Source organism: Hylobates moloch, unplaced genomic scaffold (assembly GCF_009828535.3).
Source record: "Hylobates moloch isolate HMO894 unplaced genomic scaffold, HMol_V3 SCAFFOLD_10, whole genome shotgun sequence".
Classification (NCBI taxonomy): domain Eukaryota; kingdom Metazoa; phylum Chordata; class Mammalia; order Primates; family Hylobatidae; genus Hylobates; species Hylobates moloch.
This window is the reverse complement of record NW_026652285.1, coordinates 94,971,521-95,090,295: the sequence shown is the minus strand read 5'-3', so window position 1 is coordinate 95,090,295 and position 118,775 is coordinate 94,971,521. Positions and strand designations below refer to the sequence as shown.

The following is a 118,775-nucleotide window of genomic DNA, read 5'->3' as shown; positions in this document are numbered from 1 at the left end:
TATATATACACAGTAGGGTTTAAAACAAATATGTACATGTAAAATTACCTATCACTGTTCAGTTGAAATTACTGAAACAATTATTGGTTGTTAACAGTTCTCTAGGCTTGGCATATGTTTCATAAAGAGAAGAGAACGAAAAAGATAATGTGTGGAAGAAACGTCTTTGATGTGGCCAATGAATCTTTTTTCAAAAACACTGATTTTGCCTGTCATTCAGACAACTATAAGTAATAACCATATATTTTGTTAAAACTGTAGAAGCAAACTTTCCATATTCTAATTTATTGTAGGTTTACTTCGCTATTTTTGTTGTTGGACATCTGATTTCACATTGGAAAGTGCCTTGAGTTTAATTACAAGTCATGGTCATTTTTTTTCTTTTCTTTTTTTTGTTGAGACGGAGTCTGGCACTGCCCCCCGGCGCCCGGCTGTAGTGCAATGGCGCAGTCTTGGCTCACTGCAACCTCCGCCTCCCGGATTCACGCGATTCTCCTGCCTCAGCCCCCCGAGTAGCTGGGATTACAGGTGCCCGCCACCACACCCGGCTAATTTTTGTATTTTTAGTAGAGACAGTGTTTCACTATGTTGGCCAGACTGGTCTCTAACTTCTGACCTGGTGGTCCACCCGCCTTGGCCTTCCAAAGTGCTGGTATTACAGGCATGAGCCACTGCGCCCGGCGTCATGGTCATTTTCTAGCCTACATTCTTTAGTTTCTCATCAGTAACAAGGGGTACATTGTATCTGCCTTCTAGGATCACTTTGCTAATTAAATGAAATGTAAATAAAACTAAAATATTTAAAATTAAATATCACCTAACACAGGACCTGACACATACTAAGTAGTTTATAAATGTTAATTCTCTTATCCCTATTCCAAGTCTGTTTCATCTATAAATTATAAACTGTAAGAATAATTCTTACCTTAGTTCGCTGTGGAAAAAGCTTCAACAAATATTTGAGATATGATGCCAGAATTTGTGCTTAAATTTTTTATCTTTGCCAGCTTTTGAGGAGCTCAGAGCTTTCTTCCCCCCCCCCCCTTTGGACTCTGTCTAGAAACAGAGTTTTCTCTTTAATAGAGAAGTGAGATGTGGAAGTGCCTGCCAAATACATGTTTTCTTTTTGTTTTTGTAATGGGGAGATTACTTGACATCTTTGTAAAGGGATTGAGGGTTCCTGTCAGCATGTCATTACAGGAGCGTGAATAAGAATGTGACACAGATGTATCAGATTGTGCTCAATGGATTCCACGCTTTTCACGAAGGGAGTTAAGACACTGGCTCAAACCAGCGTCTAGGAAGCCGGCTCAAGGCGCAGATGAATGTGCAGGGAATTGCCCATCAATCCCTTCGGCTTGCCTAGTCCTTCTCACAGTACCTCCCACAGTGCTCCGGGGCTCCCTTTTCACGTGATCGGGGTGGATCCGCTGAGGCAGAGGGAAGTTGATGCGCAGTTTGGGTGGCTGGGGCTACTACGCTTTCCTTCCAACTCCCGACTCCCGGGCTTGCGTAATCTCGCGTTAAGTGGGGAGTAACTTCTCGCGAGAGCTAGGTCGGGATCCCTCCAGGTCCGCCTCCGTGGTGAGGAGGAGGAGGAGGAGGAGGAGGCGGAGGTGGAGGGAGAGGGAGGAGGAGGAGGCCCCGTCGCGGCCTTCGCCGCCGCCAACGGGGCTGTCCCTGTAGCTCCCGATGGAGTTTGAGGTCGTGAAACCTCCGCCGAGCTCTGCCCCGGCGAGACGAGGCGCCTCCGTCGCCAAGCCGCGCCGTCGCGGGGCTCCCGGGAGCGGCCCTTAGCGACCCCGCCCGGGCCCCCTCAGGTAGGGCGGGGGCGGGCACGATGCGGCTCGGGCCCCAGCCCGGGTGCCTGGTCCCCGGCGGTCGGGCGGGAGACCAGTCTCCGCCCTGGGGCCTGTGCGCTGTCGCCCCTGGTGCCTCGAGGGTTGGGAACTGAGGGCCGCACCTGACACTCGGACGGAACCCGGGCCCTGCGGAGGCCCCTCTCTCTGGTAGGGCTTTTTCGATGCGGAGCGACCGGCTCAAATGGCCACCTTCCTTCGACACTGGCCGAGCGGACGCCTCTGACCCCTAAGGAACCCACCCAAGCAAAGGCCCGGCTTCACTCTCCCTTTCCTACACCAGTTAGTAAGGGGGTTTGGAAGAGGTCCTCGAAACCAAGTCTTCTAGCTTTTCAGCTTTCTGCCCTGGGGCTTCCCGAGACCCTAGCGTAGGGGGTGGTGGAGGCGATCTGAGTGGTAAATAGGAACCCCGGCCAAACAATGCCCTGGGAGGGCTTAACCTCCCAGGATGGGGATGGCCGGACCTGAGTGGTTGCACAGGGGTTGTGGCTAGGAGCAATGGCATGAAACACAGCCAGGGAATTCTGCTATGGCTTTCTTCTTTCCCTCTCTCATTTTTCCTTCTTGGTGTAGCCTCTTGAGGAGACTCTTCCACCATCTTAGAAGAATGGTAGAAAGCATCTTTGTTTCCCAGAGAAGCAGCTGTACTTTTTTCTATCCTTAGCTTTCAGGATGGGAGAAGATGAGAGTAGCTGTCATTTCCATCCTTCAAATCCTAAGGCAACCGTTTAAGATACCGGCAGATACATCCTTCACACCAAAGTTGACTCAAGTAATCACTGGCATAAAGTAAATCTAATCCAGTGATTTATTTATATTTTCATAACCCTTGGGTTCCCTTTTTAATTCCTCCTCTCCCCTTACCCAGGGCCTTTCTTTTTTTCATTTCTATTCTCCCCCTACCCACTGTGGGTGGGTGACTTTGTATCCCAGATAAAGTGCTTTAAGTAATCTTTTTTCCAATTTTGTATTGGCCAAACTTTTAAGTTCCAGTAGGAACTTTTGGTTAACCTGAGAAAGCTAACGTTGCTATACCACAGTGGTATAATGTCACTCAAAAGCAAAGAAACAAATGTTAGCCGGTGCAGCCTTTTAACGGTTAAACATACAAACTTAGTTAAAAGCTTTTTACAATATTAATATTAATAGATTCTTCTTTTTAAAAAACCTTTTAGCTGTCTAAAAAGCTATACCACTGTTGTAGCTTCACATGCCTTACTTACGTTGTTTACTTCCACATTCAATTTTTGAAGAAATAGAGGTCGTTACATCCTGTTAAAGACTGCTTTTCAATATTGACATTTTCGTTGATTTGGAGATTAATGTTTTCAAAATATTAGAGTTTGGAAAATTGCTAGGAGGACAGAATGTGAAACATATATTCTAGTTACGTTTAGAAAAAGCAGATGTTATAATTCAAACAGGCACTTGTTCTATGAGGATTTAATTACACTCGTGTTCATTAGTGGATCCTTTGAGTTACCCCGATCTGTTATTTCTGTTGTGGCAACCTGACATGTAAGCAGACTTACGTCCTTTGTTCATATATTTTTGTTAAATCATACTCTGCTTTTGTAATTTGCTGTTTTCCACTTTGAAAAACCAAAAATTTGCATTTTGGCAAAGCATTCTTCTTTACACTCAGGATTTTATATTCAAAAATTGAACTTCTACATTGTTTGCAATAGCTAAGAACGCTAAAAAAACTTTATAACAAGGTTTTAGTAAGTACTTACTGTTTAGTTTGGACTGTGTTGAAGTTTCGCTTTTTAGTGATGGAAAAAGGAAGCATGAGTAAATTAAAGCTAGCTGAAAATTAAAAATAAGTTCATGTTTTGCATCCAGTCTCATGAATGTTACGATCAGCATTCTCTAATTTTACTAAAGCTTTAAGTGTAAGTGTGAGTTTTACCTCAATTTCTTGATGAAAGTTTTGAGTATTACTTTATAATCTTAAATATTCTAGAGTTGCACTGTCCAGTACTAGCCAGTGGCCACATGTGACAGTTGAAGATTTGAAATGTGGCTAGTGTGAATTGAGATGTGCTGGAGGTATAAAATAGCAGATTTCAAAGACTTAGTACTAAGATTTTTTTAATATCTCAATAATTTTAATATTGACAACATGTTGAAATGATATTTTGTATAAACTGGGATAAATAAAATATATTACTAAAAATAATTTTACCTATTTTCTTGTAACTTTTTTTTTTGTTTGAGACAGTCTCTCTCTGTCACCCATGCTGGAGTGCAGTGGCACCATCTGGGTTCACTGCAACCTCCGCTTCCAGGTTCAAGCAATTCTTGTGCCTCAGTCTCCTGAGTAGTTGAGATTACAGGAAGGCACCACTACACCAGGCTAATTTTTGTATTTTTAGTAGAGATGGGGTTTTGCCATGTTGGCCAGGCTGGTCGGGAACTCGCGACCTCAAGTGATCCACCCACCTCCCGCCTCGGCCTCCCAAAGTGCTGGGATTACAGGCATGAGCCACCGCTCCCGGCCTCTTTTAACTTTTTTTAATGTGACTACCAGAAAATTAAAAATTACTCGGATTATAATGGCTCACATATTTCTATCGGATATTACTGTTGTAGATCAGCATTACTCTTCCAAGAAATATGTTAGTGGAATAAAAGTAGATGTATAAAAATCCAAAACTTCCAGATAGATTACCCTGTTACAATCAGAATAAAGAGCTAAGGACTTTGGTAATATGAAGGATGAAGTTATCCATTGGCTATTATTTGATAGGCAGAAGTAAGTTCTATCTCAAAGAAAGTATTTTTCTCATCACTAATATTAGTTATATTTGTTAAAATAGAAAGTTGGCTGGGCGTGGTGGCTCACGCCTGTAATCCCAGCACTTTGGAAGGCTGAGGCGGGTGGATCACCTGAGGTCAGGAGTTCCAGACCAGCCGGACCAACATGGTTAAACCCCGTCTCTACTAAAATTACAAAAAATTAGCCGGGCTTGGTGGCGCATGCCTGTAATCCCAGCTACTCGGGAGGCTAAGCAGGAGAATCGCTTGAACCCGGGGGGGCGGAGGTTGCAGTGAGCCGAGATCCCGCCATTGCACTCCAGCCTGGGCAACAAGAGCGAAACTCCGTATCAAAAAAAAAAAAAAAAAGAAGTATTAGTTATCTCATTATTGCCCTATTAGAATGCATTGAGGCTGGGTGCGGTGGCTCATGCCTGTAATCCCAGGACTTTGGGAGGCCAAGGTGGGCAGATCACAAGGTCAGGAGTTTGAGATCAGCCTGACCAACAGGTGAAATCTTGTCTCTACTAAAAATACAAAAATTAACCGGGCATGGTGGTGCGCACCTGTAATCCCAGCTACTCAGGAGGCTGAGGCAGGAGAATCGTATGAAACTGGGAGGCAGAGGTTGCAGTGAGCCGAAATCGCACCACTGCACTCCAGCCTGGGCAACAGAGTGAGACTCTGCCATCTCAAAAAAAAAAAGAATGCATTGTAAATTATATCTAATACTTATTTTAAAACAGTTCAACCACATAGTGTATTTAAGAAGTAAAATTTGAGTCATATATACTTCACACGTTAACAGCAAAATCACATATTATAGCAGTCTTTTAAATTGCAATTCAATTCCTTTTTCTCCAATGCTGAGTTTCTAGCCTACAATTTGTTTCCATTGGTGTTTTGGTTTTTACTTGTCTTTTAGCTAGAGATCCAAATTGTGCTTATGCTTTAAATATCATTTTTTAAGAACAAAACTAATTATTTTTAAGTTTTCTAAGCTGGGAAGTACTGTGACAGTCCATTTCAGTACGTTATATTCCTCACATAGGTTAACTAGAATGAAAACAATGGTTGTTTTAATTAGAAGAACTAAGCCCTAAGGTTTACATTTTTATTAAGAGAATTGTAAAATGCTGTGTACATATATGACAGTTAAAGAAGCATAAACTTTATTCTGGCATTTTAAAATCAGATGCCGTAGACCTGAACTGGCTGCATAATATGGTGGACTAATAAGAGAAAATGAAAGTATTTAGCTGGCTCTTAATAAAGCAGTTTGTAATTTGAATCATATAAGAGATGCCTATTATGCTTCCTGTTTTATGTGTCAGCACTCATAGCAAGGAACTTACAGTCTGGAAGATTATTTGAGTGAAAAATTGTTTATGGTCCCACCTTTAGCATTTCTCACTCCTATGCTTTATCTTATTATCCTTCTTCAATTTTTGTTACTGGTAACTAAAATTAGTTAATACAAATAATTAGAATGTTTTTCTTAAGGAATCACTTTAGGTATCTTGAGTTGTAGGCCTTTTAACCCATTTTATCTCAGTTTGAAATGTTTTGATTATTTGGGAAGAAAACTTCAGTAGTAACTATAAATATTCATAGCAATTTAGACTTACATAGACTCAAATAAGTTGCATAAAATGTATTAGTATAGGTCTAGAAGTTTTGCAAATTAATACATAGTGCTCCATGGTTCATTTATATGCTTTTTAAATTATAAAGACTATAGGATATTTACCATTTTTGGTAGTTACAAAAATATTTTCTAGGTAAACGTTTACAAAGTGCCTGTTGTGAAGGAATGAAGTTTCTTCTATGTTTTAGATAAAATTTTATATTGTATTTATCTTAATTAAGGCATCTAGGGTTTACTGATAATATTACTGAAGAAAAACATTTTTAGAAAATCAAAGCATTTCTTACATCTGATCGTATAGGGAAGTTTAGTTCATAATTTACTGTCAGAAAGTTAGACTCTGACACAGAGAAGAAAATTTGGTAGAGTTATTGCCAAAATTTTGGCAGTGTTTTTTCTTTATATCTTAAAGGTATTAATTCAATTTGTGGTAGAAATTAAACTTATCAGCATTAATTATGTTAAAACCTCTGATGTTTCTATGCCGAAATACACTAAGGACTATTGTAACATAAAACTATTAAGTGTGCTCTGGTATAGTTTGAAACGGTTTAAAACTATGTAGTAGGTGACAATATGAAAGATAGCATTTTTCTGTATAGTTGAAACTCCCCCACCCCAAGCCCCACACTTATGTGCTTTAATATAAAGCATTTCAGAAAGGCCTTGGAAAACTAAGGAAAACGTATTTGCTCTTATTTTGTACTGCCAGGTGGCCTGTGATACCCTAACCCACAGAATTAACGTTTCCAAACAGGTGGCCATTATGAAAAACTACATGCAGTGTCCTGTTTTCATAAATATTTAATCAGTTCAAGTTATAAACTAGGGCTTTCAGTAGATTTAAGATGAAATTCATTCTTCCTCGAAGGCCTTTTCTTGTATAACTCTGCAAACCAGAAAACTGGATGTTAAAAATGTTCAGTAGTTTTAGGGAGTGATATATTCATCTGCTCAGTGCTCATCTCTAAAATTGGAAGGAAACTAATTGGTTTTTAGATTGATGGCATGAATAGATGTGGTAATTGAGGATGAAAGTTGTAAAATTATAACTTGGAAGATTTGGTTACTTTAAAGATAAAGCTATTAGATAATTTGCATTAGAGCGGTTTGAGAAAGTTTGTATAGGGGTGCTTTTTACATAGCAAGCCCTGTAATTCATTTTTATCAAGATTTTTTTTTTTAATCTTTATTTTTGTGAATATAAAAGTGCAGGTCCGGGCGCGGTGGCTCATGCCTGCAATCCCAGCACTTTGGGAGGCCGAGGTGGGCAGATCACCTGAGGTCAGGAGTTCAAGACCAGCCTGGCCAACATGGTGAAACCCCGTCTCTACAAAAATTAGCCAGGCATGATGGCGGGTGCCATCTCAGCTACTTGGGAGGCCAAGGCAGGAGAATCACTTGAACCCGGGAGGCAGAGGTTGCAGTGAGCCAAGATCACGCCATTGCACTCCAGTCTGGGCGGCAGAGCGAGACTCTGTCTCTGGGGGAAAAAAAAAAGAAAGAAAAAAAAAGCACAATAAAGGCTAATAGAATTTTTTTGTATGTTGGCATAATGGAGGATACTTTCTGTTATATATTTTGTTTTCTTTTTTTTTTTGTTTGAGATGGAGTCTCGCTCTGTCGCCCAGGCTGGAGTGCAGCGGCGCAATCTCGGCTCACTGCAAGCTCCGCCTCCCGGGTTCACGCCATTCTCCTGCCTCAGCCTCTCCGAGTAGCTGGGACTACAGGCGCCTGCCACCACGCCCGGCTAATTTTTTGTATTTTTAGTAGACACGGGGTTTCACCGTGGTGTCGATCTCCTGACCTCGTGATTCGCCCGCCTTGGCCTCCCAAAGTGTTGGGATTATAAGCGTGAGCCACCACGCCCAGCTCTGTTACATATTTTTTCTCTCCTGAGTGTGACTACATTTTTAAACATCTAATTTCTGTGGAACTAATATATTTGGGTTGATAAACATCCTGTGAAATAAAGTATTGGTTGTTTAATTGCCCTAAATACCTAGATTTCTTGTTCACCAGAGAGCTTTTGTCAGACTTATATAAGTCTTGAATTGGAAGATAAAGAAAATCTGGGAAGTTTAGTGTGTTCAAATTAGTATTGTTTTGCTACTAAATCTTTTACTCTACTAAAATTATGGAACTTTTTTTTTTTTTTTGAGATGAAGTTTAACTCTTTTTGTCCAGGCTGGAGTGCAATGGCGTGATCTCGGCTCACTGCAACCTCAGCCTTCCAGATTCAAGTGATTCTCCTGCCTCAACCTCCCTAGTAGCTGGAATTACAGGCATGTGCCACCACGTCTGGCTAATTTTGTATTTTTAGTAGAGACGGGGTTTATCCATGTTGGTCAGGCTGGTCTCAAGCTCCCGACCTCAGGTGATCGGCCTCAGCCTCCCAAAGTGCTGGGATTATAGGTGTGAGCCACCATGCCCGGTGGGAACATTTTGATCTTAGAAATAAGAAAAATTATCTCACTGTTTTTTTCTTTGTGCCTTTTCAGTTTTTAATCATGCATATATAACTTTTTAGAATAATGTTTTATTCTTCTATGTCTTCCACATTGGACTTTACGGTTTTTGGTTATATATATCAATCGCTAAATAATGTAGTTTTATCAGAAGTATTGTAATGACCAATACAAGATTTTTAAGACAATTTTTTTGTTTTACTTTGGCACTGTATGTTGTGGTCAGCATTAGTCTTTCATTTATGAACAAACAGCTCTCTTAATCATCTTAGTCATCACAGTCTTCTCTTATATGTTGATTTTCAGTACCTCATTTTGCTTCCTAGCCAAGTCTTATCAGAGATTTCCTCTTTCAGGTGGCAAGGCTGTTTTCTTCACACTGGAGTCTCTACAATATTGTTTGGATCAGTAGTTTCCAAAGTTCATTAACTCCTGGCCATACCTTATTATGTTTTGGGGTACTGGTTATCCAAGGGAAACACTTTTCTAAAAAACAAAACAACAAAACCGTCCAGCAGTCCAAAGTAATTTGTGTTCCTAAAAATGGAATATGGAAAGTTAATTTGCTTGTTTGATGTGGTCATTGAGAAAAATACATAAAAGCTTTGATGTTTATTATGTGAGCAACCAATATAAATACAGTTTAGTTGAAAGGAACACTGTTAAGGTATTGTTTCCAGGCAGAATTTCAGAACTTTAATTAATTCAGCAAATAGGTTTTTTAAAAAAGATATCCAAAGGTTATAAAATTATTCAGAAGTATTTTAGGTCTGAAGCTGTAATAGTTGACTTAAGCAATTAACTCTTCAAAGGTGAATGATGAATATGTGGTTAATTCATACTTTTGTCCATTTCTAGCTTACAAAACACTACACAGCAAAATAATGATCTGCTAGACTGCTAACCCGAGCATCCAGCTTCCACAATGCCTGTGCAGGCAGCTCAATGGACAGAATTTCTGTCCTGTCCAATCTGCTATAATGAATTTGATGAGAATGTGCACAAACCCATCAGTTTAGGTTGTTCACACACTGTTTGCAAGACCTGCTTGAATAAACTTCATCGAAAAGCTTGTCCTTTTGACCAGACTGCCATCAACACAGATATTGATGTACTTCCTGTCAACTTCGCACTTCTCCAGTTAGTTGGAGCCCAGGTAAGCATTCAAGATTTTACTATAGGTTGGTGCAAAAGTAATCGCTGTTTTTGCCATTATTTTAATAGCTTGTCCAGCCTGCAGGCCACTTGTGGCCCAGGACATCTTTGAATGAGGCCCAACACAAATTCATAAACTTTCTTAAAACATTGTGAGATTTTTTTTTGTGATTTATTTTTATGTTTTTAGCTCATCAGCTATCGTTAGTGTTAGTGTATCTTATGTGGCCTTTTTTCTTTTTTGAGACAGAGTCTCACTCTGTCACCCAGGCTGGAGTGCAGTGGCGTGATCTGGGCTCACTGCAAGCTCCGCCTCCCGGGTTCAAGCGATTCTCCTGCTTCAGCCTCCCAAGTAGCTGGGACTACAGGCCCACACCACCATACCCAGCTAATTTTTTTTGTATTTTTAGTAGAGACGGGGTTTCAGTATGTTGGCCAGGCTGGTCTGGAACTCCTGACATCAGGTGATCCGCCCACCTCGGCTTCCCAGGGTGCTAGGATTACAGGTGTGAGCCACTGCACCCAGCCATCTCATGTGGCTTTAATGGCAAAAACTGCAATTACTTTTGCAGCAACCTAATAATTTGTTACATGAAATAGTTATTGAACTTTGTTCAGTAATAGGTATAAAGTATATTTAGTGATCATTAAGGTGTAAAAAATAAATTTCAATGTACCTGATTTTCATGATTGTATTCTGTGAAAGATTTTCTTTAGATAACGTCATATACAGCCGGGCGCGGTGGCTCACGCCTGTAATCCCAGCACTTTGGGAGGCCGAGATGTGCAGATCACGAGGTCAGGAGATCGAGACCATCCTGGCTAACAAGGTGAAACCCTGTCTCTACTAAAAATACAAAAAATTAGTCGGGCACGGTGGCGGGCGCCTGTAGTCTTAGCTACTCAGGAGGCTGAAGCAAGAGAATGGCGTGAACCCGGGGGGCGGAGCTTGCAGTGAGTCAAGGTCGTGCCACTGCACTCCAGCCTGGGTGAAAGAGCGAGACTCTGTCTCAAAAAAAAAAAAAAAAAAAAAAGATAATGTCATATCCTTATACAAAACCATAGATTACATTATAGTTACATATTTCTTCAATTCTGTGGCTAAAATTTATGTATATAAGTGATTTGGTGGATCAGAAACATTTTTATATAAGCATATGTATTTATTCACTAGGTGATATGAAAAGAAATGTAATCAAAGCTTTGACCAGAAGCAGGTTTTGTTGTTGTTGTTGTTACTCTTTTTTACTTCACTTGACTTTTTATATAATAGTGTAAATGAAACAATAAGGTCTGTGTAGGGATGTATATATGGAAAACCAAAAACCAATGTGTCAGTAATAAATTCTGCATAATTTCTTCTGAATGTGTTGTATCAAGCTTGTCTGGCTTTCAGGCCACATGCAGCCCAGGACAGCTTTGAATGTGGCCCAACACAAATTCGTAAAGTTTTTTTGTTTGTTTGTTTGTTTGTTTTTAGCTCATCAGCTATTGTTAGTGTTAGTGTATCTTATATGTGGCCCAAGACAGTTCTTCCAGTGTGGCCCACAGAAGCCAAAAGACACCTCTGAGCTATGTGATGCTTTAGTTGAACATTAGGGAAAAAAAAAAAATAACGTGCTATAGAATTCATGTTTGTAATTATTTTATTGAATCAAAGCAAGACTCTAGATTTGAAATAACTTATATTTAATGAGGGTCTACTTTGCATTAGGTTTGACAGTAAGTATTCAGCATTTATTATTACTAATTCTTACCATAGCTTTTCAGGTAGTTAGTATCCCCATTTTACAAGTTAGGAAGAAGATGAAATTCTATACATCATGTACTACATATTAAAGCCAGAAAGGAATTATTTTTCTGATTTAATAGAAAATCCAATAAACCAAAATACTTAATTCATTCCTTTAGTATCTTGATATTTGAAGTCCTCCTTGTAAAGCACAGAATCTCTTTTAAGTGTTTATAATCAAGTTACACACTATGAAATCAAGGTGCATCTACAATCGATAGTGTATCTTAATTTAATTGGCGGTATATTTTTGTTAATGGAGTATAAAATGTTGCCTCTTGCAAACAATAACATTTTAGATTTGATAAAATATCATAGACTTTTTGTAAGAATACTAGCTACCACCAGACACAGTGGCTTACGCCTGTAATCTCAGCACTTTGGGAGGCTGAAGTGGGCAGGCTGCTTGAGGCCAGGAGTTCGAGACTAGCCTGGACAACATGGTGAAACCCCATCTCTACAAAAAATACAAAAATTAGTCAGGCATGGTGGTGTGTGACTGTAGTCCCACCTACTTGGGAGGCTGAGATGGTGAGATGGGAGGTTCACTTGAGCCCAGGAGGTCGAGGCTGCAGAGAGCTAAGATCATGCCACTGCACTCCAGCCTGGGTGATGGGAGTGAGACCCTGTCTCAAAATAAATAAATAAATAAAACAAAGAAACCTAGCTACTATTTATTTAGCATCTGCTATAGGTCAACAGGTATTGAGTTAATATCATTTGTAAATGTTATCTCAGTTGGTTCTTAAATTGCCTACAGGTCTTTACAGTGTGAATTCTGTTACCTCTTCTACTACGGTTCCTATTCTGCTTAAGCTACACTGGCTTCTTAGCCAGTTCTCAGATATACCAGGTATATTGCCAACTGATGGCTTTTGTAGTTACTGTTACCTTTGCCTAGAACGTTCAGTCTCTCTCCATTTTCTTTTTTGTTGTTATTGAGATGGAATCTCTCACTGTCACCCAGACTGGAGTGCAGTGGCACAATCTCGGCTCACTGCAACTTTCACCTCCCAGGTTCAAGTGATTCTCCTGCCTCAGCCTCCCGAGTAGCTGGGATTACAGGTGCGTGCCACCATGCCTGGATAATTTTTGTATTTTTAGTAGAGATGGGGTCTCGCCATATTGGCCAGGCTGGTCTCGAACTCCTGACCTGAAGTGATCTGCCCACCTTGGCCTCCCAGAGTGCTGGGATTATAGGCGTGAGCAACCGTGCCCAACCTCTCTTTTCATGTTCTTTATTCATATCTCACAGTTCTCAAGGGAGCCAATCCTGACCACCCTAATTAAAATTGTAACCCCTCGCTAGTATTTCCAGTCCCCTTTATCTTTGCTCTATAATTCACTTCTTGGAACACTACATATTTATTATGTTTTTAATTTATTGATTAGCTACGTCTTCTCCTCTCCACTAAATGTGAGCTCCACAAAGGCAAAACATTTTGTCTGTTTTGCTCATTGATATATCCCTGGTACCTATAACTGTGCCCAGTACATGGTAAGCTCTCCATAAATATTATTTATTGAATTATATTGAACTTTTTTTTTTTTTTTGAGACGGAGTCTTGCTCTGTTACCCAGGCTGGAGTGCAGTGGCGCAATCTCTGCTCACTGCAAGTTCCGCCTCCCAGGTTCACACCATTCTCCTGCCTCAGCCTCTGGAGTAGCTGGGACTACAGGCACCTGCCACCACGCCCGGCTAATTTTTTGTATTTTTAATAGAGACTGGGTTTCACCGTGTTAGCCAGGATGGTCTCGATCTCCTGACCTCATGATCCGCCCGCCTCGGCCTCCCAAAGTGCTGGGATTCCAGGCGTGAGCCGCCGCACCTGGCCTATATTGAACTTTTATAGCGGCACTACAAAATACAGATTTTCATCTTCATTTTGCAGATTTGGAAATTATGACTTGGAGCAGTTAAGTAATTTACTCAAGGTCATTCATAGAAGTAGCAGAGCTGTAATTTTTACCCAAGTTTTGACCTTTGAATGAGAACATTCTGTCTTACAATGCTTATCTTAAGTAAATAACATAGTAAAAAGGTGATAAGTGCTATGGGGAAAAAAAAAAAACAACTGTGTCTTTTTTTCTCCACTCTTTAATTTTGAGATTCTTTCAGACTTACAAAAAAGTTGCAAAAAATACTATTCAGAGAACTTGTATAACTTTCCACAGCTTAACCTAATGTTAACATTCCAACACCAAGAAATTAGCATGGATACAATACTGTTAACTTTCTGCTTCTTTTCTTCCTTCCTTAATCCACACAGCTCCTGTTATTAAGTATGTTATTTTTTGTTGTTGCTGTTATCGTTGTTATTTTGAGATGGAGTCTCACGCTGTCACCCAGACTGGAGTACACTGGTGTGATCTCAGCTCACTGCAACCTCAGCCTCCTGGGTTCAAGAGATTCTCCTGCCTCAGCCTCCTGAGTAGCTAGGATCACAGGCATCCACCACCACACTTGGCTAATTTTTGTAGTTTTTAGTAGAGATGGGGTTTCACCATGTTGGCTAGGCTGGTCTCAAACTCCTAACTTCAGTTAATCTGCCGCCTTGGCCTCCCAAAGTGCTGGGATTACGGGCATGAGCCACCATGCCCGGCCTTATTTTTGGTTTGTGGAAAGCAGTTTGGCTAGGTGTTTGTCTTTAATTTTACTTAAATGGCTTTCATGTATTATCTATGCATTATAATTTTATACTCACCAAGATTATTATCAAGTACATAAATAATAGTTGCATGAGCTGGATGAATGTATTTCTGCCATATTCCTTTTTTTTTTTTTTTTTTTTAAGGTACCAGATCATCAGTCAATTAAGTTAAGTAATCTAGGTGAGAATAAACACTATGAGGTTGCAAAGAAATGCGTTGAGGATTTGGCACTCTACTTAAAACCACTAAGTGGAGGTAAAGGTAAGTTCATAAAATGCATTTTTACTGATAAGTAGGACTTGGTAGTACGTTTACTTTGAATGACTTGATGTGGACACCCTATTAAGTTATGGAAGAGGAGTTTGCTTGAGAAATGCCTTGAAAAATGTATAGATTGAGAAAATTATGTTGTCCTATTTTCTGAAAATAACCAATATTGTTATTAAGAATTCAAGCTGGAGCCGGGCGCGGTGGCTCACGCCTGTAATCCCAGCACTTTGGGAGGCCAACGCGGGTGGATCACAAGGTCAGGAGATCGAGACCATCCTGGCTAACATGGTGAAACCCCGTCTCTACTAAGAATACAAAAAGTTAGCTGGGCGTCTTGGCAGGCACCTGTAGTCCCAGCTACTCTGGAGGCTGAGGCAGGAGAATGGCGTGAACCTGGGAGGCAGAGCTTGCAGTGAGCCGAGATGGTGCCACTGCACTCTAGCCTGGGTGACAGATCAAGACTCTGTCTCAAAAAAAAAAAAAAAAATTCAAGCTGGGCGTGGTGGCTTCATGCCTGTAATCTGAGCACTGTATGAGGCTAAGGTGGGTGGATTTCTTGAGCCCAGGAGTTTGAGACCAGCCTGGGCAACAAGGCGAAAGCCCATCTCTACTAAAAACACAAAAATTTAGCTGGGCATGGTGACAAACTCCTGTAGTCCCAGCTACTGAGGAGACCAGTGTAGGAGAATCACATGAGCCCAGGAAGTTGAGGCTGCAGTGAGCTGTGATCGTGCCACTGCACTCAACCAGGGCAATAGGAGTGAGACCTTGTCTCAGAAAAAAAAAAAAATTACCAGAGTCACTGCATCTTGAAATTTGTACATTATTTGAATTCATTGTGTAATAGTGCTGTAACAGAATATTAGTTTTGATAAGTCCTATTAAGACAGCTTCATGTATGCATGTATTCATTCAGTCATTCATTAAATTTTATTGAGCACTAAACAGTGACTAAGGTCACTGCCATCATGGAGCCCACAGTTTACTGGGGGAGATAGACGTACAAGTGTAATAAATTATTTTAAGTCTATGACAAAACTGAAATTTTATCACTGCATACTTAGCACATCATAGGTGTAATAAACAATTGTTGAATGAATGAATATATTGAGTATTTTGTACCTGCTGAATGCTTTGCACTGTTGTGTATGTGGCCATAGTGATTTTACTGAGAAACTTATCCGTATTCATTCATTCATTTGTTGAACAGCTATCTAAAGAGCATGGACTGAGAGTGTCAGGCATTCTTCTAGTGTTGGGATCCATTAGTAAGCCAAATAGTGTGTTTTAAAGGAGTAATGAGTAATCATGTGTGTTGAATGCTGTTGGAAGGTCAGATAAAATAAGGAACTAAGAATTAACTAATTTAACCAATTTAGCAAGTTTGGTCAAGTGATATTGGGAAAAATTTGATTGGGGTAGGTTTCAGAGATTGTGAAACAAGGAATTGGAAGTAGTGAATAGATCAATTGTAGTGATCTACAATTAGCCAAGTAGTTAAGGCAATAGACTAGGAAACAACGAGTATAGACAACTCTAGAAAATTTGCTGCAAAAGAGAAGAAAGAAATGGAACAGAGGCTGGGCACAGTGGCTCATGCCTATAATTCCAGCACTTTGAGAGGCCGAGGTGGGCAGATCACTTGGGGTCAGGAGTTTGAGACCACCTTGGCCAACACGATAAAACCCCATCTCTACTAAAAATACAAAAAAAATTAGCCAGGTGTGGTGACACTCGCCTGTAATCCCAGCTACTCAGGAGGCTGAGGCAGGAGAATTGCTTGAACCCAGGAGGCAGAGGATGCAGTGAGCTGAGATTGTGCCACTGCACTCCAGCCTGGGCGACAGAGTGAGACTCTGTTTCCAAAAAAAAAAAAAAAAAAAAAGAAATGGGGCAGATTTGGTGGGGGAAGCAAGATCAATGAAAATATTTGTATTTTAGGTGGATGAAATAACAGCATACTTGTTCTTAGTCTGTGATGATGGAAATGTTCAAGTAAAGAGGGAAAATTTGATAATGTGGGAGAGGGGAGAATTGCTGGAGCAGTATTCTTACATAGGTACATAGGAGTAGAATCTAAGAGCTTACCATTAAGCAGTATTCTAAATGTCTTATATACAATTAAAAAAGAGTCATTTTTACTTTTAGGTTAAACTGCTAAAGTAGCTAAAAATTAGGCTTCTTATTACTGTAGAATAATAACAGAGACAGAATACTGTTAGAAAAATGAAAGCACATTACAAGGGACTCATTAGGAATTGTGGCTTAATCGTTAAATACAGATAATGAAAATTGACTTTTATTTTTTATTGAAAAAACTTTAGCTCCCTTTGTTTCCCTTTTCCTAAAGGTGTAGCTAGCTTGAACCAGAGTGCACTGAGCCGTCCAATGCAAAGGAAACTGGTGACACTTGTAAACTGTCAACTGGTGGAGGAAGAAGGTCGTGTAAGAGCCATGCGAGCAGCTCGGTCCCTTGGAGAAAGAACTGTAACAGAACTGATATTACAGCACCAGAACCCTCAGCAGTTGTCTGCCAATCTATGGGCCGCTGTCAGGGCTCGAGGATGCCAGTTTTTAGGGCCAGGTAAGATAGGTTACTATCTTACCTTTTTTATTAGCTATTGGGGCTTGAGGATGCCAATTTCTGGAGCTCGGTGAATCCTGAGACTCAACCCGTCTTTATATGTACAAATCTTGATATAATTAAAGATAAATTTGTTTTTGTTGTTGTTGTTATTGCTGTTTTGTTTTGTTTGAGACAGGGTCTCACTCTGTCACCCAGGCTGGAGTGCAGTGGTGCAATCTTGGCTCACTGCAGCCTCGACATCCATGCTCAAGCAATTCTCGTGACTCAGCCCCCTAAGTAGCTGGGACTACAGGCACACGCCATCACACCCGGCTAATTTTTCTATTTTTTGTACAGACAGAGTTTCACCATGTTGGCCAGGCTGGTCTGGAACTCCTGACCTCAGGTGATCTGCCTGCCCCAGCCTCCCAAAGTTGTAGGATTATAGGCGTGAGCCACTGCACCCAGCCAATATAAATCTGTTTTTATTAATCTTAATTTATATGATAGACAGTGCTTTTGTGTTTTAAAACAAAATTTCTCATTTAAGTTTCAATTGCCGTCAAGATAGGCAATATAGCTACAGTTTTACAAATTAGAAAACCAAGTTAGAGGCCTAAGATTGACCACGTAATAAGCCAAAGAAAGGTAAGCTTATTTTTTGGTCTGAAAAAAAATGTTTAAAGTCTTGATCATTTTTAGAGGATAATTATTTATGATTAGTGTTATCTATGTTCTGTCTTAAAAAATCTTCACCTATACCAAGGTTATGAAGTTCCCTCTTTTGTTTTCTTCTTGAAGGTTTATTGTTTGAACTTTGTGATTTAGAACTACAGTTTGGGTAGAATTTATTTTTGGAAAGGAAAATTTTAATAAGTGATGTTGGGACAACTAGATCAAAATGTGGAAAAAACAAAATTAGATGCATTTCTTATTCTCTATAAACTACATAAATTACAAACATGTCAGAAATCCTTATTAAAAATAAAAATAAATTATACAGGTAATAAAAACCAATAAAAGAATATATTTCTGTATAACTTGTAAGTAGGGAACATTTTTCTAACTTTAACTCAAAATCTTAGAAACAATAAGGGAAGAAATTGATATTTGACTATATAATTTTATGTTTAATTTACATCACAAAAAAATTATAAGCAAAGGAAAAAGAAGACCAACTGGGGAAAATATTTATAAATTACATAACAAACATACACAGAGGACTAATATAACTAATATATAAGGTATGTCTAAAAATTCAGAAGAAAAAGACCAACAACCAATTGAAAAATTGTCAAAAGATTCAAGAAATACCATTTCTCACGTATCAGATTGGCAGACTCTTAAAGTCTGAAAATATATTCTGTTGGCAAGGGTATGAGGTACTCTCATCCAGTAGTCATGGGCATGCAAAGTGGTACAGACTTTTAAAGAAAGGAATTTGGCAACATCTGAAAATATTACCTCTGTGTTTACCCTTTGGTCTAGCAATCCCACTTCTAGGAATCTATCCCAAAGAGACAACAGCAGGTACAGAATGCATACAGTTATAAAAGCACTATTTGTAATAGCAAACATCTGGAAACAACCTGAATGCCTATGCATAATAAGGTACTAGTATAATAAACTGTGGTATATCCTTCCAGTGTAGTACTATGCAGCTGTCGAAAGAAATGAGGAAGAAGTATATATTCTGCTAGGGTGTGACCTCCAGATACGTTGGTAAGTTAAAAAATAAAAGCAAGGTCCAGAATAATGTGCTCAGTATAGTACTTTCTAAGTAAGAGAAGGAGGGAGAAAATCCACTTACTCATTTAAATTTTCTAAAAGAAACAATGGCAAAAAAAATAGAAGACTAATACCAGTATGTAGAAGAACGAGGAATCAAGGGAAAGCAGACGAGGACAGAAGCTAGACTTTGCCAACTCTATCTTGTTTTGTACTTTGGAACCACATAAATGTTTTATGTAATTATAAAACAACTTTAAATATTTTTTAAATTTAATTAAAAATGATCAAAATAATACCTAAAAATAAAGCTAAAACAAGTTGGTAGCATATCCATTTGAGAATGAATTATTTCAGGTTACTTTAGAACACAGTGTTTTGACTTTTATATCCCTAGTGGAATATATAATAAATCCTAAATTATATTTATTTGTCATATTGTTCATAATTCTGGTATTGTTATTTAGAAACTTAAACAGACACACAGTTGGATAAAACAAGCAAGCAAGGCCGGGCGCGGTGGCTCACGCCTGTAATCCCAGCACTTTGGGAGGCCGAGGCGGGCAGATCACGAGGTCAGGAGATCGAGACCACGGTGAAACCCCGTCTCTACTAAAAATACAAAAAAATTAGCCGGGTGTGGTGGCGGGCGCCTGTAGTCCCAGCTGCTCGGAGAGGCTGAGGCAGGAGAATGGCGTGAACCCGGGAGGCGGAGCTTGCAGTGAGCCGAGATTGCGCCACTGCACTCCAGCCTGGGCGACAGAGTGAGACTCCGTCTCAAAAAAAACAAAAAACAAAAAAACAAGCGAGCAAATAATTATGTTAATGCCACCAGAACCAAGACTTTCAGCATTTAAAAAAAAGATACAAGGCCAGGCGCGATGGCCCACACCTGTAATCCCAGCGCTTTGGGAGGCCGAGGTGGGTTGATCACCTGAGGTCAGGAGTTCAAGACTAGCTTGGCCAACATGGCGAAACCCCGTCTCTACTAAAAATATAAAAATTAGCCAGGTATGGTAGCAGGCTCCTATAATCTCAACTACTTGGGAGGCTGAGGCACGAGAATTGCTCTAACCTGGGGGCAGAGGTTGCAGTAAGCCGAGATCATGCCACTTCACTTTAGCCTGGGCGAAAGAGCAAAACTCCGTCTCAAAAAAAAAAAAAAAAAAGATACAAGTATAAAATCAAAGATTTAAGTAAAACTCCTGCAGCCTTAAATTTGAATTGGCAATATCAGTACAGACTCAATTGTTTTTCTATTTCTAAAAAATGCCAATGTCCAAGGTCTGTCCACTGAAAATGCTTAGAAGTGACGAATAACCATAACACCCAGATTGTGGGCTTTCATATGTACCATTTCCCACTAAAAGGAGGCAGGGCTCTTTTGGTAAATGCCTTATTCCAGTCCTAGGGTAGGAAGTCTTGTGCTAGGTGGGGAGGGGAGAAGCAAAAAAGCTTATAATCCCAGTACTTTGGGAGGCTGAGGTGGGAGGATCAGTTGATCCCCAGAGAAAGAGAGGAGGGAGAGACAATTTTGTTGAAAGGACAAAGAATTGAACATGAAGGAGCTCCTACTAGATGTAAGTGGGGCAATTTAAACATCATAATGAATGACTCCAAAGGATTGAAACACAATATGTACAAACAATTTCAGGGACAGTTCTTTTTTTTTTTTTTTTTTTTTGAGACGGAGTCTTGCTCTGTCGCCCAGGCTGGAGTGCAGTGGCGCAATCTCGGCTCACTGCAAGCTCCGCCTCCCGGGTTCACGCCATTCTCCTGCCTCAGCCTCTCCGAGTAGCTGGGACTACAGGCGCCCGCCACCACGCCCGGCTAATTTTTTGTATTTTTAGTAGAGACGGTGTTTCACCGTGGTCTCGATCTCCTGACCTCGTGATCCGCCCGCCTCGGCCTCCCAAAGTGCTGGGATTACAAGCGTGAGCCACCGCGCCCGGCGACAGTTCTTATATATTGAGGAAAGTTTCCTTTTTTAGCTGAATTCAAACTAATAATACATTTAGAAAATGATAGAATTAGAAAAATCACAATTTTGAATCCCCAAATGTATTAATGGGCTTCAGCAAAAATTATTTGTAGCTGTTAAACCCATTAGATGAGAGGTTACTGGGGAAATTTATAGTAGATGGATAAAGTCTGAACCCACTGATAAATCTTAGCATTACTAAAAGTGAGGCAAATTTTCCATTATACAAAGTTTTAAAATATTTCAAAAATCTACTTTTATACAGAATTTAAGAATGTTACCTTTAGATATTTCCTGATGTTTACTTTAAGAAGCACTAGACTAGGTGTCAAATCTCTTTTGTTCTACAGCTCAGAAACAAAAAGACAACCTTACTTAGAAGTGGGTAAATAACTTGAATAGACATTTCTCTAAAGAAGAGACACGATGACTAACAAACACATGAAAAAATCCTGAGTGTATTTAGTTATTAGGGAGATGCAAATCAAAATCACAGTGACATACTTGTTTATACCTACTTGGCCATTATTTTATTTCATTTTTTTAGAGACAGGGTCTTGCTCCATTGCTCAGGTTGGAGTGCAGTGGCACGATTATAGCTACTGTAACTTTGGAACTTCTGGCTTCAAGTGATCCTCCCATCTCGGCCTCCCAAAATGCTAGGAGTGGCCATAATTTTTAAAATGGACCATAACAAATTTTTTTTTTTTTTTTTTTGAGACGGAGTCTCGCTCTGTTACCCAGGCTGGAGTGCAGTGGCGCAATCTCGGCTCACTGCAAGCTCCGCCTCCCGGGTTCACGCCATTCTCCTGCCTCAGCCTCTTGGAGTAGCTGGGACTACAGGCGCCCGCCACCACGCCCGGCTAATTTTTTTTTTGTATTTTTAGTAGAGACGGGGTTTCACTGTGGTCTTGATCTCCTGACCTCGTGATCCGCCCGCCTCGGCCTCCCAAAGTGCTGGGATTACAAGCATGAGCCACCGCGCCCGGCCTGAACATAACAAATATTGATGAGAACGTGGAGAATGTAGGCAGCTAAAATGGTGTGCTGCTTTGGAAAACAATTTGTCAGTTCCTTAAAAAGTTAAACAGAATTACCATATGACCCAGCAGTTTTATTCCTAGGTATATACCCAAAAGAATAGAAAACAAGTATTCAAACTAATACTTGTATACAGATGTTTATTGCAGCATTATTCACAGTAGTCAAAAGGTGGAAACAATCCGAATGTCCATCAAGTGATAAATGGATAAACAAATTGTTGTGTATCTATAAATAGGCCATTCCTCAGCCATAAAATGAATAAATACTGATATATGCTGCATGTGGATGAGCTTCAAAAAAACTACATTAGGTCGGGCACAGTGGCTCACACCTGTAATCCCAGCACTTTGGGAGGCCGAGGCGGGTGGATAACTTGAGGTCAGGAGTTTGAGACCAGCCTGACCAACATAGCAAAACTCTGTCTCTGCTGAAAATAGAAAAAAATCAGCTGGGCATGGTGGTGTACACCTGTAATCCCAGCTATTTGGGAGGCTGAGGCACAAGAATCGTTTGAACCCAGGAGGCGGAGGTTGCAGTGAGCCAAGATCGTGCCACTGCACTCCAGCCTGGGTGACAGAGCAAGACTTTGTCCCAAAAAAAAAAAAAAACACGTTAAATGAAAGAAACCAGACAGCCAACTAGTGGTTGCCAGGGGCTGTGTATAAAGTGTATGAACAGTGACTGCTTAATGGCGATGAGTTTCCTTTGGGGTGATGAAAATGTCTTAAATTAGACAAAGTTGATGGTTGTACAACATTGTGAATATAGTAAATACCACTGAATTGTGCGGTTAAAATGGTTAATTTTATCTCAATTTTTAAAGAAGTCTTTGCTAGCAGAGAAACCCTGGGTGGCAAAAAAAGAAAGAAAAAGAAAAAATTTAAAGAATTTTAAAAGTCCTTGGTTCTGTGAGATTGGTGCAAAAGTAATTGTGGTTTTTGCCATTATAGTTCCAATTTTGCTGGTAACTAGATATGTTACCTTGGTTTAGTCACTTAACTTCTCTGCACCTCAGTAGCCTCACTTAGAAAAAGGGTTTGTATTTTGAATCTAGATAATCTTTCAGCTCTTAAGCTCTATTGTTTTGATTGATAACCATGTACTTGTAATTTGTAATTCTGAAATAATTTCGTATTTACTGAAAAGTTGTAAGAATAATGCAGAGAATTTTTTGTATATTCTTTACTGACATTCAGCAGTTTCTAATATTTTGTCATATTTGTTATTCTTTCCCTCTCTTCTGAACCATTTGAGAATAGGTTGCTTGTTTTATGCTCCTTTCCTTTTAATACTTTAAAACTAAAGTATTTAGTTTTCCTAAAAACAAGGATACTGTCTTATGTAACAATATTATATTCATTAAATTTTTAAAAATTAATGAGACAGTACAGTACTATATACAATTTGTAGTTCATATTCCAGTTTTGTCAACTATTCCAAAAATATCTTTTACAGTATTTATTTTCTTCAAGTGTAAGATCCAGTTCAAGATCACTTTCTATACATTTTAGTTGTCTTTATTCTGGAACTGTTCCTCAGCTTTTCTTTGCTTTTCATGACATTGACATTCCTGAAGAATACAGACCATTTGTTTTACAGAATATTTCTTTTTTTTTTGGAGATGAACTCTTACTATGTCGCCAGGCTGGAGTGCAGTGGCGTAATTTCGGCTCACTGCAGCCTCCGTCTCCTGGGTTCAAGGGATTCTCCTGCCTCAGCCTCCTGAGTAGCTGGGACTACAGATGCATGCCACCATGCCCAGCTAATTTTTATATTTTTAGTAGAGAAGGGGTTTTACCATGTTGGCCAGGATGGTCTGGAACTCCTGACCTCAGGTGATCTGCCCACCTTGGCCTCCCAAAGTGCTGGGATTACAAGCATGAGCCAGTGTGCCCAGTCTCAGAATATTTCTTAATTTAGGTTTGTCTGATGTTCTCTAATGATTAACTTCAGATTATACCATATATTCCTGGCTGTAAAGCAACATAAATGAAATTAATACCTTCTTTGGGTTTTGCATTCAGAGGCTAATATCATTTTTTAAATTATATACAAAATAGTTCTGACAGGCAAAGTAACAGTCTCATGCATGAAAACAATACCATTTATTATAAGCCTACTGTAGGTCCCTTGCATATCATTGTCAGAGTAGTTCTGTGTGTTTAATTTTTTTTTTTTAAGAGACGGAGTCTCGCATTGTTGTTCAGGTTGGAGTGTGGTGGCACGATCTCAGCTCACTGCAAGCTCCACCTCCCCGGTTCACGCCATTCTCCTGCCTCAGCCTCCCAAGTAGCTGGGACTACAGGTGCCTGCCACCACGTCTGGCTAATTTTTGTATTTTTAGTAGAGGCGGGGTTCACCACGTTAGCCAGGATGGTATCGGTCTCCTGACCTTGTGATCTGCCCACCTTGGCCTCCTAAAGTGCTGGAATTACAGGCGTGAGCCACCGCGCCCGGCCTAATTTTTATATATTTATTTGAGATGGGGTCGGTCTCTGTCACCCAGGCTGGAGTGCAGTGGCGTGATCACAGCTCATCAACCTCCTGGGCTCAGGTGATCCTCCACTTCCGCCTCCCAAGCAGCTGGAACCACAGGGACGTGCCTCCATGCCTGGCTAATTTTTTTAATATTTAACATTTTTTTGTAGAGACAGGGTCTCCCTATATTACCCAAACTGTTCTCAAACTCCTGGGCTCAAACAGTCCTCCTGCCTCGGCCTCTCAAAATGCTGGGATTTACAGGCATGAACAGCCACACCCAGCTATGTGTTTTATAAATGACTTTTTTTTACCTTAACATTATCATCATCTAATTGACTGTTAAATACAGAATATATTTTAAGTTCTGTTAACTTGTGTTCTGATTGGTATTTAGTGGAAAATATGTTTTATTTATGGAAAGTATGTTTTATTTTGCTTGATTACCTTTTAAATTATGTATGTGTGATGTCCTCTTTGTGCTAATTAAATATAAATTATGGGTAATGGGCCACTATAAACTCTAATACCCAAAGATGCCTATGACACACATGATCTGATGGGTTCCTCATTTGTCATGAACTCATGTTCCTTTAATATTTTTAGCTATGCAAGAAGAGGCCTTGAAGCTGGTGTTACTGGCATTAGAAGATGGTTCTGCCCTCTCAAGGAAAGTTCTGGTACTTTTTGTTGTGCAGAGACTAGAACCAAGATTTCCTCAGGCATCAAAAACAAGTATTGGTCATGTTGTGCAACTACTGTATCGAGCTTCTTGTTTTAAGGTAAGCATTAAGTATCTATGTAAAGACATGCCTGTTTGTGAGACAGAGACTTCCTGAAATTCATGTTACCCAGTCTAGAGGCCCTAGCAATGCAGAATGCTTACAAGAGTTGAGAGGAAACTTTCCTTCTGCATAGATTGTATCTGTGATACCACCTTTTGGTAGTACCCGTTACTATCTATTGGCAAAATAAGAGCATATATGTGAAAATGTTAGTAACAGAAAGAACATAAGGAAATCATTTGGTAAACTTGACTCTTATCAAGTAAAAGTGGACTGCAGAAGCCTCATTTCTTTACATTTAGTGTCTTTCTTAAAAGGAAATCAGAGACTATATTGGAAACTTCGTAAGGAGTATGTAAACTTTGTAACCCATTATTATTTTTGTTATCTCATTCTCTGTAGTGATTAGATTAACACCTTTAATCTGAAAATGGCCTACATGTTATCTCAGATACAACCAGGAAATGGAAAGTTGAGGAGTTTGGCTTACTCTGCTTTTAGATGTTGTTTTTTGTTTAGTGGAAAGGGTAGGGAAGAACCCCAAGATATTTTAAAATGTAGTTTCATTGTCTAATAGTCTAGCAGGTAGTGACAGATACTGAAAGCAAGGTGAATCCTTAAAGTGTTTTTATGATCTAAGAGTGTAGGTTGCTGGCTGGGTCTTGAGAAAGGCTCATGTACTTGGAAATAGAAAGGCCTATTGGCTTCTATGAAAGTAAAACATTTAAATTTGAAACAAAAGCTTATTTAGGTTATTTTGTTGGTTTTATAGCCCCCAAGAGTGAAAATAGTACAGACAGAAAAATGTTTCTTTGGCAGACCACTTAGTTTGAGGTAACAGGTAGTTGATAATAGAAATGTGTTGAAGTGAATTCATTTAATTCCACTAATGAGGCTTGGACACCATCTGCCTCATAGTCATAGTGTTTAGTTTCATGCTCTTAGGGCAACAATTGAAATTAATCTCTGGTTCCACACACAACCTCACTAGGCCCTGTAAAACTCTGTACTTTTTGAATGTATAGTTTTTTACTACTTAAGTAGAAATTAAAGCTATATAAATACCCTGATGATAATTTCTCTGGTACCAGAAAATTTCTTTTCATTTTTTTTTTTTTTTTAAAGCAACAGACTTTTGCTCTGTTCCTTAGGCTGGAGTGCAGTGGTGCCATCATAGTTCACTGCAGCCTTGAACTCCTGGGCATAGGCCATCCTCCTGCCTCAGCCTCCCTAGAAAATTTCTTAATTATCATGTGGTAGTGGTAATATATGCCTACCTATTAGCTGGATTCCTTGCTTGTCTACCTTTATCCTCTGTTGTTACCAAAGTGATGTTTTTTAAAGCATAAATCTGATCATGTCACTTCTCTGCTTAAAAATCCTCAATCAGCTCTGTGCAGTGGTTTATACCTGTAATCCCAGCACTTTGGGAGGCCAAAGCGAGAGGATTGCTTGAGCCCAGAAAGTCAAGGCTACAGCGAGCCTAGATCGTGCCACTGCACTCCAGCCTGGGTGACAAAGACCCTGTCCTCCCCGTCCCCACCCCTGCAAAAAAAGTCAGTGGTTTCATATTCCCTTCATAATAATATCCAAATTTCCCGTCGTAGTATATAATGCCCTCTATTCTTCTCTAGCCTATATCATACCTTAACCCTATGTGCTCTGCTTTTTCATGTTTCTATTTCACCACTTGCTTCTCTTTTAAAAATTCTGTTTCTCCCCCTTCTCTTTTTTCCTTTTTTTTTTTTTTTGAGACAGAGTCTCACTCTGTCCCTCACGCTGGAGTGCTGTGATGCTATCTCAGCTCACTGCAACCTCTGCCTCCTGAGTAGGTGGGAGTACAGGTGCCTGCCACCACCGTGCCTGACTAGTTTTTATATTTTTATTTGAGATGGGGTTTCACCATGTTGGCCAGGCTGGTCTCAAACTCCTGACTTCAAGTGATCTGCCCACCTCAGCCTCTCAAAGTGATGGGATTACAGGCATGAGCCACCATCCCTGGCCTCCTCACCTTTCTTTGCTCTGGAAACTCCTGTTTATTGTGCGCAAATCAATTCATGTAGCTTTCAGCTGGGAGAAGCCTTTCTGAAATCCCTTTCTTCTCCCTAATTTAATTCCCTTTCCTCTTTGTTGCCATCAAACCTTATAACTTTTACTATAATTTTCTACTTACAAGTTTCTCTTTCTTACTAGTGGCTGAAATCATTGAAGGCAAGGATTATGTATTTAGTTATGTAAGTTCTGTTTTGTTCCAGAAAGAATTTGTGGTCAGGACATTATCTTATCTTTGTACCTTATTTGTGTGGTGTCTGATATGTAAGTATCCCCCACCCTCCCTAAAAAGGAATAAATGAATCAGTTGAAGGGAGAGAACACAGACCAATTCTGATGAGTTTCTTTTTCTCTTTTCTATTTTTTAGGTTACCAAAAGAGATGAAGACTCTTCCCTAATGCAGCTGAAGGAAGAATTTCGGAGTTACGAAGCATTACGCAGAGAACATGATGCCCAAATTGTTCATATTGCTATGGAAGCAGGACTCCGTATTTCACCTGAGCAGTGGTCCTCTCTTTTGTATGGTGATTTGGCTCATAAATCACACATGCAGTCTATCATTGATAAGGTTTGTGAAATTAGAGATGCTGATGTTCTATCATTGCTGTTACATTGAAGAGTATTAGAATATTCTAAAGAGTCTATACACAAACAGTTGGAGATTCCTATGTTTTTAATTGTCAGACTCTTATAAATTATCCTTGTTTTCTTTTTATTTTTCTACTTGCAAAATAAAGGGATGCAATAGGGAAACAAATACATGATACTAGCATAAAAGCAATGAGGCTTACAAAGTTTCAAGCTTATCTATATTCTGACCTCAGAGAGTTAATACAGTTTATAAGTTTTCTAAGTGTCTAATGATGAATTTCATAGGGCAGATTCTGAGTTGAAAATTTAATTCATCACTGATACTCCTACTATGGAATCTGAAGACACTTGAAAACCTATTAAATATGTTGATAAATTGAAAGTATTTGAGTATAAATGTGTCATAAGAACCAAAGTAAAAAGCATTCTCATTTCTGTTTGTTAGCTACAGTCTCCAGAGTCATTTGCAAAGAGTGTCCAGGAATTGACAATTGTTTTGCAACGAACAGGTGACCCAGCTAACTTAAATAGACTGAGGCCTCATTTAGAGCTTCTTGCAAACATAGACCCTAATCCAGGTATGTGGGAATATGCTCAGTTGCTTATATTTTTTTCTACTTTTGAGGTGAATAACACAAGAGAATTACTGCTAACATTCTTCCCCCCCAACCCCCATGCCCTTGGTGGCTTGTTTTAGATGCTGTTTCACCAACTTGGGAGCAGCTAGAAAATGCAATGGTAGCTGTTAAAACAGTAGTTCATGGCCTTGTGGACTTCATACAAAATTATAGTAGAAAAGGCCATGAGACCCCTCAGGTAAGTACATTTATTGCATTTCTGACTGCTATTGTTTCTAACTCAGTTTCATCCTGAACATCTTAACAAGCTGTTTTGTTAATTGGACTCCGTATGTGACTCATTAAGTTTTTATCATCTCTGTTCTTTTGGGAGGAACCCAGTTTTTAGTGTACTTGGTAAACATTTCATAGCACAGCAAGAGTTTAGAGGGTATCTTGGGTCTGAGTGTACTTCATTACAGAATATTTTTGACCAAATGTAGATAATTGATTCCAAACATTTTGTCTAATTCTTTTCTACTGTGGGAAATTGTCATTTTTTTTCTGTATTGAATTTCTATATGTAAATTTATGGAATTTGAATTTTCTTTTTTTTTTTTTTTTTTTTTTAGACGAAGTCTCACTCTGTTGCCCAGGCTGGAGTGCAGTGACCCTATCACAGCTCACTGCAACATCTGCCTCCTGAGTTCAAGTGATTCTCCTGCCTCAGCCTCCCAAGTAACTGAGATTACAGGCAAGCGCCACCATGCCCTGCTAATTTTTATATTTTTTGTAGAGAGGGTTTTACCATGTTGGCCAGGCTGGTCTCAAACTCCTGACCTCAGGTGATCTGCCCACCTTGGCCTCCCAAAGTGCTCGGGCCGAAATTTGAATTTTCAAGATAATTTTCAATGTACTTTAGAAGTTAAGATATTATCAGGCCAGGCGCCGTGGCTCACACTTGTAATCCCAGCACTTTGGGAGGCCGAGGCGGGCAGATCACGAGGCCAGGAGATCGAGACCACGGTGAAACCCCGTCTCTACTAACAATACAAAAAAATTAGCTGGGCGTAGTGGCGGGCGCCTGTAGTCCCAGCTACTCAGAGAGGCTGAGGCAGGAGGATGGCATGAACCCGGGAGGCAGAGCTTGCAGTGAGCCAAGATTGTGCCACTGCACTCCAGCCTGGGTGACAGAGCGAGACTCCGTCTCAAAAAAAAAAAAAAAATCCTGGCCAGGCACGGTGGCTCACGCCTGTAATCCCAGCACTTTAGGAGGTTGAGGTGAGTGGATCACTTGAGGCCAGAAGTTCGAGACCAGCCTGGCCAACATGGTGAAACCCCATCTCTACTAAAAAAAAAATACAAAAATTGGCCAGGCATTGTGGTGGATGCCTGTAATCCCAGCTACTGAGAAGGTTGAGTTAGGAGAATTGCTTGAACCTGGGAGATGGAGGCTACAGTGAGCCGAGATCGCACCACTGCACTCCAGCCTGGGCGACAGAGTGACTCTTGTCTCCAAAAATATAAAATAAAAAGAAGTTAAGATATAATCCTTTATACTAATAACTTCTATTTAATAAGTTATTATGAGCCATTCACTACATTCAATGTTTTACATGTATTATTTCTTACCCTCACGGCCACCTGCAATGTAGTTGCTATTTCCAAGCTGAAATTCAAAGAGGTTAAATAACATAAGATTGTGCTGTTAGGGGGCTGGGCGCAGTGGCTTGTGCCTATAATCCCAGCACTTTGCGGGGGTGAGGCGGGCAGATCACGGGGTCAGGAGATCGAGACCATCCTGGCTAACATGGTGAAACCCCATCTCTACTAAAAATACAAAAAATTAGCCGGGCGTGGTGGCAGGCGCCCGTAGTCCCAGCTACTTGGGAGCTCCCTGAGGCAGGGAGAATGGCCTGAACCCGGGAAGTGGAGCTTGCAGTGAGCCGAGATGGCGCCACTGCACTCCAGCCTGGGCAACAGAGCAAGGCTGTGTCTCAAAAATAAAAAAAAATAAAAAATGAAAAAGATTGTGCTGTCAGAGCTGGGATCAAACCTACATTTTGTACTCTTCTCTCCTTAGAAGATATTATAACTTAAAATATTAAAACCATGTTTTCATCTTAGGCTCATAAGAATAAGAATGTATTAGATTTTGTTGCAAATTGTAGAAGTAATAGTGAAATTTTAATATTCTGCCTCATTGTGTGAACTCAAATAGTTCAAGCCTGAGAGTTGTACCCTCAAGCTGACAAGTGAATTGGTAATTTTTCACTTCTAGGGGGAATTGTATTCTACCTTTTCTGAGAAAGTTTAGACAAAGCTTTTGGTTTTTTTTAATGCTTTTTAAAATTGTTTGATTTTGGTAGCAGAATTTTAAGACAGCAATAAATTGATGAAAAAATATTTTCTTTTTCTGGGCATTCTGTTAACTAATGAATAAATGGACATAACATTTGAACCAGTTTCGAATAATCTTCAGAAGGAATATCTAAAGTGCCAACTCAGGGTTATGTCACATAACTCACAACAGGAAACAATGGAATATTAGTTGTTTCAGCACAAGAATTACTTGTCTAATGTGAAAAAGAATTAAAGGTGTAATTATAAAGTTCTGAACTTCCTAGAGTGAATAACAAATGGAATCTTCACTTTGCCACTCATTGAATGTGTTCCATTTTTGTAGCCTCAGCCAAACAGCAAATACAAGACTAGCATGTGCCGAGATTTGCGACAGCAAGGGGGTTGTCCACGAGGAACAAATTGTACATTTGCCCATTCTCAGGAAGAGCTTGAAAAGTAAGTGTTGAGAATTCTGTTTCATATGGGTTTCATTTTTGATTTTTATGGCAGTGTTATATACAGTCCTGAAGTTTGTGATGACTTTCAGAAATGCAAGTTAAGGGCTGGGCACCATGGCTCATGCCTGTAGTCCCAGCACTTTGCGGGGCTGAGGCAGGAGGATTGCTTGTGCTCAGGAGTTTGAGACCAGCCTGGCCAAGATAAGAAGACCCCCGTCTCTATAAAAAATTTAAAAATTAGCTGTATGGCCCACAACTGTGGTCCCAGCTGCTCAAAAGGCTGAAGTGGAAGGATTGCTTGAACCTCAGAGGTCAAGGCTACAGTGAGTGTGTTCATGCCACTGCATTCCAGCCTGAGGGACACAGCAAGACTCTGCCTCAAAACAAAACATTTAAGATCTGGGTACAAGATTAACATAAGTGATTTAGAACTTTACTCAATGGTCATATTTTGAGACCATTTTATAGCTGGAATCCATATTTATACTGAGCACCTGTGTAGAATGAAAATACTTGCATTCTTATTAGCTCAGATTCAGTTAAACCTAGGAGCAAAGTCTCAGGCAAAATGGTAAAGCAGATATATATCCTTTTTATGGCTTTTGGTTTTTTTAACATTCTTTTTCCCTGTATATTCTTTCTCTTCTCCTATGGTTAACCCCTTTTTCTATGTCCCTTTACCCGAGACATAAAAGTTAATGTATATAAGGTTTAATACTATTATCCAATTTTTGTTTTTTTTTTGAGACGGAGTCTTGCTCTGTCACCCAGGCTGGAGTGCAGCAGCGCGATCTCGGCTCACTGCAAGCCCCGCCTCTCGGGTTCCCGCCGTTCTCCTGCCCCAGCCTCTCCGAGTAGCTGGGACTACAGGCGCCCGCCACCACACCCGGCTAATTTTTTTTTATATATTTTTAGTAGAGACGGGGTTTCACCGTGGTCTCCATCTCCTGACCTCGTGATCCGCCCGCCTCAGCCTCCCAAAGTGCTGGGATTACAAGCGTGAGCCACTGCGCCCGGCCTTGTTGTTTTGTTTTTTAACTAAGACTTTCATTATTAAGACCTCACCAAAAAATTGATCCCAGCCTTTCTACTTTCTGCTGGCCAGTGTATCAACTTTTGTTTTTTTTTTTTTTTTGAGATGGAGTCTTGCTCTGTCACCCAGGGTGGAGTGCAGTGGCATGATCTTGGCTCACTGCAACCTCTGCCTCCCCCGTTCAAACGATACTCCTGCCTCAGCCTCCTGAGTAGCTGGAACCACAGGCACCCACCACCACGCCTGGCCAATTTTTGTATTTTTAGTACAGACGGGGTTTCACCATGTTGGCCAGGTGGTTCTCAAACTCCTGACCTCAAGCGATCTGCCTGCCTTGGCCTCCCAAAGTACTGGGATTACAGGCGTGAGCCACCACGCCCGCCCTGTCTATCAACTCTTTGTGGGCACATTCATTTTGTTTTTAGATACTTTAAACAAACTGAGCTAATTTTCTCCCATACGTCCTCCTCCTGCCTTCCATTGTACTCATCTCATGTACCCTGTTTAGCCATTCAGCCTGTTACATATGCTGTGTTATAATAATCATCTTTGTCAGCTGTCCTTCCTTCAGCTTTTTCTGCTTAATCAGTCAAAAAGTTCCGCCAATTCATCTCCCTATATATTTCTCAATTCTTTCTTCTTCTTTCCATCCTTATGATCCAAGCTGTCATCTCCTTTTCTCGATCCCTTGTTGCCTTCTAACTAGTCTTAAATCTCTCGCTGTCCACCCCTTTCCCATTATTTCCCTTAAAACAAATATTTTAAAAGCACAGATTTACTCATACTACCCTTCTTTACCTAAGCCTTTGATAGCCTCTCATTGTCCCGTAGATTAAGATATAAAATCTGTGTTGTGGTCTCTAAGACCCTGCATCATCTAATCTGTGTCTGCCTTTCTGATCTCATTACACAACACTAATTGTACTCAAGCCACACTGACCTTCTCTCAGTTTGTGGTATGCACTCTGCTCTTTCCCACCTCAGGTCTTTTACATAATGCTGTTACTCCTAGCCTTGCCTTTGAGACCTTTCCTTTGTCTAACTCATTCTTCACTTTTTCAGGGTAATTCCCCTGACACTTCATACTAACCAGCTTCCTCTTTCAAACACTTATCACATAAAATTAATTAGTGGCCTATTTTAGAGCTTGACAAACTTCTTTATGAAGTCCAGATAGCAAACATTTTTGGCTTTGTGGGCCACAGAATCTGTTACAACCACTCAGCAGTGCCATTGTAGCAAAAAAACAGCCGCAGACAGTGCATAAATTGGGCATGGCTGTAAACTTTATTTATAAAAACACTTTACAGAAACTATGGCCCATAATCTGTTTATTAAATGTTTGTCTACTTTACATAGGTGTAACCCCCATGGACTATATCTTCATTGTTGTCTCCTTTCCTCAGTGGCTAGCCTGGGCACTGTACATAATGAGCTCTACAAGCAGCAGCAGTGTGATAGAAGATAAGTGTGTGTGCAGTGAAAAGAGCAGAAACATGCTTCTCTTCTCAGTTTTCTTCCCACTTGAAGAGCCTAGAGAAGAGGATACAGGAGTCCTAAGGAAAAAAGATGCTGTTTGCACCCAGTCGAACTAGTTCTATATACAGAATTTCACATCAAGATAATTAGGGAGACTCCAGGAAATATATTCAGCTTGTCCGTACCTGAAATAGAGCTTTTTAGCTAAAAGGGGAGCTTTTGAGAAAGTTAGACTAAAAAAGTCAGAGAAGAAACTGTGGTTTCATTGCCATTCCACCCTCAGTTAGTGCCCAGGCTGAAAATCCATTTTCTTCTCTCTCATACCTTCAAACAGACTTCACATTCTTCATCTGCAGTACCTAGTTCAGAACTTTATTATCTTTTGCCAGACTTGTAATAGCAGCAGTAAAAATAATAATAGCCAAACTAGGTGTGGTGGCTCATGCCTGTATTCCCAGCAGTTTGGGAGGCAAAGGCAGGAGGATACCTTGAGTCCAGGAGTTTGAGACCAGCCTGGGCAACATAGTGAGACCTCACCTCTACAAAAATAATAAACAAAATTGGCTGAGCATAGTGGCACACGCCTGTCATCTTAGCTACTCAGGAGGCTGAGGTGGGAGGATCGCTTGAACTCGGGAGGTCAAGTTTGCCATGAACTGAGATTATACCACTGTATTCCAACCTGGGCAACAGAGCAAGACTGTCTCAAAAATATAAATAAAAAATAATAAAATAAATAATAAATATATAAAATATCACTCATTCAAAAATAATAATGGCAAAATTATTGGTCACATTTTTAGTGTTTCACATGGTAATCCAGTTGGTTTAACTGCTTCAGTGGCTTTTTATCCAGTATCTTCCTATATCTCAACCTGTCTTTTCCATATCCACTGTTTTCTTTTTAAAATGTGTGTCTCCTTTAAATTCTTAATTAGTTCCTCAGTACATCACAGAATCTCATCCTGATTTTATTCTCTAGCTCTACTCCGCCATTTGTATACTTTATTTTTAAGGTATATTCAATTAATCACTGTTGATTACTATATAAATTTCTTTTACTCTTCTTTTCGCTTGTCTATATTGTTTGTTCCATATTGTATTTTTTCTCTCTTCATCTGGAGAGCTATTTCTAATCATACTCAGATATTACCTTCCCTCCGCAGACTTCCCTAGGCAGTGTTAATTGCATCCTTCACAGTGCTGCCATAGCACTCCATACATAGTAGTTTAAAAATTATGGTATAGTTAGCTGGGTGTAGTGGCAGGCACCTGTAATCCCAGCTGCTTGGGAGGCTGAGGCAGGAGAATGGCTTGAACTTGGGAGGCAGAGGTTGTGGTGAGCCAAGATCGCACCACTGTACCCCTGTGTGGATGACAGAGCAAGATTCTGTCTCAAAAAAATAAACAAATAAAAATAAATAAATATTATGGTATAGTTATAAAACTACAGTATTATAATTGTTTATTTACATGTGTGTTTTCACTGGACTTCATTTATCTCACGGGTTATTAATCTTTTTTTTTTTTTGAGACAGAGCCTCACTCTGTAGTGCAGTGGTATGATCTTGGCTCACTGCAACTTGCGCCTCCCGGGCTCAGGCGATTCTCCCACCTCAGCCTCTCGAGTAGCTGGGACCACAGACACACGCCACCATGCCTGGCTAAATTTTTTTTGTATTTTTGTAGAGATGGAGATTCACCATGTTGCCCAGGCTGGTCTCGAACTCCTGAGCTCAAACAATCTGCCCACCTCAGCCTCCCAAAGTGCTAGGATTACAGGCGTGAGCCATGGTGCCTGGCAAGGGTTATTCATCTTTATATTTCCTGCATCTAGAAAATACCTGATAGATAAACTCAGTATATTTATGTGGAGGAGCAAATAATACACAGTTCTTACTTCTTATTTCCAGCCAGCTTCACACTCTATTGCTGTTTAAATAAACAGAGATAATACAAAGGATTAGAAAAGTAGGTGATGTGACTGTCCTTTCAGTTTAAAAAATACATATTGCTACCTCACTCTGAGCTTTTCAAGGATAGGCTGTTTGTCTTAGTTCACGTAACACCAGAAATTCAGCAAATGTTTGTTCAACTTAAATAAATTAATTTTACCTATATTTTCTTTCTCTATTATACACCCCTCTAACCAAACAAAATGTGGATGCCCAATAATCCCTTCTTAAACTACGTATTTATCATATGTAAACATAAATATGTAGAATAAATATTATGTAGATATGTGGATATGTTTTAGAACTAGGATGTTGGGGTTATGTTCCTAAGAATTGCTACATTCTGGGGAGTGTCAAAAGCGAGGGATCAACCAACTCAACAAATAGTGGCCAGGAGCAGTCGCTCATGCCGGTAATCCCAGCACTTCGGGAGGCCAAGGCTGGTGGATCACTTGAGGTCAGGAGTTTGAGACCAGCCTGGCCAGCATGGGGGAAACCCTGTCTCTACTAACAATACAGAAATTAGCCAGGCATGGTGGTGCACGCCTGTAATCCCAGCTACTGGGGAGGCTGAGGCACGAGAATTGCGTGAACCTGGGAGGTGGAGGTTGCAGTGAGCACCACTGTACTCCAACCTGGGTGACAGAGTGAGACTTTCTCTCAAAAAAAACTATTCAAGATGTTTCTAATGGAAAAAGAGGAACAGTAAACATGTAAATAAGCAATTTTGGCCATAGCAAAGAATTTGGATTTTATTCTGGTTGCAATAAGAAGTCATTTTAGAGTTTTATTTAAATGGAATGATGAGATTTTCATTTTGTCTTAGACATATCACTCTGGTGTCTGCATGGAGACAAGAAGTTAAACCTCTATAGTGGTCCACAGGTGGGAGTTTGGTAGCTCGGGTAGGACTATAGCAATGGAAATGATGAAAAGTAAGCCGGGCGCAGTGGCTCATGCCTGTAATCCCAGCACTTTGGGAGGCTGAGGCGGGTGGATCACAAGGTCAGGAGATCGAGACCATCCTGGCTAACATGGTGAAACCCCGTCTCTACTAAAAATACAAAAAAATTAGCCAGGCCTGGTGGCGGGCGCCTGTAGTCCCAGCTACTCGGGAGGCTGAGGCAGGAGAATGGCATGAACCCGTGAGGCAGAGCTTGCAGTGAGCCGAGATCGCGCCACTGCACTCCAGACTGGGCGAGAGCGAGACTCCGTCTCAAAAAAAGAAAAGTAGTCATACTTAGGATTTTTGGAAGTAGAGCTGACAACATGGACCAATTGAATGTGGGCTATAAAGAAAAGAGAGGAATCAAGGATGACTCCAAGGTATGGAGCCTGTATAACTTAGTGGTCTCTTACCGAAACTGGAAATGCATCAGGGCAGAAAATCAGTGGTTCTCTTGGCCATATGAAGTTTGAAGCTTATTCTATATTCATGTAACAAATAATAATTGGAGGCCAGGTGAGGGGGCTCACGCCTGTAATTCCAATACTTTGAAAAGCTGAGGCAAGAAGATCACTTGAGCTTAGGAGTTTGCGACCAGCCTGGGTAACATAGCAAGACCTTGTCTCTACTACAAAAAAAAAAAAAAAATTGGCTGGGCATGGTGACTCACTCCTGCCTGGGTGGTGGAGACTCTGCCTTTAAAATAATAATAATAATTGGGCACTTAGGATGTTATGAGGCAGTGTATTATGTGCTAAAGATAGAGAGATGCAAGAAAGGCAAAATTCTTGTCCTCCAGGGGCTTACATTGTAGTAAGAAGACAGATGTGAAATAAATAAATATAGCGTAATATCTTGTAATGACAGGCAGTATGAAAAAAATACACAAAGGAGAAAAAGAATGATTGAGAAAGGGGAGATCTCTTAGATAGAAAGTGTAGGAAAGACTCTTAGAAGATACAACATTTGGCCAGATGCAGTGGCTCACGCCTGTAATCCCAGCACTTTGGGAGGCCAAGGCAGGTGGATCACGAGGTCAGGAGATCGGAACTATCCTGGCTAACGGTGAAACCCCGTCCCTACTAAAAATAGAAGAAATTAGCCAGGCGTGGTGGCAGGCACCTGTAGTCCCAGCTACTCGGGAGGCTGAGGCTGGAGAATGGCGTGAACCTGGGAGGCGGAGCTTGCAGTGAGCTGAGATTGCGCCACTGCACTGCATTCTGGGCGACAGAGTGAGACTCCATCTCAAAAAAAAAAAGAAGATAAAACATTTGAGCAGATAGTCGAAGAAGGTGCCCAAGAGAAAAAAAGATAATTACCTAAGTGAAGTCTTAGAGGAAGGCAAATGGGCTTGAGACCTAGGCCACAGGTGGTAAGACTAGCTTTAGTCAGGAACAGGAACTCATTGTCCCTTATCTTTAAGAGGAATGTGGCTACAGGTGCAGGAAGGTTACTGGAATTGGTAGAGGAAAGATAAATTATTCTCCTCTGCTTTCATCTATTTTCGTGGTTAAGTGGGAGACAATATCATCTAGCTGTAGGAGGGGTGGTTGAAAGTGGAGGGGAAAAGGCTGTTGGAGATGCGAAAATGAACTTAGTAAAGAAGCGTATTAATGAATTACTTATTTATAATTTTGAAGGGATTATAGACAGCGTGATTGCACAATTTTTCTCCAACATTTAGCTGCTTGGGAGCAGGCACAAAATAAGTACAGAATTGGATTGAGCTTTTACCAAATGAGTTATACAGAGGGAGTGGATCAAGGGAGTTAAAAATTATTTACAAGAGAGGGATTAATGGTAGATAGTGGATTCTAAGATGGGTAAGAAGGGATTTAAAAAGAATAGGGAGAGTTAGGCATGGTGGTGCACACCTGTAGTCCCAGCTACTCTGGAGGCAGAGCTGGGAGGATCACTTGCATTTAGGATTTAAGGCAGTCTAGGCAACATAGTGAGATCCTGTCTCTGAAAAGGCAGCCTTTAGCTGCCCCAATACTAAGAATCCAGTGTATATCCCTACTTGTCACTTGCTTTACCTCACTTGGTCAAGATTTTATTTCTCCTGACTCTCTTTTGAGAGGTTCATAGTCAAAACTTTATTTTTTGCTTTCTAGAGCAACCTTGTGGATTATCTCAGTTTTTTTGTTTTTTTTTTTGGAGACAGTCTTGCTCTGTCAGCCAGGCTGGAGTATAGTGGCACAATCTCGGCTCACTGCAACCTCCGTCTCCCAGGCTCAAGCAATTCTCCTGCTGCAGCCTCCCGAGTAGCTGGGATTACAGGCATGTGCCACCACTTCCAGCTAATTTTTGTATTTTTAGTAGAGACGGGGTTTCACCATGTTTGCCAGGCTGGTCTTGAACTCCTGACCTCAGGTAATCCACTCGCCTCAGCCTCCCAAGGTGCTGGGATTGCAGGTGTGAGTCACTATGCCTGGCCAAGTTTTGTTTTTTGAGGATGGAAAGCAAGGAGACACGATATTTTGTATAGGAACTCTGAGGAAAAGAATAATGAGGTTTCAGAGAGCATGTGGAGGAAGGCATAGGGATCTTTGGGCCCCTCCAGACAACCAGATTGCCTTCCTAAAATATGGGTCTGCTCATGCCCTTCCTTCTTGAAAGAAGTAATTATTGGTTTTCCTCTTATCTGTAAGATGATGCTGGCCAGGCACAGTGGCTCATGCCTGTAATCCCAGCACTTTGGGAGGCCAAGGAAGGCGGATCACTTGAGGTCAGGAGTTTGAGAACAGCTTGGCCAACATGATGAAACCCCATCTCTACTAAAAATACAAAAATTAGCCAGGTGTGGTGGCAGGCGCGTGCCTATAATGCACACCTATACTCCAGAGGCTGAGGCAGGAGAATTGCTTGAACCCGGAAAGTGGAGGTTGCAGTGAGCTGAGATCACACTATTGCACTCCAGCCTGGGTGACAAGAGCGAAACTCTGCCTCAAAAAAAAAAAAAAAAAAAAGTCGTGCAAACTGGCCATCACCTGTTTTTTTTATATTGTTACTTCACTTTTAGCCAGTCTAATCTAGGAGCACTTGTCTTTTATTGAGCATCACCTTCCTCTGCCAATGCGTACATGTTAAAGAGAAGGAGAAGAGAAGGATTGAATAATGAAGCTGTTTATAGATACCAGAGGACTAAAAGGGAAACTATTGTGAAGGCATTGCTTATTACTAACACTTTATATTTAATTACCATATGCTTATATATAATATTAATAACAGATTACTTTAGGCATATATAATTATGACCCCAAATATGTATAGTCTTCTTTCTGTTCATGAACTTAATTTTTCACCACTTTAAAAATATTGTAGGGGCTGGGCATGGTGGCTCACACCTGTAATCCCAGCACTTTGGGAGGCCGAAGTGGGCAGATCACCTGAGGTCAGGATTTTGAGACCAGCCTGGCCAACATGGCAAAACTCCATCTCTACGAAAAATACAAAAGTTAACCAGGCGTGGTGGCAGGCACATGCCTGTAATCCCAGCTACTTGGGAGGCTGAGGCAGGAGAATCACTTGAACCCGGGAGGCGAGGTTGCAGTGAGCCGAGATTGCGCCATTGCACTCTAACCTGGGCAACAAGAGTGGAACTTAACCCCACCATCAAAAAAAAAAAAAAATACACACACACACACAGGAGGGAGTATTGTTAAGGGTTACATTTTAATGAAATTTTGGTATATAAGTGGAAACTCATTTTCTTTCTTTCTTTTTTTTTTTTTTTTTTGAGACAGAGTCTTGCTTTGTCGCCCAGGCTGAAGTGCAGTGGCACGATCTCGGCTCACTGCAAGCTCCACCTCCCAGGTTCACACCATTCTCCTGCCTCAGCCTGCCGAGTAGCTGGGACTACAGGTGCCCACCACCACGCCCGGCTAATTTTTTGTATTTTTAGTAGAGACGGGGTTTCACTGTGTTAGCCAGGATGGTCTCGATCTCCTGACCTCGTGATCCACCCGCCTCAGCCTCCCAAAGTGCTGGGATTACAGGCGTGAGCCACTATGCCTGGCCCTCATTTTCTTAAATGGAATCCAAAATCAAATTGCCAGTCCTTTTGTGTATTAGAGTATTATATCCAATGATCACCATAAATAAAACTCAAAACTTAGTATCAGAAAAATCTTTCATACAAATGTTTTTAACTTTAGGTATAAACTATTCTGAAAACTATAATACAGAATTTCTATTTTTGTGTAATGTTTAAGAATGAGTTTTTTAAATTATTTTTTTTAATTACATAATCCTTTTACAGTTTGGTAACAACAGAGAATGGCTTCAGCTCTTGCATACCTTTTCTCTTTACTCTGTGTTCTCAACCAAATTTGTTGCCAGTTCCTGTCATTTTTACATAACATACCTTATATTCTAGTTATACAAAATTTTCAAATGATCTCTTTCCTCTCCCTCAAAAGGTTTTTTTGAATACATTCTTGGACAAAGTGGCATGAGGGGGAAAAAAATACATGTATACTCGGCTTGCTATATTAATTACATGTATATTATATACATACGTGAATGGCATATATATTTTCATGTGGCATCTGTTGCAGTAGAATTTGACATAGACTGTATTTGATTATTTAGCTGAAGAAACTTTTTGTCAAAACTGTTTCCTCCTTTTTCAATCTATTCCCATTGCCCATTGCCATTTTTTGTCTTGAGTAAGATTTAGTGAAATATTCACCAATCTGTTGATTGTTTTTGAAACAGGTATCGATTAAGGAACAAAAAGATCAATGCCACTGTAAGAACGTTTCCTCTTCTAAATAAAGTTGGTGTAAACAACACTGTCACAACCACAGCCGGAAATGTCATTTCTGTCATAGGAGGTACTGAAACAACAGGGAAAATTGTTCCAAGTACAAACGGAATTTCAAATGCAGAAAACAGTGTTTCCCAGCTAATCTCACGTAGTACTGACAGTACCTTAAGAGCTCTGGAGACCGTGAAGAAAGTGGGAAAGGTTGGCACTAATGGTCAGAATGCTGCTGGGCCCTCTGCAGATTCTGTAACTGAAAAGTAGGTATTAGGTAAAAATGATTACTGGAAATTCTTTTTCCTTTTTAGAAATGCTTGAGTGTTTTTATTTCTCCTGATGAATACTGGTTAATCAGAATTTTTATGCAGAATATTTTGTGATGTAGAAGAAACACTAAATACTAAAAAATTTGAGTTCTAGTTTGGTTCTGCAACTGAATAGCCCTGTGAACTTGGAAAGTGGGAAAGTGACTTTAACTCTGAGTTTTGTTTTCCTCAACTCTCCCAAAGAGACTGCACCAGAATTGTTTTTTTTCACACCTTATTTTCTTGAACTGTAGTGTTGATTCCATAGAGGTGCTAGAAAAGAACTAAATAGAAGCCTAAGCAGGTAAAATGCTGAGCCTCCAGCTCTGTTTCAGTCAGAGCGCTTTCACTTTATACTCTGTAATGAGGTGTAGCACTTAAGAGGGGAGTCTTGGCCGGGTGCAGTGGTTCACGCCTGTAATCCCAGCACTTTGGGAGGCTGAGGCGTGTGGATCATGAGGTCTGGAGATCGAGACCATCCTGGCTAACGTGGTGAAACCCCATCTCTACTAAAAATACAAAAAAAAAAAAAAATTAGCTGGGCATGGTGGCGGGCGTATGTAGTCCTAGCTACTCAGGAGGCTGAGGTAGGAGAATGGCATGAACCTGGGAGGCGGAGCTTGCAGTGAACCCAGATTGTGCTACTGCAATCCAGCCTGGGTGACAGAGTGAGACTCCGTCTCAAAAAAAAAAAAAGGAGGGGACTCTTTGGAGCCACACTCTCTGGGCTTTCAAGTTCTGGCTCATGGTTTCCCAGCTGTTTGATCTTAGGCCAGTTACTTAATCTGTCTACCTTAGTTTACTCATTCATAAAACTAGAATTATAATGGTGTCAACTTCATATGTTGGTTGCGAAGATTAAGTGAATTAATACTCCAGTATGCCTTGAACAATGCCTGCCAGATAGTAAGCACTCAGTAAGTATTTGTGTTATTATTATTATCACCATTAATTGTTATCGAGTGTCAGCATAAGATTTCATTTGTCAGAGGGTTTTGGTGCCTTTAGAAAAAAGTTTTTAAATTTTCAGATTATCTGAAAAGTTATTTCCAACTCTAAAATCTTGAGTAAGATTTAGTAAAATATTCATCAATATGTTGATGTTCAGATTTTGTTGCCTATAAATAGTCTCAGTATCTGTTATATGCCTGCTAGGAAAAAAGCATTGAGCTAGGCACATAGCAAGCAATGATGGATAGATAAGCAGTAACATTTGCTACTTCTGCAGTCAGCACATGATGGGGGAAATTGTTTATTAAAGGACTTTTACAGGCTGGGCACGGTGGCTCAGTCCTGTAATCCCAACACTTTGGGAGGCCGAGGTGGGCAGATCACCTGAGGTTGGGCGTTCAAGACCAGCCTGACCAACATGGAGAAATCCCGTCTCTACTAAAAATACAAAATTAGCCGGGCATGGTGGCACATGCCTGTAATCCCAGCTACCTGGGAAGGCTGAGGCAGGAGAATCGCTTGAACCCGGGAGGCGGAGGTTGCAGTGAGCCGAGATCGCACCATTGTACACCAGCCTGGGCAACAAGAGTGAAACTCCATCTCAAAAAAAAAAAAGGACTTTTACAATCTTCCCTGGGCAAGGTTTTAGAAAAGATATATTCGAGAATATTGTCTAGTTAACAAATGTTATTTATGCACTCAGTCTTGTAGCTCTGTTTTTGGCACATGAAATATACAAGATACTTTGCTTTTAAGGGATTTATGATATAGTTTTGGAGACAGCATTTACACATATGAAACAGTACTGAAGTTGGATTAAAGGACAGGAAAATTTTATATTGCTGGGAGAAATATGAGAAATTACAGAAAAAAGAACAACATAACATGGATTAAATCTATCTGTAATTATATGGAATATTGAGGAGACCAGTCTTTTAGATCTGAAGGCTTATATTAGGGACTGGTATAAAATAAGGTTAGATAGGTTGGTGCCAGTTTATGGAGACCTCATGTATACATGTTTAGGAAATAAGCTTTTGACAAGTTTTGGCAAGATAATGTTGTAAAACTTGTATATCCATACAATGGAAAATTCAGCCATAAAAAAGGAATGAAGTACTATTTGCTACAATATGGATGAACCTTTAAACATTGTGCTAAATGAAAGAAGCCAGATACAAAAAGTCACATATTTATATGGCTCTATTTATGTTAAATGTCCAGAATAGGCAAATACATAGAGACAGGAAGTAGATTAATGATTCTAGGGGTTTAGGGCCCCAGGAATGGGGAATGAATGCTAATGGGTACAGGTTTCTCTTGGGGATGATGAAAATGTTTCAGAATTAGATAGTGGTGATAATTGGACAACGTTGTGAATATACTAAAAATTAGTGAATTGTACATCCTAAAATAACTGTATCTCAATTTTTTAACAAAATAGACTAGGGTAAAAAAAAATTTTTTTTTTTTTTTTTTTGAGATGGAGTCTCTCTGTCACCCAGGTGGAGTGCAGTGGTATGATCTTGGCTCACTGCAACCTCCACCTGCCAGGTTCAAGCGATTCTCCTGCCTCAGCCTCCTAAGTAGCTGGGATTACAGGCGCCCGCCATCATGCCCAGCTAATTTTTGTATTTTTAGTAGAGACAGGGCTTCGCCATATTGGCCAGACTGGTCTAGAACTCCTGACCGCAAGCGATCCGCCCACCTTGGCCTCCCAAAAGGCTGGGATTACAGGTGTGAGCCACTGCGCCCAGCTGGTAAAGACTTTTAAAAAATAAATCTAAATTTTTATTGGAACACAGGAAAAAGAATAATTCTATGAGAGGTATTGTGGATGGCTTCTTAGAGGTGAAGTGATGATACCTGAGCTATTTCCAAAAGTGTGGATAATAAGGAAGGAAGGGCCTTGTGGATGGAGAAGGCAGCACAGGCAAAATGAATAAGATGTGAGAGAAGCTGCCATGGAGGAGAGCCTAGAAGCCTGAAAGTCATCTAGGATAGTGATCTCATTCTCACTAGGATGTGACTGAAGATTAGCTTTTTCTGTAAGTTCCAGTTTTTGAGATAGCTTGCATGATTTCATGAGGCAATAAATGTTGACCTTATCATGGATCTTGTTGCCTTTTTGTTGATAAGTCTATGAGTTTACCATTTCAAAGTACTAATCCAAATTTTAGGTATATAACATTTTGACATGGAGGGACCAGATAATTTATGTAAAGCACAGTGCCTAGAATAGACTCAAATAACCACTTGATAAATATTAGTTATCGTTTTAAGGAAATCCTAATCATTTTCCTTGTTGTCTCTATTTTACTTTATGTAAAGAATAAGCACAGTCCTAAAATATCTTTATACTCTAAACCCTAACGTTTGTACTTACTATTATTACCCACAGTTCTTTAGGTTTTTTTACATTTTAATACACAGTTACACATAGAAGTAAACATCTGCTAGACTAATCTGTGATAAACTTAAAGGCAGCCCATATACCTTTTTCTTTATACCCTACCTTTAAAATGATTGTTCTAATTTGAGAAAAAAATCCTCTAATCTGGTTGAGATGCAGTGTATTGAGTTCCTGCATAATTAACAAGATCATTTTCTTCAGTCATCACATATCTAAAGCTCTGTCAAAATTTGACTAAAATAAGCAAATACAATCAGCAAAATAAATATAGCTACAAATCCAGCTGACTAAGCTTTGGCCGTATATATATATTTTTTTCTTTTCTTTTTTTTTGAGACAGAGTTTCGCTCTTGTTGCCCAGGCTGGAGTGCAATGCCGCGATCTCGGCTCACCACAACCTCCACCTCCTGGGTTCAAGCGATTCTCCTGCCTCAGCCTCCCGAGTAGCTGGGATTACAGGCATGCACCACCACACCTGGCTAATTGTGTATTTTTAGTAGAGATGGGGTATCTCCGTGTTGGTCAGGCTGGTCGCGAACTCCCAGCCTCAGTTGATCCGCCTGCCTTGGCCTCCCAAAGTGCTGGGATTAACAGGTGTGAGCCACCGTGCCCAGCCAAAATTTGACTTCTTAAAAGGAGTTAAGAAAGCCATAAGATCCTTTCGAGCTGATTACTTAGTGACTCAACCAAGAAAATTCTTTTGTGTTAAAAATAATAATAATAAAAGGTTAGTGTGTTTTGCCTCAATTTAATGAGTTACCATTTCATTCACCCAGCAGGTATTTACTGAGTACCTACTGCATGCCAGGAACTGTTTTCTTTGTCTGACAAATATTTACCAAGTGCCTACTCTGTTCCAGGAGCTGTTTTAGGTGCTGGGGATATAGGAGTTATCGAAATAAACAAAAGTGACCTTTCTCAAGGAGTTTATATTTCAGCTAATCTAACTCCTCATAGAAAACAACTCTTTCTTACCATGTCTGTTTTCTTTGTCCCAAATAGTTCTACTAATGGACTATATTTTTTCGGTTGAGAACTTGTTGAACAGAATTTTCTTTTTTTTTAACCTTCAGTAGGGAAAAATGTTTGTTTAAAGAATGAGTAATGGCCGGGCACGGTGGCTGATGCCTGTAATGCCAGCACTTCGTGAGGCCGAGGTGGGAGAATTGCCTGAGCCTAGGAATTTGAGGCCCTCCTGAGCAACAAATCTAGACCCCGCCTCTACAAAAAAATTAAAAATTAGCCGAGTATGTGGCATGCACTTGCAGTCCCATCTGCTTGGGAGGCTGAGGTGGGAGGATTGCTTAAGCCCAGGAGGTCAAGGCTGCAGTGAGCTGTTATTGTGATTGTGTCAGTGCACTCCAGCCTGGGTGACAGAGTGACACCCTGTCTCAAAAAAAAAAAAAAAAAAAAAGAATGGGTAAATGGTGACTAATGAGTCACATTAATATCTGGGAATCGTTTTTATTCCCTGTTGCCCACACAGGAATATGACATCTGTTACGATGATCATGTAAATTAGCTGTGTAAGGTGGCAGTGAAATTCATTGCCTTATTTGTCAATGTGGCAATATCTGAAGTGTTTTCTATTAGTGGTTTCAGAATATAATTTTATTAAAAAATTTCTACTAAGGAGGACAGTCATAGACAGTGATTTATCCTTTGCCCTTTGTTAAATTTTCTCTCCAGTAAAATTGGTTCTCCACCCAAGACTCCTGTAAGTAATGTAGCAGCTACCTCAGCTGGGCCCTCTAATGTTGGAACAGAGCTGAATTCTGTGCCTCAAAAATCCAGCCCATTTCTAACTAGAGTACCAGTATATCCTCCACATTCTGAAAACATTCAGTATTTTCAAGATCCAAGGACTCAGATACCCTTTGAAGTCCCACAGTACCCACAGACAGGTGAGTAATTTTAGACAATTCTAAGAAAAAAAGAAACATTGTTTCCCTTAGATAAATGAATAGTTCTAGAATGTCTACATTTAAAAAATTAATCCTTTTGACTATGTGACTCATAAGTTTTTTTCCTTCCCCAAGGATCTGTGCTTCTAAATACAGCTTTAAGGTTGTCATTCCTACAAATCAAATATAATAGGGTCAGGAATGAACTTTAGGGGTTTTCTGTAAGTCCCCTGAAATGATGTAAAAAAATGTTTTATTTATGTATGCTTATGTACAATTTTGGAAAGACAGTGAACAACTTACATAGATTTTGAAAGAGGTCTTTAACATCTGCTCCCAAAAAAGTTAATAAAAATCAATGATGTAACTGACTAATCCAAAACCAGTGGCAATAGATGCCCATAGAAGGATATTTACCAGCCGTCTGTTAATAGCTCTGTCATGTATTTTAAGGAGCACTTTAGCAAAGTATTGAATGTTAATGATTTTCATATAGTGGTATCTTGAAAATATGTAGCTTGTGGTCAGGTGTGGTAGCTCACACCTGTAATCCCAGCACTTTGGGAGGCCCAGGAGAATCACTTGAGCCCAGGAGTTTGAGACCAGCCTGGGCATCATAGCAAGACCCTGTTTCTAACAAAAAAAAAAAAAAAAAAAGCCAGGATATAAAGCTTTATAAAGCAGGGTAAGGTAAGGTTCAAAGCTTATTATATTTTCCTACATTAAGGGCTGCCTTAGATTTAAGCCATTATAAAATGTTGGATTGTACTAAGATTACATTAAATATTCCTCTTTCCAATTTTCAAGGATACTATCCACCACTTCCAACGGTACCAGCTGGTGTGGCTCCCTGTGTTCCTCGCTTTGTGAGGTCCAATAATGTTCCAGAGTCCTCCCTCCCACCTGCTTCCATGCCATATGCCGATCATTACAGTACATTTTCCCCTCGAGATCGAATGAATTCTTCTCCTTACCAGCCTCCTCCTCCGCAGCCGTATGGACCAGTTCCTCCAGTACCTTCTGGAATGTATGCTCCTGTGTACGACAGCAGGCGCATCTGGCGCCCACCTATGTACCAACGAGATGACATTATTAGAAGCAATTCTTTACCTCCAATGGATGTGATGCACTCATCTGTCTATCAGACATCTTTGCGGGAAAGATATAACTCATTAGATGGATATTATTCGGTGGCTTGTCAGCCACCAAGTGAGCCAAGGACAACTGTGCCTTTACCAAGGGTAAGTGAAGATGCTACTATAATGTAGTCATTAACAGCCCAGTGTCTGGAGTCAAACTACCCAGGTATATATCCTGGCTCCTCCACTTACTAATTGTGTGACTTAAGGAAGTTACTTGACCTCCCTATGCCTCAGTTCTTTCATTCGTTTGATGGAAATAATAGTAGTACCTACCTCATAAGGCTGTTGTGAGAATTAAATCAGAAAATCAAACCTCTTAGAACTGGGCCTCATACATGTTAATGTTCAATAAATGTTATATTTGGATAGGAAATTGTTGGGAAAGTAGAAAGAAATCTTAAAAATAGAAGGTTAGGACCTTTTTTTCAGTATCACCACATACATACAAATGACTCTCCTAAACAAGAAAAGTGAGTGCTCAGATTCTGCTTTTAACATCAGTTGAATAAATATTAACCTTTTTATTTTAAGTGTATGGAGAATAGACTAGGGTGACTTTCCCTGCTGTATTTTTTTTATCCCAACAATATCATAAACTGTTTACATCATTTTCACACAGTTAAATTTATTCACCACTCCCTAGATAATTAAGATTGTTTCTTTTATCCCCCATTAGGAACCCTGTGGTCATTTGAAGACCAGTTGCGAGGAGCAGATAAGAAGAAAGCCAGATCAGTGGGCACAGTACCACACTCAGAAAGCACCTCTTGTCTCTTCAACTCTTCCTGTGGCAACACAGTCACCAACACCACCTTCTCCTCTGTTCAGTGTAGACTTTCGTGCGGATGTAAGAAAGGTTTTAATTACTTAATGTTGCAGGGATAGGTCAAACAGCTGACTTCAAATTACTCATTCAAACCAGGAATAGTTATGTTGGATATTTTGCAGTGGTTTGGTGTGCAGTTGAGTTTAGTTCAATAAACAATGAATATGTGTGCACTACGGCTAGGTGTTATGAGACTCTGAAGACCATTAAGGCATAGTCCTTTACCAAGAATTCAAAATCTTTCCTGTAGTATAATTATTTTATGGTTTTTTATTAATAGTGTGATTTATAGCTATCATTTATTGAGCACCTACTCATGCCAGCACTGTACTAAGCATTTGCATAAAGCTATTTTATTTAATTCTCACAAAAACCTTAGGGGGCAGGTATTTTCCATATTTTACAGGGTAGGAATCTTACAGAAGTTAAGTAATTTGCCCAAGATCTTTCAGCTGTAAATAGCTGGGATATGAATCCTGGGCTGTCTGAGGTATTTCTTCCCTACTTAACAAGAAATGCAGAAATACCTACAGTATTATTTATGCTCTTTACATCACTGCTAATTATTGTTCTTAGCATTACAAAACAAGTTTGTATACCAGGATGATTTTAATTTAATATGGTGTTTTCAGTACTGTTACATTTAGAGAAAACCATTAATTTCTTTTTTAAGTTTCTTCTGGTTTATTCCCCGTCCCCAGAAGTTCTGATATTAAAATTTGTTTAATCTTTTCATTATAAAAAACTTCAAACATATACAATTATAGAGAGAATAATATGATAAACTCCACGTACCCAACACCGAGGTTCCACAGTTATCAACTCAGTCAGTACTGTCTTATTTGTATCCCCTCTTCCCTCTGAATTGTTTTGAAGTAATCCTAGGCGTTATATTTTTTAACCCATAAATATTTAAATAAAGAATTGAATTTTTAAACTAGATCCAAATTGGTCTTGTCAAACTTAGACTTCTTCAAAGCAGGTAAATATCTTGACAACAGAGTGACAGAGCTGCCACTTGCTTGCTAGATGCCACTTGTATTTTCTTTTTTGATATACAATTATGCTTCAGGCAATGAGTATTTCCCTGAGACTCAGATCTGCTGAGTTCGACTTGAGAAAAGTTTTTTAACTTTTTTGCCCTTGAGTTTTTTTATCTGAATAATTAGTAAACTAGATTTAATGATTCTTATAACTTTAGTATTCTGGTCCTATAAGTATTCCTTATTCACAGTCCCTTTAAAATTTATTCATTTCCACTTTATCTCCAGAGCCTTCTTTGAATTCCTTTTGTTCTTTATTTGATACTGCATAATTTATCAGTTATATTCCCTTATTTGCACATGTTGTTCTTTTTCTCAAGAAAATTATAAACTCAGCTTGGTGTAGGGGCTCATGCCTATAATCATAATCCCAGCACTTTGGAAGATCGAAGTGGGTGGATTGCTTGAGCCCAGGAGTTTGATACCAGCCTAGGCAATACGGCAAAACTTCATCTCTACTAAAAATACAAAAAATTGTCTGGGCATAGTGGCGTGTGCCTATAGTCCCAGCTACTTGGGAAGCTGAGCTGGGAAAATCACCTGAACCTGGGAAGTCGAGGCTGCAGTGAGCTGTGATCACCCCACTGCATGTTAGCCTGGGCGGTGGGAGTGAGACCCTATCTTAAAAGAGAAAAGAAAATTATAAACTCCTTTAGGATATGGACTGTGATCTCTGTGTGTATTTATGTATTTGTTTTCTCTTACTTTTTTTTTTCTTGGAGCACCCCATACTATGTTAGTAGCATACTATAAATATTTGTTAATTGGTGTTGATAGTATTAGTCAAGTGTTCCATATGAGCACTTAAGGGACAAAGTGAAAACGGAAAGCATGCCATTTTCTATTGTAAAAATACCATTTGTTGCTTATTACAGTTTTTTATATTAGTTATTGAAAAAGTGTAATTGTTTGCTATGAAGTCCTCTGAATTCTATAATAGTTACTTTATATTAGTTACAAGCTTGTAAATTTAAGCTTCTTACTAATTGGCTTTATTTTTTTTTTTTTAACCAGTTCTCAGAGAGTGTGAGTGGTACAAAATTTGAAGAAGATCATCTTTCCCATTATTCTCCCTGGTCTTGTGGCACCATAGGCTCCTGTATAAATGCCATTGATTCAGAGCCCAAAGATGTAATTGCTAATTCAAATGCTGTGTTAATGGTATGATTTTGCTGGGGTTGCAGGGGTTGGAGGTGAGAGATGATGCATGTTCACTCATGTTGTAGAATGAATGTTTTCTATTCATTCGTTCATATTGTTGCCTTATAACTCATTAGTAGCAGCAGGGTTATATTTAGGTAAGTCTGAAATAAATTATATTTAATATTTAAATTATTTGAACATTGTTTGGTGGTTTAATGGTAGTTTGTTGGATTATCATTGAGTCTAGAGCTAGTTTTAAATTAACCAAAAAATCTAATTACATGTCTTTTGATAGCATATATTTACTAGTTGAAGTAATTGCCAACGGTCCTTTTATTGATTTTCTTTGGTTTACATAGGACTTGGACAGTGGTGATGTTAAGAGAAGAGTACATTTATTTGAAACCCAGAGAAGGACAAAAGAAGAAGATCCAATAATTCCCTTTAGTGATGGACCCATCATCTCAAAATGGGGTGCGATTTCCAGATCTTCCCGTACAGGTTACCATACCACAGATCCTGTCCAGGCCACTGCTTCCCAAGGAAGTGCGACTAAGCCCATCAGTGTATCAGGTAATCCATTTAGATAATACCTAGCTTGATATGTTCTAAGCACTATGCCTTTTTTTTTTTTTTTTTTTTCCAAATTGAGACAGTCTCACTCTTGCCCACACTGGAGTGCAGTGGTGTGATCTTGGCTCACTGCAACCTCCGTCCTGGGTTCAAGCGATTCTCCTGCCTCAGCCTCCCAAGTAGCTGGGATTACAGACATGCACCACCATGCCTGGCTAATTTTTGTATTTTTAGTAGAGAGTATTTTGTATTTTAGTTCGCCATGTTGGCCAGGCTGGTCTGGAACTCCTGGCCTCATGTGATCCACCCGCCTCAGCCTCCCAAAGTGCTGTAATTACAGGTGTGAGCCACTGTGCCCGTCCTAAGCACTATGCTTTTTAATCCCCAACTTGTGAGATGGAAAACATTTCCCTCCATTTAACAACCATGGGAAACTCAGAATTAGGTGGTTTAACCAGCATCATATGGCTAGTGGGATAAAATACAGATCTATTTTGAGAAGTATACATTCACCTCAGTACACTGATTTTTCACTTTTTTGACCATTGTTTCATTCTACATGTCTGTAGATTATGTCCCTTATGTCAATGCTGTTGATTCAAGGTGGAGTTCGTATGGCAATGAGGCCACATCATCAGCACACTATATTGAAAGGTAATGTTTTTCTTAATTCTATATGATTCTCCGTTCTCAGACTTATATGTATCTTAAGAGTACACATCCTACCCCCAGTTCATGAAATGTGCTTTGCTTGTCTGAGCTATGTAACAAATTTCTGAAAAATATTTGCATTTAAATTTGGAATGATGACTGAAGTTTTCAGGGTTGATCTGTCACATAAAACATATGGTTATTACTGCTTTTGTTGTTTCATTCACTTCACTTTTATTACAATAAACATGTTTCTCTTTAAAGGGACAGATTCATTGTTACTGATTTATCTGGTCATAGAAAGCATTCCAGTACTGGGGACCTTTTGAGCCTTGAACTTCAGCAGGTAGGCTCTGTAACTCAGCTATGAATTTTTGAAAAATAGAATGACAGTTGAAAGCTATAGTTGGAAGCCAACTTTACTTTTTTCCCTCCTCATATAGGCCAAGAGCAACTCATTACTTCTTCAGAGAGAGGCCAATGCTTTGGCCATGCAACAGAAGTGGAATTCCCTGGATGAAGGCCGTCACCTTACCTTAAACCTTTTAAGCAAGGAAATTGAACTAAGAAATGGAGAGGTAAAGAAACTGAACCTTTCGGCTTTGTGCTTAATGTATTTGTTTTCTGCTGCTGCATCTTGGTTATACCATTACTGAGTGCATTTTGGTGTGCCTATCTCTGATGGATGATCGATTGCTTTTAAAACTTATAACAGAAATAAAAGTGTAGTCCTAGATTTCTTAAATAATTCTTTAACTAGATCATCAGGATTGTTTTTTTGAGACGGAATCTTGCTCTATCGCCTGGAGTGCAATGGCACGATCTTGGCTCACTGCAGCCTCTGGCTCTCAGGTTCAAGTGATTCTCCTGCTTCAGCCTCCCGAGTAGCTGGGATTACAGGCATCCACCACCATGCCCAGCTAATTTTTGTATTTTTAGTAGAGACAGGGTTTCACCATGTTGGCTAAGCTGGTCTTGAACTCCTGACCTCAAGTGATCTGCTTGCCTCACCTTCCCAAACTGCTAGGATTATAGGTGTGACCCGCCCCGTGCCTGGCTGATCATTGGGATTTTTTATTTTAATTTAGAAGAGAGGCCTCAGGTTCCACAGGTATAAAATCAGTATTTTTCTTAGTTACAGAGTGATTATACAGAAGATGCAACAGATACTAAACCTGATAGGGATATCGAGTTAGAGCTTTCAGCACTTGATACTGATGAACCTGATGGACAAAGTGAACCAATTGAAGTAAGTGCCACAATTAGATAATTGAGAGGCTTTGTTTGATTGAAAATTTAAAAGTATAAAATACTTTCATACTGAAGGATTAACATTTTATTTTCTTAGGAGATCCTGGACATACAGCTTGGTATCAGTTCTCAAAATGATCAGTTGCTAAATGGAACAGCAGTGGAAAATGGGCATCCAATACAGCAGCACCAAAAGGAGCCAGCAAAGCAGAAGAAACAGAGTTTAGGTGAAGACCATGTGATTCTGTGAGTGTTAGACAGAAAATTCATAAACAGTGGGCATAGGACATAATAAAGAGAAAAAAATGTGAAATTCATTTTTGGCTTTATGCTGTGAGGGGAAGACCTTATATGGGCAATGATTTGGTCAGTCTGGATTTTTAGGGAAGAAAAAGTAAAATTGAACTAACAAAGCAGTCCATTTTGGTAGCCTGAAACTTGCTTTTTGTTGAGATAAAGTTAATCTGTGTTCCAGCATCAGGTTATGCTTCTTTAATCTGGTTGCCAAATTTCTAGACTACAAAATGGAGAATGAAAACCTAGATTAATGGTTTCTGTTTTTGAAAATCATGTTAAGATTTTCTTGGCTAGGCTGGGCGCAGTGGCTCATGGCTGTAATCCCAACACTTTGGAAGGCTGAGGTGGGTGGCTCACAAGGTCAGGAGTTCAAGAGCAGCCTGGCCAACATATTGAAACCCTGTCTCTACAAAAATACAAAAAAAACTAGCTGGGCGTAGTGGCGGGCACCTGTAGTCTCAGCTGCTTGGGAGGCTGAGGCAGGAGAATCGCTTGAACCCGGGAGGCGGAGACAGTGAGCCAAGATCGTGACACTGCACTCCAGCCTGGGCGACAGACTGAGACTCCATGTCAAAATATATATCTCTGTATATATAGATAGATCGATCGATCTATCTATCTATCTATCTATCTATCTATCTATCTATCTATCTATCTACCTATCTATAGATAGATATTTTCTTGGCTATAATACTGCCATTTTGAATAATTACTGCCAAAATATGGGCTTAATCTTCAACTTGGTAGTTTGTATGGCCTTAAACTAACTAGTATTTTAATTTTTATCATAACTTTTGGAAAATAGGACTTTTCAAGCCAGGAGTGGTGGCTCACGCCTGTAATCCCAGCACTTTGGGAGGCCGAGGCGGGTGGATCATTTGAGGTCAGGAGTTCTAGACTAGCCTGGCCAACATGGTGAAACCCCGTCTCTACTAAAAATACAAAATAGCTGGGCGTGATGGCACATGCCCGTAATCCCAGCTACTTGGGAGGCTGAGGCAGGAGAATTGCTTGAATCCAGGAGGCAGAGGTTGCATTGAGCCGAGATCATGCCACTGCACTCCAGCCTGGGCGACAGAGGGAGACTCTGTCTCAAAAATAGGAAAATAGGACTTTTCTAGTTACTTCTGATACTTCTAGTGATAAAGACATGTCTTTGCTAGAGACTCCTAAAGTTTGTTGTAGCTTTCATTAAATATGTATAGTTACCCTTAACAGTTTTCACTTTAAGCTAATTTGTTTTTAATGTCATTTCTTTTTTCTCAGGGAGGAGCAAAAAACAATTCTGCCGGTAACTTCTTGCTTTAGCCAGCCACTCCCAGTGTCTATTAGCAATGCAAGTTGCCTCCCCATCACCACATCTGTCAGTGTTGGCAACCTCATTCTGAAAACTCATGTTATGTCTGAAGATAAAAACGACTTTTTAAAACCTGTTGCAAATGGGAAGATGGTTAACAGCTGAAAGGAGGTTCATCTTTCAAATTTGTGACCACACCATGGAAGCATTTACACTAGCTTTTTATATATATAATATATATTATATAATGTATATTTTTTTTAAAAAAAGATATTACTGGGGGCATCCATTTCCTGTGGACTCTTTGATACTTCAAGCCCTCTTGCATTAGCATTATGAAAAAAAAAAAAGAAAATTTACTTTACTAGGGTAACATGTTCACTTTCCAGAAATGATTGGAATTTGGACAACATTTAACTTAAGCTTCAAGCAGCTTTTTATGAGTTTGTAGCAATCCGGTGCAGTAACTGAGCCATTTCCTATTTTAAATGGCTTCTATAGAAAATTAACAACTCAGTTATTAAACTAGCAGGATCCTACAATGATACATCTAGTGAAAGTAGACTTAGTTAACTTATTTATTTCTATTTTATGTTTCACTGAGAGAAGTTTCCATCTCATTCCAGCTGCTTTATTTATCTTTTTCATGGAACTTTGCATGGATTTCTTTTTCTTTTTTTAATTTTGAAGAGTGGAGTTAGATGTTCTTACCATAGAATTTTACAGGGTTATATACTAGCTTTCTTTACTGCATTATATGTAGGAGTGTGGTGCAGTGCTTTTATCTGTAGCATATAATTTTCTTTTAATTTTCCATTTTTCAAGAGTAGTTTCTGCTTTGTTGATATTTATACACAGGCTACTTGTTGAAGTAATTAATTAAAAATATAACCAAGTGCCTAAGTCTTTCAGCTGATGTACTAGATATTAAATTCTCCTAAGTTATGCAGAATCGTTTTTACAATTTTGATAAATTATGCACTAATGTAATGGCAGTTTTTTAAAATGCAGATTTAAGCCTGTACATTATTGAATCTGATGACTTGGCAAAAGAATCAGGTGCTTTCAGCTTTCTTGAGAAAACCCTGTATGTAGCGTTTGCACTGACTAACAAGATGGTATTGCTGGGTTTTTAATTTAAACTAATTAATTTGGATGTTCATTGCATTATCTTGGTTAAATATTGTTTATTGTTACTTCATGTTGGGGTTTAGTTTTTCTTGTTTTTTGACTGTTAGGTTGATAAGACTGAACCATGTAATAGTAGAACGGCTAACATTTATTCATACTTAAGAACATGAATAATTTCTGCCTTGCTAAAATGTGACTGAAATGGTTTCGACTTGGCATCTGAAAGTATACAATGTGTTCAACAAGTCATGCCTCAGATTTGTGGGAGGTATTGTATTGAAACCTAAATTTCAGTCAACATTTGAAAAGGAAAGCTGGGCATTCCTTCCTGGTGATCTTTACCTATAGTTTATCTATCTGTTTTTCTTTTGTTTCTTTAAGATTAGTTTGACTTTTATTATTTTTTTTAAATTAACTTCTGTGAAGTTGTTTACTCTGAAAATTGTACTGGAATATTTTAAGCCAAGCTGATCTTTCACCAGGTGTACTGTATGTAAGGGCTTTTCCTGCTAGCAAGATGCTTAAACAGGATCATGTTATTGGTCGTCTGAGCTATTTAGTTGTTTTACAAAACCACAGCATTGTATCAGATAAGATTTTGATAAAAAGTTTTGTGCACATTTCCAGGGGCGGGAGGTTGACATTTCCCTGAAATTTCTTGATTAGAATGAGTAAATACTGGTGTTTGATACCTGTCTTAATGAACATGCTCATAAGGTGACTGATAAGTTGTAAATATACCTGAGAAACAAAGGGGTAGTTTTGATATTCTGGTGTCAGTATGGAAGATCTTACACATTTATTTAATACTCAAATGTATGAAGATGTTTGTTTGTAGCATAACAACAGCACAGTAGCCTTGACTTAGTTTCCTTTGGTTAGTACTGTACCTTTTTTGCCATGGCCAGTGCTCCCCATCCCTATGAAGACATTTTATTTATTTCACTCTGTAACCTGAAAAGAATAGGAACAAGGGTTTTAAACCATGTTACATTAACTTATTTCTGACATTATAAATTAGCCTAGAATATTACAGGAACATGATTGTTATATAATTTATATCAGAACCTTTCTATAAATGTGTGCTTATTACATTTGAAATGCTTCCAATGTACTTTATTTGCTGTTTGTAATTCCAAAAAGGATATGCAAACCAGTCTGTCTATTTCATGGATATTTAATAGTGAGATCTTCCATGTTGAAGGTAATGTATTTTTTTTTAAGATTTTAAAATTGCTATTTTGTTACAAAATAGAGACCTATTAACAGTTTGAGAGCTCCTTATGTGCCCTCAGGGAAAGAACCCTCTGTGCAACAGAACTACACAAAACATCTTCAGCACGTTCTGAGGGTGAATATATACTACATAAATTGATCTTGTGTATTTAACCTTATCTTTTTAATTTTAAAATTGAAATTTTGAAACTTGGTTGTGCTCTGCTGGAGGGGGTTGGGATAAACTGCTTAGATGTTTGCCTACTTGTCCAGTGAAATTACATTTGCATCAGTATATGTATATACCTGCCAACCTTATTGGTATGTCTCAGAACATTTATATTAAAACAATGCTTGTCTTGCAGCAGGTGATCCCATAAAACAATAACTCCCTGTTCTTAAAAACTTACTCTCTTTTTCACTAACAACATAGGAATTGTTTTTGTGTTGAGATTATTCTGTGTTGCATCCATTCTCTATGTAGTGGTCACCTTCTGTCTGTCATGGTGGGCTTAATGTGAAGTAAAGCCATTGGTTCTCTGCCACTTTTGAAGAAAGGGCAGTTCATCTGATCCTTCTTCAAAACGGTACCTACTGATATCATCGAGGAAAATGTTACAAATCAGACCTACGATATGACTTTTTAAAATTGAGGCATTTCCTGTCATTTGGCCTTTTTACCAACAAGATGTGATGTATAAATTTGGAATCAAAGGATACAAAGCAACAAGAGGAAATGTGTAATGTGGGTAACCAAACTGCATATGTAACCTATTGTCTAATCAGAAAAAATAGTCTGAGGTCTGGAAAGCAGGAAAGTGGTGGTTATTTTCTTTCATTTTTTGTGTTTTTGTTTTTTAATTTCTAAGTTCCATTCTGAAGTCCATGTGCCGCTTTCAGTTACTGTGGTTGTAGCATCAGTTTTTTTTGTGGTTTCATTTCATTTTATGAATTCAGAGGAAGTTACATATATATTTTTTCTAGTTGGTACCTGAACAAAGCAGATTCCCTTGCCTTTGCTGCCATGTCTTATTTTCAATGCCATGTGATAAACCAGTGTCATACATGAAAGTTGTGCATTGTAATTTTCAAAAAAAAGGGAGTTCGTTAGGCCAGTGGCACTGATTTTTCCTTCCCATCATAGCTATTTATTCTAATAAGAGGATAATAAAAGAAATTTCCTATACAAGAACTGAAATTTTCCATTTGTATGGATCTAGTCACTTTCTTTCAGATTTCAAGTTGAGGTTAAGTATATAAAGCACATCCCAATTTTATATGCTGCTTTGAGAAAATTACAGGATGCACAGCAATTTGTAGGAATTTCAAATGGGATCATTTAAACATTTAAAAAATTATTTTAAAAACCATCTAGTTTGCTTTTGGATTTTAGACATTAAAGCCTATGTTGTCTTGTTAACGGGTGGAATTTATAACAATCAGATTCAGCATGTGATTTGAGCTTTGAATCTGAGTATTTCTTCCCTATCTTCTTTGAGTCATTTTCTGAGCAGACTGTCATCAGTATTGATAACTAAGCATTAAAGGGAAAAGTTGCATTGCAACTATGCATTGGTTTCCTGAAAGAACTTTTCTTTTGTTTTAGTGAATGAAGAGGCTTGATGGGATCACTTACTGTAACTCCTTCTACATAAGGACCCCTTCTGCAAGCAGAACACAAAAGAACATGCTCAAGGAGTATCCCATTTTCTGGATAAATTGAATAAGTTTGCTAGTAATGTCTTTATACTAGCGTCTTCCTTGTATCCCTTTGCTGGCAAGGGAATACAAGGCGTCAAGGCCACAGATCAAAACACCCCACATTTGAGTGGAGTCTTATTTTTACTCCAAGAGCAGTTATTCCCTTCTAGTCTAAAATTGGCAGTTTTTTCTTTTTTTAATAAAATTTTTAAAATATTCCCAAACCAGTGGAACACAGACACTGGCTGCACTTAGTACTGCCAAAAGCCAAGGTCATTTGCACATATTCCATCAACCTGTCGAGAATTAGGCCTCACTTTATAACCCAAGGCATGGAAGTGCATGCATTCTCTTAGCTGGGCAAACAGTTATACTGTAGTTGTGATACAACACATGTGGCTTTTATTTGTACTGCACATATCCACTGTACAGCCACTTGGGAGTATCGTGGTTAGCTTGCAGCAACTGCTGTCTGCATTTATACTGTTTATTGCATATTCTTTTCCCTGGAAGTGAAAGAGAAATGTTTTTCTTGTTGCATTGATTACATTTTATAAATTTGCTTAGCTGGAAAGTTTGGGAAAAGAGGCCTGTTTGTCAATTGTACAACCGATTGTGAAGCTCTAGTGTGAATATTTTTACGTCTGTATTAGACATTTTCTTTGCAAATCTATTGTTCGATTGAAATGTAAATGAAATTAAAGATGGTGTACACCCATCATGTAAAAAGCAGGCACCATCTCTAAGATGGATTTAATGCTCATTTTTAAGGCATATACTCAGCTTCTATTTAAAACTATAATTTAAAATAATTCTGTACAATGAAATGGGGAATATATATGGGAATAAATTCTATTCCATTTATTTCAATTTGAATTTCCAAATTGTAATGTTTCCCTTTGTGCTATAGGAATAGGATTAAATGGGGGAAGACTAGGATTTATAAGGCCTGTATATGGGGGGAGGGCAGAGATGGAACAATGAGGGTTGTGATGATAGTGAATAGCAAAGAGTGAATTCTGTGTGTTTTTGCTGTAGCACTGAAGTGAAGAGATATTAGCTTTGGCTGTTCACAAAATAGAGCATCATGATTTTCAGTGTTTGAGAGAAAATTGATGGAAAAAGTTTGCAGTACTTGACATGTATTTGCATGCACAAAATAAAATTATTTGTCCACCTTAAAAGTTGTTTGTTTAATGTCAATATTAAGTTTATGGTATATTTTAGTTATCTAGATTTTCTCTTTTGGCTTAACAGAGCTACCAGGCCACTCCTTGAGATTTAAATGATTACGTGCCTCATCTATATATCATAAGGAAGGATTTGAAAGAAATGAATAGACCCAAGGAGATTGAGATATACCTTAATTCTGTCAAGTCACTTCTTTCATTCAACACACAGCACTTTCTGTGTGGGAGATGAGGATGTAGATAGTACTGAGTTTACTGTCTAGTGGAGAAAGTAGGACAGATGCATAACTAATACAAAGCAATGTATCATAGAAGTTTGAAGACAATTCTGTGGACCTCAGGAGAATGGCTTGGGTGGATTTAGACATCATTTTCATTGGGCCTCAAGTGGTTTTATTCATTCATTCAGCTGATATATTTTAAACCCCTGTCTGTGCTGTTCAGTAAGGTTAAAGGTCCATGAAACATGAGTTTCTTCTCTAGAAACTCACCGTATGGAAAATCAGAAGACAAATTAGAATAATTCAGTGAGCTATTTTTCTAATGTAGGGTGTAGGGAAACTCCAAAAGGAAATTATGGGGTTAGTGGTAGTGGTGAGCAAAAGGAAGTACTTCTCTGTAAAATGACCTCTGGCTAAACTTTTAGCTACATAACATCGCACCAAGCAGAGACAAGTAGAGGAAGCATCCTGAGTTCCAACTCTACCTTCACAACAACCCATTCAGTCTTGAACTATCATTCCTTGAAGTACTATCTTGGATAGAAAAGAGGAAAAAACAGGCTGGGCGCAGTGGTTCATGCCTGTAATCCCAGCACTTTGGGAGGCCAAGGTGGCCAGATCACGAGGTCAGGAGTTTGAGACCATCCTGGCTAACACGGTGAAACCCCGTCTCTACTAAAAATACAAAATTTAGCCGGGCTTGGTGGCAGACGCCTGTAGTCCCAGCCACTCGGGAGGCAGGGGCAGGAGAATGGCGTGAACCTGGGAGGCAGAGCTTGCAGTGAGCCAAGATCGCGCCGCTGCAATCTAGCCTGGGCAACAGTGAGATTCCGTCTCCAAAAAAAAAAAAAAAAAGGAAAAAACAAACTACCATCCTTTACTTTAGATGTTATAACCCGTATCTTATGTTTGAGATGTTATATAACTTGCCCAGATGTTATAACTACAAACTAGTAGAATCAGAATTCTGATTTGTCTGCCTCTTTTCTACCTCTCAAGGAGGTGGTGATGGTGATGGTGATGGTGATTGGAACTTATATTGATCGTAAGTGTTACAATGGAAGAGGTGTTTAAGGAATGGTGCTTCAGTGACTAATATAAATAGCCAACTCTTAGAGCACTTAATATTTTCTAGAAACAGTTGTAAGTACAATAATATATCATGACTTAGGACCATAAAACTGAGGCAGAGATCTTAGAGATTTTGCCCAAGGTCACAGAGGAGGTAGGTAGGGACTTCCATGAAGGACAGCAAATACTATTCGAAAGAGACAAGTTATCTAATCTAAACAACTTGGGATTTTAGAAAGATCCCTTTAGCCATTGGGTGAAAGGTAAAGCGGGAGATAGACCAGCAGGGAGGCCAGGTCAGCAACCTAGGTAAGAAGTATTGAGAGCCTGGCCAAGTTGGGATGGAGGAAAAAAAGATGGATTTAAAAAGTAGGAGACAGCAACTGACAGAATTTGTAGTGTAGGAAGTCTATTGGACATCTACCCACTCAATATAGGGGATTAAATTTGGCTTAAAATCCCAGACCCCATTGCTGAGAACAGTCCAATATTTGTAAAACATGTTATATACATCCTAAAATATATGACAGTGGAGATCAGAAAGGAGGAAGCGGGTGAAAAACCATGGATGGGTGACCCAGGTAAGGGAGAGGAAACTTAAGGAAATGAAATTCCAGGGAGAATTTATTTCCTTTATAATATCTATTGAAATAAAAATTATCATGCACATTAACAAAGTATCCCAGATACCCATGGAATATCTTCATGATTAGATCTTTCACTTCAGGTCTTTATTCAAAAGGCAGATCCGGTGAGAATCAGATGGAGGATGCCATTTAAAATAGGTATTTAGGGCCGGGCATGGTGGCTAACGCCTGTAATCCCAGCACTTTGGGAGGCCAAGGAGGGCAGATCACTTAAGGTCAGAAGTTCGAGACCAGCCTGGCCAACATGGTGAAACCCGCCTCTACTAAAAATACAAAACATTAGCCAAGCATGGTGGCATGCACCTGTAGTTTCAGGAACTCAGGAGGGTGAGGCAAGAGAATCACTCGAACCTGGAATTTGGAGGTTGCAGTGAGCCAAGATTTTGCCACTGCACTCCAGCCTGGGTGACAGTGAGACTCTATCTCAAATTAATTAATTAAAGAGATATTTAAACCCAAGATTTTAGATAAGATCAACTGAAGTTTTTTTAAAAGTTTTATATTTTGAAATAATTGTAGATTCACAAGTAGTGCAAAAATTGTACAGAGGACCATATAGCTTCACACACTTTCTCCAATGGTAACATGTTATATAACTATAGTATAATTTTCTTTTTTTTTTTTTTGAGACAGGGTCTCACTGTCGCTCAGGCTGGAGTGCAGCAGTGGCATGATCTGCAACTTCTACATTCCGGGCTTAGGTGATCCTCCCACCTCAGGCTCCTAAGTAGCTGGGACTACAGGTGCACACAACCACACCTGGTTAGTTTTTGTATGTTTTGTAGAGATGGGGTTTTGCCATGTTGCCCAGGCTGGTCCCAAACTCCTCAACCCAAGGGTTCCACCCACCTCAGCCTCCCAAAGTGCTAGGATTTCAGCCGTAAGCCACCCAAGCCCAGCCTCTAATTATAATATTAAAACCAGGAACTTGACATTCCTACAATCCAGAGCTTATTCAGATTTCACCAGTTTCCCATGCACTCATTTGCATGCATGTGCATGTTCGTGTGTGTATAAGTTCTATGTAGTTTTCACATGTAGATTTGTGGAACCACCACTACTATCAAGAACTGTTCCATCTCCTCAGTGATCTCTCATGCTACCCCTTTATATCACATCCATTTTCCTTGCTTATCCCCATTCTCCCATCTCTAAATTCTGGCAACCACTAATCTGTTCTCCATCTTTGTAATTTTGTCTTTTCGGGAATGTTATAATACTGGAATTATACCATATGTAACCTTGAGATTGGCTTTTTTTTTCACTCAACATAATTCCCTTGAAATTCATCCAAATGGTTGCATGTATTAATAGTTTTTTTCTTAATGTTGCTGGGTAATATGCCACGGTACATCCGTGGTACCATGGTATACTACATGGTATACTACACACCATGGTAATGGCGTCTTTAGCCATTAACTCATTGAAGGGCATTTGGAATGTTTCAAATTTTTGGCTATTACAAATAAAGCTGCTATGAACATTTGTATGCACGTTTCTGTGTGGACATAAGTTTTTATTTCTGAAGTTTTTTTTTTTTTTTAGTGAATGAATTGGTATACTTTGTTTACCTCTGAAGGAAATTAATAAATTAGACTATAAGGTCTTAACTTGGAAATGGACAAATTCCTTAAAAGTACAGTTTACCAAACTGGATACAAAATGAAAATAAAAATTGGAATAACTCTTGTATTAATTATCTGTTAGTATGACGAATTACCCTAAAACTTAGGGGCTTATCACAAAATTTATCACCTCAGTTTCTGTAGGTCAGAAATCTGGATATGACTTAAATAGGTCCTCTGCTTCAGGGTCTCTCACAGGCTGTAATCTAGGTGTTGGCTGGCACTGCAGTCATCTCACAGCCCAACTGGGGAAGGATCTGCTTCCAAGCTCACTCATGATTATTGGCAGAATTCATCCAGTTCTTTATGCCCTTTGGAATGAGGGCATCAGTTTTTTTGCTGGCTGGAGGCTGGAGGCTACTGATAATGGCTTGGATGTTTGTCCCCTCCAAATCTCATGTTGTAATGTGACCTCGTGTTGGAGGTGGGGCCTGGTGGAATGTATTGGATCATGGGGGCCGATCCCTCAAGAATGGTTTCGCACCATCCCTTGTTGAGTGAGTTCTCACTCAGTGCATGCTAGATCTGATTGTTCAAAAGAGTGTGGTACTTCTGCACCCCACACACACCTTGGTCCTGCTCTTGCCATGTGATACACTGGCTCCCCTTCGCTTTCCACCATGATTGTAAGCCTCCTGAGGCCCTCAACAGAAACTAAGCAGATGTTGGTGCCATGCCTGTACAGCCTGCAGAACTGTGAACCAAATTAAACCTCTTTTCTTTATAAAGTACCCAGACTCAGTTATTTCTTTGTAGAACAACACAAGAACAGACTAATACAGAACATTGGTACTGAGGAGTGTGGCATTGCTATAAAGATACCTGAAAATGTGAAAGTGGCTTTGGAACTGGGTAACAGGCTGAGGTTGGAAGAGTTTGGAGAGCTCAGAAGAAGACAGGAAGACAAGGGAAATTTTGGGACTTCTTAGAGACTTGTTAAGTGGTTGTGACCAAATTGCTATAGAAATGTGGATAGTGAAGGCCAGACTGATGAGGTCTCAGATGGAAATAAGGAAGTTATTGAAAGCTGGAGTAAAGGTCACCCCTGTTATGCCCTAGAAAAGACTTGGCTGCATGGTGTTCATATCCTAGGGATCTGTAGAAGTTTGAACTTAAGAATGATGACTTAGGGTATCTAGTGGAAGAAATTTCTAAGCAGCAAAGCATTCAAGATGTAGCATGGTTGCTTCTAACAGCCTATGATGAGATGCAGGAGCAAAAGAATGACTTAAAGTTGGAAGTTATATTTAAAAGGGAAGCAGAGTGAAAAGTTTGGAAAATTTGCAGACTGTTCCCTGTGGAAGAGAAAGAATCCAAGCAGGCTGCAGAACTACCACTTGCTAGAGAAATGAGCATGATTTTTTTTTTTTTTTTTTTTTTTTGAGACGGAGTCTTGCTCTGTCTCCCAGGCTGGAGTGCAGTAGCGCAATCTCGGCTCACTGCAAGCTCCGCCTCCCGGGTTCATGCCATTCTCCTGCCTCAGCCTCTCCAAGTAGCTGGGATTACAGGTGCCCGCCACCACGCCCGGCTAATTTTTTGTATTTTTAGTAGAGACAGGGTTTCACCATGGTCTTGATCTCCTGACCTCGTGATCCGCCTGCCTCTGCCTCCCAAAGTGCTGGGATTACAAGCGTGAGCCACCGCGCCCGGCATGAGCATGATTAAAAGGGAGCCAGGTGCTACTATCCAAGAAAATGGGAGAAAGACCTGTATTGTATTTCAGAGATGTTTGAGGCAGCCCCTCCAGTCACAGCCCAGAGGCCAAGGAGGAATGAATGGTTTCCGTGGCGAAGCCAGGGTGCTGCTGCCCTGCACCACCTCGGTGGGCTGCTTCAGCTCCAGTCTTGGCTCAAAGGGCCCCAGCTATGGTTCCATCTGCCACTTTGGAGAGTGCAAGTTGCCCTAAGCCTGGGTAGCTTCCAAGTGTTGTTAAGTCTGCAGGCACACGGAATGCAAGAGTGAACGAAGCTTGGCAGCTTCCCCCTAGATTTCAGAGGACTTATGGGAAAGCCTAGGTGCCAAGACAGAAACCAGCTGCAGGGCAGAGTCCCCAAAGAGTTACTCACTAGGTCAATGCCAAGGGGAAATGTGAAGTTAGAGGCCCCACACAGAATCCCCATTGGGTCACTGTCTTGTGGAGCTATGAGAAGTGACTGCCATTCTCTAGACCAAGAATGGTAGAGCTACCTGCAACTTGCATCCTGAGCCTGGAAAAGTCACAGGTGCCCAACTCCAGCTGGTAGGGGAGTAGCCACAGGGGCTGCACCCTGCAAAGCCACAGGGGTGAAGCTAGTCAAGGCCTTGGGAGCCCACATCTTGCACCAGTGTGTCCAGGATGCAAGACACGGAGTCAAGGATGTGTGGATGTGTGTGTGTGTGTGTGTGTGTGTGTGTGTGTGTGTGTGTATTTTTTGACCTCTGAACTTTTTATTGCCCTCCTGCTCCCCAAAGAGTACCCTGCTTCTGCTGGCTTAATGCCTCAGAATTTTGGCGTCATTGGTCTCAGACACTACTTTGCCATCCACAATCTGGGGGGTGGTGGTCTTTTGGATGTTTTGCATGGAATTCCTGCTGTCCAGGGCATCACCAAGATTGAAGTCCTTGCCATCTTCCAGCAGGCAGCAGTAGGTGGCAATCTCAGCCCCCAGCTTGACCTTGATGTTCAGCAGGGCTTCGTACTCCTGGGCCTGGCACTGCCCCTATACCCTGTGCCAGCTCTGACTCCAAGTGCAGCAGGATCCTGTTGGGCTGCTCCGTCTGCAGGACATAGTGGGCCTCCACCTCCCTCAGGCTGTTCTCCAACCTGGCCTTCAGATTTCTCATTGAGTCCAGGTTGATCTCCAAGGACCGGACTGTACATCTTAGCTCCGTGAGCGTCATCTCAGCAGCTCTGACCTCGGCGGACTGCATCATGACCACTGTGGTGCTCTCCTCAATCTGCTGGGACCACTACTTGTCTAGCTCCTTTTGGTTCTTCTGAGGCAGTTCACTATATTGGGCCCAGATGTCTGCCGTGATCTTGGTGACGTCCAGAGATTTGGGGGCATCTACCTCCATAGTCAACCCAGAGCTGCAACCTGGGCTTGTAGGCCTTTTACTTTCTCTTTGTGGTTCTTCATGAAGAGCAGCTCCTCCTTGAGAGCCTCGATCTCTGTCTCCAGCTGCAGCTGAGTGACACTGGTGTCGTCAGTGACCTTGTGGAGCCCATGGATATCACTCTCCACAGACTGGCGCATGGCCAGCTCTGTCTGATACTTGACTCTAAAGTAACCAGCAGCAAGACAGGCATTGTCAATCTGCAGAACGATGATGGCATTGTCCACAGTATTTTTGAAGATCTGAGCCCTCAGGCCCCCGATGGTCTTGAAGTAATGGCCCCAGTCTCTGGCCTGAGGTCCCTTCTTCTCCAGATGCTCTCAGATTTTGCTCTCCAGCCTCTGGTTCTCAGTCTCCAGGCTCCTCACTCTGTCCAGGTAGGGGGCCAGGTGGCTGTTCAGCTTTGCATGGGCTCCTTCTCATTCTGGATGCTTCCCATTCCTGCCAGACCCCCGGCCATCCTTGGGCCAGAACCTGGACCCCAAGCCACCCCAGAAGCTGGTGAAGCAGGACATGGAGATCCAGAAACCAGAGCTCCCGCTGCCAGCTGGCCTCTCTGCTGACCAGCCAGGCATCGTAGCTGGGCGGCTGGACGGAGCCCAGGGACTGGTAGTTGGTGGAGAAGGTGGAGCGAGTGGTGAAGCTCATGCTGTCTGGGGAGGAGAGAGAGAGGACAGGAGTCAGGCTTTGCTGACCATATGTGTGTTTTAGACAGGGTCTCACTCTCTTGCCCAGGGCAGTGGCGCAATCATGGCTCACTGCAGCCTTGACCTCTGGGGCTAAAGTGATCCTCCCACCTCAGCCTCCTGAGTAGCTGGGACTACAGGTGCACACCACCATGCCTGGCTAATTTTGTTTTTTTAATTTTTTGTGGAGATGGGTTTCACGATGTTGCCCAGGCTCAAGGATTATTTTGGAGTTGTAAGATTTAATATCTGCCCTGCTGAGTTTCAGACTTGCATAGGGCCTGTAGCCCCTTTATTTTGGTCAGTTTCTCCCTTTTGGAATGGGAATGTTTACCCAATGCCTGTATCACCATTGTTTATTGGAAGTAAATAACTGGTTTTGATTTTACAGGTTCATAGGTGAAAGAAGGTGAGTCTCAGAGAAGACTTAGGACTTTTGATTTGATGTTGGAATGAGTTAAGACTTTGGGGGATTAATGAGATTATTGTATTTTGCAATGTGAGGAGGACATGAGATATGGGGGGTGGGTGCCAGGGGAGGAATGATATGATTTGGATATTTGTCCCCTCCAAATCTCATGCTGAAATGTGACCTCATGTTGGAGGTGGGGCCTGGTGGGATGTATTGGATCATGGGGATGGATCCGTCATAAATGGCTTAATGCCATCCCCTTGGTGATGAGTTCTTGCTCAGTTCATGCTAGATCTGCTTGTTTAAAAGAGGGTAACACCTCCCCTACCCCCACCTTGCTTCTGCTCTCACCACGTGATATGCCGGCTCCTCTTTGCTTTCTGTCATGATTGTAAGCTTCCTCAGGCCCTCACCAGGAGCTAAGCAGATATTGGTGCCATGCCTGTACAACCTGCAGAACTGTGAGCCAAATTAAACCTCTTTTCTTTATCAGTATTGGTATTTCTTTATGTAGAAATACCAGTCTCAGGTTTTTTGTTTTTGTTTTTTCTTTTTTTTTGAGACAGTCTTGCTCTGTTGCCAGGCTGGAGTACAGTGGCGTTATCTTGGCTCCCTGCAACCTCCGCCTTCCGGGTTCAAGTGATTCTTACGCATTAGCCCCCTGAGTAGCTGGGACTATAGGCCACCACCACCACGCCCAGCTAATTTTTGTATTTTTAGTAGAGACGGGGTTTCACCATGTTGGCCAGGATGGCCTCGATCTCCTGACCTCATGATCCACCCGCCTCGGCCTCCCAAAGTGCTGGGATTACAGGCATGAGCCACCGCGCCCGGCCATCTCAGTTATTTCTTTATAGCATCACAAGAAAGGACTAATTCAGCTACTGTTAGTTTCTGGCAGCTCACAATATGGTAGAGTGGCTCATCCAAGCAGCAAGCAAGACAGGCAACAGAGAGTGAGAGAGAGAGAGAGAGAGTGTGCTAAAAAGACGTCACAATCTTTTATAACCAAATTTAGGAAGCAACATCCCATTGCTTTTGTGGTATTCTAATCCTTAGAAGCAAGGGAAAGGGATTACACAGGGCATGAATACCAGGAGACGGGGAACTTTGGGAGTAGTATCAGTCTGTGTCCAATCAGGAGGTAGAAACTACACAGTACATTATATGGAGTAAAGCTTAATATATAAAGAATCATTAAATGCTAATAAATGACTACCAGCTAAAAGTAAATTCCATATAGTACTCTATAGGCTAGGGAGAGTACCTAAGGAAAAACAAATTTGGAAAGGGGTACTCTTCTCAAGGCTGAGGGTCACACCTCGGAGAAGGTATAGTTCAGCCCAGAGGTCCGCTAGTTGGCCCAGGCTGGCACTAGTTACTGGCAGACAGAAAGCTACTCTCCAGGCAGCAGGAGAGATACACAGGAGCCTGCAGAGAGAGTTGGCTGGTGGGGGACAGGAAACTGGTAGGGGACAGGAAGCCTTCAGAAAGCTAATTTTCACATTGAGAGGGCCACAGGAAAATTGTTGCTGGTCTAGACTGAGGTTGCAATGTCACCAAGGGACCATATGTGCTGGACACATGGCTGGGAAAGAGCTCCCCTGGATGTCGTTACATCCACATCACTGACCTACCACGGAACTGTGGGAAACAGTAGGAGAGCCCCTCCTCCTGCAATGCCCCTCCAGTGCCCTCTACTGAGAAAGCTCATCACTGTGCTCACTGCAAAGGAGAAATGCTTCACTGAATTCTATCCATTATTGAAGAGCATATGTTCAAGGGCGAATTGGGAGCAGAGGGGCAATAAATTGATCATTAGCATAGGTGCGATTTTAGAAGCTGCCTGCCATAGCCCTATAACTACCAAAGAAATTGAATTAATTATGAAAAACCTTCCCACAAAAAAAACTCCAGGCCCAGATGGCTTCACAGGTTTATTCTATTATTAATAAATATTTAAGGAGAAATAATGCCAATTTTACAGAAGTTACTTCAGAAAGTGGAAGAGGGAACTTACAACTAGTTTTATTAGATAAACATAACCACACAGTGACATTACAAAAAAAGAAAATCATAGGTTAATATCTCTCATGAACATAGATGCAAAAATCCTTAAAATGTTAGTAAATCTAGCTATGTATATCAGTATAATACATCAAGTCCAAATAGTGTTTATTTCAGGAATGCAAGGTTTCTTTAGCATTTGAAAATCAATCTGTGTACTTGACCATATTAACAAAGTAAAGGTTATATTCTATTATTATAAGATCTCTTAAAATTTAATGGTATTCCATTCTGATTGGCTTGTAGAAATTAAAATATATATGTACATAAATAAGAAAAACTCTTTTTTTTTTTGACATGGAGTTTCACTCTTTTCACCTAGGCTTAGAGTGCAGTGGCAGCATCTTGGCTCACTGGAACCTCTAACATCCACCTCCTGGGTTCAAACCATTCTCCTGCCTCAGCCTTCTGAGTAGCTGGGATTACAGGTGTGTGCCACCATACCTGGCTAATTTTCTTTTGTATTTTTAGTAGAAATGGGGTTTGCCAAGTTGCCCAGGCTGGTCTCGAACTCCTGAGCTCAGGTAATCACCAGCCTCAGCCTCCCAAAGTGCTCAGATTACAGGCATGAGCCACTGCTCCCAGCGTCAAACATTTCTTAAAAAGAGATTTTACTCCTTAAATTTTAAAGGTGTGGGCTATTTAAAGAAAAAGGTAGTTGCTAAAAGTATTGTTACTAAAACTATGAAAGCAGAGGTTTTCTGATTTTCTTTGATTTCTTAATCAAAACTTTTTTAAAAAGAAATTTAAGGCTGAGTGCAGTGGCTCACACTTATAATCCCAGCACTTTGGGAGGCTGAGGTGAGAGGATCATTTGAGGCCAGGAATTTGAGACTAACCTGGGCAACATAGCAAGACCCCATCTCTACTTTTAAAAAGGGGGGGCTGGTGCGGTTACTCACGCCTGTAATCCCAGCACTTTGGGAGGCCAAGATGGGTGAATCATCTGAGGTCAGGAGTTCAAGACCAGCCTGGCCAACTTGGTGAAACCCTGCCCCTACTAAAAATACAAAAATTAGCCAGGCATGGTGATGGGTGCCTGAAGTCCCAGCTACTCGGGAGGCTGAGGCAGGAGAATCGCTTGAAACCCAGGTGGTGGAGGTTGCAGTGGTCTGAGATCGTGCCATTGCACTCCAGCCTGGGCGACAGAGCAAGACTCTCTCTCAAAAAAAAAAAAAAAAAAAAAAAAAAAAAGGCCAGGCATGGTGGCTCACACTTATAGTCCTAGCTACTTGAAGGCTGAGTGGGATGATCGCTTGAGCCCCAGAGGTTAGGCCACAGTGAGCTGTGGTCATCCCACTGATCCCACTGCACTCCTCCCTAGGTGACAGAGTGGGACCCTGTCTCTAAAAAGAAAAAAAGGGGAAAATAGTAATTTAATTGTTGCTTATAGACAATCCAACATCTAAAAAAAATTCACTTAAAAAATTAAAATTAAAGGCCGTATCAAAGATACCACTTTTTTTTTTTTTAAAGAGGGATTCTCACTCTATTACCCAGGCTGGAGTGGTGCAATCTCAGCTCACTGCAGCCTCCACCTCCTGGCTTCAAGCAATTTTCTTGCGTCAGCCTTCTGAGTAGCTGGGATTACAGGTGCATGCCACCATGCCCGGCTAATTTTTATATTTTTAGTAGAGACAGGGTTTCACCGGCCAGGCTGATCTCAAACTCCTGACCTCAGGTGATCTGCCTGCTTCAGCCTCCCAAAGTGCTGGGTTTATAGGTGTGAGCCACTGCACCAGCCAAGATACCACTTTTAAAATTTGAAAACAAATGAGAGAGACAGAGAAAATCTGACTATTATATAAGGAAGTAGTTCTTATCTTTACTAGTTTTCTCCTCATTAATACAAAAAAAGGTTGTTTAGGCTGAGTGCAGTGTGGCTCACGCCTGTAATCCCAGCACTTTGGGAGGCCAAGGTGGGTGGATCATGTGGTCAGGGGTTCGACACCAGCCTGACCAACGTGGTGAAACCCCGTCTCTACTAAAAATACAAAAATTAGCCAGGTGTGGTGGCACGTGCCTGTAATCAGGAGCGCGTGCTACTCAGGAGGCTGAGGCAGGAGAATCGTTTGAAACTGTGAGGCAGAGGTTGCAGTGAGACGAGATTGCACCACTGCACTCCAGCCTGGGTGACAGAGCGAGACTCTGTCTCAAAAAAGAAAAAAAAAGGTTGTTTAATCGATTTTTAAATAAGAAAGACATTCTGTTGCAACAAATGGAACACCCGCCATACACACACCACCACCACCACCAGAGAAGGAAAGTTAGGGTGAGAGAGAAAGAAAGAGAAACAAGGGAGGGGAAAGGACAAGAGGAGAGGGAGCAGAAAGGCACAAGGGAAGAGAAAGGAAGGGAGAAGGAAGGGAAGGAAAAGAAAAATAAAAGAATTAAGGAAATGAAGAAAAAGAAAGAAAAGATAAGACAGATGGACAAGCTGTTTATCTCAAACAGTCCTCATATGGTTTGATGTCATTCAAAATCATCTCTGGACCTTTAATTCTTATATAAAAATAAAGTAACAAGGATAAATTCGTTTTAAATTTACAAAAATATTGGTAGAAAAAATTTAACATGAGAAACTCAATGTTCTAAGACCAAATCTTGTTTTACCTCTGTTATGATTTGGAAAAACTATAAGAGTAGATCAAGCCTTGGAATTCATGCTTCAAGGAATTTAACCATTTATTTTATCTATCTATCTATCTATCTATCTATCTATCTATCTATCTATCTATCTATCTATCTATCTATCTATCTATCTATCTATCTATCTATCATCTATCTATTCATTTATTTTTTTGTGGAGATGGAGTCTCACTCTGTCTCCCAGGCTGGAGTGCAGTGGCACGATCTCAGCTCACTGCAACCTCCTTCTACCGGGTTCAGGTGATTCTCCTGCCTCAGCCTCCCAAGTAGCTGGGATTACAGGCATGCTCCACTTAACCCGGCTACTTTTTGTATCTTTAGTAGAGATGGGGTTTCACCATGTCGGCCAGGCTGGTCTTGAACTCCTGGCCTAAAATGATCTGCCCGCCTCAGCCTCCCAGAATGGTGGGATTACAGGCATAAGCCATCGTGCCCGGCCTATTTAATCATTTATATATGAATTTCATTCAGTTACTTCAAAATTTTAAATATGTTTAAAAATAGCCTATAAATCTGGTTGGATTAAGGTTTCCCTTAGCTTAAAGATAAATGCTTTAGCCATCACAAGACAGCTCATGGGTTGTTTTCCCCACTAGGGAGTACCTTTAATATACTCTACTGATAGCCCAACAAAAACCTTACAGTAACGGTAAAATACCTTTAAAACTATAAATTACATGCGGTATGCTCATTAAACAGAAACTTCATTATCCACATCATTCCACGTTTCTTTTCTTTTCTTTTCTTTTTTTGAGACGGAGTCTCACTCTGTTGTCAGGCTGGAGTACAGTGGCACAATCTCAGCTCACTGCAATCTCCGCCTCCTGAGGTCAAGCGATTCTCCTGCCTTAGCCTCCTGAGTAGCTGAGACTACAGGTGCGCGCCACCATGCCCAGCTAATTTTTGTATTTTTAGTAGAGATGGGGTTTCACCATATTGGCCAGGATGGTCTCGATCTCTGACCTCGTGATCTGCCCACCTCGGCCTCCCAAAGTGCTGGGATTACAGGTGTGAGCCACCATGCCCGGCCCATTCCACGTTTCTAACAGGAAAAATGAGTGGTTCTGTTGGATATTATTAGATAGCTAACTCATGTACACATATTCCTGACAGATGCAAGCTACATTCCCAACAAAGACATCACTATATCTATACAACCAGGAGCCTGAATATATTAAAAGGTCTGAATTTGAGACCAACGTGGGCAACATAGCAAGACCCCATTTCTACTTTTTTAAAAAAAGGTTGAATATGGCCGGGCACGGTGGCTCACGCCTGTAATCCCAGCACTTTGGGAGGCCGAGGCGGGTGAATCACGAGGTCAGGAGATCGAGACCATCCTAGCTAACACGGTGAAACCCCATCTCTAATTAAAAATACAAAAATTAGCCGGGCATGGTGGCGGGCGCCTGTAACCTGGGAGGCGGAGGTTGCAGTGAGCCGAGAATTGCGCCACTGCACTCCAGCCTTGGCAACAGAGCAAGACTCCGTCTTAAATAAATAAATAAATAACCCACTGTCGGGCAGTTCTTCATACTGCTATAAAGAACTGCCAGAAGTGAGGAGCGCCTCTGCCCAGCCACCCATCGTCTGGGAAGTGAGGAGCGCCTCTGCCCGACCGCCCCGTCTGGGAAGTGAGGAGCACCTCTGCCCGGCCACCCATCGTCTGGGAAGTGAGGAGCGCCTCTGCCCAGCCACCTATCGTCTGGGAAGAAGTGAGGAGCGTCTCTGCCTGGCCGCCCCGTCTGGGAAGTGAGGAGCGCCTCTGCCCGGCCGCCCCGTGTCTGGGAAGAAGTGAGGAGCGCCTCTGCCCGGCCGCTCCGTCTCGGAGGTCTACCACGGAGGCCAGAAGCAATGTGGGGGCTGGACGTGGTGGCTCACGCCTGTGGTCCCGGCACTCTGGGGGGCGAGGCGGGTTGATCACTTCGGGCTAGGAGTTCGAGACCAGTCTGGCCAACATGGCGAAACATGAAAAATACAACAGACAAACCAACCAACCAACTCAGTGACAACAAAACAGGTCTACCCTGGAGTCATACTCTAATTTTTTCTATTTTCCTCCCTTTCTGATCCTTTATCCCACTTTCTTTTTCTTCCTCTTCCTTCTCCCTCTTCTTTGTCAAATTGAGGATTGAGTTATTATCACTGATCCATATAAAGTCCCTCTCACATTTATTTTAACTCCCACCCCCCATTTCTATTCCCCGACTTCCCATGTGCAACCTTCCTAATATGTCTGATATGCAAAAAAAAAAAAAAAAAAAAAAGAACTGCCCGACAGTGGGTTATTTATTTATAGCGTATGAAAACGGACTTATTCATACAATGTTCTTGAATGGGTGTGTGTTTGTGTGTGGTATTTTTTGACTCCTCTGAGGGCCTCAGCAAACAGTCTCTCTGAGAAACAGGCAGGTACAGAAATTTGTAGACAATTTCAAGTGGTTCTAGAACCACAAATTAAGATCCCCTACCCCAAATTAAGAGCCCTATTTTAAACAGTGTGTCTTTCTAGAATATTTTCTATGATTCAATTTACCCAAAGCTTTCTATGAGCAACTTCACGGTTGTGTATTGGATACTTCAACAAGGGCTCAGAATTTGAAATCATTTTAGGTTTTAAAAAAGTTGCAAAAACAGACGACAAAGTATGCCTGAGGAAAAAGAAAAAAAAAGTTGCAAAATATCATAGTATGGCTTTACCCTGGAAGAAGAAACAAAGTTGCGAAAATAGGATAGTGTTTCCCTAGATTCTTCATCTAATAGAATCTCCAAAAGTTAACATCTTACATAGTATAATTATTAAAACAATTGATACAATACTACTAATATGAATTAATAGGCCTTATTCAAATTTCGTGAGTTGTCCCATTCATGTCCTTTTTATTTTTCTTTTTTGAGACAGAGTCTCCATCTTGACCCCCAGGCTGGAGTGCAGTGGTGCCATCTCAGCTCTCTGCAACCTCCGCCTGCCGGGTTCAAGCGATTCTCCTGCCTCAGCCTGCGAGTAGCTGGGATTACAAGTGTGCACCACCACGCCCAGCTAATTTTTGTATTTTTAGTAAAGACGGGGTTTCGCCATGTTGGCCAGGCTGGTCTCGAACTCCTGACCTCAGGTGATCCACCCGCCTCGGCCTCCCAAAGTGCTGGGATTACAGGAGTGAACCACCGCACCCGGCCCCATGTCCTTTTTCTATACCAGGAGCCAATTCCGGATTTCACATTACGTTCCTGCGCTGTCACCCAGGCTGGCCTCCAAGTCCTGGGCTGAGCGATCCTCCCGCCTCAGCCTCCTGCATAGCTGGGACTACAGGCACGTGCCACCACTCCTGGCTGCCGCTGCTTTAAAATGGTGAAAACCTGTCTCTACTAAAAATGGAAAAAATTAGCCGGGTCTGCTGGCGGGCGCCTGTAATCCCAGCTACTCTGGAGGCTGAGGCAGGAGAATCCCTTGAACCCGGGAGGCGGAGGTTGCAGTGAGCCGAGATCGCGCCACTGCACTCCAGCCTGGGCAAGAAGAGCGAAACTCCGTCAAAAAAAAAATTATTTTAATCTATGCCCTGTACTTGAGGGATTTGTGTTCTCGGGCAAATTACCGAACGTCTCTGAGTCACTTTTCCGTCTAATAGACGTGATGCGATGAAGAACCAATAAAAAACACATTTGGAATGGCTTCGGAAACTTTGAAGGGAAGTGAATACATTTTTCTTTTCTTTCTTTCTTTCTTTCTTTTTTTTTTTTTGAGACAGTCTCGCTCTGTCGCCCAGGCTGGAGTGCAGTGGCAGGATCTCGGCCCACTTCAACTTCTGCCTCCTGGGTTTAAGCGATTCTCCTGCCTCAGCCTCCCGAGTAGCTTGGATTACAGGCGTAGGCCACCACACCCGGCTAATTTTTGTATTTTTAGTAGAGACGGGGTTTCAACGTGTTGGCCAGGCTGGTCTTGAACTCCTGACCTTAAGTGATCCGCCCGCCTCGGCTTCCTAAAGTGCTGGCATTACAGGCGTCAGCCACTGCGCCCGGCCTGTGAATACATTTTTCTTGTTGCTTGACGCTGGGTCATACAATTCACTTTTTCGTTGTCCAGATTAAAAGCAAAACAAAGCAATTGGGAGCGCGTTGTTGTCAAGTTGTTTTGTTCCAAGGTAGGACCCGTAGCTTCTCCCCCGCCCCTCAGCTGGGAGTAGCGGCTTCTGATTGGACAATGCGCGTCCGCCACGACGCAGGACGGCCGCCTCATTGGTCCGCGCTGTCGGGCTTCGGCGGCTTTTCTCTTTAGCGCTCAGGGCGCTGACCTACTGCTCTTCCTCTTAAGTGAGTGCTCCATTCCTTCCGGCACCTGGAGCTGCTGGCCCAAAGGGATCCGGAGCGAGCTAGGCCAGGTAACTGCATTGGGGTCCACCTGGAAGCGGCAGCGGCCGCGGACTACGGGAGGGAGTGGGGTTGGCGAGCTTGGGTAAAACTGCCCCTTCTTCGCTCTGTCTCGACCCCCAAGTCCTCCGCGTCTTCCTCGTCCCCTTTCCTCCTCTGGCCCCACCTCCCCCGGGCCCTTCCAGGCTTCCCCCAAAAGCTCCACACACCCCTCTGCTTCCCTTCCGGAGGCCCCGCCTCCTCTGCTCGCGTCTCCACGGGGCCCGCCCTCGTCTCCTCCCCGCAGCGATCCCTGCCTCAGGAGCGCAACTCCTTCCCTCCTCTCCGCCGCCGCTGTGCCCCCCGCTTGGCCCATTCCTGGTACCTCCTAGTCCCTTAAGTTTGGTTTGGTTCCTTCCTGGCACCTCCACCTGTCTCTCCATGATCCCTGTCTCCTTTGCATCTGACTGCTGGAGTCCTCCGATGCTCCCGTTGACCCAGGCTGCGGGTTTAGCAAATTGTGCAGCGGCATTGTGCTGGGCGTTGGGGATGGAGGTAGTGACTAGAGGTCCCTACTTTCAAGAACTCCTTGCCCCGTGGGAGAGAGTCACTTTGTAAATGGAGTATGATAGGCCCGGTGATAAGTCTTTAAGGCAGCCGCATTCCTGCCGAATTCTCAAGCAGGCCTCTGGGGGCTAAGCTGCATCTTTTCATCAGAATGCCCTTGGCTGCTTCTGATGCAGAAGCGTGGTCCTTTATTTTTTAATTTTTATTATTATTTTTTGAGACAGAGTCTCGCTCTGTCTCCCAGGCTGGAGTGCAGTGGCACAATCTCGGCTCACTGCAACCTCCGCCTCCTGGGTTCGAGAGATTCTCGTGCCTCTGCCTCCTGAGTAGCTGGGAAAACGGACGCCCGCCGCCACACCTGGCTAATTTTTGTTTGTTTGTTTGTTTTACTAGTAGAGACAGAGTTTCACCATGTTAGCCAGGCTGGTCTCGAATTCCTGGTCTCAAGTGATCCTCCCGCCTCGGCCTCCCCAAGTGCTGGGATTACCGGCGCGAGCCCGGCCATCATAGTCCTTTAAACCCTTGGGAGTTATTAAAATCTTTGTATGGGCCCTTCTTTTAACCTGTCAGAATAGGTAGGGTTTCAGAGACCATCCATCCAAGCCCTCAGGATGTTGTCTGGGAGGTTGAAGGCTGGTGACAGAGAGTGATTGCCTAGACAAATAGTGACTCAGCATTGTACTCTTGATGCCTCTTTTTGGAGTTTTTCCTGAGGATACTTACCCAATTTTTCAATTAGGCAGCAGTCTTAGCTGGTGGGAAAACTAAAAGCACAGATAAAACCACTGGTCAGTAGATTCCTCCAAGCCGGTGCAGGTGGCTTGTACACTTAACTCAGACTAGATTAATTTATACCTCAGGCTGTTGGAGTCAGGAATCCCTGGGGTCTGGTCCCAGCTCCACCATTCGCTGTTAAGCTTGGTGAAGACACTTCCTTTATCTGAGCTTCAGTTTTACCTTCTGTTAAAGAGTGTGATAAGCCCTAACACACAGGGTAGCGGTAGGGATTTGTTAAGATTCTGGTTATGAAAATAATCACTTTAGTGTCCTGGAAATTGTAGGATCTCAGCACAGGCAAGCCCCCTGTGCTTCAGATTCATGTCTGTCTGGCTCAAGTCAGCAAAGAACCTGATATGCTTTCTTTTTCCAGGCACCATGACCACCCTTGATGATAAGTTGCTGGGGGAGAAACTGCAGTACTACTACAGCAGCAGTGAGGATGAGGACAGTGACCACGAGGACAAGGACCGAGGCAGAGGTGCCCCAGCCAGCAGTTCTGTGCCTGCAGAGGCTGAGCTGGCAGGCGAAGGCATCTCAGTTAACACAGGTACTGAGAAACCCTGGGCTCTGGGAACAGGCTCAAAAAATGTACATTAAATACATATTAATTAGAAGTCTCCCGATCACTTTTAACTCTGGTCCCACTTTCAGAGATAACCTAGTCTTTTCATTATGTGTGCTTCTAGCCTTTTAGTGTATAATGCAAATGTATTTGCATAGCAGCATGGTAATGAACACAGACTGGCCTGGATTTGAATCCTGCATCTCGTATTAACAGTTCGATATCTCATAAATCACAAGTATGAGTATATGGGTAGTGCAAATTCCTAAAAATGGCATATTTACACTTGTACATTTTAATATTGTCAAATTGCTATCAGTTGAGTTGAGGTGGCAGTAATTTATAGATTAATCAGCAATCTGTGTTTCTCCGTACACTTGTCCTCCTACTGTGTTATGAAACTCCTTGATCTTTGCTATTGTAGTAATTCATTGTAGGTTTATTTCCGCCCCTACCACCTTTTTTTTGTTTTGTTTTGTTTTTTTGTTTTTTAAGACAAGTTCTCACCTTGTTGCTCAGCCTGGAGTTCCTTGGTCCATAATGGCTCACTGCAGCCTCAACTTCCTGAGCTCAAATGATCCTTCTGCCTCAGCTTCCATGAGGTTCCTCTCTTAAAAAGCTGGGACCACATGTAGCTGGGACCACAGGTGCTTGCCACCATGCCCAGCTAATTTATTTTTTTATTTTTTGTAGAGATGGGGTCTCACTTTGTTGCCCAGGCTGGCCTCACACTGCTGGCCTCAAGCGATCATCTGCCTCAGCCTCCCATAGGCATGAACCAATGCACTGGGCCCATATTTATTTTTAAGAGGGAACCTAAACTTTTCATAATTTTAAGAGAGATTTTTATATTCTTTGCTCATTTAAAAAATTCGGTGGTTTTTTTCTTCTTGGGGAGCTATAAAGGAAATCTGTGATATGAGTTGTAAATATTTCTTTCAGTTTGTTGTTGTCTTTTGACTTTATGTTCTTTTCCTGGATGAAAAATTTTATTTTTATGTACTTAAAAGTATTTTATAGTTTCTTAATTTCACTTTTTACTTAAAAGGCGTTTCTTCACCCTACTTTATAAAGGGCCTCACTTTGCTGTATAAAAAGGTTCTCCTGGCTGGGCACAGTGGCTCACGCCTGCAATTCTAGCACTTTGGGAGGTCGAGGCAGGTGGACTGCCTGAGCTCAGGAGTTCGAGACCAGCCTGGGCAACACAGTGAAATCCCATCTCTACTAAAATATAAAAAGTTAGCCAGGTGTGGGAGCATGCGCCTGTAGGCCCAGCTACTTGGGAGGCTGAGGAAGGAGAATTGCTTGAACCCCAGAGGCAGAGGTTGCAGTGAGCCAAGATCATGCCACTGCACTCCAGCCTGGGCAACAGAGTGAGACTCTGTCTCCAAAAAAAAAAAAAAAAAAAAAAAAAAAAAGTTCTTCTATACTTTTCATTAGTATTTTTGTGATTTCATTTTTTACACTTAAATATTGATTCATGTGGAATTCACTTTGATGCAAGGTGCAGCAGGGCTCCAGTTTTTTTTTAGATTGCTACTCAGTTGTTTCAGTACCGCTTAGTGAATAAGCCATCTTTATTATCTGGAGATGTCACTTTTATTATGTACTGAATTTCTCTGTTTATGTTGGGTCTTTAGCCATACTATGTAGTCTCTTCCATTGATTTGTCTTTTACTGGGCTATGTCATACTGTTTTTAATTATTGTAGTGTTATATTTTAGTATTTGGTAAGGCTAGACCCTCTTCAATTAACTTTTGCTTTATTTTTTCCAAAGGAAATTTAGGAGCCGGACACATACGTGTGTTCATGTATTTTCATTGGGAATGCATTAAATATATAGATTAATTTAGGCGTCAGCGGCACTTTTGTGATGTTGAGTATGTCTGTTCAGGAACATGGTATTGCTTTTCCATTTATTCAAGTCTTTCAAGTATTTTTTGGGAGCATTTTAAAGTTGTCTTCATATAGATTTGTATATTTTTTTCTGTGATACCAAAAGACTCCAAAGCTTTAGTGGCTTATGATGACAAAGGTTTATTTCTCATTCACGTTACATGCAGCCTGTAGGTCAATGGCAGCCCTGCTTATGTTTCATATGTTCTTTCATCTAGGAGCTAGGCTGAAGGAGTAACAGCCTCAGTTTGGCTGTGTCCCTCTATTTAGGACACACCGTTTTCATGGCGAAGCATAGAGAGCAAGAGAGGAGCTGTTGGAAACATGGAATGGCTCATACACGGCATACTTTTTGTTTTGCTAAGACATGGCATACTTCATATTTGCTCACAATCCCATTGGCCAGCAAGTCACATAGTCAAGCCCAGCCTCAATGGGCTGGGGATATATGTACTCATCCCACAGGAGGTACCACAGGTCACATAGCAAGGGGCAAGGACATATAAGTCCTTCAGCAGCACAGGGCTTGACGGGTTAAGGGTAGCTTGAATAACAGAACAGGTTGTATTACAATCTTGTTGTAAAAAAATTGTTATAAAAAATTGTTATAAAAAATTCAGAGGCCAGGCACGGTGGCTCATGCCCATCATCCCAGCACTTTGGGAGGCCAAGGCGGGCGGATCACCTGAGGTCAGGAGTTGGAGACCATCCTGGCCAACATGGTGAAACCCTGTCTCTACTAAAAATACAAATATTAGCTGGGCGTGGTGGCGCATGCCTGTAGTCCCAGCTGCTCGGGAAGCTGAGGCAGGGGGATTGCTTGAACCTGGGATTCAGAGGTTGCAGTGAGCCGAGATCGCGCCATTGCACCCCAGCCTGGGCCACAGAGCAAGACTCAATCCCCCCTAAAAAAAAAAAAAAAAATTCAGATAATATAGAAGTACAGAAAGAAAAAAGTAAAAGATCTCTCTCACCAGCCGCTTAGATCCTACTACCTGGAGACAACCACTGTTAACAGTTTACATATCCTGCAAGCTCTTTTTCTATGAACACACAGTATATACAAAAACATGTATGCATATCTATGTACATAAGTGATGTATATACATGCAGGTCTTTTTTTATAGAAACTAGAGGATTATACCATGATATTCTACATTTGCTTTTGTAATAACCTAATATATTTGGAATATCTTTAATGGCAGGAAACACAGAGCTGCTTTACTCTAAGAGTTGCTTTATTTTCCTTTGAGTAGGTAGATCATAATTTTTTAAACTCATCTCCTAATGTTGGGCATTAGCTTGGCCCTTGTTGCAGACTGTTGCAGGGCACATCATTGTGTATAGGCCACTCTGCCCTGTGGCAGAGTGCACAGAGTCCCTATGATAATTGTGCAGTAGATGGAGCAAGCTTCAGGCAGATGTGAACTCCTACCTACAGATGTGAGCTGGTCCATAATTCCCTGCCCATTCTCCTTGGTCACATCCGTGTTCACCCTACTCAGGCCCAAAAGGTGTGATCAATGACTGGCGCCGCTTCAAGCAGTTGGAGACGGAGCAGAGGGAGGAGCAGTGCCGGGAGATGGAAAGGCTGATCAAGAAGCTGTCAATGACTTGCAGGTCCCATCTGGATGAAGAGGAGGAGCAACAGAAACAGAAAGACCTCCAGGAGAAGATCAGTGGGAAGGTAATTAGCAGTACCCGGACTTTTCTTATTAGAGTCTGCTGTGGCTGTTAGAGGTGGGTGAGTGATTCAAGAGGTGGAGGATGCTTGATTTGACCTCCAAGAAGTTGTGCAGTGCAGGAGAAATCATAGAGCCCTGTCAAAACTCAAATACACCCAGCTTTGAATCTCAGTTCTGCTACTAGTGACTGTGGGAAAGTCTCTTTCCTTCTGAATCTGGTGTTTCAATGGTTAAATGATGTATCCTCCCCATACAGGACTGTGTGGTTAATATGCCCATCACAGTTTTTGGCCCATTGAAAGTGCTCAGTAAATTTTAGTTTCCCTTCTTTTTTTTTTTTTAAAACGGAGTCTCACTGTCGCCCAGGCTGGAGTGCAGTGGCACGATCTCCGCTCACTGCAGGCTCCGCCCACTAGGGTTCACGCCATTCTCCTGCCTCAGCCTCGCAAGTAGCTGGGACTACAGGCGCCTGCCACCTCGCCTGGCTAATTTTTTTTTTGTATTCTTAGTAGAGACGGGGTTTCACCGTGTCAGCCAGGATGGTCTCGATCTCCTGACCTCGTGATCTGCCCGCCTCGGCCTCCCAGAGTGCTGGGATTACAGGCGTGAGCCACCGCGCCCAGCCTAGTTTCCCTTCTTTTATTGAGATTTTATCTTGGGCCAGAAATAACCCTCTTAGGGTGGTGGTATTATCCCCTTCTTACAGATAATGGAAGCAATGCTTAGAGGGCATTAGAGACTTGTTCAGGGCAATACAACTGGTAAATTCTAGTAGGCGCTAGGGTTCTAACCCAAATACTCCTGTTTTTTCCATGATGTTGCTGTTTCGTCTGAAGCCTATTCATGAGAATTTATTCTAAGGAGGCATTATAATAAGCAAACAGATACTCTGGAAGATGTTTGGAAGTAGGTCCCTGATGGCCTTTTTTTTTTTTTTTTTTTTTTTTTAATAGAGACAGGGTCTATGTTGCCCAGGCTGGTCTCGGAACTCTTGAGCTCAAGTGACCCTCCCACCGTAGCCTCCCAAAGTGCTAGGATTACAGGCATGAGCCGTGGTGCCCAGCCCCTGATGGCCTCTTACCCTGTCAGTATTAAAAGGGATTCACTATTTCCCTGGATGCCCTCTGACTGTGGACGAATGTCTGTGAGTGTCTGAGATCATTTAGTTATGGCCCAAAGCTAAAATACCACACAGGATCAGGGAGCAGATAAGAGGATTAAGCTGGGAATCATTCACCTTGACCAGGAGGCTGATTTTAGGACATTACACTTAGCCAAAGACTTCAATAGATCAGAAGAAGCCACTCTGGTAGACTGAGTTGAAGTGGAGGACTGCGAGATGGGAGGAAAATTGGCAATAAGTGAAATAGTGAACTCAGAATGTTGCTGGTTATGATACAGTAACAACGTGTTCTGATCTAGTGTGATCTTCCACTCCCTGTTCCCTAATCTATGCAGCATTAGGCAGAGTTAGGATTTATGAGAGGAGCGGGGATGTCTTACTGCACCGGGGCAAGGGGAAGATGCTTTCATAGCTTAAGCTGTCTCTCCGGCATTGTGCCTGCTGCTCACAGCTGCTTCCTGATACTGAGGTGAGAGGCCAGAATGAGGCAACATCATATCATCACATGGATCAGTCTTGAGAGAGGCTGTTCCTGTCCTGCTGATTTATTTGCAATAGAACAGAACTGGAAACTGTCTGGCAGAATTAGGGAAGTGGTTAAGCAAAGTGACACATTATATATAATTTTATAAAAATATTTGGAAACATGAGGAAATACTTATAATCGTGCTAAGTCTCGAAAGCAGGTTATAGCTTAATTGGTACACCCACAGCTGCTGCTATAAAAGCAAAACTATTTTAGTATGACTGGTAATAAAAATAATTTTTAGATCCATGTGACTCTGTGTGTGTGTGTGTATTTGGGGATGGTGTGGGGCAGGGGTTATGAGAGTTTTTTCTAAAATTCTGTAATGTCTTGTTATCTTTCCAAAAAAAAAAAACAGTAGATAAAATATTGTCAAGACTGACAAAAAGAAACAAGCTCATGAAGTGAGATTATTATGATGCTGCCTATTTGGATTGAGAGGAAATGTGATATCGTAGTTAAAAACATGGGTTTTTAAAATCTAGTTTGAGTCCTGGTCTTATGCTTACTGGGTGAACTTGTTCAAATAATGTCAAGTTTTGGAACCTCATTTATAAATGGGGCTATTAAAAGTCCCTTCCCGATGGAGTTATGGAATTCAGTGAGATATAATGCATGTAAAGTACTTAGCATGGTGCCTTATATATTATCAGCATGTAGTACATGTTAACTGTTTTATTGTTTTTTATTTTTTTGGAGACAGGGGATCACCCTGTCACCCAGGCTGGAGTGCAGTGGTGTGATCTTGGCTTACTGCAACCTCCGCCTCCCGGGTAGCTGGGACCACAGGTGCACACCACCGTGCCCTGTTAACTTTTTGTATTTTTTTTTTTTTTTTAAGGAGAGATGGGGTTTTGCCATGTTGGCCAGGCTGGTCTTGAACTCCTGACCTCAAGTGATCCACTCGTCTCAGCCCCCCAAAGTGCTAGGATTACAGGCGTGAGCCATTGCGCCCGGCCCATATTAACTGTTATCACGAGTGTTCAGTTTTCGTATTTATGCTCACTTGCTGGTCCGCCTGCAGATGACTCTGAAGGAGTTTGCCATGATGAATGAGGACCAAGATGATGAAGAGTTTCTGCAGCAGTACCGGAAGCAGCGAATGGAAGAGATGCGGCAGCAACTTCACAAGGGGCCCCAATTCAAGCAGGTTTTTGAGATCTCCAGTGGAGAAGGGTTTTTAGACATGATTGATAAAGAACAGAAAAGCATTGTCATCATGGTTCATATTTATGAGGATGGCATTCCAGGGACCGAAGCCATGAATGGTTGCATGATCTGCCTTGCCGCAGAGTACCCAGCTGTCAAGTTCTGCAGGGTGAAGAGCTCAGTTATTGGCGCCAGCAGTCGGTTCACCAGGAATGCCCTTCCTGCCCTGCTGATCTATAAGGGAGGTGAATTGATCGGCAATTTTGTTCGTGTTACTGACCAGCTGGGGGATGATTTCTTTGCTGTGGACCTTGAAGCTTTTCTCCAGGAGTTTGGATTACTCCCAGAAAAGGAAGTCTTGGTGCTGACATCTGTGCGTAACTCTGCCACGTGTCACAGTGAGGATAGCGACCTGGAAATAGATTGAACTGATAGTCTAGTTGCATAGATTTCTCATTGTTTGGGTTGGAATACATGTCATTGTTTATTTTTGTTCCTTCTTTGTCTTCTGGCTTTTCAGCCATTCTTTGTAGTCCCTTTTATTATGCATAAAATCGAGAAATTCTTAGATTAAATCAGAATGCTGAATAACCCTGTAGCTAGCAATAAGATGACTTACAATTGTATAAACAGGAAGCCAGGCTTTTGAACTGTTTACTTAAGATTCTCTGGCGTGACATCTCTGTTATTGTTTCCAGTCAGTATTTACAAAGCATCCTAAAGACGGTGTCTTGGAAATTGTCTTCAGATGATCTCAGAGGTCTCTGCCAAGTCTGAGAGTATAATTCTGTAGGTAGTGTGTTATTTGCAACGTAAATAGTGCATTTTCTTAATCAAATGATTGTAAATTGTATTTACTTGTAATCAGTTCCATAGCTTTAGACGGTGGTTAGATTTTTTTTTTTCCCCACCAGGGTCTTGTTTAAAGGGGTGAGCCACCGCACCCAGTCCTGAGGGGTGGCCTCTGCTGCTGGATTTCATGTCTTCCTCCAGCATGACTAAGTCTGGAACAGCAGGAAGGGTCAATGCTTACTGACCTGGTGATGTTGGAAGACAAGTAGTTTATGGATTTAAACATTAAAGCTGGAGTTGGGCTGGAAATCTTTGTAAAGGAAGTTCTTTCAGTAAGATGCCCCTGCTTGTCTTTGTCTCTTTTTTGTTTAACAAGGTAACTTTTTGTTTAACCTAGTTTTTTTAAAAACTTTTTTTTTTTTTTTGCATATTGGAAAAGTAATTCATATTCAGTAGAGGAAAATTGACCAAAACAGAAGCAAAAATAAGAAAATTAAAATAATCTCTAATCCTACTACCTAGAATAAAACACTATTAATATTTTGATCTGTTTCTTGTCAAGGTGTTTTCTGTGTATACACGGATATTTTGTTTGTTTTTAAACAAAACGATGGGATCATTCTGAACATACTGTTTTATAGTATGGTCAGCTAATAATATGTCAGACCTTTTTTCATATTATTAAATATTCTACAACTTTTTAAAAATGTCTATTAATATTCCATCATATAGATGTGATATAATTTTCTTGATGGTTGTCTTAAAAAGAAAGGTAGCAAATACTTTTTTTAAATCACAAAAGTGATAGATGTTCATTGTAGAAAATGTAATAAACACTGTTAAGACTTAAAAGCCATATAATTCCACCAACCAAAATTAATCCCTGTTGTCATATTTCTAGTCATTTTTATAGCCTTTTTTTCTATGTATTTATAATAATTATCATTTGAGTTTTTTTCCTTTTTTTTTAACTTTAAAAATGTATATTCTAGGGTTTGGGGAAATGTAATCTGGAATTAAATATTAGCCTTAAAATTCACAATTTTGATTTTCCTGGCTTTTCAGGAATTGACTAACTGTAAAAGAGTCTTGAAAGTGTTTAGTCAATTAACAGAGTGCATTTTTTTTTTTTTTTTTTGACTAAGAAAGCTCATTGTAGTAGAAAGGGTGGAATGTATTGAAAATTATTAGAAGCAGGGAACTATTGTTAGTCTAGCTTATTTCCTTTCAGTCTTTTTTCAGTATTTTTAAAAACATTGAGTACTTACTGAATTTAGTTCTGTGCTCTTCCTTATTTAGTATTGTATCATAAATACTTTGATGTTTCAAACATTCTAAATAAATAATTTTCAGTGGCTTCATAATATTTCATCATTTGGATATAAAATAATTTAACCAGTTTCTTTATTTTTGTTTATTTATTTTGTTTGTTTTCTTTGAGATGGAGTCTCGCTCTGTCACCCAGGCGGGAGTACAGTAGTGTGATCTGGGCTCACTGCATCCTCCACCTCCTGGGTTCAAGCAGTTCTTCTGCCTCAGCCCCGTGAGTAGCTGGGACTACAGATGCATGCCATCACGCCTCGCTAATTTTTGTATTTTTACTGGAGACGGGGTTTCACCATGTTGGCCAGGCTGGTCTTGAGCTTCTGACCTCAGGTGATCTGCCTGCCTCGGCCTCCCAAAGTGTTGGGATTACAGGCATGAGCACGCTGCACGGCCTAACCAATCTCTTTATATTGGATATTTAGATTCTCAGTGTTTTGCTGAACACTTAATGCCTTTGTGTTTTGGGCTATATTTTGGATTATTCTCATAGATTTCTAGAAGAGGAATTACTGGGCAAATTGGGACACTTAAAAATAGCTTTTACAAACCATCTTCTGTTCTCATTGAAAATGAGAATATATTATGCACTTACAGGGAACTTGACTTTGCTTTTCAAGAACAGAAGTTCTAAAATACAGTAGGGCTGGGTGTGGTGGTTCATGCCTGTAATCCCAGCACTTTGGGAGGCTGAGGCAGACATAGCGAGACCTCATCTCTACAAAAAATAGAAAAAATTAGCTGGGCATGGTGCTGTACCTCTAGTCCCAGCTACTTGGGAGGCTGAGTCAGGAGGATCTCTTGAGCCTGGGAGGTCAAGGCTGCAGTGAACCATGATTGCACTCCAACCTGGGTGACAGAGACCCTGTCTCAAAAAAAAAAAAAAAAAAGTAAACATGTAATGGTAATGGAGAAATCCTAGACTTTTTTTTTTTGGAGATGGAGTCTCACTCTGTTGCCCAGGCTGGAGTACAGTGGCACAATCTCAGCTCACTGCAACCTCCGCCTCCTGGATTCAAGCGATTCTCCTGCCTCAGCCTCCTGAGTAGCTGGGATTACAGGTGCCTGCCACCATGCCTGGCTAATTTTTGTATTTTTAGTAGAGATGGGGTTTCGCCATGTTAGCCAGGCTGGTCTCGAACTCCTGACCTCAGGTGATCACCTGCCTCGGCCTCCCAAAGTGCTGGGATTACAGGCGTGAGCCACCGCCCCGGGCCTAGAATGTTAGATCTCTTAACTTCGGTGTTGTGGAAGCAGCATGGGCTTTAGAGTCAGGCAGATCTGGGTTCAAATCCTGTCTGGCAGTCTAGTGGTGTAGCTTCCTTCTGGTAAGAAACCTACCCTTCCTGATGCTCAGTTTCCTCATCTGTAAAATGGGAACAAAAATCACCTGTTTTGTGGAGTTATTCTGTGACAGTGGCTCTCATGTGTGGTACCTGGGGCAGCACCAGCAGCAGTGGCGGCCTCAGCATCACCTGAGAACTTGTCAGAAATGCAAATTCTCGGGCTTCACCCAAGATCTCCTGAATCAGGAATTCTGGGAATGGCTAGGCAAACTATTTTCATGAGCCCTGTAGTTGATTCTGAAGCTTGCTCAAGTTTGAGAGTCACTGACCTATGGATTAAGGTGAGTGAGTGCACCTGTGACAGAACAACTGCTCACTGCTCTTGGTTCCCTTATTAAGAGTAAAAGAGGGAAGGAGTTGAAATGGGGTAGCTCTCAGATCGCCTCTCTCCTGTTTTATTTTGTGATTCTCCCTTTTAGCCATGGAATTGGGGGAAGGAAAGAGGAACCATTTGTCTATCACAAACTGTCCCAGAGTCTTCCAGATTTCACGTTTGGAATGAAAGTCTCAGGAAGGCACGGACTTTGTTTTCTTCCTCATGTATGGCATAGAGCAGGGGTCCCCAACCCCTGGGCCACAGATCAGTATCAGTCTGTGGCCTGTTAGGAACCAGGCTGCACAGCAGGAAGTGAGCGGCGGGCCAGCAAGCTAAGCTTCATCTGTTTTTACAGCCGCTTCCCATTGCTTCCGTTACTGCCTGAGCTCCACCTCCTGTTAGATCAGTGGTGGCATTAGATTCTCATAGGAGTGAGAACCCTATTGTGAACTGCCCACGCGAGGGATGTAGGTTGTCCGCTGCTTATGAGAATCCAGCGCCTGTCGATCTGTCACTGTTCCCCATCGCCCTCAGATGGGACCGTCTAGTTGCAGGAAAACAAGCTCAGGGCTCCCACTGATTCTACATTATGGTGAGTTGTATAATTGTTATGTATTGCAATGTAATAATAATAGAAATAAAGTGTACGATAAATGCAATGTACTTGAATCATCCTGAAACTCCCCCCACCCAACCCCAGTCTGTGGAAAAACTGTCTTCCAGGAAACCGTTCCCTGGTGCCAAAAAGATTGGGGACCACTGGCATAGAGTAAGGGCTTGGTCTCTAGGCACAGGCTGATACTTAACTACGTTTGGAAGCAAGATGCTGAATCGCTCCATGCCTCAGTTTCCTCATCTGTGAAATGCTGATGGTAACGTGAGTCAGTTAATATAAAGTACCTGGAACACACGTAAGTGTTTTTATTGGTCTGGTGCCCACACTGTGCTTGGCACTTGGCAAAAGATGAATAAACATTTAAGAATGAACACATTGACTCATTGAATGACACATCTTTTCAAAGTAGGAAGTAGTAACTTTTCAAAGGTGTAGAAACCAAGACTTAGCAGGGTTAAGTGACGTTTCAACTTACACAGCTAGTGGGCAGGGCAGGATTAAAATCAGGTTTGTGAAGTTCCAACATTTGTATTATTTTCCTGATGTCATATTCTTGATGGAGAAAGCAAACTGATCAAGTGACAATAAAATAGAACATTAAAAGACAGTGGAGAGAATAGAGGAAGAAAATAAAGAAGATAATTTATTTTTACTCATTTATTTATTTCATTGTTTTTACTTATTTGTTTGAGTCAGAGCCTCGCTCTGTCACCCAGGCAGGAGTGCAGTGGCTTGATCTCAGCTCACTGCAACCTCTGCCTCCCGGGTTCAAGCGATTCTCCTGCCTCAGCCTCCCGAGTAGCTGGGACTACAGGCACGTGCCACCATACCAGGCTAATTTTTTTATTTTTAGTAGAGACAGGGTTTTACCATGTTGGCCAGGATGGTCTCAAACTCCTGACCTCAGGTGATCCGGCTGCCTCGGCCTCCCAAAGTGTTGGGATTACAGGTGTGAGCCACCACGACCGGCCAAGAAGAGAATTTAAAGAGCAAAAAGGAGTTAAGCTGAAGGAGCCTTGGGTCTCTCAGTACTGCCTGTGTTTCAGCCAGAATCTCCTCCCGTCTCAGCTGTGGCAGTGACCCACAATGTGCCCCTGGTGAGGGGCATCTCCTTCCTACCATGACTCCAGAGTCCTCCCTCCCAAAATCCATCTCTTAGGCTCCTTCCTCCACACACTGCCACCCGCGTCCCACTACAAGTGACAGCAATAGGGAGAATAGTTAATGTGGACTCTGGCTCCTTCAGTAACTAGTTAAGTGCCCTCAGATACATCTCTTCGTCTCCTAGGCCTCATTTCCCCATTTGTAAAGTGAGGAGTTGAACTAGATGATCTTTTTTTTTTTTCCTCCCCCTTGAGACAGGGTCTTGCTCTGTTACCCAGGCTGGAGTGCAGTGGTGCAATCACAGCTCATTGTAATCTTGAACTGTTGGGCTCAAGGGATTCTCCTGCCTCCGTCTGCCGAGTAGCTGGGACTACAGGTGCATGCCACTGTGCCTGGCTAATTTTTTATTTTTTGTAGAGTGGAGTGTCTCACTTTGTTGCCCAAGCTGGTCTCAAACTCCTGGGCTCAAGCGATCCTCCTGCCTCAGCCTCCCAAAGTTCTGGGATTACAGGTGTGAGCCATGCACCTGGCTAGATGATTTCATCAGATGCTTCAGACTCTCACATTTTATTAGTTAATTATTAATCTTTTATTTGGAAAACGTTGAAACCTATAGGAAAATGAAAAGAATATTACCATTAACATCTGTATATCCTACACGTGGCTTCACCAAAAGTTGATATTTTGCTGCATTTGTTTATCTCTGTTTTCTGTGAAACTTTTTTGTTTGTTTGTTTGTTTGTTTGTTTGTTTTGAGACGGAGTCTCACTCTGTTGCCCAGGTTGGAGTGCAGTGGCACAATCTCGGCCCACTGCAAGCTCTGCCTTCCAGGTTCACGCCATTCTCCTGCCTCAGCCTCCCAAGTAGTTGGGACTACAGGCACCGGCCACCATGCCTGGCTAAATTTTTGTATTTTCAGTAGAAACAGGGTTTCACCATGTTAGCCAGGATGGTCTTGATCTCCTGACCTCGTGATCCGCCTGCCTCGGCCTCCCAAAGTGCTGGGATTACAGGCGTGAGCCACCGCACCTGGCGGCACTATTGAGATGTAAGTTTGCAGACATCTTGATTTTGCCCCTAAATACTTCACTGACTCTCTCCTAAGAAAAGGGTCATGATCCTGTATAACCAAAATACCATTGTTACACTTAAGAGAATAAACAGTAATTCAACAATATCTAAAATGCAGTTCATATCAATTTTCTCTATTTGTTCCCAAAATTTATTTAATATTCTTTGAAAAAATTCCGGACGCAAGTTCACACATTTCATTTTTGTGACTTTAGTCTCTTAAGCTAGTACTGTCCCCTTGCCTTTGTTCTTGTTTCTCCTATCAGTGACTTGTTTTTGAGGCAAGGTCTGGCTCTGTTGCCCAGGCTGAAGTGCAGTGGCGTGAGCTTGGCTCATTGTAATTTCCATCTCCTTGGCTCAAGCCATCCTCCCACCTCAGTCAGCTGAGTAGCTGGGACTACAGGTGTGCAACACTGTGCCCAGCTAATTTTTGTATTTTTTGTAGAGACAGGGTATCACTATGTTTCCCAGGCTGGTCTCGAACTCCTGAGCTCAAGCCATCCGCCTGCCTCAGCCTCCTAAAGTACAGGGATTACAGGCGTGAGCCACCATGCCTGGCTCATATCAATCTTTTTTTGTTTGTTTGTTTGGAGATGGAGTCTTGCTCTGTTGCCCAGGCTGGGAGTGCAGTGGCACGATCTCAGCTCATTGTAACCTCTGCCTCCCAGGTTCAAGCGATTCCCCTGCCTCAGCCTTCTGATTAGCTGGGATTACAGGTGTGCACCACCACGCGTGGCTAATTTTTGTATTTTTTTTTTTTTTTTAGTAGAGGTGGGGTTTCATTATGTTGGCCAGGCTGGCTTCAAACTCCTGACCTCAAGTGATCTGCCGGCCTAGGCTTCCCACAGTGCTGGGATTACAGGCGTGAGCCACCACACCCAGCCTTATCAGTGACTTTTAATCATTTATTCATTTAGGTGACTGGGGATGGGTCTAAGCCTGGGCGTAAGGAAGGGCTAGGCCAGCAGCTGGGTCCATCGTGTCCAGCCACCTGGCAGCCTGGCCACCCTTCTGCTGTGGCTTTTTAAAGAATCCAGGCCAACTGTCATGAAAAATGCTCTAATTTCTGACTTCTCAGATTGTTTCCTTATTTTTGGCAATAATACAACCAGAGGTGATGTTGTGTAGTTCTTACTGCATAAGTCAGGGAGTATCTGATATCAGCTTGGTGATGCTAAGTTTAATCACTTGGTTAAGGTGGTGAATGACAAATCTTCGTATTGTAAAATTATTTCCCCTTTGTTAGCAGAAAGAAATCTGTGTTGTGATAATTTGAGACTGTGTGAATATCCTCTCCTTGCAATAACGCTTCACCTAATAGTTTTGGCATCCTTGCCTATACCAACTTATTACACTGGGGGTATGCATAAAGGTGATTTTCTTTATTTTAATTTCATTTCATTTTTAAGACACAGCGTTTCACTTTGTTGCCCAGGCTGGCAGCTCACTGCAACCTCAAGCTCCTGGGCTCGAGCGATCCTCCCGCCTCAGCCTCCCAAAGTGCTGGGATTACAGGCGTGAGCCACTGTGTTTGACCTAGCGTTTGCTTTGTTTTTTTAATGTGTCCTTTTTGGTTCCACCTTTTTGAGCATATAAAACATTTACCCAGTTTAAAAGCCAACAGAATATGAAGTGTTCTCAGAGAAGCCTCACATTGATTCCCTCCACCCAAATAATTTATTTTTGATTGTGAATGCTTGTGGTTAAATTTCTTGCTGTCTCTGAGCTGTGATCTCCCAAGTGAGGATAATCATAGCAACTATCTCACAGGGTGGCTGAAAGTGTTCAGTGAGCTAAAGTTCTTAGCGTGGTGAGGCACCTAGCAAACATTCCTTAGATCCATAGAGGTCATCAGTTTTTTTTTTTTAAACTATCCATCCTCTACAAAACCCTGATCCCACTTATTAAAAAAGGGCTTTAAGATCCCAATTCCGGCCGGGCGCGCTGGCTCATGCCTGTAATCTCAGTACTTTGGGAGGCCAAGGTGGGCAGATCACGAGGTCAGGAGATCGAGACCATCCTGGCTAACACGGTGAAATCCCGTCTCTGCGAAAAATACGAAAATAAAAAATTAGCCGGGCGTAGTGGCGGGCGCCTGTAGTCTCAGCTACTCGGGAGGCTGAGGCAGGAGAATGGCGTGAACCCGGGAGGCGGAGCTTGCAGTGCGCCGAGATCTTGCCACTGCACTCCAGCCTGGGCGACAGAGCGCAACTCCGTCTCAAAAAACAACCCCCAAAAAAACGAATTTCCCCTTGTCAACTCAAATAAATCCTATTTATCCTTGAAAATTCAGCTCAAACCTCACATCCTCTCTGGATCCTTAGTAAGTCTTTGCTGTCTCTTCAGAGAGAGGCAGTCATACTGTGACATGTCTTCCTACAGGTGATGGCAACACTGGTTAAGAAAATGTGGGCTCAAAACCTGGGTCCATCCAACACTAGCCATGCCACCATTTTCCCACCTGTACAAGGGGGATAACAGTAGTTGGGATAAGAGGTCAATGGGGCCGGGCACGGTGGTTCATGTCTGTAATCCCAGCACTTTGGGAGGCTGAGGTGGGCAGATCACCTGAGGTCAGGAGTTCCAGATCAGCCTGACCAAAATGGTGAAACTCCCTCTTTACTGAATACAAAAAATTAGCTGATCATGGTGGCGCACGCCTGTAATCCCAGCTACTTGGGGGGCTGAGGCAAGAGAATCGCTTGAACCTGGGAGGCAGAGGTTGCTGAGATTGCACCACTGCACTCCAGCCTGGGCAACAGAGGTCAATGGGTTAATACTCGGAACGCACTTAGCACCTTGCTTAACACATAGAAATGTCTCAATAAATTATCTATTGTTGTCATCATGCTATTATTTTAATTCAACTTAATGAAATATTTAAAGTTTTCCCGAAGTGTGAGGTGGGAAATCCTGTCTCCCTTTTCTGTAGGGTAACTCCGTCTTCAGCGTGTGTGGTAGCCAAAGTTGAACTGGATTTGTTTACAGACCAGACTAGTAATTCCTTGGGGACAGGGACTGTGTCCTGTCATCTCTGATCTCTGATCTGAGCTGGCATCAGTTAATATGTGCTGCTTCAGTGGGGAAAATCCCCAAGGCAACATGAGTAGGCTGGAATTCACCACAATAGGGCAGAAGATCATCTCTTATATCATGTTTCCATAAATGTTACATATTTTTAATTAGACGTCTACTACCTATGCTCACTGAGAACCAGGTAACAAACAAGATCAAGTTAAATCCTCAGCCTTGCCAAAGAGGTTGTTACCTCCTGGTTACTTCGTAGAAGTGCGGGTTATAACGCAAAATGGCCACGCGGTGGCAGCAGAGGAGAAGGAATGAATTGTTTTGTTCCCTTACGGACGCGGTGCTACAGACTGCAGAGTAGGGGCCTGAGGGAGATACGCAGCACCGTATAAGAATAATGTTAGAGAATTTGTTTTTAGGAATGAGAACGGGAAAATGTTAAATACATACACTTTAAATAATGAGTAACAAGTCAAACAAAATGGTATTTGATGAAGACAACATATATGCACTTGACTTTCAGATCACGGTCAACTAAGGGGGAGAAAAAAACAGACAGAAGAGAACAGGAAGGCAGGCGGCACCCACCAGCCCCAGGATGCTGCAAGGTGGGTAACTCGAGGAGACACAGCTTCTTAGTTAAGAGTACAATCTTTTTTCAAATCCCAATCCCAGCGTTTGTCTCCAGTGACTTACTACCTCTGTCCCCTGGACCTGTCATAGTGAGGGTAAGCAAGCACTTTGTTTTTCGGTCTTTTGTTTTGTTTTTTGAAACAGGGTCTTGCTCTGTTGCTAAGACTGGAATGCAGTGGTGCAGCCATAGATCAGTGCAGCCTCAAATTCCTGGTATTGCGGGATCTGGCCAGCAGCCCACAATGCAACGGGGCTCTCTCTTTGTTCTCACGTGGATCGGCAGGTTGAGAAATAATAGACACACACAAGATAGTGAAAGCTGGGGCCCAGCGGGTGTCACTGCCTTTTGGTCCCATGGTGCCAACAATGCACTGGATATACCAGCATTTATTATTAAGTTTAGTGAGGGTGGGGGTAGGTTAGTGAGGGATTTGGGGTCATTTGATTATGAGGTGAAATGGTCACATGGGGATGAAGTAATAACATTTCTATGTAGAAGTACAGTACATTTGTATGTAGAAGTATGGTGTACAGAGATAAGAATTTACAATATAGTGTGTGCCTCAGTGATTTCTAACAGTCTTAAAACAGAAACACAATCTTTCCATAACCTATGATTAGTAATATATTAATCAGCAGTAACAGTTGCAGCAAAAGCAGGTTACAAACAATCCATAGAAGCAGGACGTGAAGCTAGACAACCGGTTAGACCAGAAATTCTCAGAAGGGAGTATGCCCTAACCCTAAAGAGGCCTAGAAGAGCCATGGCAAGATGAGGGCATTTATAGACCTATCTTATCCATATGGACAGGTGCCCCCCATGTGTCTGTTTATAGGCCCCCCACAAGGGTCGCATTCCATTCCCAGAGCTATGAACATCTTGGTGATGTGAAACCTCCCTGACTGCACATCCATTCATAGGCTCTCTGCAGGGGGAAGCACATCATGCGCTGTTGGCTCGTTCTGGCAGTCCAACCTGGCATTGTCTTTACACAATCCTGCATGCAATTTTGTATTTACAATAATCAGGAGCATTTCATCTTTTATTCTGTAGCAATAGTTTCAGGGGGTCTCCCTACATCCTGGGCTAAAGCAATCCTCCCACCTTGGCCTCCCAAAGTACTGGGATTACAGGTGAGAGCCACCATGCCCGGCTTCTAAGCAGTTTATATTTATTTCTTAGATAATTCTCACCACTCCAGAGCTACATTATTATCCTCATTTTTTAGTTAAATGATTTGCCCAAGGTCAACCGGTTAGTACGTAGTAAAGTCAGAACTTAAACCTAGGAACTCAGAGCTCAGAACTCAGAGTTTTACCACTGTCTGGGCAGCCTTACCCATGAACAGGCAATAATAATGTTTATCCAAAAAGGCTCTTGGAAAGAGATGAAGGGTGCCTGCCCCATAGTTGGTGTTATGGACTGAACTGTCCTCAACCTAGCCCAAATTCCCAAACCCCCAAAGTGACTGTATTTGGAGACAGGGCCACTGAAGGAGGTAACTAAGGTTAAATGAGTCATAAGGGTAGGGACCAAATCCAATAAGAGCACTGTCTTTAAAAGAAGAGACACCAGAGCTCCCTTGCTCTCTGCATGTGCACAGAGCAGATACATGTTAGGATGCAGCTAGAAGGGAGCTGTCTACAAGCTAGGAAGAGATCCCTCGCCAGAAACCAACCCTTATGACACCATGGTGTTGGTGGACCTCCAGCCTCAAGAACTGTGACAAGATATATTTCTATCATTACTCAGTTTGTGGTATTTTTTTAGGGCAGCTGAGCAGACTACTACAGTTGGTGGTCAGGAAATGCAGCTCTTACAGTCTGTGGCTTTGTCTTTGATGTAGCTCTCCCTCTACTCCCAAGGCCTCAGTTCCTTGTCATCATCTTGGTACGCCAAAGAGTTCTCTACCTGCCTGGAAGCACCTCCAGCCCATCCAGCCTTTCCTTATCCCATTTCCTTTACAATTTTGGCTGGGTGCAGTGGCTCATGCCTGTAATCCCAGCATTTTGGGAGGCCAAGGCTGGTGGATCACCTGAGATCAAGAGTTTGAGATCAGCCTGACCAACATGGTGAAACTCTGTCTCTAATAAAAATACAAAAAAATTTAGCTGGGTGTGGTGGTGGGCACCTGTAATCCCAGCTACTTGGGAGGCTGAGGCAGGAGAATCACTTGAACCTGGGAGACGGAGGTTGCAGTGAGCCAAGATTGCGCCACTGCACTCCAGCCTGGGCAACAAGAGTGAAACTCCGTCTCAAAAAAAAAAAAAATTCATTTCCCATGTGTATGTCACATGATTCTCATGCATGATGAGTGGGTCTGGAATTAGAATGGGTGAGGGGAGGGCTTTTGCTATCTCTTATTTCTGCCCAGAGTCAGATGTGTGCTCAAATATTAGTTCCACTGCTTTTTAGCTTGGAGCCTTGGGCAAGTTACCTCATTGAGTCACAATTTTCTCATCTGTAAAATGGAGACAGTAATGTGTGCCACAGTGGATTGTTATGAGTATTAAATGGTACAAGGAATGTAAAGCCACTGGCACCACATCTGGCCTGTGCTGAGTTAACTTCCTACCATATCATTGTGGTTTCCAAGGTCTGTGGTGACGGGATTTCGTGATGTGTGTAGGATGGTCTTGGTCATGGTTTCTCCACAACCTGCCAGTTTTTCTGTGGTTCTTGGAGAGAAAATGAGGTAGGTGGTGGTGTCTGTGTGGGTGAGGTTGAACTCTTTGCCAAACAAAGGGTGATTTGATTTGTTTTACTCATGTCATCCTTCCAGTAATCAATGCCTTTCCAGTTTCATTTTTCCTTCTCACCAGAGACGAGCTGAAAATGTTCCAGTGTAGATTGAATCTGTGTGCAGGTTCAATGACAGCCGCCAAAGAAGGCAACCAGGAGAGGAAACAGTGTCTATAGTGAGGACATGGATGTGATCATGAGATCAAAAAAGGGGAGCTGGGGCTCTTATTCCAGGAGTTCCTAGGCCAGTGGAAAAACCTGAATTTTACCCTCAAAGAATCCTTGGTAGATTGGTCTAGTCTTGTGGGCAGAGACATACTCACATATAGATCCCCAAAAGCAAACAGAGAAAGCAAGTATATGTTGATGGATCAGTCAGCCCCCAGGACATTGAAGGGGCTGGCCAGACTGCATCGGTGAAAAAGGCAAATATCAGAAAGCGTTATGGGAGTTGCATCAGTTTGCTATGACGGTGTAACAAACCATCTCAATACTCAGTGGTTTAAAACATGAGTCATTCATTATCACTCATGTGTCAGTGGGACAGCTGGGGCTTGGCTGATCTTGGCTGGGCTTTGCTCGTACATCTGCAGATCAGCTGAGGGTTCTGCTTAGATCACCTTGGCTACAGCAGCCCTGCCCCAGGTGTCTCTCTTCCCTGTCTTGGGACCAGGGGACTAGGTGGACATGTCCTTCTCATGGCAATGAGAGAAATACAAGTGAACAAGCCCAATATCACAGATACTTTTTTTTTTTTTTTTTGAGTTGGAGTCTCACTCTGTTGCCTGGGCTGGAGTGCAATGGTGCAATCTCAGCTCACTGCATGCAGCCTCCGACTCCTGGGCTCAAGTGATTCTCCTGCCTCAGCCTCCCAAGTAGCTGGGGTTACAGGTGCCTGCCACCATGCCTGGCTAATTTTTGTATTTTTAGTAGAGACAGGGTTTCACCATGTTGGCCAGGCTGGTCTCGAACTCCTGACCTCAGGTCATCTGCCTGCCTTGGCCTCCTAAAGTGCTGGGATTACAGGCATGAGAAACCTCGCCCAGCCAATATCACAGATGCTTTTCAAGTTTTACTAAAGTCATGCTTCCTAATATCTTACTGGCCAAAGCAAGTTGCATGGCTGAGCCCCCAGTCGTGGTTGGAGGGCAAAGTTACATGGCTCAAAGGTGTGGCATCAGGGATGGCTGAGGAACCAGGGCAATTGACGTAACCTACCACACTCTGTGAGTTTTCCTTAACTCTCCTGTCCCTTCCAACTCAAGGCATTGCTTCCTCTGTAGCAGTGGTCCCCAACCTTTTTAGCACTAGGGAAGACAATTTTTCCATGGACAGAGGTGGGGGATGGTTTTGGGATAAAACTGTTCCACCTCAGATTGTCAGGCATTAGATTCTCGTAAGGAGCAGGCAACCTAGATCCCTCGCATGTGCAGTTCACAATAGGGTTTGCACTGCTATGAGAATCTAATGCTGCCGCTGAGCTGACAGGAGCTCAGGTGGTAGAGCTCACTTGCCCGCCGCTTACCTCCTGCTGTGTGGTCTGGCTACTAACAGGCCATGGACTGGTACCTGTCTGTGGCCTGTGGCTTGGAGACCCCTGCCCCACAGCATGTTGTATCTCTCTTCTGGCTTTGATCATGAACTGTGTTCCTGTATTGCATGTGAGGACAAGGACTTTATTTATAGTCTTAGTGCCTAGTATGGGGGCTGGCACCAGTAAATAATAGTAGATGAGCGACAGAGCAGAGAACAAAAAAGGGAAGGAAGTAGGAATATATGTGACAAAAAAAGGAGAAAACAGCACAGGCATGTAAAGGTAAAGAATGTGGAGGAAGCGAGACAGAAGAGCTGTGGATAGAGTGAGTTAGAGGAAGCATCAATGATTTGGAGTGAGCTGAACTGCTTGCTTTGTCAGCTTCTTGGATTATCAATGCATTTCTAGGATTTTATTTTATTTCGTTATTTTATTTTATTATTTGAGATGGAGTTTCACTCTTGACACCCAGGCTGGAGTGCAATGGCGCCATCTCGGCTCACTGCAACCTCTGCTTCCTGGGTTCAAGCGATTCTCCTGCCTCAGCATCCCAAGTGAGTAGCTGGGATCACAGGCACATGCCACCACGCCCAGCTAATTTTTGTATTTTTAGTAGAGATGAGGTTTCGCCCTGTTGGCCAGGCTGGTCTCGAACTCCTGACCTCAGGTGATCCACCCGCCTTGGCCTCCCAAAGTGCTGGGATCACAGGCATGAGCCACTGTGCCTGGCCCATTGCTAGTATTTTAAAGCAGTCATTTCTGCATCAAGAAAAAGTCTTTATGTTTTTATTTTGCATCCCTAATGGCTGCATTTTCCCTGTGGAAGCCCTTGCATGAAAGAAGACTTAGGTTCTAGAAGTTTTCTTTGTACCCGTAGAAGGAGTAATCAATTTACCATTTGTGATCTGAGCTTTTTTTACTACTAAAATCTCCCCAATTGCTATACCTTTGAAATGAAGGCTGCCTTACTTTACAATGCACAAAGATTACATGACAAATGAGGCTGTAGAGGCAGACTCTGAAATTCTTTTCTTGCAGTGCAATTATTTTTTCTGGAGGAGGTGGTTCACTACGCATTATTTTGAATAAACTGAAGGGTTGAAAATATCGGTGCTGGGAGGGTGAGATGAATTGATTCTGAAATGGCCAGAAGTCACTTGAGGACAAACTCAGGGAATGTGGTGGGTGGGAAGAGGTAGATTTCCTCGTGTGGCTCAAAGACCTTGCAAAGAGGGGCTGCAAAAATCCCTGGAGCTGAAGCAGCCTCACTGGAATAAGCCTAAGCAGTTCCAAGGGGACTGCCGGGAAGGGAGTCGGTCATTTGGATATGCTTGTTTCATTTAAGGTGATAAAAATCGGTCTCTTTATATTTCATGTGGAAAAGATCCAGGGAAAACTACTTCAGTGGATTTATGAAGTCTTTTTTTTTTTTTTTTTTTGAGATGGAGTATCTCTTTGTCACCCAGGCTGGAGTCCAGTGGCACGACCTCGGCTCACCACAACCTCTGCCTCCTGGGTTCAAGCGATTCTTCTGCCTCAGCCTCCCGAGTAGCTGGGATTACAGGCATGCACCACCAAGCCTGGCTAATTTTTGTATTTTTAGTAGAGACGGGGTTTCACCATATTGGCCAGGCTGGTCTTGAACTCCTGACCTCGTGATCCGCCGACCTCGGCCTCCCAAAGAGCTGGGATTACAGGCATGAGCCACTGCACTCAGCCTTATGAAGTCTTTACTGGTCTCTCTAGGGACAGGGAAAGGATGGATTCCTTATCTTGTCCCCAGATCACTTCATCTTCTAGGGCTAGCCAAAGTAAAACAAGACGTCAGGTCTAGTTGGGGTGGGGTGTGGTGGGATGGTGGTCCAGGGAGCCACATGCCTGGAGACTGGGCTATTGATGCTTCCATCATTCCCTTCTCTTCATTGTCCCCAGGTTGTCTGGAGGTAGATTAAGCATCTAACCCAGTGCCTGGCACAGAGCAAGTGATCAATACATATTAATTAACTTGACTTGAGTGATGATTTATGGTGTGGTGAAAAGAGAATGATACCGAGTACAAGCGAATTACAACTTAAATTGGCTGGCGGAAGGAACAAGGACAGGTCTCCTCACTTCTTTGAGAATCAGTTTCCTAAAATCCAAAATGGGAGTTTGGCACTGGGCTATTGTGAGACCTGGAAGAGCTTGTGCTTCTGGTCATGGTGATTCTGTAGAAGGCACTGACCATGCTGAGGCAGAGGTAGTTTGCTGGTGGTCAGAGTCCAGGGACAGAAACTACCCTGTTGGCAGTGGGGACTAGTGAGAGTCAGCTGCCCCTTCAGTGATGTGGCCTGTTCTTGAGCTGAAATCTGAGCAGGATGGCTGGGGCAGGGCTGGTGACCCGGAAGACAGGAGCACTAACAACCCCCTGACTCTGCCGTGCCCCTTTCTCCTTCCTGATGCGGACGACTCACCTGGAAGGAGATCATGAGACGCACAAGGCCACAGCACATCACAGGCATGTTCTCTGTGCTAGGTTCAAGGGACCCAGAGATGCCTCACGCAAGGTCCCCGATGGTCAGCAGCTGACTCCAAGCCATAGGACCGGGCTGGTGGTGCAGGTGTTTCCAGGCACAAGTGAATGTGCATCATGGCCGGTATGATTTTGAAGCTTTAGGGAAGGCAGAGCGGAGGAAATCGATCATGGGGGCAGGGGACAAGTTATTGACAGAGTAGCAAGGATCTGGCATCACAGCACAAACAAATAAACTGGGCGTGGGAGGGAGGAAGGGAGGCCGGGAAAGGACGGTCTCTGCGTCATGGCAGGGCCAGGGTTTGGGGCACTGGCAGGTTGAACAAGGAAGCCTGAAGGTTGCCACTGACTCTGTGTGATCTTGAGCAGGTCCCTTAACCACTCTGGGCCTCAGTTTCCCCATTTATCAAGTGAAGGTGTTGGGTTTGATCAGAGATCTTTCAAAGTGGGGGTGAGGAGAAGCATTGAAGGTGGATTCTGGGCCTCCTTCCACCCTCCCTCATCCACACTGCAGGACTTCTCTCCCACCTGTTTTATAGATTGTGTTTCTATGTAAACAGTGTGTTTCTGTTTTTTTTTTGTTAAAACTACCAGTCTAAAGACCTTTAAGGTCCCTTTTGATCTAAACAGCATAGTGCAGCAGCTCTGGGACTGGGCAGTGGCAGCTCACCTGTGTGATCTGGAATGGGCTGTTGCTAACCTGGCTCTAGGACCACTGTAGCTCTCTCTCCTTCTCTCTGGAGCAGGGGAATGGGGGTAGGAGTGGAGTTGGGACTAGGGGATGGGGAAGTGGGTGCAGATTTCTTAGAGAAACAGAGACCTAAAAGCTCCTGCCTCACAAACCTGTTTGGTAAAAACTCGGGCACCATGAGGCCCTTTCAGACCCCAGAATGTGTCCTTACTTGAGGCAGTGAACCTGCCCTGGTCTGAGACTTCTTCCTGCAAGTGCTTCCACTGAGGCACCAAAACCTGGGACGTGGATTCTATGGGGCCCAGTAAAACACACCTGCATGACCCATGTGGCATAAGGGCTTGTTCTGGCTCCGACACTGACTAGGTTACCAGCTTCGAGCCTCAGTTTCCTCATTCATAAAGTGGCAATAAGAATACCCATGCTTTTCATGGGTAAAAATAAGTGAAGTGCTGGCCTATGATAAAGACTTATCCAATGCCTGTTCCATCTGCCCCTAACACCTATGCCTCCTCCTTCTCAGCTTTGCTTTGTTTATTCGTGACCGTGCGTGTCCACAACGTGCTCCTTCTACGGAATGCCAAGTGTGGCAGAACAGGTGCCATGATAGCAAACAAGGGAAAGAACAAAGAATAAGAAGAACAGACTTCTTCTAAATGCATGTTAGTATGAACACAGAGCCATTTATTCATCTTAGATGTGCAGAGGGCGTCCCGTGTGCCACACTGAGCTCATTAGCAGGGGCTGGCCCTTCACACATGAGTGTATGAATTTCTCTATTCCAGTCCCAGTTGAGAAGTCAATTTATTTGAGAACACATGGTCATATGACTGAAGAGAAAGTGCTCATCCACACAAGGCATGTTCCGCAGATGTCACACCCTCCTGGATTGCCCTCGGTCTGTAGGAAATGGTGGAATGCATTCTAAATGCCTAAGAGTGATCATTAGAAGAGCATGATGTGGCAGAAGGGGCGCAGGTTTTGCTTGCAAAGAACTGTGTGAATTTGAGAAAGTCACTTCTTTTTTTTTTTTTGACATAGAGTCTTGCTCTGTCGCCCAGGCTGGAGCTCAGTGGCACAATCTTGGCTCCCTTCAACCTTCATCTTTTGGGTTCAAGTGATTCTCTTGCCTCAGTCTCCGGAGTAGATGGGATTACAGTTGCGTGCCACCACACTTGGCTAATTTTGGTATTTTTAGTAGAGACAGGGTTTCGCCATGTTGGCCAGGCTGAACTTGAACTCCCGACCTCAGGCGATCCACCGCCTCGGCTTCTCAAAGTGCTGGGATTACAGGCGTGAGCCGCTGCGCCTGGCTGGAAAGTCACTTCTTACCTTTGAGCCCAAAGACAGATTTTCTTGTGTGTAAAACTGGATCATAATATCTGCATCCTGGGTGGCTGTGGGAATAAAATGAGATCAGGCAAGGATCTGCTTCCGGGCAGGTGCTCAGAAAATGACAGCTGTTATGATTTTTGAGCATAGCAGAGGACAGAGGGTCACGTTCAAGAGTTGCCAGCATGGGTGATGCAGTCTGTCCTCAGTGGGGTCCTGCCCTCAGGAGTCACTAGCTGAGATCCTTCGCCCAATGAGAAGGGCTCAGAGTGCCCTCTGTACGTTGCGATTCCGGAGGCTGTAGATGACGGGGTTCAGCATGGGGGTGACTACAGTGTACATGACAGTGGCCACATGGTCCCGCTCTGTCTCATATCGGGATGTGGGCTGGAAGTAGACGGCAATGACTGTCCCATAGAAGAGGCTCACCACAGCCAGGTGGGAGCCACAGGTGGACACAGCCCGGAGCTTCCCAGAGGCCGAGGGCAGCTGGAGCACTGCAGCTGCAATGGCCCCATAGGAGGTGAGGATGAGCAGGAAGGGAGTGACCACCACCGCGGCGCCCTCGGTGAAGACGAGCAGCTGGATGTGGTGGGTGTTGGAGCATCAGAGCCTTAAGAGAGGCTAGTGGTCACAGAAGAAGTGGGGCACTTGGTGGGAAGCACAGAAGGACAAGCGAGCCATGAGCAGGATATGCAGGAGGGAGTGGACGTGGGACACCAGCCATGCCATCCCCACCAGGGCTGTGCACACGGCCCAGGACATCCTCATGGCATAGTGGAGGGGGTGCTGGATGGCCACGTAGCAGTTATAGGCCATGGCCGCCAGGAGACAGCTATCAGTTACCCCCAGGGCAAAGAAGAAGTACATTTGAGTCAGGCAGCCAGCCAGCGAGATGGAGCGGTCATGGGCCAACAAGTTGGCCAACATCTTGGGCACAGTGACAGAGGTGAAGCAGAGATCAGCAAAGGACAGGCGGGCCAGCAGGAAGTACATGGGTGCATGAAGGGCTGGACTGGCCTGGATGGCAGCCGCAATGAGTCCATTACCCAGGAAGCCAGCCACATACAAGAGCAAGAACAGCACAAAGAGAGGCCGCTGCTGTCCAGGACTTGTTGTCAGTCCCAATAAAATGAATGGGGTTCCCTCTGAAGACTCATTGGCAGCCTCCATGGCAGGCTGGTTATTCGCCTGGAACCTCAAGGGCTCCTTTCTATTGATGGGTCACCTCACGGATGTCTAACGGAAAAGGTGAGGGGATAAATTGTTCAAGACTTCCTGGCCGTGGGAAAAAATCAAGAATTTAGAGTCAGGTAGCCCTGGCCCTACGCACAGGTGTGACTGTGGGAAGTCATTTCACCTCCCTGAGACTTCTTCCTTTCTGGGCCTTAGATTTTCTTTCTTTTTCTTTTTTTTTTTTTGAGACGGAGTCTCGCTCTGTCGCCCAGGCTGGAGCACAGTGGCGCAATCTTGGCTCACTGCAAGCTCCACCTCCTGGGTTCACGCCATTCTCCTGCCTCAGCCTCCCGAGTAGCTGGGACTACAGGCGCCCGCCACTACGCCCGGCTAATTTTTTGTTTTCTTATTTTTCGTAGAGATGGGGTTTCGCTGTGTTAGCCAGGATGGTCTTGATCTCCTGACCTTGTGGGGCCTTAGACTTTCAACCTGCGAAATAAGAGAATTGAAGTAACTCATCTTCAAGGTCACGTTCAACTTTGATAGTTTGTGATTTAAGCATAAATAGAACAAAAGATATTGCACAAGATGTAGATCAGGGAAGGAGGAAAATATGAAAGAAAAGATGAAACAGAGAGAGGTTTGATACAGAAAGATCTGACCAATGGACATTTATTTTGGAAAAGAAAGAATGAAACCAAACCAAGATGGAGGAGAGAAACATAAGAAAGAAACTCTAGAAAAAAAATCTGAAGAGCACATTGAAATGAATATGAACCCACAACACCTAGACACATACAGTGGAATTTTAGAACACTGGAAATGAAGAGGAGAATCCAGTACTTCCTAAGGGCATGGGGTGCAATGAACGGATGATATCCATATAATTAAATTGCCATCAAATGTTTCAATTCAACAGTAGATTATAGAACAGTTTAACGATATTCAAATACTGAAAAAAACATTTTGAACTTGGAATTCTCCACTCAGCAAAAATACTACTCAAGTGTGAGTAAAGAATACAGATATTTTCAGACTTAAAACACAAAACAAGGCCAGGTGCAGTGGCTCGTGCCTGTAATCCCAGCACTTTGGGAGGCCAAGGTAGGAGGATCACCTGAGGTCAGGAGTTTGAGACCAGCCTGGCCAAAGTGGTGAAACCCCATCTCTACTAAAAAAAAAAAAATACAAAAATTAGCCGGGCGTGGTGTCACGCAGCTGTAATCCCAGCTACTAGGGAGGCTGGGGCAGGAGAATATCTTGAACCCGGGAGGCAGAGGTTGCAGTGAGCCGAGATTGTGCCACTGCACTCCAGCCTGGCTGGCACAGTGAGACTCTGTCTCACAAAAAAAAAAAAAGAAAAAGAAAAAAAAAGAACAAGAGAGTTTGAATGAGTCCTCATATCCCTGAAAACTTTCCCCATGAAATCAAACACTTACTGAGCACCAAGCAGATACACATCACAGTGTGAGAAACTCGTGTGGACAGATGGACACATCTGCCCAGGCCTAGCGACTTAACTCTTAAGGACAGGGGCAACTCGTTTTCAGTGTCTCAGTTTTTTTCCTGTCTGAATTTCATTGCAGAAATCTTGAGCAATTCTCTAAGAAGAGAATTGAAGTAACTGAGAGGAATTTTAGGGCACAGGTTTGCTGAAGACTGGGCTGAAATCACCTTTACAGGGAAATGATTTTTTAAATTTATTTCCACATCCTTCTCTATTAAAAAAAAATCAAATGAAGGACCTCCCTACCCTGTTGTATTCCTTTTTTTTTTTTCTCCATTGATTAAGAAGAATCTCTGGCGTTGACATCCTCTAAAGCATCTTTTCTTAAGCCCCTAATTCTTTCTCACTTTCCTAGAGGGGAAGAGGATCAGGATGATTGGGTAGGATGGAAGGGGAAGCCTGTTTATAGAATTGCTTTTGAGAAATGGACCTGCTCTGACCGTGTCTAAATTGGTCCCAAGAAGCATTCAAATATACAAAGAGGTTTGTAGAAACATTCAAATGTAGTTGCAAACGCACATGCAGGCATGCAGACATGTGCATCCTCAAGCTGGTCTCTGCAAATACACAGGCACAATCATGTCATATACAGAAATGCGGAGCCAGCACATGCATTCACAGCAAAGTAGGCAGACAACCATTACCTCAGGATTCAGAAGCCAAGATCATCATACACATCCACACATGGCCAAATGCAATCACAAAATGGCACTAAGGCCGGAGGGTGACAATCATTCACATACTCCTGTTGATGGAGACATAGCGCCATGCACAGCTGCTGTGATCCATCACGCACATTCATGTTCTCATTGACTGCTTACTGTGTGTGAGCACTCTACCCAGTGCCCATCCATGCATGCCCAGCCACACCCAATCCCCTCACTGATCATACAATCACATCTTTGCACACAGCCTCACACCTTCACATACATGGCTGCACTCACGTAGGCTCATGGTGGATCACAGCAGAGATGTGCCACGCTAGAGGGGCATATGCACATACACGCTGCCTCCTACCTCCTACAATGAAACCATTGTGCAGTGATGGTGATAAACAATCACAGCCTTGCAAACAGCACATACTCTCATACTTACACACATGACTCATGCACACAGTCACACACAGGAAGACAGATCTGCACAGTCTGCAGCCTGGCCCCTTGTCCCCAAGTGTACCCTCTGGGTTCTGCACATCACAGGAAGAAACAGCAGCAGGGCCCAGGAGTGACTTGACACTAGAGGGTCTGAGGAAGGAATGATTGGCCATGCTTATGGGGTTTAGAGCCCTGGGAGCACCTTAGCTTTTCCCCAGAGGCGACAACCTCTTCTCATGGCTTTCATTCCTGGGGCACAAAGAAGCCTGGCTGTGGGGCTTGTTATCCTCCCTCTCTAGGGACCAGTTTGATGGAGGAGGAGGTGATTGGTGCCACCTCCAACTCAGGGGAATTCAGGAGCCCTGTGTACTGCAAAGCTGCTGCTCCTCAGCCCCTGCCTTGTGAAGATGAGAGAGAAGGGTCAGCTGACTAGAGTGACCTGGGGATCCCAGGGTTTACAGCTGTAGCTTCTGGAGCCAACCCTCCTCTCACCTCACCTGTCACCGCCACCTCATGGTGGCTTCTTGTAGGATGTGTGGAGTGTGGGAGGAATTGTGCCCCTGGTGACTGTGGCGATCACAACTATTATCAACAGTCTCAATTTGTAGAGGGGTGTTTGTGGGAGTGATTGTGTCTCTGTGCAACTCCATTCGTCCATGAGCTCAGATGTGTGTCTCAGTGTGCAGCTGCATCTGTGTCTGTGTGGGTGGCTGGACCTATGAGAGTGTTTTTTTAACAACGAAAATTTCTTTTTTAAAAAAATTTTACTTTAAGTTCTGGGATACATGTGCAGAACGTGCAGGTTTGTTATGTGGGTATGTATGTGCCACGGTGGTTTGCTGCACCTATCAACCTGTCATCTACATTAGGTATTTCTCCTAATGCTATCCCTCTCCTACCCCACAACCCCTGACAGGCCCTGGTGTGTGATGTTCCCCTCCCTGTGTCCATGTGTTCTCATTGTTCAGCTCCGACTTATGAGTGAGAACATGTGGTGTTTAGTTTTCTGTTCCTGTTTAAGTTTGCTGAGAATGATGCCTCCAACTTCATCCATGTCCCTGCACAGGACATGAACTCATCCTTTTTTATGGCTGCATAGTATTCCATGGTGTATATGTGCCACATTTTCTTTATCCAGTCTATCATTGATGGGCATTTGGGTTGGTTCTAAGTCTTTGCTATTGTAAACAGTGCTGCAATTAACATATTTGTGCATGTGTCTTTATAGTAGAATGATTTATAATCCTTTGGGTATATACCCAGTAATGGGATTGCTGGGTCAAATGGTATTTCTGGTTCTAGATCCTTGAGGAATCGCCACACTGATTTCCACAATGGTTGAACTAATTTACATTCCCTCTAACAGTGTAAAAGTGTTCCTATTTCTCCACAGCCTCGCCAGCACCTGTCGTTTCCTGACTTTTTTTTTTTTTTTTTTTTTTTGAGATGGAGTCTCATTCTGTCACCCAGGCTGGAGTGCAGTGGCATGATCTTGGCTCACTACAACTTCCACCTCCTGGGTTCCAGCAATTCTCTGCCTCAGCCTCCTGAGTAGCTGGGATTACAGGCCCCCACCACCATGCTGGCTAATTTTTGTATTTTTAGTAGAGATGGGGTTTCACCATCTTGGCCAGGCTGGTCTTGAACTCCTGACCTCATGATCCACCCACCTCGGCCTCCCAAAGTCAGAGATTACAGGCATGAGCCACCACGCCCGGCCGTTTCCTGACTTTTTAATGATCGCCATTCTAACTGGTGTGAGATGGTATCTCATTATGGTTTTGATTTGCATTTCTGTAATGACCAGTGATAATGAGCATTTTTTCATGTTTGTTGGCTGCATAAATTGCTTCTTTTGAGAAGTGTCTGTTCATATCCTTTGCCCACTTTTTGATGGGGTTGTTTTTTTCTTGTAAATTTGTTTAATTTCCTTGTAGATTCTGGATATTAGCCCTTTGTCAGATGGGTAGATTGCAAAAATTTTCTCCCATTCTGTAGGTTGCCTGTTCACTCTGATGATAGTTTCTTTTACTGTGCAGAAGCTCTTTAGTTTGATTAGATCCCATTTCTCAATTTTGACTGTTGTTGCAATTGCTTTTGGTGTTTTAGTCATGAAGTCTTTGCCCATGCCTATGTCCTGAATGGTATTGCCTAGGTTTTCTTCTAGGGTTTTTATGGTTTGGGTTTTACATGTAAGTCTTTCATCCATCTTCAGTTAATTTTTGTATAAGATGTAAAGAAGGGGTCCAGTTTCAATTTTCTGCATATGGCTAACCAGTTCTCCTAGCATCACTTATTGAATAGGGAATCCTTTCTCCATTGCTTGTTTTTGTCAGATTTGTTGAAGATCAGATGGTTGTAGATGTGTGGTGTTATTTCTGAGGTCTCTGTTCTGTTCCATTGGTCTGTATCCTGTTTTGGTACCAGTACCATGCTGTTTTGGTTACTGTAGCCTTGTAGTATAGCTTGAAGTCAAGTAGTGTGATGCCTCCAGCTTTGTTGTTTTTGCTTAGAATTGTCTTGGCTATATGGGCTCTTTTTTGGTTCTATATAAAATTTATAGTAATTTTTTCCAATTCTGTGGAGAAAGTCAGTGGTAGCTTGATGGGAATAGCACTGAATCTATAAATCACTTTGGGCAGTATGGCCATTTTCACAATATTGATTCTTTCTGTCCATGAGCATGGAATGTTTTTCCATTTGTTTGTGTTCTCCTTTATTTCCAGCAAGGAATATTTCTAATACGAGACTAGGCCTTTATTGAAGGGGTATGTGTTTCTGTGTGTGTATGAGGGAACTGAACCTGTATGTACCATTCCAGGTGGGAATAGCTTTACATAACAGTGTTGGAATAACCAGAAAGAGTGATTCTGAATATATAAACTTCCAATGATCTACTATTGCCTCTTGAATAAAGTCTAAATTTCCTACTTAATATTGAGGCCATGGAGTGTTCTTCTCATTCCCTAATTTTCAATCTTTAAACTTCCCTCTATTTTCCCAGCACACCCCCTCAAGCCAGTTAAATTGGTCTCCTTAGAGTCTTCTGCTCATGCTGAGCTTATTTTACTTCCATGCCTTTCTATATACTTGCCGCTCATCCCCCTGGTACAATTGCCTCTTCCTCTCAATTTCCACCCATGTTGCAGGGCCCAACTTACTTTGTGCAATGAGTGCCCCAGTCTTCCCCAGCTTCCTATCCTCACTGCCTGCTTTAGGAAGTGGTGTTGAAGGGAAATACTTTATCAGAATTGGGCACATTCTTCTGGGTATCTCACTTTAGGAGGGGTGATTTATCTCTCTTTCTTCATTCTCCAGGTTGGGCTCTGTTACTGTTTCCCAATTCTTTCCCCTTCCCTCTTGTTTGTTTTCCTATCTATCAAGTAGGCCCAGTATAATAGCTTGAAACTTGGTATTTCCTGCAGCTGATTTCTAGGATTTATGTAATTATTGTATCTGGCTGCTCCATGGATACTAAATATGTGAATGGAGCCATGGCCATCTTGTAGGGCCAAGGTGATGGAAGGGGCCTTATCCCTCTGGAAACTTCTCCACTGATTGTGGCAGCTGCTGTATGTCATGAGAGCCTAAGAACCCACAAAAAAGAGAAAGGATCATAGAGGAGATCTTTGAGTCTAAATGTTGAATTTGGGGCAAGCCTTACATGTGCAGTCCTCAGTTTGCCAACTCCTTTGACAATGACTCCGATCTTTGTTGTGGCACCTGAGTTGCTGTGGTGATAGGAGGCAAGAGGAGTTGGGGAACTGGGAGAGGATGGTTGAGCCTTGGGATGAGAGGAGGGGTTTTATTTTATCTAAGTCTTTTCAAAATGTGCTGAATTTGGGACATTGTACCTTGTCTCTCAAGAGCTGCTTCAACAGGAAAGGGGGTGACCAACTATCTTGATTTGCCCAGGACACTGAGGGTGTCTTGGGACATGGGACTTTGAGTATGTGTTTTTTTTTTTTTTTTTTTTTTTTTGAGACAGAGTCTCGCTCTATCTCCCAGGCTGGAGTGCAGTGGTGCAATCTCGGCTCACTGTAAGCTCTGCCTCCCAGGTTCAAGCCATTCTCCTGCCTTAGCCTCCCGAGTAGCTGAGACTGCAGGTGCCCGCCACCACGCCCGGCTACTTTTTTTTGTATTTTTAGTAGAGATGGGGTTTCACTGTGATAGCCAGGCCGGTCTCAATCTCCTGACCTCGTGATCCACCCGCCTTGGCCTCCCAAAGTGCTGGGATTACAGGCGTGAGCCACCGTGCCCAGCCGGGACTTGGAGTTTTAAAACTGGACTGTTCTGGGAAAACTGGGGTGAGTCAGGAAACCTGTAAAGTTCTCTAAGATTTGAGGAGACAGTCTTGTCCACATTCTTCTTTTTATTAGCCTGGGACCTCCAAGAATGCCATAGTTACCAAGAGGGAGGGTCTTGGTCCTGGCAACAAGGGACATCTTCTTCCCGGGGAGCCGGGTCGAAGCCTTCAGTTTTCCTGCTGTCTAAGTGCCAGGTGGTTGATTTCTCCTTGAAGGGAGAGTGTAGAGGGGCAAGGCCAGCCCCTGGCTGGGACCCAAGGAAGAGACGCCATGGGCAGCCTATTGGGTGAAGCATTGTTTGAGTCCTATACCTTTCCCACCCCTGGCCTCGCCTCAGCCATAATCAGGGGAACTGGAGGGAGGATCAGGTAGAAGCTGACACTTAAATCTGGCCATGCTCCACCTCTTCTTGGAGGCTCTTGCCTGTAACTCCCAGGGTCTACTCCTGTCTGCTCCTGCAGAGAGAGGCTTCCCAGGCAGAATGCAGTGCCTTGGGACTTGCCTATGTGTAAAAGAGTCATGGAGACAAAAGAAATCTGTCAAATTTGTGAACTTGGGGTGAATAAAACTCCAAGAGCACTGGGTCTGGGAGGTCCTCCATGACTCAAGGCTTGGGGCAGTGTAGTTACCGTTGCCCAAGAGGTCAGAGTTATGGCATTCCCTCTCCAACTCCAACCCTACCTCAATGCTGGAATCTTAACACCAAACAGTCATGATATGAATCCTACCCAACCACATGCGAATCCAGGCCTGCTCATCACCCTGAATGAAACTGAAATTCACCAACAACCAACCCCTACCCTTAAGCTTTAAGTAACATTATTTATAACCCCAACTAAATCTTAAAGTGACCACAAGCATGCCAATTTGATACCTAAAATATTGTTATGCCTAAATTTCCTCTGGTTCTGATCCCAGCTTACCTGTAGTAATAACCAGACTGTGATTTAAACTTACCACAAACATTACCCATACACCAGCTTAAGTCTAATATGAACTGAACTCTAACTCCAATTTAATTGAGTAATACAAATGAAATCCGAACTCCAATCTTTAGTCTCCCATTCTAACACTAACCCTAAAATAATTCTAATATTTCTAACAAGATTTATCCAAACTCTTATTTATTTATTTATTTATTTTTTTACATAGAGTCTTGCTCTGTCACTCTGGCTGAGTGCAGTGGCATGATCTTGGCTCACTGCAACCTCCGCCTCCTGGGTTCAAGTGATTCTCCTGCCTCAGCCTCCCGAATGGCTGGGATTACAGGCATGCACCACCATGCCTGGCTAATTCTTTTTGTATTTTTGGTAGAGACAGGGTTTCACCATGTTGCTCAGTCTGGTCTTCAACTCCTGACCTCAAATGATCTGCCTGCCTTGGCCTCCCAAAGTGTTGGGATTACAGGCGTGAGCCACTGCACCTGGCCCAAACCCTTAAATTTATCCCAAATATACTACTAATAACAACCAGCCCAAATTATAAAATTTAGATAATTGTAATTCAATCATACATTTGCCTGATCATTTCTTAATTCTCCCTAACCCTAATCCTAACCTACTGTAACTGAACCCCATCCTTAGCCATAGCCTGAGACCTAATCTTAACCCAATTCTAACCATTCAATCTTAATCTTTTCCTAACTTCTATCATAAGCCTGAACTAGTCTAACCTTGGCCAAATTCAAATCCAGCTGTTGGGAGTTTAAAAGTGATTTGTGCATGTTCTGGCTATTAAGCCATTTTCCTGAGACGTGGAATACATGGGCCATGGGGATAGATGTTTCCCTCTTCAGATTCCGTCCCATTCTTTGGTCTAAGTGGATCCTGAAGATGTTCTCCTGGGCTGAGGAGGGCAGGTGCAGACACACTGGCCATAAAGAAGCTTAAAAGGTCAAGAATCTAGGAACACTTGGAACTAACATAGCTCTCACTTGGTGCTTCTGGGGATTAGCCTCTTATAAGTACAGGTGGCAAATAAGGCTGTATTCCTTTATGTGGTAACATCTAGGAACTTTTATATTACTACTATTTTGAGATAGGGTCTTGCTCTGTTACCCAGGCTGGAGTGCAGTGGCACAATCATAGCTCAACGTCAGCCTCAACCTCCTGGGCTCGAATGATTCTCCTGCTGCAGCCTCCCGAGTAGCTGGGACTACAGGCGTGCACCACCATGCCTGGCTAATTTGCTATTTTATTATTATTATTATTATTATTATTTTGAGATGGAGTCTTGCTCTGTAGCCCAGGCTGGAGTGCAGTGGCATGATCTCGGCTCACTGCAAGCTCTGTCTCCCGGGTTCACGCCATTCTCCTGCCTCAGCGTCCTGAGTAGCTGGGACTAGAGGCTCCCCCCACCATGCCTGGCTAATTTTTTTTTTTTTGTATTTTTAGTAGAGTTGGGGTTTCACCGTGTTAGCCAGGATGGTCTCGATCTCCTGATCTCGTGATCTGCCTGCCTCAGCCTCCCAAAGTGCTGAGATTACAGGTGTTATTATTATTTTTAACTTTTAAGTTCAGGGGTAGTACACGTGCAGGATGTGCAGGTTTGTTACGCAGGTAATGTGTGTCATGGGGGTTGGTTGCACAGATTATTTTATTACCCAGATATTAAGCCTAATATCCATTAGTTATTTTTTTTGCTTCTCTCTCTCCTCCTACCCTCCACCCTCCAATCAGCCCCAGTGTGTGTTGTTCCCCTCTATATGTCCGCATGTTCTCATCGTTGAGCTCCCACTTATAAGTGAGAACATGTGCTGTTTGGTTTTCTGATCCTGTGTTAGTTTGCTGAGGATAATGGTCTCTAGCTCCATCCATGTCCCTGCAAAGGACATCATCTCCTTCTTTTTTATGACTGCATAGTATGCCATCATGCCCAGCTTATTTTTAACAATTTTTTTTTTGTGGAGACGGGGCGGGCGGCGGGGGGGCGGGGGTCTTCCTGTGTTGCCCAGGCTGGTCTGGAACTCCTGCCTTGGCCTCCCAAAGTGCTGGGGTTACAGGCATGAGCCATTGCACCCAGCTGAACGTTTATGTTTTGAATGTTGAAGAACCTTCAACAGGCAGTGCAACAGCAGTGCAACAGGCACATTCAACAGGCAGTGCAACAGCAGTGCAACAGGCACATTCAACAGGCAGTGCAACAGCAGTGCAACAGGCACATTCAACAGGCAGTGCAACAGCAACATTAGCCTGGTCTAGGGTCTGGCTCTAGGTCTAAACCTAGATGAACCCCAAGTCTTTTTCTCCCTGCCATAAGCTTTCATTTCCCTCTTTACTGTCCCTTAAACAATGACATGAGACATCCAAGCCAGAGGAACATCCCATCTTTACCGACAGTGACAGGGGCCAGAAACAGGCCCTGACCTCCTCATCCCCTCATAGTCAGACCTACCCAGCCTCCCTGGACCAATCACTGGGGCCCCTGCCCTGGAGAGTGGAATCGGCTCCAGGTCCGCCTGAGGGCCTCCTTGACTTCCTTGTTGCGGAGGCTGTGGATGAGTGGGTTGAGAGCCGGGATGACCAGGGTATAGAACACAGAGGCCATCTTATCAGTGTCCAGGGCATAGCTGGAGCTGGGGCGCAGGTACATGAAAATGAGTGTCCCGTACATCATGGCCACGGCTGTGAGGTGGGAGCCACAGGTGGAGGCTGCTTGCCAACTGCCCTCGACTGAGCATATGCGGATCACAGCCCCAGCAATGAGGCCATAAGACACCGTGATAGCTAACACCGTGGCTGTCTGGATGAAGCCACAGATGGCGAAGAGAAGGAGTTCATTGAGACTGGTGTCACTGCACAAGATGGCCAGCAGTGGAGGGATATCACAGAAGAAGCTATTGATCTCCCGGGAGCGGCAGAAGCTCAGGCGGTAGGTGAGGGTTGTGTGAACAAAGGCGCTCACTGCCCCACCCAGGCCTGATGCCCCCAGCAAGGCCAGGCATAGACGCTGTGACACAGCTGTTGTATAGAGAAGTGGGTTTCTGATGGCCACGTAGCGGTCATAGGCCGTGGCTGCCAGCAAGCAACACTCGGTGTCAGCCAGACCTGCAAAGACAAACATCTGGAGGGCACAGGCTGTGTAAGGGATGGTGGCTTGGGGCAGCAGCAGGCCCACTAGCATCTTGGGGCCAATGGCGGAGGAATAGCAGGCATCCAGCAGGGAGAGGTTGGCCAGGAAGAAGTACATAGGTGTATGGAGCCAGGCATCCATGCGGATCAGCAGCGCCATGCCCACGTTTCCCAGCAGGCTCACCAGGTAGACAGGCAGGCAGGTCAGGAAGAGGGCCACACGCAGGTCCCAGCGATTTGTGATGCCCAGGAGGACGAATTCAGCAGGGGCAACCGCGGCCCGGGTGAGGTTCTCTGAGTTCATCCTACTGGACAGAGACTGAGAAGAGGCAAAGCAGGCGGGAGATAAGAGAAAGGGCAAGGCCATGGCCAGGGAGAAGAAAGCATGCTGTACTGGGAATTAGATAGTCTTGGGTTTCGGCCACCTGCGCCACAAAATTGCTATGTGACCTTGGGCAAGCCACGTAACTTCTCAAAACCTGTTTCTAACTCTCAGAAGTCATCGCAGAAGTCTTTTTTTGTTTTTGAGGTGGAGTTTTGCTCTTGTTACCCAGGCTGGCGCACAAAGGCGCGATCTCAGCTCACCACAACCTCCGCCTTCTGCGTTCAAGTGATTCTCCTGCCTCAGCCTCCCAAGTAGCTGGGATTACAGGCACGTGCCACCACGCCCGGCTAATTTTATATTTTTAGTAGAGACGGAGTTTCTCCATGTTGGTCAGGCTGGTCTCAAACTCCCGACTTCAGGTGATCCGCCCACCTCGGCCTCCCGAAATGCTGGGATTACAGGCGTTAGCCACTGTGCCTGCCCCATCTTTTTTTTTTTTTTTTTTTTTGAGATGGAGTCTTGTTTTGTCACCCAGGCCAGAGTGCAGTGGCACAATCTTGGCTCCCTGCAAACTCCACCTCCTGGGTTCAAGTGATTTTCCTACCTCAGCCTCCCGAGTAGCTGGGACTACAGGCCCCACCACCATGCCTGGCTAATTTTTGTATTTTTTAAGTAGAGACAGGGTTTCACCATGTTGGTGGCCAGGCTGGTCTTCAACTCCTGATCTCAAGTGATCTGCCCACCCCAGCTTCCCAAAGTGTTGGGATTACAGGTGTGAGCCACCACGCCCGGCCTTTTTTTTTTTTTTTTTTTTTTTAAGAGACACAAGTTCTCACTATGTTGCCCAGGCTGAACTAAAATTCCTGGGCTTAAGTGATCCTCCTGCCACCTCAGCCTCCCAAGCAGCTGGGATTATAGGCATGCTCCACCACACCCACAGGGGTCTTGTCCCTCTTATTCATTTTTGTGTCTACAGCACTGAGAGCATTGCCTAGCACATAGCTGGTACTCAAAAAAGATTTGTTAAATGAATGAATGGGATGATATTTAGTGTTCAGCCAATGATTGAAAATTTTGTGACTCTATCTGCATTCTCCTCTCCAGTTTTCCAGGTAAGAAAAGAGAGAGTGGAATGAGCAGAAATAATCTTCAGATCCAAGGGGCACCCGGCCACGGGTTTTGAGGTTTGCTAGGACGGACATCTTTCCTTTGGAGTAAGATCGGAGAAAGGAGTAGCCTGGTATCTTGGGAAAACAGTGGGGAGTAGAAAGAACAGAGAATGTGAATATATTCCTGAGCTGAATTCTTGGCCTCTCTGAGCCTCAATGTTCTCATCTGGATAATGGGGGAAAGCTGCAAGGATTCGATGAGATAATGCATGTAAAGCTTCTCACACAGGGCCTAGCACACGCAGGCATTTAACAAAGGCCCTGTGAATGGAAATGAATTGAGCTGGATGCTTTGGCTCCAAACTGGAAGGAGGCAACTTTATGGCAATCAAAAGTAGTATAATACCCAGAAAATGCAATGTTGCTTCACATTCCTGTGCCTTGCATTTGTCCTCTTTGCCTGGAACCCATTTCCTCCTTTTGTGTTTGGTAAAAAGTATCTCCAATGTGAAGCGTTCCCTGATCTGTCCCTTAAAACTAAACATTTTTCTTGTCTGTGGCCTGCTGCACTGGAGCATACAGTATTTCCCCCTTATCTATGGGGAATATGTTCCAAGACCCAAGACCCCCTGTGGATG

At 42.4% G+C, this 118,775-nt stretch overlaps 4 protein-coding genes and 1 non-coding gene across 9 annotated transcripts; 3 read left to right on the top strand and 2 right to left on the bottom strand.

Moving 5' to 3' along the window:
• The first annotated feature begins 1,561 nt into the window (after positions 1-1,561).
• RC3H2 (ring finger and CCCH-type domains 2) lies at positions 1,562-60,396 on the top strand. Of its 5 annotated transcripts, none has more exons than XM_032165071.2 (21): positions 1,562-1,820; positions 9,594-9,891; positions 14,478-14,595; positions 16,955-17,188; positions 25,008-25,183; positions 27,607-27,807; positions 28,276-28,408; positions 28,528-28,646; positions 31,074-31,186; positions 41,321-41,629; positions 46,728-46,942; positions 47,750-48,183; positions 48,761-48,931; positions 50,968-51,114; positions 51,456-51,669; positions 52,239-52,323; positions 52,585-52,666; positions 52,764-52,898; positions 53,456-53,569; positions 53,669-53,798; positions 55,135-60,396. In XM_032165071.2, exons 2-21 carry the CDS (start codon positions 9,661-9,663, stop codon positions 55,161-55,163), a joined length of 3,390 nt encoding a protein of 1,129 aa, XP_032020962.1. In that variant the 5' UTR covers positions 1,562-1,820; positions 9,594-9,660; the 3' UTR covers positions 55,164-60,396. The 5 variants fall into 5 exon arrangements, with proteins under 5 accessions (XP_032020962.1, XP_032020958.1, XP_032020963.1 ...); XM_032165067.1 differs by having other exon boundaries at positions 53,669-53,817; XM_058444757.1 differs by lacking the exon at positions 1,562-1,820 and adding an exon at positions 1,852-2,009 and having other exon boundaries at positions 53,669-53,817; positions 55,135-58,568.
• Positions 28,078-28,188, top strand: LOC116476043 (small nucleolar RNA SNORD90). The gene has a single exon (XR_004250113.1). It is a non-coding gene; the product is annotated as a small nucleolar RNA SNORD90 (small nucleolar RNA).
• Positions 60,397-77,105: 16,709 nt separating the features above from the next.
• Positions 77,106-87,672, top strand: PDCL (phosducin like). The gene is made up of 4 exons (XM_032165065.2): positions 77,106-77,252; positions 78,938-79,114; positions 82,532-82,713; positions 85,385-87,672. The coding sequence occupies exons 2-4, from the start codon at positions 78,943-78,945 to the stop codon at positions 85,934-85,936; spliced, it is 906 nt and encodes a 301-aa protein (XP_032020956.1). The 5' UTR covers positions 77,106-77,252; positions 78,938-78,942; the 3' UTR covers positions 85,937-87,672.
• A 17,099-nt stretch (positions 87,673-104,771) lies between these two features.
• Positions 104,772-105,722, bottom strand: LOC116475625 (olfactory receptor 1K1). Its single transcript, XM_032165064.1, is given in 1 exon segment — positions 104,772-105,722. A coding segment is annotated over 1 exon segment (951 nt).
• A 10,322-nt stretch (positions 105,723-116,044) lies between these two features.
• LOC116474283 (olfactory receptor 5C1) lies at positions 116,045-117,007 on the bottom strand. Its single transcript, XM_032162700.2, has one exon. It carries the CDS (start codon positions 117,005-117,007, stop codon positions 116,045-116,047), a length of 963 nt encoding a protein of 320 aa, XP_032018591.2.
• Between the last annotated feature and the right edge of the window lie 1,768 nt (positions 117,008-118,775).

Coding starts and splice junctions, on each gene's coding strand:
- RC3H2 (XM_032165067.1), top strand. CDS start 9,661: ATGCCTGTGCAGGCAGCTCAATGGACAGAATTTCTGTCCTGTCCAATC. Junction 52,667..52,763: donor TGAGCCTTGAACTTCAGCAG/GTAGGCTCTGTA, acceptor CTCCTCATATAG/GCCAAGAGCAACTCATTACT. Junction 53,818..55,134: donor GGTGAAGACCATGTGATTCT/GTGAGTGTTAGA, acceptor CTTTTTTCTCAG/GGAGGAGCAAAAAACAATTC.
- PDCL (XM_032165065.2), top strand. CDS start 78,943: ATGACCACCCTTGATGATAAGTTGCTGGGGGAGAAACTGCAGTACTAC. Junction 79,115..82,531: donor AGGCATCTCAGTTAACACAG/GTACTGAGAAAC, acceptor CACCCTACTCAG/GCCCAAAAGGTGTGATCAAT. Junction 82,714..85,384: donor AGGAGAAGATCAGTGGGAAG/GTAATTAGCAGT, acceptor GTCCGCCTGCAG/ATGACTCTGAAGGAGTTTGC.
- LOC116474283 (XM_032162700.2), bottom strand. CDS start 117,007: ATGAACTCAGAGAACCTCACCCGGGCCGCGGTTGCCCCTGCTGAATTC.